General features: G+C 40.4%; 2 protein-coding genes across 7 annotated transcripts; one reads left to right on the top strand and one right to left on the bottom strand.

Moving 5' to 3' along the window:
- Nucleotides 1-12,615: 12,615 nt before the first annotated feature.
- IMPG1 (interphotoreceptor matrix proteoglycan 1) lies at nucleotides 12,616-60,226 on the top strand. The gene is made up of 18 exons (XM_074150914.1): nucleotides 12,616-12,682; nucleotides 21,922-22,155; nucleotides 25,447-25,613; nucleotides 25,827-25,855; nucleotides 28,557-28,624; nucleotides 29,507-29,598; nucleotides 31,238-31,384; nucleotides 32,738-32,796; nucleotides 34,428-34,448; nucleotides 35,737-35,990; nucleotides 37,482-37,558; nucleotides 38,054-38,591; nucleotides 52,914-53,470; nucleotides 54,262-54,481; nucleotides 57,272-57,482; nucleotides 59,379-59,555; nucleotides 59,667-59,848; nucleotides 60,195-60,226. The coding sequence occupies exons 1-18, from the start codon at nucleotides 12,616-12,618 to the stop codon at nucleotides 60,224-60,226; spliced, it is 3,132 nt and encodes a 1,043-aa protein (XP_074007015.1).
- A 7,315-nt stretch (nucleotides 60,227-67,541) lies between these two features.
- On the bottom strand, nucleotides 67,542-141,689 carry MYO6 (myosin VI). 6 transcript variants are annotated; one of them, XM_074150975.1, is made up of 36 exons: nucleotides 141,646-141,689; nucleotides 138,283-138,421; nucleotides 129,551-129,620; nucleotides 125,745-125,818; nucleotides 123,487-123,616; nucleotides 122,335-122,440; nucleotides 120,767-120,822; nucleotides 118,442-118,539; nucleotides 118,055-118,219; nucleotides 114,528-114,608; nucleotides 112,963-112,971; nucleotides 111,242-111,422; nucleotides 108,926-109,070; nucleotides 100,560-100,717; nucleotides 99,460-99,551; nucleotides 98,930-99,002; nucleotides 97,075-97,202; nucleotides 95,890-95,985; nucleotides 93,678-93,851; nucleotides 90,038-90,076; nucleotides 88,875-88,968; nucleotides 87,861-87,991; nucleotides 87,653-87,730; nucleotides 86,665-86,794; nucleotides 86,063-86,153; nucleotides 84,693-84,843; nucleotides 83,190-83,398; nucleotides 82,619-82,697; nucleotides 81,584-81,744; nucleotides 78,988-79,017; nucleotides 78,485-78,523; nucleotides 75,037-75,140; nucleotides 73,847-73,978; nucleotides 71,576-71,602; nucleotides 69,190-69,408; nucleotides 67,542-67,741 (listed from the first exon to the last, which is right to left on the bottom strand). In XM_074150975.1, the coding sequence occupies exons 1-36, from the start codon at nucleotides 141,687-141,689 to the stop codon at nucleotides 67,542-67,544; spliced, it is 3,933 nt and encodes a 1,310-aa protein (XP_074007076.1). The 6 variants fall into 6 exon arrangements, with proteins under 6 accessions (XP_074007076.1, XP_074007077.1, XP_074007079.1 ...); XM_074150976.1 differs by lacking the exons at nucleotides 112,963-112,971; nucleotides 141,646-141,689 and having other exon boundaries at nucleotides 138,283-138,415; XM_074150978.1 differs by lacking the exons at nucleotides 71,576-71,602; nucleotides 112,963-112,971; nucleotides 141,646-141,689 and having other exon boundaries at nucleotides 138,283-138,415.
- Between the last annotated feature and the right edge of the window lie 2,490 nt (nucleotides 141,690-144,179).

Here is a 144,179-nt window from a genome sequence, read left to right as displayed (position 1 = left end):
ATTACTGACAGTGGTCCAATTCACAGATTTGTAAAATACTTGTAAGATTGGATCTCAATCCCTGACTGCCATCCTCTTGCCTGGTTCCGCAAAGTTCTAGAAGATTTTAGGTAAAAAATGACCTCAGTTTCCACAGCATTTAATGGATATAAATAGCACCATACTCCACTGCTTTCCATCATTGTTATTTCTCATTTTGTTATTATTGTTTGCTACTACTGGACCTCCTGTTACTCCCCTCTACTTCTTCCTTATGACCCACTTTATTTCATTACAACATCTCATGCCATTCTCTTTTTATTGTGTGGGTTTGTTTGGGTTTTTACACTTGCTTTCACATCGTGCTTCTGGATGAAATCCTTGTCACCATGAAGGATTTTTGCTAATCACAGCGGGATTTTTGTTAATCACTTCCATAACACCAAGAACTCAGTCTTTTAATCTATGCAAATTAACGTCTCTTTTCTGACCTTCATGTGTCATATGGCCTGACTTGTTTGGAGATTTTACTGACTTAGATAAGTTACATTTTAGAGCACAGAGTTTAAAAACATCTAATGTTTCTCAGAAGTGGGCACTGATCTCTCCATATCCTAACACAGTGATAGACTTTCTGTGAACGGGAATATCTCACACTTAAATCTGTTCTGTGGTATAAACTGCATCCCCCTTCTGCGTTGCAGGAGTAGATCTGACAGATGTCTGACCCCAAATCCAGGCAGCGCTAATCCCAAAACTACAGTCCTGAAGATATCAGTGTGGGAAACTGCCCCACTTGACAGCTAGAAAACCTGACTATCGACAATTTGTATTTCATCCTGCCCAACAGATCTGACCTGAAACCCTGACCTGAAACTCAGATCAGCCACACACATCCCACAAGCTTACTCATAAAAGCCCTTAACACACACAAACGCACAAAAAAATGCTTCTTACTTAGTATTGTTCTCTATTTTAAAATCAGCTGTCCAGACTATGTTACTGCTAACAAGACAGAACGATGCCTGCTGGTTCAGGAATTTCAGTTTAGTGAGGCGTTCCCTTGCATTGCTCTCAAAAAGGTGTTGATTTCCAACACAGTTCATTTTTTCCAGCTAAGAATAGAAAGCCAATTTCAACACTACGATATGTAGACATGTTTGCCTTGGATGGGAATGAGATCCAGGGAGAAATACATGGACAGAAAAATGGGGATAAATAGGAATTTGACATCGTCTTCGACGTGAAAGTAGGACAGAATGTTGCTTTCACCTTGGTTTTGTAGCCTAGCATAGACAACCATACGTTTATCACTTTCCTGGGGTAAAGCAAACACCCTATAGACAGAACTCCTTCAAAGCAGGGCCATTTGACTGATGAACACTTCAAAGGTATTTGAGCAAGTGGCCCTTGTGGACAGCCCACAAATTATTTTCAAAGAAAACTTAGGTCCCCAGAAAACAGGAACTTCTTCACATACGATAAGCACACGTACCCATACCGTGACTGTAGGGGAAGACAAGACAGCTACTAAATCCCTGCATGGGCTCCATGAGAGGTGCTGCCACCCTAATCTAGGATTCCACGTCTTCTGTGCTTCAGATAAGGATGACCATGCTTGTTTTAAACTAGATAACTCAGCCACTGCTAAAAAAGTAATATGGAGCTTTGCACTGCCCTGCTGCTTAGTTTTTTCTTGCCCCACACAGAGCAATACTGAGCGTGTGCTGCTGTGGCTCCACCACCAGCTGCATGAAAACACAGATGGACTTTGGGTATTGCTACACAAGTTACAGAAGTTATCAAAAATGCTCATTCAAACTGAAACCAGAGGCATCTGTGGTAAATGGAAGAAACACAGGGCAGTGGCATCCCTCCAAAGACACTGTTCTCTTTCTTTCATCCCAAGATATTTAAGCTGTTTGAGGAAGTTGGACACCCAATGCCACACAACCCCATCTCCTCATGTGTGATGAGACCTGTTTGTTTTAAAATGGTAGTCTAGAAAATGCTCCTGGAACATCTTCATGGAAGCTGCCAACCACAAAACCATCTGATCCCCAAAAAGCCGCATGCCTGACAAGATGGTGCCAACGAAGGTGGCAGATTTTCAAGCAGGACCTGTTTGCAGAAGCAAGATCCCAAACACATTTCAACCAGACAGCAGTAAAGTAGCTGCCACAAGCACACTCAAGACATGGCAACAGCAGCCTCTGATGACCTCCAAATATAGTGTGACAGTTTATTTGTTGCCACAGGGCTTATGAAAATGGGGCTTGTACACTCCACACACAGCATCCCTGCTCCACAGCAGCTTCTTATCTAAATAGACAAGCAGATAAAAGCTAGAGAGAAGGATTAAATATACAGAGCAAGAGGAGGAACAGCCTGTAAGTTTCATATCAGCTCAGCTACTTTTGTTTACATGCCCTTTGGGCAGAGTTTAATTAGTAAGGGATTAGTTGACAGAAAGACAGAGGACAGGGGCTGTTAAAGACAGGCACGAAAAGGAAAAGGCAATGGCCGGGGGAGAGAGGGGAGGCACAGAAGGCAGCTGGAGTGAGGATGAGCTGAAAGAGTCTGTAAGGAAGAAAGCTCAGGGGGTTGCAGAAGGTGGCTGCATGGCACAGGGGAGAGGAATTCATAGTCTGGACTGTAAAAAGTATTCTGATGTCTGGGGTGCTAAATGTATAGGGACAGAGGCATTGTCTTGTCTAACAAGTCCATAGCAAAGAGGCAGCCTTGAAATGGGTGATAAGGACACTCAGCTGCCCCCCAGCATGTCTTGCATGGCTGCGATACAGAAAGACTGGGGGGTTAACTCCTGTGGTGCCAAAATCAGCTTTGAGCTGGCTCCCCGAAACCATTTATCTGTCTACGAGTCCATGTGGTCCAAAAAGCTGTCACATTCCAGAGGGTGCCTCTCCTTTGCTATTCCAGGTCAGAGAGGTGAGGAGCCCCAGGGACCCCCAGTTCACTGCCCAGTTCATCTCAGGGCCGAGGTGGGAGGAATCCACAGGACATGTCCTCTTCCATCTGCACTGAGCAGAGCACCACATCTAGACAACAACAGAGCCTGGTCTCTGGAGCCTGCTTTGGCTCCAGGAAAGGCCCTCGTATTGTGGCTGGGAGTGACTGTGGGAAACTGAAGGTAGCAATGAAAAAAGAGGAATTGGAATGAAAAAGATGTCTGGGAAAGGAGCTAAATACCCTCATGTTAACACTATCCAACGTAGGGGGTAGAAGGAAAGTACAGTGCTGTTGTGTGTTTTTTCCTAACACAAAGATAAATTATTCAGCCTTTCTAAATCATAATTCTCTTGTGACTTTTGAAGGCAGGAACTACCTATATATTGCTGTACCCACCAGGGAAATGCAGAGGGAAGGAAGGAGGAACTGCCAGCGGAGGGAGGTATTGCATAAGGTAAAATAAGTAGCTGCTCCCTTCTTACCTTGGAGTTACCAATCAGGTAATAAACACCACAGCAATCCTCAACTCCACTCAGCTTTGGAAATAACACACAGTAGCGGGCTGCAAAGCAACTGCAAGCCAAGGACATGGAGGAGATGAGAAAACTGTGAAAAGAAGCAGAATGAAATTAGGCAGTGCGGTGAAATGGGAAGGTCGGAGAGAAAGCAGAAATGTAGGGAAAAGAGACCAGACAAGAGGGCAGATGGTCACCAGGGCAGAGAATCAAGAAATCAAGACCTGAACACACTATTCACCATTTCTAACAATACACACAATAGAACTTCAGCCACATCACAGAATTCTGTTCCAGAAATGAACAAATTCTAGATATTTTTTCTTCTTACTCAATTTAAAGCTTTCCTTCTTTAAAATGTAATTTTAGCTTTCTAGACTTGATAAACTCTCCTAGCTGTTCGTGGAATAATTCTTCCTGTTTTTTTTCCAATTTCCAAGAACAGAGACTTCACAACCTCTCTGGCAATCACTGCCCCAGTGTTCGATCACCCTTATCTTAAGAAAGTCTGTTCAAATGGAATTTCTTGTATTTCAGTTTGTGCCTGTTGCCTCCTATCCTTTTACTGGGCAACACTGAGTCTGGCTCTGCCTCTTCCTCCCATCAGATATTTAAAAATGTTAAGATTCCCCCAAGTCCTCTCTTGTGAAAGCTAAACAATCCCAGCTCTAGTCAGCATGCAAAATATACATGTATAATACATTTGGCCTTGTAGAAGAGTACACTGAAACTGCAAACACTTCCAGAAATACAAATTCACAAGAAAGAAAAACACATGGAAGTGAGAGGCAATTGGCATCTTCATAGAAAAGCAAGGTTGCAACCTTACTAAATAATATATGACAACTTCTCAAGCTTCTTAATGAAAGTTAAAAAGCAATTTTTAAACATGAGAACAACTTCACGATTACTACTTTTGGAAACAATAAAAATATACCTGTCTTCAAAGAAAATAGTCAAAACATACTCAATTTTTTTTTTGGTTTGGAATGGACACTGACTAAGAACTCATCTAAAGTTAATCAATACCAAAATAAGAGAGGGCAACTGAGCAATACAAACAAGAACTATAGCATGGTTTAAAAGAACTAGGGCAAATATTTCCATATCCTTAGTCTGCATCAGCTGCATTTTCGAAAATGTAGATGTGAGATGCAGAATAAGGCCCAACTGGCACAGAGCCTGTTGGAAAGAATGTAAAATAATAATAACAAAATTTTATTTAATGGTGTAAGATGACTAGTGATACAAGGAAGAAAGCATGATCTGAATAATGGCAATGTCACACTGGTAATGTTACACTGAACAAAACACAAAGGAGTTTATTGGTGGTAACCACAACATGGAATTTAACTGTGTGAGATTCCATGGGGGGATTCAGCAGCAACAGCACTGGGAAACAGTTTCTGTCCATACACAGAACCCATTATGTAAAACAATGACAAGTCTAATACAGTCCCCTGGATAGAAAAGAGGTAGCAAAAGCATAAAACATGCTTGTTAGATGAGAGACCAATTCTTGTAAAGTTGACATATAACCTGCTTCTCAAAGCATCTTCGACACGAGGTTTTTCACAGCACTTCTTTGAGTTCAAACACAGTAGGTTTATTACTGAAAGTAAATGAAGCAAAAAGACCAATACTAGAGATAACAGCAGTGTTTAAATTACTTAAATAATTCTTCAAGCCTTGCCAGGCCAAGTTAAATGCAACTTCCAAGCTACTTCTTCCAATTTTCCTACATTTTGATAAGAAAATATTGGAATAAAATCTGGATATTTACTCTTGCTGGAACTACATGCTATCACAGCCATCAACTTTGTTAATGACAGTTACCGTCACACGTACAGCCTAGGATGTTCCAGGGTATAGTTAGGTCCATAAGAGTCCTGCTGCCTGTCACCTGTCCCCACCTGAAAACAAAAGCAACACCCACCCCTCCTGGAAAAAAAAAAAAAAAAAAAAAAAAAAGTAAGAAACTCTGAAGACAAATATATGAAAAGTAGCATTTCCACCATTAAGATAATAAATTTCCACATATTTCTGCATAATTTTCTCTTTCTGGGTAGGTTTTTAATTTCTCTCCTTTCAACAGCTTCAGTGCCACACAACACTAGTGCACAAACTAAGGGTTTTTTTTTTTGTAAAGTCTTTTCTTGAGCCAAAACCCCTTGCCTACCAGATCAGTTGTGTGCACAGGAAATATGGTCATTTTGATCTTCCCTCTCACATGGCTAACCTAGAAAGTAAAACACTGATGACCAAATGCAGCCACTGTGCACGACAAGAAATAGAAGAAAAACTGTGAAAGAAAAAAAATGAACAGTGTCAGGTTAAGCAATAAAGAGTAACTATTATCTCATACCAGATCTCTCAAAGAGGGAAAAACTAAGCTAGTATAAAGATACAGGCAACACCTAACACTTCAGGTATCTCCCTTCCTGCCTTCTCACTCACTGCTAAACATCTTCTCCCGTTATCATAAAAAGAAACTGAACTACCAGCTCCTCTTGTGTTTCCTGCTTCTGATTAGACCACACGTATTGTAAGAGACCACATCTCTGCAGGTTTGCTGCACGGACAAAGACATACCTGATAGCTTCAATTTTTTTATACCTGATAACTACAATGTTCAACTGAATTTTCTACGCTGCTAAGGACAGTTTTGCGAATAGTAAACCCATCGGTTAACTCTGCCAGCTAAATCTAGAAAGATCCTTTCTGAACATCAAGAGAAAAACAACTTGCCGGGCAGGGGAAGAAACACGTTTCAGCTCATTACGGCTCCCCATAATGTAAGCTTAAGCTGCTCCAGGAATAACAGAAAGTTGTGTATTGGTATGCAAGCAAGCACACGATAATCTGTTTGAGCAGATGTATCGCAGTCTTTATCTCCACTGACTGGAAGATAACGGTCAGCTTGCTGTATCGCTGCCCACTAGAAAAAAATCATTTTAATCCCATTTAGATGTTTGATGATACCAGAGAAAGATCATATAACCATCAACATGAGCATAATTTGTTTATCAGTGATCATCCTGAAGCGGCAGTCAGGCTGGGGTATTTTCCTCATAATTACACTGAATTACTTAGTTAATACCGTGCTTTTTTCATACCCTTATCTCCCTTATCACACTAAACAGCATCTAAATACATTAATCCTTTCAAGACTGTGCACCATAAAAATTTTCAGAAGAAAGCACAGATGATGGGGTCAAGCAGTTTTCAGGGATATATCTGTAACTCGTCATGTAAACGTATGCACAAAATACTTTTTCCCATTCTGAATAATAAGGGGTGCTAGGACTCCGTAACTGTGTTAGTAACAGCAAAACAGTGAAGCTTTTTAAGGACCCCAGAGAATCTTGGAGTTTTCTTTTGATGGCAGAAGAGGTTTAGGCTTATGTTCATGAAAGGAGACAAAGAACTGCATCAACACATCACCGGCTTCGATTTTGCGTCCAGACTAGAATTCCACAGCGTTTGCTGCAACTGCAGAGCAGAGAATCAGGCTCCTGCCTGATTTGTTTGGAGAAGAGAGGTAACACAGAAAACGGATGAGTTTGTGGCATCATCCAGTATGAGCAGGAGTTGTTGTAACTACTGGGTGAGCTTGGCTTGAATGGCAGGTTAGTCTGAGTTAGGGACTACAGCTCAGTGCCTAACGCTACTCATGTGGGATCAGATCAAAGACCCAGTTATCTACTCTCTTACCTATATTTATGGCCAATAAGTGGATAGTGAAACAATATAAGGAACAGGCAAGCAAAAGCCATCCAATTCCTAGCTTGCCCTCGCCGTCTTTGACAATCAGTGATAAATGGTCATTGTGCAACTGGAACATCAGGTGAATGCCATTCCTTGATGGACATAGTGTTTGTGTATACGTCAAATTCCTTCTCATTTTTATATAAAGGAAGTAAATTTTCATAAAAAGAATAATTTAGTTGGAAAATTCATTGTCCCAGCAATCTGCAGAGACCAAAAGTATAAAAGGCTCAGGAAGAAGACAGACGATAGATGCATGAAAATTAAATTTGGTATTTTCCTGTTCTCCTATTACAAGAAAAAAAAGTAATTTAATCATTTCTTCAACATTTCTGCCATGTCTCTTTCAGGCCAAAGACTTCTCTCCTGTGTAATATTTCCTTATATGGAAACCATCCCATTCCTCTGATAATCCTCGCCACCATCCCATTAACATTTCTAGCTTTACTAGGTATTATTGCTATCGCAGGACCAGAACATCATTAAATATGCATGATATACCATTTTATTTTTAAAAAATTGCTTTCCTTTCAATTCCTTTCTAATAAATCATTAATATTCTATTTCTCCTTTTGATCATGGCTAAAGATTGAGCTGTGATTATCAGAAAATTATTCTTCCAAATTCTCCTTGCCAAATGGCTACTCCTAATTTAGAGCAAATAATTATCTATTCACTGATAACATTTTTTTTTTCTGTGGATATATTTTATCTGCAGCATTGTTATCCACATTCAGCAGCAGGACACAGGGCTGCATCTTTTCACTATTATTGTAAACCTTAACGAATCCAAGTAGTTTTATGCCATCAGCAGATTTTGTTACCTCTTCCAGCATAAAACCTAATGGTGACACCTAACTTTTGAAATGCTCATTTCTTTCCCTTATTTCTCATCTTTTAACAAGCTATTAATACAGAAGATTTTTCTTTTTACTCCATGACAGCTAGTTTCTTTAAGAGCAGACCTCATCAAAAACTGTTGGCTAAGGATACTGTATCAGCCAGATCATTCTTTTTATTGTGCTCATTTCTTTTATTCTGGTTTCTATCAATTTGCCTACTACAGAAGTTACACTTGCTGAAGGACAATTCTCCAGATCTCTACCGAAACCTTTCTGAAAGCCAATTTAAACACTCAGTTCCACAGTCAGCAACTCAGAACCTTAATCTGAGTTTCTTTTGAAATCCTGGGTCACTGGTATGTGTTATTGGCTGGTTTTTGCAATTAAAATTTACTACTTTATTCTAAACCAAATTATTACCCCACTTCTGGCATTTACCCAGACTAAAAACTAACTTCATTTTCACAGCATTTTCTCCATTACTATGATTCTAATGATACTCCAATAGAAACGCAGTGTATTATCCCAATGCTCTCACTGTCTCTGGCCATCAGCAAAGTGAGTTCTATGGCACTCTCCCAGGATAAACTGTCCAAGTTCAGTTTTGAGGGAAAAATCTAAGAATTTCCAGAAAATAGGTTCTAAAGAACAATTGGTCTGAAAAATAAGAGGACATTTGCAAGCACAGTGTCTGGACACTGATCAATTCTTTCAAGGAGAAAATCTTTTGCAGTTTCAAACTGCCTTTCCCTGATGTGATCGTATTTGTTACCTACTACTAACGAGAGACACCAGAAAGAGGAATTGTCTATGAAATCTAAGCAAAAACAATAAGCAAAACATAGGTATTTTTTTAACTGTCCCTAGAGATATGGGTTTATTTTTCTTTTCTATTTAGTTTAATTTACTGACTAAATATAAATCTTGTACTAGTTCAGTAACAGAAAGAAAATATCGTGACTGGGCAGCAGTAGAGGGAGAAATACAACTACTACCCAACTGGGAAAGCTCAAAGAGCAAAAAGACAATTTGTGTTCTTCATGACAAACTCTTCAAAACCACTACAGGACTATTGCTGATGCCTGACTTTGACATGCAAACCAGACCATCTAAAAATAAAATATTAATTTTAAAATTTAAAACAGTAATTTTTGAAATATATTCATTATCTACATTCTAATGCATGAGAAAGGGGGGTTGAAAGCCATTCTTGCTTACACATATTATCTTGTTTGTTTCTACAGAGGCTTTTATAGCTCTTCAGGCTGAGAGACAGGGCTTGGTTTGGCCAAACTCAACAGCAAAGAAGGGAGCAGAAGAATTCAAGTTCCCTCAACTTTTATCAGAAGGCTAAAGCTGTGTCTGGTGTGTGCTTGCTGCCAGGTACCAATCTAGCTCCTATGGAAATAATGAATACCAGAGAGAGACTTAAGGTTATTTAAAAGGCACTTCATAATTATAGACCTCCCCTTCCTCAGGTCTCTCAGGTAAATGCAGCATGGAAATTATGCAGAAAACACTTGGCTACACCAGTAGCAGAAATTGCTCAGTACAACTAAAGCCAGAAGCCAAATTTAGATGGTATAGACTCTGAATGCGATGGTGTAGAATCTGACTGGCCTTTATGGAGAACATGAGTTGTCTGGTGCCCTAATTTATATATCTACATAGGGTACCTAAAATTCAGCACTGTGCATAGCAACTTTCAGATCATCATTATGTGACAATGCTTTGAGCCCCAGACTTACCAACAATTTACATCAAAAGTCTTCTAAACGGAGTCCTTGATGGCCTAAACTGTCATTTTTCTGCAAGCAGAGGAAACGTCTTTAGTTGGATTTAAACAGCACATCAGTGTATTATTCTAGATATGTGTAGTGATTCACTGAGGTGGCCATTAACAGGTCTGATTTAACCCACCTACAAGCATTTCTCCTAGGTGGATGGATATTTTAGGGTACAGTTTTGCCCCTCCCATGTCTTGGCAGCATATTTGTAATGCACTATCGAATTTCAGTAGAATTTTTTCAATCGCCTCTTTAACAATATATAATTATTGTTGACAGCAAACCAACTAGAAGAAGCCCTTTTAGATTAATTAACAGTGACCTATAATTAAGCACTACAGTACTTAGAGATGGAGTGGTCCCTAGATAATATTGCTTTAGCTTTAATGAGTGTTTATCATTCTTGTTTGCTTCCACTGTGGCAGTTATCAAGGTTAGTTACAAAATTTCTTAATTAAATGGAAATACATAGCAGGCACTGCCTTAACAGAAAACAGCTTGAAATATTCATGATTTAAGCTTCATCTCAAAGTATGCAGGCCTCTGCCCTACAAATTTTTAGTCCCGGTTTACCTATGGGGTTCGATATTTTCCTTACGTCATAACTTGACACTAAATAACACTGTGGTGTGTTCTAGGATTGTTCCTGTTCCTTTATCTCGGAAAGATAAGAGTATGCTTTATTAAATGTTTGTCTCCTTCAACATGTGAAGGGCTTAAAAATAAGTTTTTAAATGAAAGCTTTGATAAAGGATTTCTGATTCCTGGCTCAGGCTTCACCAACAAATCTCTGCATAGTAATTAAGTAAATCTCTTTATTGCACATTTTCAAAATTTAGTCTGATGCTTAAATTAGATTCCCAATGGAATTAAAGAATCACATTCCTACCGAATTCCATAGGGAGTTTGCTGTCTAGGGTGCTCTGAGGAAATAACCTGTGGCTTTCACCAATCCTGCACTGTCAGATGTCAGCAGAAACAGTGGATTCCACCACACCCTCAGAAAAACTTCCTTCACTTCCAATTGTTGCAGATTAAGATAACATATTGCAGGAACTTCATACTTCAATTATAACATGCTTATAGATGCTGGCTAAAGCTTACCTGGTTCATAGAGGTAGTACTTATATGACTACACTCTATACCATACGATTATGATATATAAAAATACATAAAGACAAATATTGTTACTGCTAAAGAACATTCCTTATGTAACACTACAATTTTCTCCACTAGAAACCCTGATCATCTCCACTGTTCCCTTGCATTGTGCTGCTGGCAAGGTCTTCTTAATTTATATTTTTAGAACAATAAAACAATGTGCATGAACTAATATACATAAAGCATTAAAATGAGCACTGAAAATCAGAAAAAATGTGAAAAATCAGAAAGATTGTGAAAATAAATGAACAAAAGCAGATCTTTTTTGGTCCCAACCTAGCAGTTTTACTAGCTGAGTAGTTACAATTAGGGAATCTCAGGAAGGGAGGGAGGTTACAATTGTTTAAATCCTAAGCAAAAATAGAATACTGATTGGGTTCAAGCAAAGGCTGTTCTTAAAGTAACTTGTACTTACAGTGCTAGAAAACAAGATTCTCGCTGCCAGTCTAGATAATTCCTATGTTAAAGCACAGTCACACAAAAGAAGTCTAAGGGGGACAGACCATTACAAGTGCCCATCTGGTAGCTTTTTTAGGTGTAACGCAACACTAAAAAACATTCTGGAAAATAAAAAGTAAGTATGGAACAATTACACATGTTGAATATGTAACCAGAAGAGTTATTTGGGAAACTGGAACAGAGCTGTTTGAAAAGTGTAATCACTCACTGCCGATTCTTGGCCTGGTTATAGCTATGTGCTTGGAACAGCATTTCCCACCACTGTTTCTTGTTCTTCCTCTGTGCGGCACCTTCCCTCCCCCACTGCCAGCCTGGCATCAGATTGTGCCAGCCCCGAACGCTGCTGCAATTTGCTGCTGAGTCACACCATTCCACCGCTGTCACCAAACATCATCATCACTGCTCCGACAGGGATATCGCAGCAGCAACCTCTTGGTATGAGAAGGGAGAGGGGCTTCCAAGACCTACGCAGTGGAAAAGCTGCGTATAGAAGGTTCTTTCAGGAAAAGCTGTCTCCCTCTGCAAAGGGAGTTCCCTGGGGTTTATGATCCTTGGTTTGGAAATAGCACAGTTAATTTTCCCCATGATTTTGCCTCTGCTCACATGCCATACCTCCGGAATGCCCGAAGGATCAATGTTCGAAGGCGACGGGCACTAGAAGAGACTTCCGTTGTTTATCATGGTGCTACTGAAGTCTTCTGGGGTTGACAGATGCTGCTCCATAAGGTTAATAAGATGAAGAAAGCTCTTCCAGCTGGACCGTAAGAGGGATTATGTCTGAGCAGCAGATAAACAGATTATTCCAGAAACAGACACTGCTTTTTTTTAAAAACTTCGTCACTCTTGTCTTACCGCTCCAGTCCCCCGGGCTAGAAGTGTGTGCGTTGGAGGGGTCTGTCCAGCTCTTGCATTCTGGCACCTGTAGCAATCTTCTCCTAGTTGCAATTCAATGCAGTCCAAGGCTGGAAACACCTGAAAAATAATAATTAAAAAAAAAAATTAAAAAAAAAAAAAAAGAGGGAAGACGCTTGGAAATTTTAGTTCTTTAAGAGAAAAAAAAATCTTCTACTTCAGCTAAATATTATTATTTCCTGCATGATTGTTCTCGAAAACTGTGAATGATCAATAGACAGCATGCATTTGAAAACTGGATTAATATTTTTGATCATTTGCCTTGCTCTCCAAGTTCAGGGAAGCAGAGGTAAGTTCATATATAAAAGGTTATACTAATTTACATTGCCTAAGTTGAAAAAAAAAAATTGAAATATCAGGATATTTTTATGTTACAGTATACTTTCTTTGGAATTTGGTGTTTTGACAATTCAGCTAGAGACGGTAAAGTTACTGACACTGATGTAAAGTTGGAAAAGGAAATGTTGAGATTTCTTCTGACTTTACAATCTCTGTAAGAGATGCCATTTAGTTTTGATTTACCTGCCTATGTTTTGTTATGAAAAAATATAATTTCTAAAACAATAATATGGAAGTGGCAAAATAGCTGAAAGAAAATCTAAGTGCTGTTAAAGATGGTCTGCTGTCCCTGAAATGACAAGAAAGGAGTGAAGTGTATCTTTGCATTTATGAGCCATTGTCAGAAACAACTTCAAAAACTTTTAAATATGCACATTCTGGAGGAATAAACCATACATGAATGTATGCCAAAAAAACCCAATACTAGTCAGGATTACTGTAAGAATGACTGCAAAATTGTTTGCAAGAAACCAACAGGTAACTATTGCACCTTTTAAAAAGTTCACAGGAATTTTAATGTTTCTTTAACAACAAAAAAGAAAAGATGGTGACGTGACTTTTCCCTGTTCAGTTCAATATTCAATAGATTTAGAGCATTGGGCAATGTTTAATTTTGGGGAAGGTTTCTTACTAACTTTTCCATCTGTGCTTTGATATTTATATAATGGAATTAAAAGCCAACATTACAACTGCTTTATGCTTGCTCAAGTGAATGACCTCCTATTTTGTGTCAATCTCAGGCATGTTAATTAAATGCAAAGAATTTGTAAAAAGATAAAAGAAAAGTCTCTTCAATGGTATTTCAATATTTGTTAAAAAGAGGGAGTGAAATATAGTCTGCTGTCACTACTTGGAAAGTTTTATTTACAATTCACATTTTTTTATCTTGCGTTTCTTTGCACAGATTTTCTTTAAAAAATAAAGATCACAGTTCTTGTATCTCACTGAAATGATATAAATCTTCTTTAGTGGACAATTACAGTACTGAAGAAATCTTGGCACAGTAGTAGCATATTAGTTAACATTAGATTTCTATTCTGTTGCTCTAACTTTTTAATTCCATGTAAATAATATCATTTAATCATTAATGTTATTTTAGAAACACGGCCAAAAAAAGAGAAAATGAGCAATAGTTCATGTCTGGCAAGAGGAAAAGGCATGTCAAAATGCACTGCTTTTGCATTTAAGTTGCATATTCTATGATGGAAAGGGATTGAATGAATTCCAGGTAATTCTTGCACGCTGATGGTATCGTTACAGTCCATATTTATAGTTAGGAACTGAGAAAGCTACAATGTAAAAAGTTGGGTCATATAGTTTCACCCATTCCAAATTGTGATTGTATGTTTCAATACATTTCCCATAAAAGGCTTTGGCAAAGGTCTGGGACAATATGTTGACAGAGAGGAATAGAGAACTGTGTATTATCTCCCTACGAGATGTATCAGAAGACTTGGTGCATAGAATGTTTATCAACACTCAGGAAGCAACAATGAATAGTAAACATAGCATCTTGCTTATACAGCAGTCTTGGAATTGTCTCTTTTTTGATGGCTTTCAGGGGAAAAAAATATTTTTTCTATACACGCATGCAAGAGATAATTGGAAAAATGCCTTCCCACTAGTTTTATTAAGTACATGTGGTATGCGCAAATGCATAAGTTACTTTTTATTGTCATTAGTCATGCCATATATAATATTTAAAAATTATGTTATCTCAAATATATGTACACAATTCTCAAAAGACTTAATGCTTGTGTTAAGAAATTGCTTTTCCAGAACAGGGATGCTTCCAGAACTGTTATTTTATGACTTAGTACTAGGATCAGACACTTAAGGAAAATATTTTGAAACGTACACTGAAAAGTATTTCAGTAGTCTGAATATTTATATTCATCACTCATTAGTGATCCTAACATAGATAATTTGAGGGTTTTTGGACTACTGAAGTACATATCAACTAGCAAATAAGAGACAAAATATAAAATACTCCCATCTTAAGAGAAAAAACACAGAACTAATAATCTCTCGATACTTATAGAGTTAATCAGTTGATTTTTTTTTCCCCTTGTGAGACTATTCTGAATTCAAATGTTTGTTTTACGCACATCTATATTTCAGGGTTAACAAAAAAGGGGTTTGCTCAGAAATGTCTTTTGGTCCTTCTTTCCCCTCCTTATTTTAGGACACAAAAAGTCATTTTCCCAGCCATTTAGGAGGTTGCCCAGGAGCACCTCCAATTCCACAGTAATCAACGTGGAAACTGTAGGGAGCAGCATAAAGATTTAGAGATCGAGTGTTTATCTTTGGCCATGACTAGTGCCAGAATCCAGGAAATGACCTCAGGACTTAAACTCAGGTCTTTGCCCTGACACAAAGCGTCACTAAGAATGGGAAGGGAAAGTGAGGGGGGTAAATCCTTGCAATAGCAAGAAAGTCTACACAAAAAATATGAGTAATTTTTAACTGTTGAATTGTAATATACTGAAAAACCAATCTAACTGGTAAAATACAGAGGAGCTTTGAATTCCCAAAGCCATACATTGATGCTGGATACATCCGAACACTTGATACTGAGAATGAGAGGGAGACAGAAAGTGTTCAAGGCTGTTTAGTGTTATTTTTTTATTGAGCAAGTAAATATCCTCAGCCATTCTTTAGGACACAAAGGCTTTGTGTGTGCTCTATGAAATCATTTTAATTCATTCTGACTTACCCCTTCCCGCTCGGCTGTTCCGATTCAGCAATAAGTGTTGCAGATCTTCATTACTATAATTGCCCCTGAAAAAAGGGTTAAGCAAATTTGTGCCAAAGGGAAAGGGAAGTCAAAGAACACAAAGCTTCAAAGAAAGAAAGGAAAGAAAAAGGCATCTGCTTTTTGCACTAAAATTATTTTTTACTTTCACACATAAAATAAGGATTACCAAGTTAAAGCTAGATTTCCTGGTTGTGCTTACAAACAAATGAAAAGTGGGGGGGGTTCCCCAAATAAATATAACATTGGATTTTGTGGGTTTTAATCTTAGCTATTTCCTGTCCAAGATCCAAACTTGAATAAAAATACTAAATATTGTCACTGAATCTTAAAGATTAATGCCAGATATAATCACACCCGTACCACAGTGATTAGTGAACTATATATGAATGAACAGTCAGATCTGTGGGATTTTTTTTCTCTGAAAACAACTGTGGACAAGGTGATCATTCTTAATAAAAAAAGGTTTTCTCCTTTTACAGGACATTAATTTACAGGCTACAATAAAGCAACTTTAGTTGGAGCCTTAACCTGCTAGAAATTCAGATTATTGTTTAGTGTTATGGCCAACATTCATCAGATTTAGCAAACGCTGTGTCTTCTTCCCAGAAGGAAAACTATTTTTGCATTCTACTGCATTTTGATGCTTTAAAATATTTCAAATATATGTTTTCCCCTCTGCTTTTGTAACTTTATCTTATTCCCAGTCCCTTTGGGATTAAAATGAGTGTCTTCTACTCATTCTCTATCACACAATTCTTCCATTTTTGTCAGAAATTAGGTGCGCTATCCTGGACATTCCACACGCTGTGCACCTTGCAAGCCCAGCTGTGTTTCTAACAATTTCTTCCCCTTAGGAGCGTGTGAAATTGAAGAAGACACTTCCTAAAAAGAAATTTATCTCTATCTGTCTGCATGTATATACATATATACTGGCACTCAGTCACTGTCAGCTGCTATTTCCTGGACTGACACTGCAGAATAGTAGCATATCTGGAAAAATATAAGACTAACAATCACCTGGGAGTACCCTGATGCCTTCCACAGTGCGTGTTTATATACCCTTGCTTAATTGAAGCACGCCTTATTATGTGCGAACATACCGCCAGTTTTAACCTTACAATATACCTGTCTGACAGAGTAACACCATCATCCTCGATTCCCAAAAGCACGAGGACCTGAGATGTGACATAGAAGCTGAAGCCCTGGCCTGTAAGAGACATTGCAGGCATAAAGGGGGACAACATCAGGGTTTAACACACTGATTCTCAGAGCAACTGCCTTGTCACATAGATGTCTGCAAACCAATAGGACACAGGCTTATAGCTATGTAGCTAACTGTATTCAGGCCACCACGCTTATCTTTTCAGCGGTGAGGTTCTACTGGGTTTTAAATTTCTACTTTGGAACAGGGCCAGAATTACCTTCCTATCAGATTTATTTCCATGTATGTTCTGGGGTGTACAACTGGAATGTATGACATAAGGATTCATGGGAGCCTTGCCTTAAATTTGAGTACTATGTTAACAGTAACAAATTTCTTTATCTTCCATAAGTGTTCAAAGGAGCATCATCACACATCCCTACCAAGAAGAATAATTTATGAAAACCCAGCAGTTCCCTAAATTCTCAAGAAGGAAAATCCCTTGGTACAGACCTAACTGAAAACAAGACTATAGTCAGGAGAGAAGCTATAGGCCCCCTTTGCCACAATTAGATACCCAGGCCTCATTCCACTGGTAATTTTACTATTTAGTGACATTTAAGAATGGCATTCACACAAGCCAACATACCGAACAGGAAATATCAAGCCCATCATTGTCAATTTTTAAGAATTAAAATTAATTACTATTAATATAAATGCCTTAGTCCTCTTCTTCTCTTTTAGGAACGTAGGTCTTCTCCTCTGGTCAGTGTACATCTTCTTCTGAAGCTAAGCATCAATGTCAACTCCTTATCTTTTAGCAAAACATCCCCTCAGTAGTGGATACTGCCCTCTTCCCCAGCAGTGCTAAGTGCACTGAACCTGGATAAGTGAGATCCAAAGTGAGTTCTCTCCTGTGCCTCAGCTACTCCAGTTAGCTCCCAGATAAATCATGGAATCATAGTATGGTTTTAGTTGGAAGGGACCTTAAAAATCAACTAGTTCCAACCCCCTGCCATGGGCAGGGACACCTCCCACCACACCAGGTTGCTCAAAGACCCATCCAGCCTGGCCTTGAACCCCTCCAGGGATGGGGCAGCCACAGCTTCTCTGGGCAACCTGGGCCAGGCTCTCACCACCCTCACAGCAAAGAATTTCTTCCCCAGATCTCATCTCAATCTCCCCTCTTTCAGTTTAAAACCATTCCCCCTCATCCTATGGCTCCACTCCCTGATCAAGAGTCCCTCCCCATCTCTCCTGGAGCCCCTTTAGGGACTGGAAGGGGCTCTAAGGTCTCCCCGGAGCCTTCTCTTCTCCAGGCTGAACCCCCCCAACTCTCGCAGCCTGTCCTCACAGCAGAGGGGCTCCAGCCCTCACAGCATCTCCGTTGCCTCCCCTTGCCCCTCTCCAACAACTCCATGTCCTTATGTTGGGGGCCCAAGACACAGTACCCATGAGAGCAGAGGGGCAGAATCACCTCTCTCACCCTGCTGGCGAAAAAATACAAAACCACACCAAAACTGGTGTTTTGGGAGGCCTCCCAAAACTGATACTATTAACAGTTAGAAAAGAATAAAGCTGTATAGAAAAGAAACCACTATAATTACACAAAAAAAGTTATGAATACCAGCTTCTTGCTCCTGTGTTTATGAAAGCAAATAAAAGAAAATCCCACTGATCAATCATCTGAATGGCTTTAAACTCTTTTATTCTAGAACCTAGTAATGTAGTTTTCCTTTTTCATCATGTAGATTATTAAGAACACATTGGAACACTCACTTTGAAATCTGTTTCGCCTGCTTTGTTTCTTTAGTGAGGGTATAAATTTGATAATGTCTCAAGAGACACAGGGGCAACACCTGGCCTTATTCTGAGGACTTCAGTTTTTTAATTTCAGAAATTAATACTGTTTATCTGCCTGAAAACAAAACCTGAAGAACAGTACCATGAGCTTGAGAGACCCGTATGGATGTCAACGCACTTTTGATTAGGTCCCATAAAAATAAGATTGCTATATCATATTTTGAAAATGTTTTGTTATATTTCTCTAAGTTCAGGACTAGAGATCAGGAGCTCCAAATTTTAATAATGGATGACAGTGACTCTCTAAATTACCATGGTAATACTACCTCAACTTTTTTCCTCAAATGTCACCTGGAAAATGAGGACAATGGTGCAGATTCTTTCACGTGAGAATAAGGAAAGAGAGTAAGAGCTTTGTTTAAGGCACCCTGGAGATTAAGCTAATGGACAGTAAAAAGTTACCAGACTTGGACAGTTATCTGCCCTTCTGCCCTAGAACCATCAAAGAAACTATAAATCTTAGACATACCTTTTAAAGGTAAAACACAGAATGGGAACAAAAAAAAAAAAATTACAAAAATGTCTTCTTTATAGAATGGTAAAACAAACCAGTATTATTGGGAGTTCTTTTTTTTTTACATGATCAAATTATGTAACCTGTAAAATTTGCACCACTCCAATTTATTTGATTATGTTGCATGGTAAAAAGAAAATGAATCAGCTAACGTATATGGGCTCAAGTTCATAATAGCACAGGTCTTTTTAGATTTTTTTTCAACCCAGGAAACAGAAAGCCAAGCATCTAAAAAGTTTTAGATGGAGGGATATTATAGTAAAGCACATGGCTGAGCCATCTTAGGTTAAAATTTCTCAGTTCAAAATTTCCACAGACACAGAGGAAAGCACAGGTCTGAAGAATTATAAACAAATAATGTTTGTTCCAAAAGACAGGTTTTCTTCCATTCATATTCCGTAAATATTAGGAAATAAGTATTGGACAATTGTGCAGAAAGGGGTTGATGCTTCTTTCAATTCAAATTTTGCTTAAATTTAATAAAAAAGTCAAAAGTCATTTCAAGAACTGATAATAATAAAAGTTACTCTAATAAGGGAAATTTACTAATCTATCACAGTTAATATAGCTTGTAAAACTGGCTGCTTTCCAGAAAGATTTTTGGTATTTTCTTCCAGATCATTTCAGGGGTCTGCCCTGAGGTTTCAATGGAGTTGGATGTTTTGCTCTGGCCCCATGTATCATTCAAGTAATTATGTGTCTCACCTGATCCGGTGTTTGGCCACTCGTGGCTTCTGATGGACCCAGAGCCATGTTTTCACAGGGGAAATTCCTTTTACGCAGTTTATGGTTCATGATGTGACATAACTGCAGAAAAATTACTTCCATTTCATTTAATAACAAACACTATATGACTGCATCATTGTTTTAAATTCTCTTGCAACAATTAGACAGTTCTAGACCTACAGGTTGCTGCTTTACATAGCAATAACAATCACCTCCTGCCCTCATTGCCTAACTTCCTGCCTTTCATACAATATTCATCATAATCAGTCAACCAGACAACTGTTTTCCATATCACAGTTCTGCCTCCCTCATAATATATATGTCATTATTAGGATTTCTACGCAGTAAGCATTGGATGTTTGTTCTGAAGGTAAACATATATATATATGTATATATAGACATATATACACACACATATATAAGTATACTGGCATATATATGGTAGAACTTTTCCCATTCTTCATTTCAAGTACAATTATTTTTGTAACCGTACTTTTAAATTATTTTTCTCTTAACATTTATCTGCCCGCTTTTCTTTAAGCATTTAATTAATACAGTTCCAAATTATCAGGACAATGTGTTTTTACCTTCCTTATTTTCTTTTGATTTGCTTAAGAACACGATAATTAGTTTGCTATATGCAACATGACATTTCTTCTTTCACCAGTAAGCTGATAATTTTTTACTTTTTTTTTTATAGTATTACTCTCACTAAACTTGTTCCATTTGAACCCTATTATTTCCTCTTATTCTTTTACAAGTTTTTAAACCATTCTTCAAAGCAATTTTTTCAGTCAATTCCTCAGCATTCAGGCACACATATACCATGTCTTTCTTACATTTTCTCCCTTAAAGTTTGCCAGTTATCTAGAAATTTTGCACTTCTCTTTCAAAATGTCTTTTATTCTGTTTACACTTTAATTTTCATCTGCAATGACTATCAAATATATGAAAGTGGAACCAAAAAAAGGTATTTCCAAATTAACTTTGACATCTTTATTAATAATGTATGCAAAATTTTGGAAGATAATCTAAAAGACACTAATTGCTCCTGTCACATGAACCTGCAAAATGCTATAATTCAGATAATTTAAATGCAAGCCTTATATGTTATTTTTATCATTAAGTTTTTACATTAAATTTAGCTGCTATGTCATGTAATGCTGCATCACAAATACCTAAGAAGTGGAACCAAATGAGTCCTGAATTTTTGTGTGCCTTTTAAGATGGGGGTTCCTATGCTTGAGGCTATTTTGACACCCTAGAAACGTTTTGATTTTTCATTAGTGAATAGCTCCACAAGTAAAGCTTAGATCTTCAGTTCCCACTCACCGATTCCACTTGTTGCTACTGTAGCTGTTCCACTTTGCCAGGAATAGTTAAAGATTGATTGAGATACAGTGCCAAAGCATCCACAACTCCTGACATCCGGTGGCAAAGAATACATAATTACAGTCTGTTCTGATTAACACTTCTGTTTATATGAAGGAAGGATAGAGGAATGCACTGGGGAGCAAACAAGGGAGACTGGAAACTGCTCTTTCTTTCCCCAAAGGCAATCAAACTCCTGTTCAGCTTTTGAAAGAAAGAGTTTCAGGGTCCAGTCCTTGGGAGGGGTTCAAGACTATGAACCTGATGTGAAGGGAGATGTGCCTTGAAGCCCAAAGGAAAAATAAGAATATCTAGAAAGGGTACAGATTTGAGGTACAACTATTTTTGACGTTATTTATGTGCTAGCACAGACACCTTTTTACACTGTAATTGTTACAGATATGCTTCACTTTCCCCAAGCTCCAGACCGTCATTTATCACTACTGTAAATTTCCCTTCGAGGTGATGTGCTCTCAAATGAGATGCTGTAGCACAAAGTTAACGCACTGAAGTGTCCTTTGTGGATCTAACCCAAAGTCACTTTTGAAAACAAGATTTAGGGCTTCTGAAACTTTTACCCTGTGTGCCCCTGAGGTCACGTGTTGACATGTAAGAAAATTAGTGACCAGGTCTCTTGAGCCCCAGTTCTCCCGTGTGATCACAGGATGTTTCTCCTCAGCAGGGTATTGACACCAATATTATGTAACAAAAAGAGCTCTCAGGTTTGTGCCCGTTTTCCAGATGTGACCTTACATCTGATACCTCCTGCCCATGTAACATACGTTTATGTACATGCTTACTTTGTGTCTTTTCCAGAAATTCCTAATAAAATAAACCGTGGTGAAGCCAAACATCTTGCAGATGCCTCAGGGTCAGACAAAACAGAAAGAACAACAAAGAGGTCCAGAGTATCAACCATAAGGCGGATATTTGATATGTCAAAACACCGAATAAAGAGGTCATCCTTCTTCTCAACTGGTGTGAAAGTTTGCCCACAAGAATCAGTGAAGCAGATTTTAGCCAGTCATCAAGCTTACTATAGATTAAGAGGTAAGATGATGATTACAACACGTACTTCCTCCCTTAAAGTATTTCTTTTAATTGAAGAAACACAGTAGTTTTCCAGAATCTCGTTCTTTAGCCCCAGGCAGCGTATGTGATACTGTCTTTATGCCTTATTTTCACACAGATAATCAAACGTTAGATGTACATTAGCATGGTTTAAGACAGACCGTTACCAGAACAGTATAAAACAACGTACTCAAAAGATTAATGAACTCGGTGTAATTGCATAGTGTTCTAGCATGGCAGAACGTGAAAACCTAATTATGCTTGCACTACCTTGTAAAGAGGTACCACCTCTCTCTAAAGTGCAGCGGGTACCATCATTGCTACTCAGAATTAATCCCACCTGTTCAAGATAAGTAATGAAACTATTAATCAGTCACTGTACAAATGCATTGGTGTATCAGTAGTTATATTAAGTCTGTGGCAGCATTTGTACGCTACAAATACTTACCTAACTGCCAACAGCTCGTGAAAAGACCTTAGTCTTATTTTTAAAAAGTCTGTAATATTTTTTTCTGCCCTTTCCCAATTAATTCGTTCCCTCCCCAGCCCTTTCTTTTCCTCCCTTGATGGTAGAGAGCCTATGGAGTTATCACTCCAATTTTTGGTTCCTAGCAAGTACGATGCAAATAGCCCTCTGGATTTTTTCTTTTTTTTTTTTTAATATTTCCTCTCTTCCTCCTTCGCCCTCTCCCAGCTTTTCATTCTGTGGATATTCCAATTTGTATTAAAAAAAAAAAAAAAGATCATATTTTTGTGCTGCAGGTAGATGGTCCAAAGCTAATTCTAAAACCTAGTCAGCACTTATGGGATGCAAGTATCTAAGGCAACATCTACTCTCTAAATTAATTTTGCTTGTCTGTTTGTCCTCGATATTGATCTCCAACCATTCACATACATGTATATAACTTTGTTGCTCCTTAACTCTCTTTCAGGGAACCAGGTAGTTCCCTCTGAAATTAAACCTGGATGTAGAGCTGCAAAAATTTGACTCCAGCAATTCGCTTGCTCTAGGCAGCATGGGCAGACTGCACCAATGTCTGCAGCCATTCCTATGGATACAAACATATTTAACATTCACTGGGGGACTGAACTCCAACCTAATGGGCATTAGACAGAATTCTGAAACATGTTAAAGAGGCTGGTCCAAAAAGCCTTTCTTAAAAACTAATTAATCCTAAAGGTCCCTAAAACTCACTGGTCGTGTCCCTGATTGGGATAAAAACAAGCTACCCTGGGACAGGCAGGTATCATCGACCGGAACTCAAAGAGCTGCAACTACAACCGCCTTTTACTACCACCTTTTTGGGGAGCAGCTCACCAGTTTGGAGTGGGGCATAGGGCTTTGTAAGTCTTATAGTGCAAGCAGGTTTTAAACTTACAGCTCCTCTTTCCCGGCAGTGTCCTACACTCACAAAATTCTCCGAGTAGGTATCATCCAGTTCTTCAACTGAAGCTGGAGTATTCCAAAATAGTAAGCAAGAGAACAAATGACTGCAGCTGAATAATTTGTACACTCATTAAGAAAAAGGCGGTTTTGCTCCCTTGAATAGTTGCACATTTTCCATTGCAATGTCCTTGGTTAGAACCTCAAAAAATCTTTCTGTCAGGGAAAGATCATAACCCAAGACCTCTGCCCTCCCAGCTGAGCAAGCTAATTTACCTGATGAAAGTGAGAAATGGGGGGGGGGAAAGGTAGAAGTGCAAACGTGATGATGCAAGCATTATCCCTGAAGCCTTTGCAAAAACGTAATCTGGTAGCCACACTGGAATGGCAGTATTTCAACTCTGAAATAACACACCATAGCTTAAGTCAGTCCCTCATTTGGGGCAAACTGGGAGCAAGCATGGAATTAGCTACGCCACCCCGTCAGCTGGCCACGTGTCATGTTTATCTAAACCCTGATAACTGGGTTACTTTTCATCAGACACTATATCTTTATTCAGCACTTACTGCTCAGAAAGACAGATACCACAGAGTTGTGAGAAAAAGATGACAGAAAGCAGCCTTAACTGCTAGCTCCTAATAAATAAACCTCTTCCAAAGACATCCTGTTCCTTTTTAATAATCTGACCACATCTGCTCCACATGCAGCTGCTCTGCTGGGAGGGCAGGTTGTTCCCGAGGTATTACTGATGTGGCCTAACACAGCTAGGTGAGTACATCCAGCAAGTTTAGAGAGTACCTAGAGAAACCGATGGCACTCATTCCAGAGACACCGTTATTTTAGATAAGGCAGATAATTATCTCACCCTAAGTCAAAGAAGTATCAAGTACTGAAAATAAATGTCCTGCCTCACAGTAATGAACTATGCAAAGTAAAGTGCTAAAGGCAACAGCTTTTAAATTGCTTGCAAGTTTTTGTTAAAATGGCTTTTCTAATATGTTTGCAAATCCCCTTCTCTAAAAACATTAAGCTTTAAACAACAAGAAGTGTCTTCCTTCATCTTGAGTGAGTGTATGCTATATTTTCACAAAGCCAAAAATATAGCTGGCTTTGTTGACTCTACCAAAACCAGAGGAATCAACAAGTACAGACAGAGGCAGTCACCCAGAAATCATAGAATCATATACTGAGTCATTACCTATACTGAGTCATTCAAATTTTCCAGAGGTGTTTAAAGAAACACAAAAGCAGGTTCCTGCTGCAGAACGTCATTTTGAAAAGACTAATCACATGGAAATTTTGGGATATAATCAAAACTATATTTTTGGAATATAATCAAACCATTTTAGCCTGCTGCATTTAAAAATATTTTTTCCCATTAAAATGTTTTGTTATATGTGTGGGGAATGTCAAAATCTTAAATAGGTTCTGTTTAGCTTGTTCTATGTATAGTTAACCATACTAATGTACAAAACCTTTGTGTACAGTTAAAATGATAATTACTCAAGCATGATGACTGCTAGATTTTTTTTTTTCTCTACCTCCCTGCTTGCTCTCACTGGAACATCCAGTATGTACCTTTGTATGTATGTACCTTTGAGGTGAAGGAAGTGTGTTTTGTGTTTGCTCCTTATTCAAATTAATCTCTCTTTAAAATGAGGTAAATTAGCAATCCTTAACCCAAAGAGGGTTAATCCTTCAGCATAAAGGCAAATGACTGTCAACTGAAAAATACCTAAAAGACCTAAATATCTTAAAATACCTAGAAGCTGGATTTGTTTACTGAGTACAGTAAAATGTATAAATCCCAAATCACTTCAAAAAGGCTTTCAAGATTACTTTTTGGTACAAAGCATCCATCCCCATCCCCTCTCTTCTTACGCAGTCTGCCAGGAAGCTGTGTGGGAAGCCTTTCGGATTTTTCTGGATCGGATTCCTGATACTTCTGAATATCAGAACTGGGTTACTGCCTGCCAGAGGGAAACCTTCTGCATATTCGACATTGGCAAAAACTTCAGCAATTCTCAGGAGCACCTGGAAATAATCCAACGGGTAAGGATTACGGACATTTGTTTAGAAACTGGGGGAGACTTCCCAGTGCCTCCCCATCTGTTTGTATAATGGCAAAGTATTGCTCAGGAAGAGGAGGGGGCATGTGTTAGGAGGAAAACATAAAAGTACAGTAAACGAAAGAGCTAACAGGCTTCTGCTCAATGGTTGGATACACCCACTAGTAAAACGCTGTTTTTCTTAATCTTTTTGCAGCGAGTAAAACATAGAACCTTCCAGGAAAGGTAAGTAGCACAAGTAGAACCTTGCCACTTGATGTTAACTGCCTTTTTTTGAAAAAAAATAAAATGTGTAGATGTGTGTGGATGTGAACAGATATACGGATAGCTCTGTGGCGTATTTGGTGTGTGCTGTGAGAGATGTGTATACTGTATGTATCATAGTACACAGTAATCAGATCATAAATAATTAAGGTGGCCAAATGTCTGAGTTACCTCCTGCTCGCTTTGAGGCACCACAGAATGTCTTTGCAGGCTAATGTGAGCATGAAACCTGACAGAGCCACGGCTTTGTGTTAGACTAGTGTTGACTGGGAGTCCACAATTGCTATGATTCTCAAAAGGAAAGTCAGAGAGCTGAACAAAAGTTTATCTGGCAGAATACGTTGAGCTATAGCATGAAAACTCTATACCTTCACTTTGGCTTTCCCCTGCATTTTTACACGTCATGATAGTGTTAACTAATGGGATGCTTTATTCCAGGAACTCTTGGAAAAAAAGTACGCTCCTGGCAATGCTCAGAAGGCTGAGAATGGCAGGATTAAAGTTACTATACCAAACACTGTCTCTCTGCATATAAATACTACAGTACAGCTAGACAAATCATTGTCCTCAGTTTCTCTGATTAATGTATTATTTTTCCTTCAAACTTTCTTAGATTTTCCAGTGTAGCAAATAATCTTTTCCATTCATAAGTTATACTGTCTCATGATCACAAAGGTCTTAGGTATATCTATTCATTATGACACGGGAGCTTTGAGTGTTCCTCTTTCTCAGATATGTATTTTTAATAATGTAGGGCCTAATTAAGCTCCCCTGGAAGTCTAAAGGGAGGTCTTTTCACTCAGTCTAGTGCAAACAGCAGCAGCAAGGCAATAAGTGATGTGACTGTCTCAGAGTTCTTATGCTCTCTGTGAACAGTACAGCTTTCCCTAGACACAGTCCAGAAGGTGAAGTAAATTCTACGAAATTACTCATATTTTAGCTGAAAATACAGCCAGCAATGATTCTGCGTTGTTGGACTTCATCTTTACCACTGTGTGGTTTGGGAAACATTTTGTATGTTCTGTAGATGCCATGTAAAGAGATTGGTCTCCATTAAAGACTCAACACATAATTAGTTAACATTGTGAAAACATTACAAATAATACTTAAGTTCTCACCACACAAGATATCCAGAGGATGTGGTAAATCGGGAGTTGTTCATGTTATTGATTTATGTTATTAAACATCTAGATTGGTCCTGCACAGAAATGCAGCCCAGCCGTCTCTTCTGTCTATGCTACAAGCTTCACGCTGCCTCAGTTAACACCACACTGCACGTTTATGGTGCCTCTAGTTCTGTCACTCCTATCAGTTTTCACAAACACTCCACCTGTGTGCACTGCCTTAATAATAGCTATTTTTATAGAAACTTTGAGGAATGATATCCTTATGTATTTCCACGATTGGGCTTTTTATTTTATGCTGTGGTTTTTTTCCACACACACCCATGTGTGGGTTTTAGAACCCCAAACAACTTAAGTTCTTCACTCCTCAATTTCAGGAACAAAAAATCTCGAAATGTCACTTGGAAGATTCTTATCTGAGAAACTAAATGTTTCCAAATGCCACAAATTAATAAAAAAAAATGTGTTTGGAGCAGAAATTACAGTCTTAATTGCAGGAATCTTTGACACACCTATTAAAAAATGTACTTATATATATGTACTATATACATACCATGTCTGCTTTTCAGGCAAGTTAACAGTCTCAGTGCCAAAAATTTTTCATCAGCACATGACAGTAAAACTTACAACAGAAAATAATACCAACAATACCCAAAAAAAAATCCTGTGATGCAAGGCAGACATCACACATCACATCCACCATATTTTTCTTCAGTTTTCAGCTGTCTGCCATGGGGACCAGGCATTACCCCACCAGTATTACCTCCAGATCCAAGCATAAACATTCCTACAATTCATAATAATCTTGATCCAAGAATCTGATTTGAAGCTATCATTAGTGCTGTAGTGGGAGGTGTCCCTGCCCACGGCAGGGGGGTTGGAACTTGATGATCTTTAAGGTCCCTTCCAACTTTAACCATTCTATGATTAGTGGAAGTGTCTTTATGATATTATAATGCAGGCTGACAACTGAACAGTAAGCCCACCCATCCTCTCCTCACACCAAACCCTGAAACACCCTTGGAACCATGAAATATCCTTTGGCTCTAAAATTAGAAGGCCAAAGCCCTCACTGAACTGTCTTTAAGGTGAGATATAGCAAAGGAAGCGATAGCTGGTTTAGATAATGTATAAGAAGTCTTATTTCCATTTTAGTCAGTGGTCAACCATTCATAGACTTCAAAGAGAGAAAAAGCAGACCCTGTGAGCTGATTTAATCTCTGTGACCCCATCCCTCTGATTGCTCAGAGAAAATCCGTCATGAACCCTCATGAGCAGACTCCTTACAGGACTGCTAGTCCTTGGTGGAGAAATATATTGAAGGACAGAAAATGAAACATACAAACTGTTGAATATAAAAATATGATCTACTGTTCTATTGCCTATTTAACTAGCTTATCAAATATTCCATTAGAAATAACTTCTCTCATTTAAATTACACTTAATATAGGGGTCATTTCTACGTTTTTTTTAACACCTTTGTCATTGCCAGTACAGCATGCTGATCATTAAATTACTCATTTCTATTTGATTGATAGGAAAGATGAAATATCCACAGAGAAAACAGGTGGCAAAAAGCTGGAAGACATTCCTTCCATTTCTACAGGTAAAATCAAATCTGCTTGCTGTGCGTCTGCCCATTAAATAGAATTGCTAAAACCAGTGATTCATAGATCTTAGAAGGCTGTAATTTAATGAATGCAGTAGCATGACAAGTTCAGTGAAGTAAAATGGAATGCTTTAGCAAAATAATCTGTAAGAAGCATTTTTTGATTCCTTTACAGCACGTCTGCTACTCAAATGTAGCATTCCAGGTTTGTTTCACAGTCTTTAAATGAATATGTTTTCCTAGTTTCAGGAGAATAGAGAGTAGAGCTATTTTTGCTTCAGTTATGAAATAACATCTGAAGTGTCAGCTGCTGCATTTCGGTAACTGAAATAAGCAAGCAGATGAAAATGAAGAATGACTTTAGCCAGAAAGTCACAGTGATGCCAAGACATTAATTTGAGCAGATTATTCCAATTAGACCTACCAACAGCGTTGTGTACTACAGTTCTTCAAAATAATGTTAAAAATCCATCCAATGATAAAAATCTGTAAATATGAGCATTTTGATTCATCCTGCACAGAGATTTTTATGAGGGCTAAATATGACGGAATCTTATTCGTATCAGTTTCCAGCTTGGTAATTTTGCCTCCAGCTGGAAAACACTGTCGAAGCCTCTTGTTACTTTAAACTGAGCCCTAAAGAAAGGTGGTGATCACAGAGACAAAGATCTCAATTGCCAAAATCAACCTTAGACATTTGGTGATATGGAATGCAGTATGACAGGAAATGATCAAATATTATTACTTAATTCACACAATTTCTTTGCTGCATAGTCAGTGCCACTTTTGCCAGCGAGCTGACACCTGACCGACATGGAAAGGGGAAGATCTTTTTACATGCAAACCTGTTCTTGCCTGATTTTACTTTAAACCCCCCAGGCTCCCCCGGCACATCCCTCTCTCCATACGCACCGGTACCCAACGGCACACTGCTCAACGAGATTGTTAACGACACGAAGACGCCTGTGAAGGTGAGGGCAGCCTCTTTTCCTATCCCACTTTTTTCACTCACCTCTTCTTTTTCTTTCATACGCAGCAGAAAGTATAAAAATACGGCAACCAACTCTTAGGCAGAGTCTTCATTCTTTTAATGAGGGGCCCATTGCCTATTTTGCACCATTTTGTAACCTTGGTTTTCATCAAATACTGTAAAGATACCTACCTTTGAGCTTTCCACAGCACAGGAGATAGGACTGGACCTTCTTGCCTTTCTCCTGCCAGTCAAACAGGGGATCTCTGCTGATGTCTCCTCAGAGCAGCCATGCAGCATGGCACCGGGGCTACACCCTCCACCACAGGCCACAGGCTACGTCGGAGGGCTGGGGGTGAGCAGAGGGGCTGGTATTTTCTTATTTTCTCTGTCCTGGCTGCTGGGGGTGGCAAGGCAGTGGCCCTGGCCTCAGGGCAGCTGTGGGGAATCTTCTGGAACCTCCCTCAAGGCCTGGCCAGGGCCTCAGGTTCCGCTGCTGAGGGGACCCAGGTGGGAGCCGGCCCCTTGCATTTCCCCTGAGATTTTTTTTCAGTTTCTAAATAGTTTGCCCCTCTAGAGCAGCTCCTCGAAAAGCCTCAAAATAAAAGGATTTTTAATAGCAGTGAAGTGAGCTGCACAGTAAAGGCAAAACGCAGGTAGGGCTAATGCTACTTTATTATGAGGAAAAAAAGAAATGCAAACCTCTGAACATGAAATAGTAACATTGACCACAGGTAGGACACAAACAAGGTTTGAGCGTTTGCTTGTCACTCTCCTTGATGTCACACTCTTTCCTCCAAAGTAGCAAGTAAAGCTGTATGACTTTAATGATGACGGAAATAAGAAGGTAACAGTCTCTGTGCAAGAAATGGGGCTTGATTGTTTTCATCACCTTCATTTACGCATATCAAAGGCAACTTTCAAGTCACAGTAAGAGAAACTTGTTTGCAAAGGCAGAAGAGTTAAGCCAACAGAAGGGGCTAGAAACCCTCACCTTTTGTAGGGTATGGTTCAGAAAGTTATTTTGGGGACAGGCTTGAAAGGAAACCTGAAAGTATTAAATATTGAAATGTGGGGGAAAAAACACTTAGTTTTATTTTTCCCCTTTTTTTCATAGAATCATAGAATGGTTAGAGTTGGAAGGGACCTTAAAGTCCATCCAGTTCCAAACCCCCTGCCATGGGCAGAGACACCTCCCACCAGACCAGGTTGCTCCAAGCCCCATCCAACCTGGCCTTGAACCCCTCCAGGGATGGGGCAGCCACAGCTTCTCTGGGCAACCTGGGCCAGGCTCTCACCACCCTCACAGCAAAGAATTTCTTCCTGAGATCTAATCTAAATCTCCCCTCTTCCAATTTAAAACTGTTACCCCTTGTCCTGTCACTACACTTCCTGACAAAGAGTCCCTCTCCGGCTCTCCTGTAGGCTCCCTTCAGATATTGGAAGGCTGCTATAAGGTCTTCCCGGAGCCTTCTGTTCTCCAGGTTGAACAACTCCAGCTCTGTCAGCCTGTCTTCATAGGAGAGGTGCTCCATCCCTCTGATCATCTTCGTGGCCCTCCGCTGGACCCGTTCCAACAGGTCCATGTCCTTTCTATGTTGAGGAAACATATGTTTTCCCCCTCTCCTCTTCTTTTCCAGGAGCTGGGAACAAATACAGTCCCAGAACTGCCGGTGGAGCAAATGGTAGAGTTCAGTGTCACCCTCACTGATCAGGAGTACACAGCTGAACTCAATGATCCCAACTCCCCGCAGTACCGACAACTCGCTGCCAAATTTCAGCTACAGGTAAGGAGGCTGAGTGAATGCCACAATGTTGGCTTTCTGCGTTGGCTGATATTCATAATATGAAACTACCTTCACTGTGAATCAGAAATAGAATTTACTGCCCTCATTAGAAACAGGTAATTCCTAGCGTCTCAAGACCTTCAGGTTTCCTTTGTGTATATCCAGCATTTCCCCTCGTTGGGGCCATCTGTTCAGCCACCAAGCTAACAAGCCAACATCTTTGTCAGCAGTAGAGCCTCAGATAACTGATGAACAGAGTAACTTTAGGAATATAATTTGGGCTTAATCAGGAATTGATGGACAGTACTTTGTCATTATTTAATTTTTTACAATAAAACTAATGAGAAATGTAATATAAATGTTAAAAGTAATTAGCTATTATTGTCTGAACTATTCTTCAAAGAACTTCCAGTCATTTTGTTATGTATTACCACAGTGTCTGCAAGTACTGGAACATCTGTGGTGTTTTCATATAATTAATAATAGTAACTGAATGTTCAGCTATCAGTTTAATAGATAGCAGTTAATGACTTGAGGTTCCCAAAAGGCTTTCTTCATAAAATTAGCCAAAGCTTCTCATCAGTTTTATGACAATTCCTTAGTGCAAGCTATTTCACTATCCTGGTTCAGTTTCAGTACATAGTAGGTGTACAAAAAATATTCATTTTACTTAGCTGTATGTTGCTGCAATTGGAAAAGACCAAAAGATCAATCAGCTGGATCTCAACACGTTGTTAATTCTTAAGGTGCTGATAAAAACACTTACTCTCCTAAAGTCTGAAAAATGTGTACAGAATTCACCTTTTCTACTCATTGATTATTCTTCATATTGTCTCTTCTGTTCAAAACCATGTAATTGTACAATTGTTTACGTTAGAATTAGAAATATTTGAAGTTATTCTATTTGTACATGACAGTTAAAACTTTAATTTTAAATGTTTTGTCAAATAATCTAAATCCATCTGCATTTGGTTAGTATTTCTAAATAATTAACAATTTACAGTTAAGATTACTTGAATCACAAAATTATTCATGAACCAAAATTGCTAAAAATAAGAAAAACATTTGATTCGTGTTGTTTGACTTCCTCTATCGTGAACTAGATTATTAGATATTACTAAAAAAAGCTGTATTCTGTACTTCATTTTGCCTATTAGGAGGTAATACAGGCAGCATACACAAACCAGATATTGTTTTTAAGTTGAGCAATGATGGTAGCACAAAGAGGGCAGTTGAGACTGTTTCCTAAAGTTCTTTCTGAAATATGAAAGATGTTGTCTAGATAGTCAAACTGTGCTTGCTTTTTAGCAGTAGAACTTACACTGAATTCATAATTTTAATGTTTTTCTGCAGATGCAAAAAATATTTGAGAAACTTCCAGGATTCAAGGAAATACGCGTATTAGGATTTAAGTAAGTAAGAAAAAAGGACTCGTTTCTCCACTGGCTACTAGGATTCTCCTCTTCCTTCTTTCCCTTCACAATGAAAGGAGATATATAATAGCGGGGTGTATATTGCTATAAAAAGAAAATAGATTTTTGGGAACACCACAGAGACCGTAGGGAGGGAAGTGCAAACACATCCCAAGTGAGACTGAGGTTTTTGAATTACCAAGAAGTAGCTTTCATTCCATGAGGGGTGAAATAATCAGTAAATCCTTTGAAATTGTTTGCCTGTAACATTGTATTAAGGAGTTTCTCAAATGACAAGGAAAAGAGTTAGGAGTATGATTACTTAGGTGGGTACTTTTTTTTGTGCATGGATCCTCGGCTTTTCATAGACCTCAGTGAAGTTGCCTTGGCAAGAGAAGGTTGCAGGAGTTCACACGTATCAAACTTTTCCAATAATTGTTTGAATCACCTTGGAAACACCTAAAATGTTTCATTTTTTAGTAAATTTGTATTCTGCCTTGCCATTTACTTTAGTTTTAGCTTCCTTGTATGTTTACTAATTAGTAAACTAATGTTTACTAATACAAGCTCCTGTGTATTTTTTCAATAAACAATCTATAGGGGAAGGGGGACCAAAACCTGATTGTTTGATATGGTTATGCTTCTATAGATAAGAGCACATTATGTAAAGAATCAAGGGAAAAACAAGTTACTAATAGTAAGAAATAACATAAAATTGAAAGGGAATAAAGAGCAGGAAAAAACAACATAAATGCTTGTGTGCTTATGGTACAGCATCAGGAACACTCGGTTGTTCTAGTAATAATACATGTGAAAGAACATTCATATTGCAATGCCATTTTAGACAAGAGCATACTTCTTCCTAGTTTTTCTCTCTGTAAAATTGCTGGGGGAAAGGAGAGAGAAGAGCAAAATAGAGCGAAAATTAGTTGCTTACATTTTGATAACGACAGTAAGAAAAGAAAAACCTGGCTACTGCAGAACAAGCAGAGAAAATCTGTAGTAGCTTCTCAGAGTTACAACTTGCAATAACTAACCTCTTTCAGTGTGACTCCAGGAGATCCGGGATCCATTTCTGTTTAGCATCTTGGTTTTAGGAGCTGATACGAAATTACAATCATCAGTGTGGAAGCCCAGGATTGCTTTTTATCCCCTAGGAATGTAATTAGCTCCTGAGAGTCTCCCAGAGGTAATTAATAGGCCAAGTTACCCCTGTGACTGGGATTTGAGTAGGCACCATGTGTGGTCACAGTAATAGTCGTTAGTGCTGTCACAGATGTTCGTTGCCACCATAAAGATATAGATCAGCAATGACAGTGCTCAAATTGCACCATTCGTAGTGGGAAATAGGAAAGCAGATATTTCAAACTATCAAGGTAAAATAAAATTCCTGTTTCCCCACTCAAAACATGGAGATTTCCAGTGTTTGGAAGGGAAAAAGTGAAATGATGGAGAGTAGGTTGTTATCCTCACACAGAGATAAAAACTATAGATGACACATAGAAGATAAGATAAATTGTTAAAAGATGGTTTTGATGTACGACTGATTGATTTACCGGTATAAATGAATTTTTGTTTTTTCTTTCTTTTGCAATCCTTTATCACACCCTTTCTTCTATGATGAAATGAAGACAGAAGAAAGAGAAAGATGGGTAATTTCTCTGTAATTCATAATTAAGATTAATCATTTTGTAGGCTATTAGATGTAAATAGATACATCAATGAATGTTCTGCAGCTTGGTGTGAATTGATTTGTGTTCTGCCTAAGTGCCAAATCTGTGATAAAAAGCAGCAGGGACAGCTTTTACCTTAATCTGAAAGGTTCGTGTAATCAAATTCTGTAAGGATCTCTCTGAAGGAAACAAAATTGTTTGACCTATGAAGATTCATGTTCACATTTGTAGAAATCTCTCTCAGACATAAACGGAAAGGAGAAAAAAAAAGGGACTCTTCATATTTAAATTTCCATTTTTGATTTTCTGCTTCCTAACTATATTCCCATATACACATTATCTTCAATAGTAATGTAGAATTTGATTTGTTGCCTCCATTATCAGGCCAGATAGAATGGCAAAGAGACCAGTTTCCAGCTTGATAAAATGCAGGGAGCTTTTGACTGGAAATAAAAACAGCTACAGAGTCTTTTGCTGTTGCTTAAAAGTGCTGCTAGGGAACAATTTGTCGAGCAGTTCCCAGAATTTCTCTTTTACTCCTAGTTTAAAAGAAAGAATTGTCTAATGCTTTTCCTGAATTCTTGCAATGTCATATAAATGTAAATACATAGCACATACTGGATAAATGAAATTCCTCTGTCTACAGTTATTTGATATTATAAAAAGCAACATAGTGGAGTACAAATTTTTTACAATGTACTCATTATTTTTCATTTTAATTAGGTGAATTTAGCATTTATCAAAAGTGATGTATGAACAACTGTGAAAATTAGAGACATCTGTTAAACGAGAACATCTAGGGAGAAGCTGTACACATTCATTTGGACTTGGAAAAGCTAACTCCCGTTGTGAAAAGCGATTTGCTTGCCACATTAGCTAACTTTCTTGCAGCTCTTCAAAAATGAGTAAAAAATTGCCCCAGATGTGATAGGATTTTTGCTTATCTGTAGTTTTATGAACCTGTCAAATCCCTTTTCATAGGTTCCTGAGTAGTCAGATTAAACTAGATTATATCAGAATATTTTTTATAATTTTCTTCAATGTTGGAATTTTTATTAAACATTATGCATGGAAGAAAAAAAGACTCAGGTACAGCAAAAGTAATTTGAGGATGACTATCTCATTAGAAAGAAGTATATCTGCATTATTTTTACAGACAATATGTATGGTTGCCTATATTTTAGTTTGTTTATTTGTTTGTTTTTAAAATCGGTCCGCAGGCAGTGACTGATTCTGCTGCACTGAGCATTTTTGCATCTTCTTGCAGATCGAGCAGCACCATAGCACGATACGTGGTGAACTTTGAGAGAGACGGCTCAGAAAGCAAAAGCACGGCAGATGACATCTCAACCATTGGATCCAATAAGGTTGAAAATGAAAAAATTCCACTTTCTCCAAAGGAAGAGAGGGAGATATCAGCCACTAAACTCACAGTGACAGACCTTCAGCAACTGGTTGCCATCGCGCTCCACGAAGACCAGTCCTTGCCGATGGACCTGGGAACACTCCAGTTTACTGATGGTGAGTAGACAAGCCGGTGCCAGGCACAGGTCTGAACCTTTCCCTTTCAAACTGATGCACTTTCAGTAAGGTCTCCTTTGCTTCTCTAACAGATTGTTTTCAGTGGATGTATCCCATAGCATCCAAAGTTAAAGACACAGATCCAAGTTAAATTTTATAGCAAAACGTGTGTTTACAATAATACAGCCCAGCTTCCAGTCACATTGGAGGACCTATTTCTTGGTTGTTAGCTTAGAAAAGCTGGATATTTTGCACACTAAGGCAAATAAGAGGAGAAAAAATAAAAATAAAAAAAAAAAAGACTATGAATAATCACTATATAATTTTAATTTCCCAGTATGTCCCAGTACGTACTATATCCCATAATAAGGAAAAAAATGAGGGCTTCCTCTAACATAAATTTAGCTTTCTGAAAGCTAAGTCTCAATTTTAAGCAAGCCATTTAACCTCCCAGTGAAATCAGAGACAGACACCTTAAAGAGCACTAGATTCCCAGTTAAAATCAGGAATGCAAATCACGCTGTGAAGGTGTATTTTGCTCTCCGAAACACCAAGGCAGCGTAGATGACAGGACGGGAGTGGAAACCCCCAGAAGAAGGTTGAAAGGCTGCATCCTGGTCAGTAATCCAGCTAATAAATATCCCCTTCTAGTCCACCAATTGATTTTTTCAAAGCTAGCATAGCCCTACTTTTGGGGAGGTGCGTTAAAAATGGGCAAAATAATTGAAAATATTTTTTCATACCTATATTTGCCAAAACAATTTTAAAACACACACCAAATTTTAGCTCCAGTGTTTTGTTTACAAACAGTAGCATTTTTTTGGCCAAAAAAAAAATATATTTAGATGAACTAATACTTTGTGTGAGAATAAAATGTCGTATTTTAATGTAGATTAAAAGTCCCAAGAAAAAAATTCATGGATATAGAAGACTTTAATAATAACTATTTTAATCAACTTTTCCCCACTAGTTATTTTTAATAACCAGTTTTAGAAAAACAGCTTGCATGCAAGTATGTTTGAAGAGCTCCTCTGAGGGGGTGAAAGAGCAACTGGGCACTAGAGCCAAAAGAGTGAGTGTAACAGTGGTGTGGACTCTGGGTAAAACTGAAAAGAATTTAGGCTTAATGAGCAACACAATATAATGACTCATCTTCGCCCATGCAGATTTAACTGAGTAGTTCATACTTCAGCTGATTTTAAGCATTCATCCGTGGTTCAGCTCTCTGCAGACCTATCCCATTTATACTAAACAAAGAGTACAAAGAGGCCTGCATAGGAAACTCCTTTTTTCCTCAGAATGGCCAGATTAAATGAAATTTACGCCTCTTTCTTCTTAACTTGTATTTTTTAAATAATTTTTTGATGGAGAATAGTTTTAATACTTTTTTTTAGTGAATTTACGTGCTTTGATCAGTTTTAATGTGCCACTGCTGAAATATTGTGCTCTTTCTCTATTTTTTCTTTTTTTTTTTTTTTTTTTTTTTTCCAGAATCTATTGTACCACCTAGTGATTTTGATAATGATATCCAGGGAATTGTCACTATTCCTCTGGCAGGCCCTGATTTGGTAAGCTAATATTGGTTGTTATATTTATTTATTTCTCCATGAGAAATGAAATTAAACAGTGTTGTACATAAATACACAGAAAAAGGCTCTTATGCTAAAATACACATCTGTCTTTTATAAATGCTGCAAGGATGACTGTTGTGGTGTTATACTGCAACAGAGATAGTGTTTAGAGCTGTTTACAGGCAAATATTACTGCTTGATTACCTTTTCCAGTGGTAATTACAGAGTAAACAATGTCTCACCAGTTCAATAGTACACCTCAATGACAGAAGAAGAGCAATTGACAGGGATAGTGAAAGTCATCTTTCTTTGCCCATTTTTGAAATTACAGGCAATGTGATTAGGATCACATGCACACGCCAAACATTTTATACATCCCATGACTTCATGCTGAGTCAGCTGTTTGCATGCTCCTGTGGCTAAGGATTATTGGCCTTTTTAGTAATGAAAGTTAAACATAGTAATGAAAGCTACCTTTAACAAACTTTTCAGGAGGACTCCATGAGTCTGGAACTCCCACTAGGTTACCCCAGCCCAGCAACGATGGACCAAACAGGAGACACCTTGGTCAATGAATTTACAACTGGAATCCCTGTGCTAACTGCAGAGATCAGCGCTCCTGAAGACTTTAATAATTTTATTACATCTGAACCTGTGTTCCCTACCAAACCCTCCAGAGAACCATTTCAGGACAGATCTCGTCCATACACAGAAGGTATCACTACTGACCACCAAGGTTTCACAGTGCCTTTCAACGCTCTGGTTAGCACCAGCGGTCCTCCAAAACCAGAGGATTCCTATTTGCCTCCTCCGGCAGATGATTCTGCTAGCAATGACTTAATCACCGATGGCTACGAGTTTCCAACGGAGCAGGCCACCGTACTGGCAGTTTATACCCCAAGTAGCTTTACCCCACCTAACCTCCTGCAAGCCAGCGATGAGATTCGTGAAGCTGAGGAGAAGAAAGAACTGACTGATACAACAGAACCACCATTCAAGGAAGCTGACCAAGAGAGTCCATCTGGACAAGGTAAGACACAAAAGATTTTTCCATAAGAAAGAGCAGGAAAGATCCAGTTGTTATTACACATACAGTCATGTATAAGTACAGTAAGTATTCCTTTTGGTTGTGACAGCATTTTTTCTGGACCAAAGGTGAAATAATTACATTTCTGATGCCCACTTCGGGAAAATCCTAATGTACCTGACTTCAAGGTTGTCAAAGAGGGGGAAAAAAACCCAACTCAACAACAAATGCACACTTTCTATAGGGTATTATGGTAAAAATTCAAAAAGGCAGAGCAAAAAGGCATGTCAAAAAAAAAAAAAAAGAAAAACAAAGGAAATCCCAGGCTAACACCAAAAATTCTGGTATTTAAAACATTGAAGGCAAATTACTTTGGGTTCTACAGACAGATCTGGATGATAGCAGCAAGAGTATCATGAAATAATTTATTCCAAGCAAAGAGTACCATGAGTCAGAAAAGTTTACGTATCTACAGGTCTGATGAATGTGAAAAACTCTTAAAAAATTATTTTTTCAATGTTTGATTGTTCAGTTTTATCCATACCAGTAAGGTTTTTTAGAGGCACCCACATATATGAGAAAAAACACATACTCAAAAAAGTATATACACACATCTGGGTGGAGAAAAGTCTGTATAATTTAGCCTTTAAAATGAAAAATACATAATAGGCATGTTGTGATGTGGGGGTAACTGGATTGTGTGGGGCAGCCGCCTCCACTGGTAAAGCAGCGAAAGCGTGATTCCTGCTGTTGCCCTCCATCTGTCCCAGCTCTCATCTGCTCCCTCTCAGCTCCCCAACCTGGCCTCACCAAATCAGTGTTAGTGAAGCCTGTGCTAGCTGTGCGAGAGACAAGAGGTCGCTACAAACACGTGGGGGGAATTAGTTCTTTGATGAATATTCAGATGTGCTTTGTCTCAGATTTTGGACTGACCCTCTCAACAGAAAAGCAGAGGAATCTTCATAGGCATCAGCAGGATTCTCTGAAGTCCCCACGTAGTCCCTAAGCAATACTAAAAAAACTGCAAAGAACAAACAAGAACCAAATTCAGTGGCAAAATTCCCACATTAGCGTGCACAACCACACTCAGTGCTTCCAGATCCCCAAAAATGTCATCCTCAAAGCTTGTAAATTTGCTCCCCTACTCCCATAGGAGGCTCTATCTGTCCCTGTTCCACCAGCTCCCTCCTTGCTCAGTCTTTGGCCTTTCATGTCCCACCCTGCACTCCAGAAGCCTCTTGGATTGAGCATAATGAACCCTCCTCCCCCTTTTTAGATGTTCCTCCTGACCCAGCATGCTCAGAAACAGCAAGGCACCTTCATCCCTGCTGCCCAGCCACATCCTGTACGGCAAACAGGCTACCACTGTCGTGGTTTAAACATTGGACTACTCAAAAAGGTTTTTCTGTGCTGTAGCACCTTCAAAACCTAGGTTATTTCCATTTTCCATTTACAACCAGTGCAAAAAACCCATGCTTTTGTTTCTACTGTCTGAAATGCCTAGTGTTCTCTAGCATTCCGCTTCCTTCTTTGTATTTTTTTTCCCTCTGGAGTCAACTCATCGATATCTCTTCTGTATGGCTAAATTACTTCTCCCTCTCTTTGCAATCTTCCTGTGACCATTCAGAAAGGAAGCCACTTGTGTGACATATTAGACAGATTATTGCAAAAACCAAGAATATTTCAGCAGTAAAACAAATGCAAACAAATGTAGAAACAGATACAAGAGTTCATGAGGTCTGTAACAATAATAATGATATCCTTATACTTCCTAAACAGTGAAAAGAGTTTTAATTTGTATTTAATTGTAGCTACTAACAAATTATACAATCCAGGTAAATGGTTATCCCCAAATCCTGACCATCATGGAGAAAGCAATATTTCTGGAGAAGTTATTGCAGAAGCATAGGACAAAATAAAGCTAGCAGTAACATACTTGAGCTGTTCTGGTGTACTACCTCTCAGTCTCACCAGCCTGGATCATCCTCAGGCTCTCAAGAAAGACTTTGAAAGAAAAAGACTCTGCAGGGTGTGTCACGGAGTTTTTTTCTGTGAGAAAAAAAACACTGATGAGGAGTAGATGGTGGTCACATCTCTATATGTGGAACTGATAAGAACCTCATTAATTTCCATAATTGCTCTTGTGTTCACACAGCCGTGTTGTGAGTGGTCTCCTTTGATATCTCCCTCCTGCCCAACAGTTAATTCGGTTGTACACTCCTCACTCACTGCTGTTGCTAAGCAATCTCTAGAAAAAATTCATTTTTCTGGATGTTTGGGTATTCTTTCTGCCTCTGCTTCATCCGGAGCTGCCGAAGCACCATCTGTCCTTAGCATAGCTTTCTATTTGGCATAAACAGCACGGTCATGGAAAAGAAAACTCCATTACCTCTTGCAAGAACCGCTCTGGATGTTCCCAGGATTGGAATTCACCCATTCTTTGTGCCAGGAACGCTCACCATTTTTTTCACATCGATGGTAATTCAGGGTAAGAACTCCTCTGTTTCCTTGCATGTTTTTTCTCTTTTTCTTATGTTTCTTTGACCATAACCTGACAGGCTTTTCTCATCATTCTCCCCCATCAGCTCCTCTCTGTGCCTTTTCACTTGTTGCTTCCTGCTTCAGATGTGCAAAGAACGCTTTTCACAGCTTCAGTCTGATGCTTGGAGAAGTGAACAGGTAGGTCTGGCTACATCATTTTCTCAAGCATTATAGAGAGTATTGATTAGCCTAAAAATTATCTGTGAGTTGAAGATGAAGCTGAATGCAAAAGTTTCAGCAGGCCCGTACTAGGATACATTAGATTTAAGAAAAAGTTGTCAGTATGTTCGCTGTTGAGACAAAGTTAGAATTGTGTACTTGGAGTACTACGAGTGTCCTAAAGATATTGCAGTATGTGATTAGCATATGGCCAAAATTTAATGCTCATCTGCTGCTCAGCCATCTCTGTACTGGGAACAGCAGGAACAACTGCATAGAACAAAACCTGCATCGTTTCTTCAGAACATACTAAAAAATGCTAAAATGAAATGACTAATCCAGGCAAAAAGGTATGAGAGAAACAAAGTACTATCTATTTTCCTGATCTAACACATCACTTGTTGAAATTATTAAGCTATCCAATCACTTTAGTTTTAGTTTAAGGTTAAGCTTTGCTTCCTTCCAATATGATTTCTTGTTCGTGCCCTGACAAATATGCAATGTAAATGCACAGGTGAAGCTTTACTTTGTATGCAATTGGTAACTGAAATGACTCATTGAAATTACTGTGTGAAGTACAGAAAATATTTTATATTTCAGCTAAAAAAATTTGCTTTTCCAGAGGCAAATCTTTCGAGCTACGTGTATAATGAAAAAGATTTAACACCTTATTCTCCACCTGTGTAGATAGCAGGAAGATGTACCTCAGTGCTCTGCCACTTGGTCACTTGTACTTTTTACTCTTAAGTCTCTTCCCCAGACACAGATACTAAGTCTCATGTACCTCACATCCTCCCTGTTAGGCTCTCAAAGCTAAATATCCTTCGGTACCTCTTGTTTTCCAAATGCTAGCACTTCTCCTATAATTAGCATTCCCTTGATGATGTCCACTTCGACCAGTGCATTAGTAAAATAAGAAAAATATTTTAAAACAAATAATACAGATTTTTAGGCTGAGGGTGTAAGATTACCCTTTGCCAGGTTATAAATGAATGAAGTTAATTAAGTTTACATGTCATATAGTCGAGTTGGAAGCAAATAGTGGCACTGCTGAGACTAACATGCCCTAAATAATGCATTCCCTTCACTCATTAAAAATCCTTGGCCTTGCTGGCTTTGAGAAATAACTTATTATGATCAAACTACTACAATTTTGATTTTCTGAAATTATTACAGTCCTCTCTTCAGAGGATTCAGTATCCTTCCAGCATAAGAAGATCCGTTTTTGCTCAGCCTGGCATTTTTAATAGTGAATTCCTTGTTAGGGGATAACTCGTGCCATCTGTCCTAGGCAATTATAGGCAAGTTGTAACTTGCGTGCTCTGAATCACACCTCAGGATGGAGGTTTATGCCTCTGTGTACTAGCTCCAGAGAGGGCTTGGCCTTCCAGCTTTGATTCTCTCAGCCACACATGAGATGCCTCACACAGATGGCGCTGATGCTAATATCCATTTAAGCTGCATGTTCTTCAGTTTTAAAGATGCCATAGTATTTAAGACTAACAGACAAAAAGATATAAAAATCTTTAATGGAGGAAAATTTGTAATAATATTTAGACTAAATTTAATGGCTTTTCTGTTTGTGAAAATCTAGAATGTGCAAAATTCCTGCCAGGATACATCTCATATATTTGCACATTGCTGTTTAAAGAAAAAAAAGAAGATAACAGCATTTTTTCCAGTATGTTCTTAACATTGCTTTCTCAATGCAACTTTATAGAAAGGTATATAGAGAAGAGGATTAAACACAATTTCAAGCAATGATAGCCAGGAGTAAGTTAGAAGGAGGCAGAAGTTTCACTTTCGTTCTGTAGAATGGTGACATCATTATGTCCATCAGAAAGAACATGATTAAACCAAGCCTGGATGAAAATGAGTTAGTTTCTTGTTCATTTTATTGCATTTACATGTTTAGGTTTCTTTTTCATTCTTCCCCATTTGGTGGGGTTTTTTTTAATTAAAGTATTGCAGGATACAATACTTTTATAGTAGTGGTACCAATACTAGATAACTGAGTTTATAGTCAAAATTTTATACATGGCCAAATATTCCTTTAATTACCATCTTTATTGCTATGAAATTTGGAATGATGAGCTTTCAAGGAGAGTGGGAGGAGGATATTGTTGGCGTAGCCAAATCTGCCAGGGGGGGGATTGAGAAAACTAGTGGGAGGTCTCCCTGCCCATGGCAGGAACGAGATGATCTTTAAGGTCCCTTCCAACCCAAACCATTCTGTGATTACTCGTGAGTGACATCTTCATACCTGAGGATTTCAATTCCTAAACAATGTCTTTCAGTAAAACTTACCATTGTTTTGATTTATTTTTTCTAGAGATCAGGAGGAATGAGGTTGGAAAAATGCTGTAGCAATAATACATTTCAGTCCTTTCCCCTAAATTTATACATAGCCCAGAGCAGTGGCTGGAGACCTGCCTAAACTTGTCTTAGATCATCTATGATCAGGGACTCTTTTTTGTTACAGTAAAAAAATAATATTTCATTTTTCTGTTATCACTGCTATCCATCAACAGTTAAGAGATGTTAAATGCAGTTGATTTACCTTAATCAAAACATTTTACAGGACAGCAATCCCAACTATTATTTATTTAAATGTCATTTTTTGAGAAACTAGCCTGTGTCTTAAGACCTCTGCACCCCACTGTTACATGAAGGTCTCAGGGAATTTCAAAGCAAACATACAGCTAAAGGCTGTATGAATCAATTTTTTACCGCACTGTGTAGTTATTGCTGGTTCTAACATTTAAACTGCCTGCTCCCTAACAACAGTGCTCTGGCTCTTAGGAGCTGCTCAGGTTCAGAATCCAACCAGGACAGGTGGATTTAAGAAGCCAAGACAGCGCTAAGGCATCTGGTCCAAAGTCATTATCAATATCACTAAAACTGAAATGTGTTCTTACAATGCAACACAGTGTAAAACCAGTAGGATCTTCCCAGTTAAACATGTCCTTCCGTCTCTCGGAGTCACTTGTTTCACTGTAAAACTAGTAGAAAAATCAGGTTGCCTCCATCGAAAGCACAACAGTTTAGAAGAATAAAATACTCCTCGTTCTGTGACTTTCATTCCATTAATCCCATGGTTTTCACATACAAGTGACTATATCATATGAAAAAAAATATATGTGTATTCAGTGGTTTAATTTGTCTTGGTGAGTTTTAAAGTGCTCATGTGATTACAAGATTTTAAGAGAGTCGTGGGTTTTAACTTTCTAATTTCATGTTTGTCTTGTCTTTTTTTCAGGTCCTTGTGTCAACACATTACTTGAATTTATAATGTGTGACTTGTATTTGGTTTTTACCATTTTGCAAACTAATAAACTTTGATCCCACAACATTGTCTGATGGTCACATCACCTACAAAAGTCTGCTCTTTTTTTCCTGTCACGCGGTTGAGAAAAATAGAGAAAGCAGGCAGGGATTTGGAGGGTACTTTCAATTCTGAAGTGTAGGTACTGTAACCTGACATTTTGTGTCTAATTATTGTAAAGTAAAATAAATCAAAAATAGTATTCCAGGTTCTCCCTTTGGGGAGCTCCGAAATTGTTACAGTGGAATGCAGTAGTATTTGCAAAATTTAAAGGGATGCTTCTTTATGTTTCCAGGTGTTTGTAAAGCTTTAGGTTATTTTCACACAGAATTTGCTATTTCAAACTTTGTTATTTTTATTTGAAAAGTAAATTTTTCAAATTTAATTGTAGGCCGGTCACCAATGGGCATAAGGCAATAAGACTCCTCCTGAAGCGATGGTTTTAAGCTAGATGTTTCTTACTTAGCTTTGATTCCATCCCTTTGTAGAAGTGTATTCATATTTGCAAATTCACTGCTGTTCAGTTTTACTTCTCCATGTAATTCATTGAGGTGAATACCAATCAAGTCCAGACTTCTTAATTTAGCATGGTATCGTACTTGTTTAAGATATATTTTAATATGATTTTACTATGGGAGCAAATAGTGCAGAACTTCAATAGAAAATAGCTTGCAATAAACAATAGTCACACCAGCCTCCGGCATTTTTAATGTTTTCGTTGTAAATGTACTTACTAATACCCCTGCTTCTCAAGAGTCTTCTAATCTCAGTTGGATCATTTCTTTAGTGAGGACTTCAATCAGAAAACTGACTTTTAAAGTGCTTGAGTACTCGAATGTCCTTTTATCTGGCAATCTCAGTAGCAGATGAGGTTAAGGTTCTGTAAATGGTAAAAGTGACCTGTCATGTTATGGAAATAACCTATCACTGACTTACTGTCCATACAAGGTACCTAATTATACACTTGTCTGCTTAGTATTTTTATAAAACTTGGGAATACTGCCTTAACATCCAACTTTAATATCCCTTAATTACAAGTGTGAATACTGTTAACTGCCTAAAGCAATTAAGATGGAAACACTGACTTTTCTTCTGCCGTGGTCAGAAGAGAGCTAAGGCAAATGGATGTTTCTGCATCTTTTTTCCGAGTCTTAGCTTAGAGAGGCAGAACCGTTACCTTAACCAGGTGCAGCAGCTCCTGAAGTCAGCACAGAAATTGCAGTGGGACGATGGTTCAGACCCAGGCGTAACAGATTCTCACTGGCTGTCCAGGCTCTTGCCCGCAGAGACTTCCGTCGCAGAGTTTCAGTGCGGAAGGAAGGTCAGACGTTGCTACTCAGAGCTCTGGGGATGCTTTAAACACCAACTATGCCTGGGCTGTTCAAAGCACTTATGTGTTTCTGAAATACTTCATCCTTTAGAACTGCTGAAACATAAGAATGCCAAAGACAGTTAAAATTTAACAGTCGAGTCTCTCAGTCTGTGTATTTGACACAGGTCTATAAAGTACGCTTACCCAATTAGTTGAATATCTACTGTATTTCCACCTGTTGTACTTAAATGACTACTTTGAAGCTGAAAAAGAAAAAAAAAATCAAATATTAAATGTATTCATTGCATTCTTTCAAAGCTTTAAAGAAACAAAAAAACATGCAAAAACCTTCAGTGAGAAAACCATTAGCAGATAGCTAATTGCAGTAAAGGAAGTCCTTAATGAAACAGAAAATGGCAAGCTGAATTATCATTGGCCAACATATGTGAAAATGGTAATCAAAGAAAAAATGAATTTGTAATCGCACAAGAAACCGGTATTTCAGAGGGCTCTTACAGGTAGAATGACCAAACATGAAATTGCTAAAGGCAGATGTGACTCCCTTTTGCCACTGACTGACTTCCTTGAAGGCTGGGGGAGATGGAGCAACAGAAATATTAACCCTAAGGCATTCCATAAAGGGAATTCTTTCTCTGTGCTGCAACCTTTGTGTGAGTCCAGTAAGACCAGCTAATTTAGGGCAGTGAAAAGTTTATGGGTAGTGGGACTGTTGTGAGCTACGTCGTTCTGCTTCTATCAGGCAAATGTCCCTCTTTAAAATGTTATCCTCTTAGTTTCCAGAGTGTCAGGTAGAACTCAATTGTTCTGGGAATAACAAGAGAAGATTATAAATTACTAAGTAGTATTTTATTAGGATAGAAAATACTCCTTTTGTGACCTCATGTCAGAATTACATTTATTTGCATCTTTGGTGGTGAGAACATGATGACGAAGAACAGCTGCAAGGTATGAACATTTTCAGAATAAACTGAAGGCTTCTTAAATAAGTTACACAGAGCACTAGAGAGTAGCGGAGCTGGAGCTGCAGCTACCAGGCTGTTCTGCTAAAAATTAGGCTACTCAAAATGTTTCAGCTAAGGAAAAAAAAAATGTAAAGAGATACAAGAATTTCTAGGACTGGAGATGGAGAAGAGATGGGTTTCCTTCCCAGTCAGCTGAGGTTCACTGGAGTCAGCGGAGAAGGAGTTCTGCTGGTTTCACTGGACACCGAACCTGGTTTCTGGAAAGTTCCTACAGACAGACTGAACAACAGCCATAAATCATTCTGGCTAAATTACAGTTGAGATGACAAACTTAATCAGTAATTATGTGCTGCAAGACATTTGTTGTGACAGGTTAGGTTAATGATCCTCTTCTCTTAATTCTCTTAATCCTCATCTTACTTGTGCCCTAGTTAAAAATGAAGGACCTCAAACACAGATTTGGCACTTTATCTGTGTGTTCACAATAGCCCTGCATCCAGGGATTTCATGGCATTTCGAGCACCAACAAAATATGTAAATTTGAATGCAGCTACTTGCTGTACTGCTCCATCTGGTATTTGTATCAGCAGAGCTGCCCATAAGGCGATTCTTACCCTGCATTAAGGACCGATTTCTTAATTGCACACTTTTTCCTCCTCTAGTTATTTTCTTCAGCCAGCAGGTATACAAATATGCACATTGCAATACTGTACCTTTCATATACAGAACACTATCTTGGAAAATTTGTCTATTGGCAATCGGAAATGTCAGTGTTTGTTAAAGCTCATGAATGAAACGAAATGCCAGGATCTCTTAATTTATAACCTTCTGGGTCTGCTTATTAATGTAAATCCACTAGAAAAATGTCTCATGGCAATTTGACCTTTCCCAAACAACAGTTCCTTATTCATGGTCAATTAGGAGGGTTTTCCTCACTTAAAAAAAAATATAAGAGATCCAACTAATTAGATACCTAAAATATAGTTGTTGAAATGGCAGTTGATTTTTCCTGATAAAATAAACCTATGCATTTTACTCCCTGAGTTGGGAATAAATGCCTGCATGCAGCACTCTTTTTACAAAGATTTAATATAGCAATGCACCCAGGAAATTGCCTCTTAATTTAGTGTTTACACATCTTTGCCAACCGCTATTTAATTTTAGATATCAAACTCTCCTCAGTACAATATTGTCCTGCCTTGTCATAGTAATACAAAAAAACATCTGGAGAGTTCAGTGAACATCTTTGTGGGAAGGAAAGTGGTGACTGAGAGTTAGAATTGAGGGGTTCTTTTTATTGCTGATGGCAGTTTTTCATTCAATGCCATTGTTTAACCTTCAGGATGGTTACTCTGGGGGTGTATTTGAGTTCAGCATCTTATTTTGTGCTCTCTGTGGGTTCCCCACACCTGAATGAAATATTCTGAGATCAATAATGTCTGAATCTTCAGTGTTTGTACTTTTAGAGATTACATAAAATAATTGCCTGTGTTTTCAGTAGCCTTCTGCTGTAAAAAATCTCATCTACAAGGCAAACTGGGTGAAGTTTTACAAATAATTGCTTTATGATAAACCAGTTTAAGTGCATTTCGTGCTCCATTTCGAAATTTTATATATATATATCTATATGCACATACAGAATCACAGATGGAAGGGACCATTTAAAGGTCATCTAGTCCAACCCCCTGCCACGAGCAGGGACACCTCCCACTAGACTGAGTTGCTCAAAGCCCCATCCAACCTGGTCTTGAACCCCTCCAGGAATGGGGCATCTCCCACCTCTCTGGGCAACCTCTTCGGGGGTGTCACCACCCTCATCGTAAAAAAATTCTTCCTTATATCTAGTCTGAAAACCGATAAATATTGGGTTTATATATAAACCAGTATTTTAAATGCTCAGGAGCCTTTCGGGTGAGCCTGATTCCTCTCACATCGCAAGAGACTAACACCGCCTCCATGGTCAGTCACTATCTCGGCTGGAGAGAGTGACTGATGGGAATTGGCAGCTTATGAAAACAGGTGATACACGCACAGAGATCATCTTGGTATGCCCTCGAGGCCTTTTAAGTTACTTTGCTTGTAATAAGAGGATGCCAGAAGACTTTTATAGTCTATGTATAGACTACATTTATATATATATACACACACCTACACACAGCTATATGCCAAGTGTGTATTACAGGGTTGTTCTGCTTCAAACTTGCTGCAATTTCAAAGCCATTTCAGTACTTTTCTCCTGTATTTACCTCTTTCTACAATATAATCTGCCTAACAAATGCCATCGTGACTGTATGCATGAGTGTGTGTTGTCATGCTGAGAGAAGGTTGCTCCGAGAAGCTGTGGGTTCATCCCATCAGTAGATCATCCTGCATTAATGTCCCAAGCGCTAATGCCAAGAAATCTGTTCTGCGTTCCCTTAACTAATAGGCGACTCTCACTCCTGACCAGTGTAACGGGTAACAGCAAGAGCTTTGTAAACAGAGAACATCACTAGGCTTTGTTTCTCTAATCTGTCTGTAGCCTTGATTACACAAGAAACACGAGGAGGTGGCAAGAGAAAAGCACCTCAGGTTCTCAATGAAGTATTGGAGCATCGAGCATTGGTGTTACATGCGGCAGACACAGCCCCGGGCTCCATACAGCACTTTGCTGCTCTTTTTTTGGCTGCTCTCTAGAACCGAGGGACCCCCAACTGTCAGTATTATACTGCCAGCAGTGCAAATTAGATATCACTGCAAACGAAAGGAGGCTCCACAACTGGGCTAGTTTAAATGGGAATTTGCTGTACACGCTTCACGGTCCTTTTGTGCTTCCAGATCACCGCAGTCTGGCCTTGCTGTAAAGGAGAATGCAGTGCTTGGTCTTTTTCTGCACCTCAGCCAACAAAGATAATTTGTATTAGCAGTGTACACCAGTCTTTTCCAGAATCACCAGTTTCTAGGATCACCAGTACTTTAAGCTCACTCGTTATTTTGTAGACGTGGGTCCTGAACAGCCCCTGGGGATGTGGGAGGGAGGTGGGAGGAGTTCATCCTATGAAAGGTAAGGAACTATTTTATAATCAGGCAGAAAGCTTTTCCCCTGAGGGCACTCCTGATCCTCAGGGCACTCCTGATCCGCAGGGCAAATCCAAATATCCTGAAGTGACTTGCTCAGGGTTTACACTCCCTCAGTTCCATTGATTTCAGAGAGTTCACTGCTGGTACAAATGGGATTAGAACCCAGCCCTAAGTACTGAACCAAATATAGTCTCTTATCAAATGTGAATTTTTGTCATCTCAATTATTCTGGTTTCCAAATATTCTGCCAGTTAAAATGAGGCTCTTGTTTCTAGAATGGGGTTTTTTTGCGCGTAGCTGTGAGAACGTGCACTGCTGCTGTGAGAAACTCTGCTCTAGCAAGAATATGCCTGATATTCCTCAGGACCTTGCTGAAGTATGTTAGCATCTGTTACTATATATAGATATATAGTTTTATTTATATATATATATTTTTATATATATACACACTACATACCTGTTAAAACAGTCTTAGAATACATTGTGCTTTCGGCCAGGGTTATTTGTAACAGAACAACATTTGCCCTGGTTTCTGATGTGGTGATTGCATCAACAGAAGCAAATGCAGTAAGGATCCTTCCAGGCTGCTTCACCCGAGGAGTTCTGCTTCAGAATATCTAGGTTATTTTTGGAAATTGTTTCTAGAAGTTCACTTCCCCACAGAAAAGCTGAAAAAAAAAAAAAAAAATCTAGTTCCTCCCTTAGAGAAGGCACGTGGAACACTTATAAGAAATGGAAAACCTTAGAAAACCTTAGAGGAGGAACACTCCAGTAACACCATGTTACTGGTTTACTGGAGTAAAACCCACTGACCCTTCCCCACACTGCCCTGCTGGAAATGTCAAACTGCCACGTAACGCAAAGTGTTTCCCTTTCCCAAAAACCTTTAATAGTCCTTATCAGCCTGGTACTCGAGCACCTCAGAGTGACCCTCAATAATGCTACCAGGAGCCAAAAAGACTGATTTAGATAACAGAAGCTATGGAAGGGGAATATCTGGCATCTGACGTACATCTGTTGTGTATGTTTTGAAGTCAACAAAAAGGTACAGGCACTTCTAAAGATCCAGCATACCTTCGGATGGGTTTCTGCACGTGAAAAAAGCGTCTCTCTATTGACCGAAAAGGGAACAAAGACGACTGGCTTAGAGAATGCATCTGACTTTTAAATGCCTCCTGGAAGTGAGATCAATACCAGGCAAAGGCACAGTCTTAAGACTTCCGAGGAGTTTGAAGCAGAACCAAAAAGCAAATGTAGCTCTCCCACAACCTACTCCAATAGTTCAACCACTGCTCAGTCTATTATGTGTTTTACTTATTTTACTACTATTGATACTATTTATTCTTTTTATATATAAATGTTATATATTTTTATATTGTAGTATTTATTATTTTTAACTTGTTTTTTATTTTTCTCTTTACATTACTATCAATGAATCACCATATATATATACTACTACATACATTACAAAACAAATGCTAAAGGGGGAAAAATATGTAGCATCTCTTAAAAAGCTTATGCAAAGTGGTAATGAGATGGGAGAAAATTCTTTTCAAGCAACAAATTCTGGTAAAACCACAGACCGTGCCTTAGAGCAATTCTTCGGTGTTTTGAGAAATGCGGTTGACTTAGCAGAATGGGGCTGTATATGGCTATATAGAAAATAATACACAATATTTTGTGGTGACCTCATAAAAGTTCAGCATCTAGATGAAATGGCTGCTTCAGGGGCAGCAGATCATAGAGTCATAGAATGGTTTGGGTCGGAAGGGACCTTAAAGATCATCCAGTTCCAATGCCCTGCCCTGGGCAGGGACACCTCCCACCAGACCAGGTTGCTCCAAGCCCCCTCCAACCTGGCCTTGAACCCCTCCAGGGATGGGGCAGCCACAGCTTCTCTGGGCAACCTGGGCCAGGGTCTCACCACCCTCACAGCAAAGAAGTTCTTCCCCAGATCTCATCTCAATCTCCCCTCTTTCAGTTTAAAACCTTTACTCCTTGTCCTATGGCTCCCCTCCCGGATCAAGAGTCCCTCCCAATCTCTCCTGGAGCCCCTTTAGGGACTGGAAGGGGCTCTAAGGTCTCCCCAGAGCCTTCTCTTCTCCAGGCTGAACCCTCCCAACTCTCTCAGCCTGTCCTCACAGCAGAGGGACTCCAGCCCTCACAGCATCTCCGTGGCCTCCCCTGGCCCTGCTCCAACAACTCCATGTCCTTATGTTGGTGGCCCCAGAGCTGGACACAGTGCTCCAGGTGGGGTCTCCCCAGAGTGGCGCAGAGGGGCAGAATCCCCCCCCTCACGCTGCTGGGGATGCAGCCCAGGATGGGATTGGCTTTCTGAGCTACCAGCGCTCATTGCCGGCTCATGTTGAGCTTCTCATCCACCAACATCCCCAAGTCCTTCTCCTCCTCAAGGTGATTTCTTAAAGTTTGCATTTGTTTTCACTGGTGCTGTTGCCTTTTAGGTAAATCGACATAGCTTGCATCTGAAGAGGCTGTACAGTTTTTCTTAACCACATTTCATGATTATTGGCAAATAATAGCTTTAACCTCTCGCGGAGGGGAACAGAATGACTCCAGCATACACCTGATCCAAGCAGACGGCTCAAAACTGCCACTACTCCTTCAGGCAGTATAAAGCGACAGTGAGATTATGTACCATCAAAACATGTATGCGCTTTGGAATGGCTCAGGAAATATTTACCAAGTGTAATTATTATTTAAACCCAGAACCCACAGAAATCTCATCACTCAAACCTGTGGACAAGGTGTTGTTTTCCAGGAGTCCTTCCTTGGTGATGGAAATAACATTTCAATGTTTAGACAGCGTTAAAACTTGTTTTGAAAAATGCTTCAGTGGAAATACAATGTACATGTTGTTTCCACGCTTGATGTTCGTCATGCTTGTCTTCAAAATAGCTATTTGTTTTTCCCCTGTTTTTCTGCAGCGGTGAAGATCATGGACGAAGCAGAATCATCAGGCGATGACGTCCTGATTACAGCCAGCACGTACGGAACGCTGCCTTTCTTCCTCGGCCCCAGTGGTCTCTCTACCAGGCAGCCTGAAGAGGTTGTCACAGACCTGCTACCATCGCACCCAACAGCCCCGCTGTCCGTGGCAACCAGCCCCTTGGTCATCGAGCAAGCCCTCGAAGCCTCCGATTCCCCGGTGCCCGCATCCGAGCGCCTTCCTCCTGCCGGCACCGGGACGGGAGTGCAGGATATCGCTGCCGAGCTAGATCCCACGGGTGCCATGAGCACAGCAGCTCTGGATGAAGCGGAGCACGGCAGTGGTTATATCTCAGTGCTGACAACTGGGCCCGCAGAAGCCACCCCGGCTCCCACGCTTAAGTATGTAACTACCAGCTCCATGACAACCGCAGCCAAAGGCAAAGAGCTAGTGGTTTTCTTCAGCCTGAGGGTCACCAACATGCACTTTTCTGATGACCTCTTCAATAGGAGTTCGACAGAATACAAAGCACTAGAACAACAGTTCATGCAATTGGTGGGTGAAAATCAACTTGACCAACATAACGCAATAGTCAGGGAGAGTTTAAAGAGCTGCACTGAATAGCACAGTATTTTAACAGTGTCAGACCCCGCCACAATTCAGTCCAATAAGCTGCATTTTTAAAGGATCCATAAGCCCGGAATGCTGTCAGGGTATGAAGAAAGATTTTACGAAGTCAGTGATGAGAGTTTTTACTTGTTCAGGAGACTCCAGATATATGCCTGGCATGTAATTTATTTGGCTTTTTCTTAGCTTCACGTCAACAGCAGAGCAGGGCTGATTATATCTGAGGCTTGCGTCTACACGCTGGCTTTAAAAATAGGCCTTTTAAAATATATCATAGCTTAGCAGGGGGAATGTGATTAGATATGGATTTTCTCTACGGGTACAATAGGGCAGCAGGTCAGCTCGGTAGCACGCCTGTTACGCTGTGCCCTAACCTGCCTGCGTTGAATGCTTGAAAATAATTAAAGTTGGCTTTTGAGGGAGGTGATTTTTTTTTTTTTCTTTCCAGATGAATAAACTCCCCGACTGCTGTGCATTTCATTACAGGGAAAATTGCTGCCCATCCATCTCAATACATTCTTGAGAAAGATGCAAAAGTCCAGAAGGAGATAGCGCTAAACAGAAAAGTGAATTTGGTGGTGGAGTCTAACAATTGTATTAAATTCAGAGAAATAAGTGTGCGATGTGTGTACTTGATAATGAAAAGTGACTGTAAGAGAAATTAATAGCAGGTAGACATTGACAGAAGGTTAAAATAAAGGCAACTTTCTTTTTTGCAGCTACTTCCATACCTGCAGTCCAACCTTACAGGTTTTAAGCACCTGGAAATACTTAACTTCAGGAACGGGAGTGTGATTGTGAACAGCAAAATGAAATTTGCCCGGACGGTGCCATACAATATCACAGAAGCCGTTCACTGCGTTTTGGAAGATTTCTGCGACGCCGCAGCCCAGCGCCTCAATTTGGAGATTGACAGCTATTCCCTGGACATCGAGCCAGGTAAGATTGAGTTAATAACGTCTGCAGAAACCCAAAAGCCAGCAGATAATCTTTTCCAGATTGTTGCAGCTGCAGAAGGATTACAGTTTTGGAAATAACGATATTAGCAAGAGCCTCCCAGCCATCAGGAGTAATGAGAAAAACCAAGATATTGTAAATTCAGCTCTCCACAGACATATTTTCATACTACAGGGAAGTGCTGGGTGGAGGGGTTGCTCTGTGCATGAGCACCAACCGCTTTCCAGGGCAAACTACAGGGAACTAAAAACTCTCTAGAATAAGGCAAAGACAGGGACAAAGAACGCTCATGTGCAGTTTACAGGAGTGACTTTCACAAACTTGGCATCTGAGTATGTAAACGTCATTTCTGATTATCTTTGCAACGTTGCGAGCAAACCATAGTTTTGGCCATCAGTAAACCTATTTTTAAAGGACTATAGATTTGGGTAGTGTGTGGTAAAGACAGTCAACAAAACCACAGGAGTCGAACTTTCAAATACTGCCCTGGTAAACTGATGTTTTGCTAAATAAAGTATTAAACGAGTTCACTAGAAAGACTGAGCTTTGGGCTGCCGCACGTTTTCTGCTTTGTTAGTAAATTTTCTTATGAAAAAAAAATTAAAATGAGAAAGTTGCTAATATGCAAACACATATCTTCCAGATCAGCTGCTTTACTGACCTGGTATTTCAATCTTAATTCAAGAAAACGATATCACAATGAGTTTTCGGAGAGAGCTGTTTTTTCAAGGTTTATGAGCAGTAATAAAATGTCAAAATAGAAGAAATTATGCTTAGAAAGCCAGTATATTCCCATTCAAGTCTTTCAAAGGCCTACTGTCTTTTCACTTCAGAAAGAAAAACAGCAAACAAACAAACAAAAACCTCAACCTGTTTAGTAAATGAAGGTAATTTAAGCAAATTCCTCTTCATTGTGAAAGTAAGAGCCATCTAGTGGTAATAAGGTTATACCAAATTGAAACCGATGGGAACCAACAGTCCAAAATAGGCATCAGGACTGAGCAGCTGCCAGGGGCTGGCTGTGTCGCTCCGAACCCTCTGCTTCCACTGGTCAGAAACCTCTGCTTCCACGACCATACAGGTAAGCTGCGACCATCAGAACTGGGCAGAGACTGATGGGAAACACACTGTTACGCAGCTGTTCCTATTCTAATCAATTACTCAATCATATAAACTCTTTAATTAACCATTTTTCCTTCAGAAGTGTTCTGCTTTTTGCTTGGAGTGCAATTTTGTGTGGGATGAGAAAAGCATCTGTAAGAACTAATATCCCCTTTTTTATTTTGCCAGTTGTTTTTCTTTCATTAGAGACTACACTTTGTAATTCCTGCTCAGTAGCATCAAAGGATTTGGAATCTTGGGTTTTGCCTTTTTTTCAGTCTGACAATAAAGTTACCTTATAATTTCTTGTAGTACCTTGATGCCCAGTTGTTAGAGTTTACATGTACATACATTTACAGCCCAGGAGCAAAGCAGATCCCAAATTAAAATGCACATGGCATGTTGCAAAGGGAAATTGAGCTTGCTAAAACCCACTAGTCTTAAATTAACAAAAAATAGGAACTAGCCATGGAATTACAGAGGGGTTAAAAGTGAACAGCTCTTATGAATTCATTTCTACTAGTTAAGCATATCCTAATGTCTGTCTGAGATTTCCAGTACTACTATAAGGAATGCAATGCTCATTTTTCATTGAAACAAGCGTTATGGAGCATCCAGGGCCACGAAATGGCTCCGGAAGAAAATTCTCAGCCCAGATCGTACCTACAGGTACCAGCCGAAACACCCAATGCAAATCTTCTGTTTAAACTACAGATTTTTCTTCTTAAGAAATGTTAAGCCCACACACACACAAAAAAAGGGCCAGTTTTCTTCCGCACTGATGTATTGGGTGATTTTGATTTCTACAGACCAGCCCCTCCTCATCATCACCCCCCCAGCACACGCCAGGCTGAGCCCCGGGTGAAAATGACCCCTTCTGGGGCTTTTTTTTCATTTCTAGTTAGAAGCAGAGACTGGGAAAGGAGAAGTGGACTGGTGTAACAGGTGAAGTTAGGACTTTAGGCTGCCTCTGATTTTTCTGTGAACACCAGCAGACTTTTTCCCTTAATCTCACAGATGCATCCCCTACTGATAAGAAAAATAAATAAATAAAGTAGTAAGTTTTCCCTTACTTTTTACAAGTAAGCCCTGGAAGAGGCTGCCCAGAGAGCTGGTGGAGTCTCTGTCACTGGAGATGTTCAAAACCCACCTGGACACGTTCCTGTGGGACCTGCTCTGGGTGACCCTGCTCTGGCAGGGGGTTGGAGTGGATGATCTCCAGAGGTCCCTTCCGACCCCATAGCATTCTGTCTTTGATTCTGTGAAACTTGCACACTCTTTCATCAACAGAAAGAAGGATGTGTGTCCTTCTATCGTAGAGTCACAGACTGGTTTGGGTCGGAAGGGACCTTAAAGATCATCCAGTGCCACCCCCTGCCCTGGGCAGGGACACCTCCCACCAGACCAGGTTGCTCCAAGCCCCATCCAGCCTGGCCTTGAACCCCTCCAGGGATGGGGCAGCCACAGCTTCTCTGGGCAACCTGGGCCAGGCTCTCACCACCCTCACAGCAAAGAATTTCTTGCTAATACCTAATTTATACTAGACTATATCCTCTGTTAAGGTGCACAATAGCCGGCCGCTAAATATGAATGGTTTTCTCCAGCAGCCCCAAAGCCTGCCAAGCTGCCTCCGGGTGACACACCAATTAACGATTTCCCTGTCCTTTACAGCGGATCGGGCAGACCCCTGCAAGTTCATGGCCTGTGACGAGTTTTCCGAGTGCATAATGAACGAGTGGACGAAGGAGGCCGACTGCCGCTGCAAACCCGGCTACGCCAGCCAGGACGGGCTGCCCTGCCGCAGCCTCTGCGAGCTGGAGCCCCATCTCTGCGACAACGGGGGGAAATGCCAGCTAGTGCCGGGAAGAGGAGCTGTCTGCAGGTACAGAACGGCACTAATTACGTTAATTACGTTAACAAACACCTGACTTGTCTATTGCACGAACAAGCAGGGCTGAGTCTATACTTTTCAACAGCGCAAACTCTGCTGCTAAGCCAAGAGCTCAATATTCAGGCACTTTAAGCTACAGTGCAATCCCCTTCTCCAGTATAGTCTCACTATTATATACATATATAAATCCATTTCTGCCTGTTGGTGCACAGGGAGCATCAGGATCTAGTTATTTTTTTAGAAATATTTAGAAATGTATTACAAATTCGTCGTCATTGGCAGAGACGACAAGCACAAACCCGTGCATTCTTTTCAGATTCCCAAATGCATCTTGGAAAAAATGAGCCAACACACTCGGGGTTCTGCTATCGATTAACAGAGTACCATTTTAAGAAATTATTTTTTTCTAAACTGTATTAACAAGGAAATCTATATTCTTATAAACACACCTGCGCACGCTACTCTGATCCCAGTGGGGCACATGAAGGCTGAGGCTGCTTTCGGGGCTTTCTGGGAAAGACCCAAAGATCAGCAGCTCCCTGTCCCTGCAAACACATTCCGTGAGGACTTTCACATGAAATGATGTTAAGCCAATACTGAGAACTACCCCGATACTTGAAGACATTAATTCTCTTTTAAAAGTATGGGGTTTGAGCTCATTTTAAGACTGGATTATCCAGAGCATCATGTGAAGCTGCAGAGCAGGCTGGATGCAGCAGGCGACAGCCCTGTGTAAAAGCAAGAGGCAAGTTACAATTCTTGCACTTGTTTATTCTCCCTTAACACCGACTTTACTGGGTTAAGGACACACCTTTTAGTGTATTTCCAATTAACATCAAAAAATAAGACTAGAGAGCAAATTATTCATATGATAATGTCACTGTAACAACCTCACTGCCATCAGTCATTTTCTGCATGATCAGCAGAATCACAGCAGGCGCCACAGAAAAAGGGTAAGAGAGGATGATGCAGAATTCGCTGCAGGTACTGCTCCGTTCCTGCCCTAGAATCCAGGATTACTTGTGGAGCCCCAGGAGCGCAGCTGCAGAGCTTTGTACCAGACCTAAAGAGCTCCTCTTCAAAACTTGCTACTCAAGTAGCACAGGGCAGCGGTCGCCGACTCCTCCAGGACCAACACACTAAGGGAAATAACACCTTTCCCTTTCAGAAAATCCCTGGCGATGTAGCGCAATGACCAAACTGTCCTTGAAACGATAAAAGTAACAAAAACAACAAATGAAGCTTTTTGTGAACAGTAGCGAGTTACAAACAAACCAACTTACCTCCAGTCTCAGCTTGTGCAGACTCGGACAGCCTGCAGGGAGAAAATCATAGCCCGTTATTTGCTTTAATTAAGCGCTCGTTTGAGTTGTGAATTTCCTCGGAACCACGCCAGTTTTTCCTCTGACCGGAACCCCTGTGCTCTCATCTAAGATACAACAATTCTCGCCGTTTGCAGTAGAGCTCTTATTTCAGCCCTTGCTACTCAGACTGAAGTCCCCGATAAACAGGGTACAGGCTTCAAAGAGGGGTTCAGAATTCCTCCCAAACCACACCTGAACTTCTACGCTTCTAAACCACAAATGCTCTCTCGGCTTCACCTAGAAATTTGTCAGAGATGCTTCAAATGCGTAACCGCCTTACGAGCTGTAGGTTGGCACAGAATGCATCAGTGTCTTTTTCTCTAACGCTCGCGCTCATGACTCCAAGAGTATTTTCTCTCTTCTGTTATCGACCACGCTATTTCGTTCAGACCTGTAACCATTAATGGTATTTGGAATATTCTGTTTGTATTTAATTGCAGATTTTCCTCTGTTTTCATGTGAGGTGCTGGGTGTTTTCTGCCTTCAAGTCGTGTATGTTTTTCTCTTCCTCTCCCCGTTTCAGATGCCCCGTTCGCAGACACCAGCTTTACCAAGGGGAGCGCTGCGCAAAACCTGCTCCAGAGCCCACACAACCCTTCATTTTTAAACCTCTCCTTCTCGGCTTACTGAGCCTTGGTTTTCTTTCCATCGTTTTAATTATTAAGTTAAGAAGAAAAAGCAAAAGAAACTCTAATTTGCAGTAAGCTGCTCACCATCTTTTTTCCTTCACGTTTCAAAATATTCCTTTTTTTTCTTTTTTTCTCTTTGGCAATTTCAATTCTCACCTAAACCAAAACGTTCTGCCTTGCAGAGGCCCTCCTCTGGCCAGCTGCAATTCGGCAATCGCGGTCAGGATTAACCCCGCTTTTGAGCACGACGAGCCCGTAACTGGCTTCTGCCGCAGGGCTCGGAGTGCAGGTGCCCGTGTCACCTCCCCGGGGATCCCCGCTCACCAGGCGGTTCCTGACCTGGAGAACGCCACCCAGCCCGGAGGTAAAACGCACGGAAATGCTCTTCTCACTCCTCCGCACACGGCCCCCACCTCAAATAACGGGTGTCCCCCCCCCGACGTATTAACTCTAGAACTCACTCAAATTTGACTCTAATCTCTCGCTTGGCAATTCTGGAACTAAAAAGACTAATTCATTTATTTTCTTACCCCGTCTGCTGCTGCCGCGTAGGGTTCGTAACAGGATACAGACCCGCTTCTCCTACAGCTCTTGCATGGCTTTGGCAGCCCATCCCGAGTGCTCTTTGTCGTTTACTGAAATAATTAATCTCATGGTTTGGTTTCTCTTTTTTTTTTTTTTTTTTCCTTTCTCTTTTTAACCTGCTGTAGCTCACCAGACCAGTTTACAAAGCCAGGACTGACAAGTTAAGTCTCCGAAATTCTTCATTTCCAGCATCAGCCGGACAAAATCAAGGTTTGTGGCTCTTTCCAAGAGCTTTACAAATCTGTTGAGTTTCCCGTGCGTCACTATTACCTGGGAGAAGCCTCTTTGTAATAATTCCATCCAAAGAAAAGCTCATTTTCCTTTGGATGCTTGATAGGACGCCACCAATCCCTTCGGAAGGGCTTTGATGCCACCAAGTTCCATTCCGAGCACTCGTTCGCTAACGAGGGAGTCGCTGAAACACATGAAGAGGGAACATCTAAATTGAAAAAGCAGCACAAAATGCCAACTGAAGGGGAGGTGTTAATAGGAGTAACACAGCATTTAAAAATAACTGGTGCCTGTTCAAGCTACAGAGAGTGTGAGCGAGCAGAAGCTCCAGTCCGAGCAGAACACTGCCCGTGTCTCAGACGTGGACAGGACACCCCTTGTATCTTTGAGGGGAAAAAAAAGGGAAAAAAAGGAGAAAAGCCGAGTCAGAAAATTCTCTAAGATTGCCAGACTCTCTCTTAATTTCATTTTCCTGAATCCCAGCCCAATTAGGAACCAAAAGGTTTCACTACAGCTGTTTGTGTCCATGATCAGTGGGGGACAGGGCAGTGCGGGACGGCCCTGGCTCTCCGGAGACACCGCGCCGCACCAGGGCACTGCTGCGGAAATAAAGGAACAAATAATGACACTGTAAAGATTTATTTTCACTGATCTGCATCAAAGAGAGGATTCCTGCTCTCTCCGAGTACTCGAGGTGACAGTTACAGGCTGAGGTGACAATCAGGGGGACAGTGACGCGGTGACAGAGTAATACATCCGCAGGGAGCAGCGGCTGGAAAAGCTCGGGAAGGAATGGGCTTCGCCGCTGATAAAAACAAGACACGGGGATGTTTGCGATTAGCGTTTTACACCCAGCTTAGAAGAACCGTGCCTGCGGGTAACCGCAGACCAGCGAGCTCCGGCAGCGGCCGAGCTACTGCTGCTCGTCGCAAACGCTTGGAGGAGCCACGTTTCACCCTCACTCGAGCTCAAACTGAGTGTTCACAGCAGAGTCCTTCTGCTGAGCACGTTTTAATGATTTGATAAAGCGACGGAGGAAGGAAACTGTAGGTCGAGCTCAGCTTCTGGCAGCTGAAACTGAGCCTAGAACCCTCCCCGGGGGCTGGGACTCGTACCAGCACGTGGCCCTTGAGCTGCGTTCTCCAGAGGAGGCAGATTTCCAGAACTCTGAGGCCAGACTGAAAATTCCAGTCTTTAAATTCTGTTCTAGACATTGTCTGCAGTAAGTCCAGCCGGGTACTGATAAAGGCGTACATGAAAATAAGCTTAAAACTCCAGTCTGAGATAAATCAACCTTCAATTCCTTCCTAAACATGACAAACGTCCCCAGCGTAGCCGCAGGGGCGCTACGTGCAAAATGACTGCAAAACTCAGTTATCAGAGGGGAGCTGGGTTGGGTTGGTTGGGTTTTTACCCAATTCGTCACCCAGGAATTAACAAACGCGCTTCACCTCCAGGTGAAGACGCTGCTTTTCCTTCTCTCTGAGCTCAGTAGGAAAGACAAGCTCTCACCAAGGAGCTGTGAACACACAGCTCCCTCCCTAGATGGTCAGGTCTCAGGGAACTTGGTGTGTCCTGCTCCACAAGGAGTAAAATAATGAGGAATAAATGAAAGATGAGAGTCATAGAATCACAGAATGGTTTGGGTTGGAAGGGACCTTAAAGATCATCCGGTGCCACCCCCTGCCCTGGGCAGGGACACCTCCCACCAGACCAGGTTGCTCCAAGCCCCATCCAGCCTGGCCTTGAACCCCTCCTCTCAATTCTCCTCACAAGGAACAGGAGATTCTCTCAGCAGATTTCAGTGAGATCTTGCCAATCAGCAGTAGATAAATAACATATTTCCAAACTCAAAAATGCTTTTCAAATGTCTGATGAGAGTTTCTCCTACAGGTACTCGAAAAAGAAGGCCTGCGTTATTCCAGACTGGACTTGGTGGATCATGCATAGGAAAAAAAATCCAAGGATTCCTAAAGATGTAACATTTTAGCTCTAAAATCAGTGCACGTAAAAAATATTGTTTTATTAAAGAAGAACAAGGTGATCAAGTTGACCAACTACTGGACCACGTCTAAGATTTGCCTGGTAAGAAGTCACCAGCGCCAGGACGCTGGCGTTAAGCGCCCAGTGCTTACACATCGTAACTGTTGGTTTTATTCAAGCGCCGCGTGCTCGGCACGGATTTTGCCGAAAAGTAACATTTTTCAATACGGTAAAAATGTCGATGAAACTTTGCCGCGTTTCTCCCCCCTTTTACGACCCTCCCTCACGTTGGCTGCTGTGGGGACAAACCCGGGAACAGCAGCTGCCACTGAGCAAAGGGCTCCGTAAGAGCCTCGGGGACTCTCTCCCCACGAGGCAAATCACACAGAAGGTGGGATTTGATTTTTTTTAACGGTTTCTATAACATCAGATTCCTGTTTCTCTGTTGGGAAAGACGTGATGGACACACAGGCACACACCCCCTGCGCTGCTTCACCTCCGCCGGGGGTGACACCCTCACCCCCCGAGCATCCAGACCTTACGCTGAGCCGCAAAATCGGCGGGTTCACCTTTTCAGACCAGATTGATGTTCCCAAGCCCCCCCGCCCCCGGCGGCGAGGAGGTCACGGTCGCACACAGACACGGACACGTTTCTCACACACACGGACACGTTTCACACACACACACACACACACACACACACAGTTTTGAGAGGTTACCATCAGTTTTTGCAGAATAAATATAAGCAGACAACGGGTGGCCATTCAGTTTTCTATAGGGGTTAGTCATTTCTGCTCCATGGACCCACGGTCCCGAGCCACACACGAGTGTGCATCTATATCTATATACCTATATATCTGTATCTATCTAGATATTTATAGGCCGCACCAGTGCTGTACGATACTCGCTATTTGTTGCTCGGTGCAGGCCAGACGTTGTGGTTTTACAGCCCAAACGGGGCCCCTGCCGAGCTCCCGGCTCCCCCCGGCTCAGGTGGGAACTGGTTTCAGTGGCAATTCCTTCACCCGGCTCCCGCGGCAAAGCCCGACCTTCACCTCATTCCCCACGCTCAAAGGAACCGTTTCCCAATCCCGCACCGGATTTCCCCGCAAAACCCCCCGAAGCGGTGACCGTGCACGAGGGCAGGGAACGCCCCGAGAACACAAGGCTGAGTTTCCCCGGCTCAAATAGCGTTTTTATTTAATTTAACTACAAACCGAGCAAGCTGGATGCGGTTTTACACAGTAACGCTCCGGAATTAAACTCCACTTTAAGAACCCTTCCCGCCGGCGCCGGGAGCCATCCCTGCCCACAAGGGTCAGCTTTTCCCTGCGGCTCCCCCGAGTCAGGAACACACCGGGAATGCCCAGAGCATTCCTTTTCTTTTCCGTTACAAATGTATTTTTGTATGTGTTTAGTCCCTCTCAATTCATACATTATCGCTAGTCAGGTTAAAAAAAAAAAAATAAGTAATTTTAAAATGTGTATTTTAATAATGATTCTTCATGACTGTATTTATCACTGTCAACTATTAATTACCAAATATATTTGCTGGATGTAAGCCTTTTGTATTTCAATAAAATACAATAAAACTATTTACTTGAAAAATTCCACAGGGAACTGAGCTGGTGTCTAACCTGCCCCTGAGGCACGGCACGCTATTTTCAAAGCCACGTAAAGCTACGGTTGGGAACGAAAGCCGTAAGGAAGCGAGACACGGTTGTATCTCGTAGGTATCAACGTCTGAGTCACTTCAATCTTCTGAAATAAAAAACCCCCACCGCTCCCACGTAGCCCTTACGACGTGAGAGTCCGGTGACAGCCAAAGGGCAAGGCTCCCCGCAGCTCCCGGGGGCGCAGCAGGGGAAGGGGTTTCCCGACGGCAGAGAGGGGCCGGTCCCTGCCCAGCAAACCATCAGCAGGCCGGAAACCACGGCAAGAGAGGTTAAAAAAATAGCAATAAAAGTAAAAAGATCAACAGATACCGAGAAAGGAGGTACAAGATTTAAAAGCCTAACACAACGGGCCTTTCCTAACGTCAGAACGTTACCGCAGAGGGCGCTCGCCTTGGGAATGCAGACACGGTCTCTGCCGGAGCGACCACCCGCTGCGGGGCAGGAGGTGGTTCCCGCACAGAAAGCCCTTCAGCCCTCTCAGAAACCAACCCACCCGCACTAATTACGCTTTAAATCATTTAAATTATTACACTTCTACAAGACAAAAACGGTAAGAGAGAAACAACTGAGATTTCAACATGGAATGTATTTATTTTTTTTTTTTTTTTTAATTTTCAGTACAGTATTAGGAGGTCATTTAAATACTTTAAATAAAGATTTTGGAGAAAACCCCAAAGGATTCAAACAAGGTAAAGAAAAACCAATCTCATCAGTGGGTGAAAGAGGAGCGTTTAACGACCCTGTGATGGTGGAAGCAGCTTCTCTACAGACAGTCCCTTTTCCCGGGCCGGGAATGAGCCCACCACAGCCATCCCATCCCCTCCTCTCCCTTCTGGAGTGTTTCAGGCAGAAGATCTCAACTGCAAGGGACAACTTCACTGACAGGCAGGAAATTATTATTTATTATTATTATTATTATTATTATTTTTTAAATCAGACAGAACCAAGCCAAAACATTCACCGCATCATTCTGTTTTAAAAACCAAATGACGTTTTCCTCCGTCCCCATCGATGAGAAGGGCACGAGGTGACGCTACAGATCAACCCCCGCCCCCCTTTTCTCACCTCCTCTCCAAATCACCCGAGAGGGTAATTAAGTGACACGGCAGACGGGACACCAGGAGCCATCGGCAACCAGCTGGACATGGCCTGACGTTAAAAAAAACCATAATCATCTGAAATGAATCGAAACTTAATTCTGTTGCACAAAAAGATGAGTAAAACTAAAGCAGGTGCTGCTTCTGGTGCAGGAGAGGGGAAAAAAAAAATATATATAAAAGGCCTGTTAGCGTGCAAAGCAGGATCCCCGGAATTTTGGATGCGGCGGGGAGTGGGAACACCGCACCCGAGGACACCCAGCCACCAGCTCCCCTGCCACCAGCGCCAAGTCAGTGCTGGTTTCCCGACGGCTCACATCCGTCAGTCGGTCGCTCCACGAGAATTCCCATCCGCCCCATCCTGAAAAATACATTTTCTTCCTGAGGCCAGTCTGGGAAATCCCGGCATACCCACAGGAGCAGGCTGGAAAAATGCCGTTCATGTTATTTATTTTAAGTTCCCCACAAGTACGTTTACACACATACGTCCCACAATCCTGCAGCACGTACAGGCGTACACACACACACGCGCTCTCTCAAGCACTGAGGGTCTTTGCTTCCCACGTTCACCCTCCTGAGAGCTGGGGTTTAATAGATAGATACATACTATTTTTTTATATATATATTTGACCTGAGACTGCAGGTGTGAAGTCAGATACACACCGGGAGAGCACCTCAGCCCTATCACTTCACCGATTCCCCTTCCTCGCATCACAAACGCTCACAGCTTCCTGCAGAGCCCAGCGTCCGGAGACTGGAGGTTCTGAAACTGGTTCCAGTTCAGTAACGCATTAAACCAGTGGCCTAAAGTTCATAATTTCACCTTTTAACTCACGCACCAGGATACAGGTTTGTACCCTGCAGCCCGAAACTTCCACCTTCCAGCCAAAAATTACTGCTTCAGTGAAGAATTTGGGTAAAATGACATTTTGTGAAAACTTTTGGAAATAATGGCCAGGGCGGTGAAACAACCTCCACGTAAGGGAACGAGATGCATCTTAAGACCGTGTGAAAGCAGTAATTCCCACCCACAGAGACTCCCAGAACAAACAGGTCAAGAAGGGAACGGTTCCAAGCTTTGAAGCTCGACAGAGGAGATTAAAATAAAGCTCAGTGTCCAAATCGCTGTGATATTCCAGTTTTTAGTAAACTGTCACTATTTCACAGAATCACATGGGGTTGGCAGGGACCTCTGGAGATCATCCAGTCCAACCCCCTGCCAGAGCAGGGTCACCCAGAGCAGGTCCCACAGGAACATGTCCAGGCGGGTTTGGAATGTCTCCAGAGAAGGAGACTCCACCACCTCTCTGGGCAGCCTCTGCCAGGGCTCTGCCACCCTCACAGGAAAGAAGTTCCTCCTCATGTTGAGATGGAACTTCCTCTGTTCCAGTTTGTGCCCGTTCCCTCTTGTCACCATCAGCATTTGATCAGCACAGAGCGTTACGGTGATGCATTCTGTTATTGGACCAAGTTTTTATACACTCTAACAAAAGGTACAGACCTTGTGCGTCTCCTCACAACCCAGCTGAGCTGGAGGCCTGAGGCTCAGGGAAGTCACTGCCACCAGGAAGAGGAACCATCTCCCTTATCCATCCTTAACCCTGGATGCCTCCAGATGTAGGTCTCGGACACTTTTATATAGTATGTTGAAATTACACTACCTGGATAAAGCTGTCCAAGAATTCCTAACGGAAATTTGGTCAGAAAAACAGAAGTCTAAAGGATATTGGTACTTAAAGAGGAAAAAAGAGCCTCAGAGAGAAGGGGTAGGAACCCTGACGAGCAGGACATTCCTGGGGTACCTCCAGTACCACACACCATTGACGTGCATGAATGCTCTTCCCAGAACGTACAGAAAACCAGTTCTCTGAAACCAAGACAGAGAACGCATTAAATAGGAATTTACGGGTCTCAAGTTTAGGAGGATTTCCCGTCAGCTTCTGAAAACGTCAGTAAGTACAGACACTAGCCAGTTCTCAAATCAGGACATTAAAATGTCTCAGATTATATAAAAGTACACTCCAACTTCTCCGGAACAGAAGTCAAAGCTAAGGCCTCACGATTCCAGTTATAGGAAACAGCGAATCCTCTTTACCAGGCCCCCGCCTGAAGCAGCTGCTCGGTGGTTGAAAGAGGGGATGTATAAAAAGGCGGCTGCAGCGCAGCTCCGTGTGGACAGAGCGCTTAAAGTGTGAAGAGTCAGAACGGAAACCGCTAAAGAACATGCAACATAAACAAAAAATGCAACAAACTACAACTGCCTGACATCGCTTGGAGGTCCTCATACCTAGTGAAGTTCACTAAACACAAATTAAACATCGTGAAGTACAAATTAACAAACCACATGATTAATAAAATCTGTTCACTTTATATTAAACATCTCTAAGGTGATTATGGACTGCCGACGTCCCCTGTGGCGCAGAGGAGCTCTTCCCTTTGTGTCGCGGACGAGGGTTCTGGCCTGGAACCCGTGCAGGGGGAGGGTTTATTTCAGCAGGTTCTGCAGCATGGCCGTAGCGTAGGTGGGACGAGCCTGTCTGCTCTCGATGGCTTTCTGGAGATACTGGATACCACCGCAGCGCTCCCAGATTTCTTCAAACTGCCTCGGCAGAATCTCAGCCCCTCGCTTCCGAGTTAAGCCAGTCTCTTCCAGGTTAAGCTCACACATATCCATATCGTCCTTACCTGAAACCGTAAAGGGAGAAGGAAAAAGCTTCATGAAGCTTTTACATCATTCAAAGGTTAGATCTCCATTAATTAGATCTCCTCTCTCAGGCTCTGGTTTGTTAATAGACTTCAGAGCTCCTGGGGAAACCAGTCCTCGGACACTGAGTATTTTGTGTTTGGTTGGGTTTTTGTCCGCACGGAGCGGAAAAGCAGCGTCAGGACAAACTGGTATCAGACGCTGCGACTGACAGAGTGGTGCTGAAAAAGCAAGAAAATAGGAACAAAGGGAAGCAGCTGAGGAGATCAGCATCTTCGGATCTTCTCCTGACATCCACTGTGGGATGACAACGGCACTTGTTTAACGCATATTTTCAGTTTTACACAGTTTCTCCATGAACTGCTGTTATTGTTTGTTTAAATGTAGCAAAGTGACTAAGAAGTCAAGACTTTTGATCAAATAATCAGGATTCTTACCCCGCAGCCTCCCAGGCTGAACAAACCACATTCGCCAAGCGGGACCCCCGCAGGGAACCCAATGCCACGCTGAGCGTAGCTCACTCGCTCTGTTTCAATCTTATTCTTAACAGGCGATCTTATTTCAATCTTATTTTTAATGCGGTATTTGTGACAGCAACGCTACTTTCAGCTGTGGGCTTTGACACCAAACAGGCAACAGCTGGTATGAGGAATTCTATTAGCAGAAAACCAAGGAACTTTTGTTGCCAGTAAAGCATCACTCTGAAGCTGAACAAATTGGTCACGGCCCTTTCCTCAGTCCCCAAGTGAAATGCAAAAACTCAAAACACAGAACTGTAAACAGCAATTCTAAAATGTTTTCTCCCCCTTTCCGTATCCTCCAGAAAAGGAGGATACTTTTCACTACCAGGCAAATCCCTACCTATTCACTGCCACATTTAGTTTTTATTTTAAATGGTTAAGATTAAACAGCTATTCTCCCATACCGGGCAGCATAAATACGCTAACAGCACCGGTTTGCCTTTAGCACCACGCTATGGGAAGACAATATATCACACGTGCAAACTGTTTTGATACAAACTGCTATCATTTTTCAAAGCTAACTAAAAACCAATACCATGATGAGTAGAACTTTCCTGGAGGAGTTGTGATGTTTTATCTTCACGCTGCCTCCAGTTCAATGAATAATCTGAGGACACTTCATAATAAAACCATTTACATTTGGATTCCCACTTTGTCTGTGATCTCCTGGATTAAAGTCACGTACAGGTAAAACACGTGACCAGTTACACCTCCAAATGAGATTCCGTAATGTTTGGCCACCATCAGCAGCATCCCAAATCCTCAAATTCTGCCCAGACAGGGCAAACAAACAAAAAAAAACTAGAAGAGGACACAACTTGGGAAACTTGTACCATCAGCCTGTTTCTAAAGTGAGTTATCAACCCTGAACCTTTCCAACATCTGAATTTTGCGCTTTCCATACCGACCCGCTACCAGGAGGATGGGTGCCTTGTCAGGATGAAGTTCCATCTGCCGAGCGATCCACGGTCCATCGAAATGCGCGTACCACCAGCCCTTCTTCTTGTTCTGGGGGTCTTTGTACTGGTCGGCGGGGCGGATGAAGGGAATGCGGAAGTAACGCTGCTGCCTGTTTATTTCTATCTCTTGGTGCCTGGCTGGGAGCTGGGCTGTCGGGTTCTGTTGAGCTGTCGTACAAAAACACCCAAAAAGCAAGTCAACAAAAAATAGGGGGCCGGGGGGAAGTTGTATTATGACTTGCTTGATTAATCAGCAAAGGAAAAAAAAAACCAAAACAACCCAAACCCCAGAAAACCTGAGAGATTCTCTGAATACAAAGTCACCTGAAGTCTCATCAAACCTAAAAAGTCTTCCTGTCTCACGTATTTTAATCCCTCCAGCTACAAGCCTGCTGAGGAACGGCTCATGGTAACTATTTTATCTCTCTGTAATGCTGGGTTGCTCAATGGCATCAGACGCTTTTAGACAAAACTAAGTGAGTAAAATAACATATTCTGCTTTAAATCAATATTTAAGGTAAAAATTCCCATGTACAATTTCTTCCCAACCAGGAACTTTAATCAGTGACTGCCCTCCTTGAGTCCACCTCTTGTACAACAAGGTCCCAGCGCAGACAGGCATTTGCAGTGACAAAAACACAAAGCCCCACTTGAAGATTTTTGTCAGTCAGCACGGAAGGGGGTACGATGCTGTTAGAAACGACTCGTTTGTTAACAGGAATGTTGACAACAACTACTGCTTGTTACAAAGCTTCACCAAACTGAACTTTCTGCCTCGATTTCTGTGTGCTAAACTCCAGCATCAGCACTACTCTCTGGCTGCTTGTTTTTTTAACGAAATTGCTTATCTCAGCCCATTAATTTCAACAGATCAAACTTCTAGAGGAGACAGAATTATACAAAATCTTTTAAAGCTTCATATAAATTTCTGGGAAGCATTTCCCACGTGTGTTTTAAGGCTCCCTCAGAGTCCCACACATTGCAGAACTCGGAGAGAAACTTTCTTTCCAATGAAAGCAAATACTCTCTACGTTAACTCACCAACTGATCGACCTTCTTAATGTTATGTAGACACTATTTAATCAGTTTTAAATAGTAAATGCTCTTACAAGCAAGATCCTTTCCTTCAATAACTGCCTCCTGCAAAAGTTTATTACCGATTTTGTTTCACTGCTTTACAAACCACTGTTACAAACACCCTGATTAAGAAATTCTGATTGTGAATCTATGCCATCTCTGCAAAAGAAAATCAGTATTTACAGTTCCATGTTGCAGCATAAAGGGAATAATTGAAAGCGATTTTTTTCTCGCATTGTCTGTTAAGCAGCAAAAATAATTGTGGAGCTAAAATTTAATAAAATGAAAAACTGCAATCACTTCTAGGAATTTATTTTAACAGTTATGATCAAGACTAATAGACTGGCAACTGCACCTTGAAATTTTTTCCACTTAGATACAAGCAAATTTAGTTTTTCTAAACGTGAAGAATCTTGAAAAAAAATATATGTACTATACAAATCATACCACCCCCCCATTTTTTTTCCATGTCTACATAACCAAAGAGAAGAAAAACAGAACAGATTTTAATAGGCAAACGCTACTTTCCTACATCAACTCTGGTAAAGCACGTATTTTACAGGGAGATAGAGCTCACAGTTTATAGGAAATTAATTCTGTTTTCTGCGAAGAGTCTGACCATCTATCACAGCACATCAGTTCTTTAGTACCGTCAAACACTCCTTGCACTGCAAGGGTAATTGCTAATGCTTATTTCTAGCCCTAAATCCAAGAGGGAATCTAGAGGACAGGGACGCTAAAGCAGCACATAAAGCCTCTACTGTCAGGGCTATGGAACCACAGTTCTTTATTCAAAAGAAACCGCCACCTGAGTGTTAGTTTGTGTGCTAGGAAAAGAGCTGTTATATTAAGTTGATTCCAGAGTTTTGCCACAACAAAAAGCCATGTGCAGACTATAATAAATATTAAGCATGGTGTTCCTTGGGAGGGGATCAGGTAGGGGGAGAAAAGAGAAAAAAAGTGGGAGATTATACCTTCCAATAACCTACATAAAAAGGTTATTTTGTTCTCCCTTCCCACGACTGCTCAAATGGGTAGGATCTCACGAAGATGAGCAGTGAAGTACATTCATAAATTACTGGAGTAACATATAATTACCCTCAGTTGAATAACATTGCCAAATTGTAAAATCCATTTTTTGGAACAATTAAATTCTATGTGCACGTGTAGCAAAACGCTGGATTAATTCATGTTAGTACAGGGCTCTCAAGTGTTCCTATTCTTCAAAGTTAGCTTAAATAACCGTCTCCCCACTTACGTGAGTTGCTCAAAAATGGTGCAAAATCTGTGAACAAACATTACACGTTGAACAAAGCATGTAAGTGCTGATCCTTTATAAGTTATAGTTTCATCACCTCAACATTTCTCACCAATGCTGATGACAGACAAATGGAAAATCTAGTTACAAAATAAACAGACGTTGAGCTGAATATTTCTATGCATTTTCTGCTCACTGACATACACAAACGTCTCCTTTCCTCAAGTTTCATAGATTTCCAACTGCTTCTATTTTCACTAGGATTTCATTTTGGAACTAATTAACTTCCATGATTTGCGAGGTCTGTTACCAAACCTCAGTTGTACACATGCTGAGCACAGATTGCTGGAACAAATCTGCTAGTTAATTCATGTACTGCTTTTCATTTTTGACATTTCTACTAGGAAAAAAAAATCCAGACCTCTGTTAATACCAAATGTGCCTATTCCAACCATAAAACCAAAACCAGTGTTCAGCTTCTCTACTGAATGCATAAATTTAAATAAAGGATACCTGTAAAGTTATATGACATCAGTGATGAGACCGAAAGAAGAAATTCCACAATCTGAAGCACATATCCACTGACACCCGAAAGACTTTTAGCTTAAACATCTAAAAAGTCAGAGGTCCTCCTTAACACCTTCTCAGATCACTCTAACAGATAGATGTGAAATGCCCATGTAGTATCATTATTTGCAATAGGAAGAATTACTTCTGACATTAATGAGTCTCTAAAGGTCAGTTCTTCTGAACTGCAACTTTCTAACTCGTCTTCAGAAATATGAAGCCATATTTCAAGAAAAGTAGAAAAAAATGCAATGAAAAACATTGAAAAGAATGTGAATATCTAACTAAATGTGATGAGATCATGAATATTCCAAGCTTTATTTGCACAAATCCAAGTATTTTCTGCTCTTTCATACTTCCCATCAGCAATATTGTGTGTGAATATTTATTTTACCCATTTACCACCAGAATTTGTGAGCTCAAATTTAAAGCAACTTAGCACTTTGCACAAGTGCTTCAAATGCCTTTTCCTGCTGTTTGGGTCATAAGCTTCCTTAAACCCACATTTCTAGGCATGGCCACAAAGACCCACTCTTTAAGAACACCTTTTCCAGGGCTTTCCAGGCAGCAGGAAAAATCTGACTAAATTATTACATCCATTTGCTGCGATTCTGCTCGTTTCTTAGATTCCTTTTATAACAATCACTGGACTTGGAGGCTGGGGTGGCGGTGAAAGAGCAACAAAATTCACTCTGCAAATATCACTCCAGAAACCTCATTTTCAGGTCTGGCCAGTGCTAAACGTGGTAACTCCTACACCTTCATGTTGAATTTTAAAAGCAGTCACGTACTCTCATTAGTGCATTGCTTTGACAATAAACACCCATCTGTGAAATCAGCAGAATGTCAGTCTAATAAGAAAGCAGGGACTACGCAAAATTTGTCACCCCATAATCAAAAACTGCAGTATCAACACTCCCAGAATTTTAAAAAAAAGAGAATGTAACCTGAAATACATAAGGCTGACAGTCATGTAAAGGAGGAAATTATTAGCATCTTTAAAAAGTATCTACATCTATGTCTATATATCTGTGTCTTATGAAAGAATAAAAGCATGAGGGAAAAAAACCCTTATCACTAATACTTCTTCTTTCGTCTGGACCCCAAATGTAACAGTGTATTACCTACGAGAGCATGATTCCTCCCAATCTTGTTTTTATAGCACCAAAACTAATCACGAGCAATTCTCTGACAGATGGACTATTGGAGAACTAGTTCTAGAATCTCTGTTCTATCCTTAGGTAGAATTCTCTGTTCCCAACTAGCACTAACTACTCCCAAGAAAGCAACATTTTTAATTACAGAGGCCAGGACTAGTACAAACAACCCTGAAGTCTCAAAAACCACAGTTTCATAAATGGAAAATGATCTTCCTTAGTCTTAAGTAGCTCAGCAATGGCAGTTTAGCAAAAATGCCAGCAACTGCAGCACCAAATCCAGACCCATTTTTAACACGTGTATGAGAAAAGGTTTTAGGGAGAGCTATTCAGTACGTGTACCTGGGTCTCCTGGAAGTATCCTACCTCCTGCAAACTATTCGCCAGTTACAACCTTTTCAAAATATTTACTTTAAATCAACATAAAGATACACTAAAAACCTCAAGAACTTCTCTCAACACAGCAAAACCAAAATTAATTCTAGAAATGTTTTGTCACCAAAATTATTATTTGTGTTATTATAAAGACAAAATTCTCTCTCCTCACCATAGTCAGTGACTGATTTGGGAGCACGCTGTTCTGCTTCCGCGTTACGTTTCTTATTCCTGGATTTCCAAGCATGATAAACCTTTAACCTTCTGTGAAACTCTTCTCTGCAAGCCGCCAACAGCTCAATATCTGTCTCAAATACAAGGAAAGAAGAGAGGAGTGAGAAAAAAATCCGAAAAATTATTTATGAAATGCTTTTCTATATTGATAGGTACATAATTTTAGATCAGTTTGTAACACTTATTATGTGTTATAATATAATAAACCCTCATTCTTTGCAGCAACAGGGCCTGTATTCTATGGTCCAGAAAGATCCTTGGAGTGCTATATATCCTTTCAAATTTGGAGCTAACTTTAGGTTTTAAATACAAACAGAGAGAATGGATTTGTTTCCAATTTCTACATCCAGGGAGAAATTCTGAGTTATCTTAAATCGGAAATTAACCAACTGCTTTCAATCAGAAGCGAAACAAACAGTAATATTTAATAAAGGAATAGTGCCCAAGATTGCTGGTTTGTGTCTGTTTGTGGGTTTTTTTGGTGGTTTGTTTGGTTTTTGTTGTGTGGTTTGTTTTTTTTTTTGTGGTTGGACTCGATGATCTCAAAGGTCCCTTCCAACCATCAAGATTCTGTGATTCTGATCTGTTTCTATCTTCATAACATTGGGGGAAAATTAATTAATGTCCCAACTGCGAGATTCCCAAATGAAGTTACACATTTTGAAATTAAAGAATAATCTGAATAGCTAAGACAGAAAATATTTTACGCTGTGCTTTACATGACATAGTTGATTTTTGTGATTTGGTGACAGCAAGAAGCGATAGCAAAAAATCTGTTAGAACACACAAATTCTAGGTAAAGCACAGCAACTATCGTTCCCTTTGTAGAAAATACACAAAACTGAGATGATTTAATTACAAAATCATAGCATGTATTTTATGGCCCAGGCAGTTTTATCATCATATATATAGAATCAGTAAAGGAGTTAACAAAGCAAACTCTCTTTCCTGAGTATGGAAATAGCTCCATTTGCTCTTCTCTTTGGGTAATAGAACTTTTTAAAATTGACATTCATTCAAACCTGAATAAATTCATGAGCAAGGTTTATCCTTTGTCATAGGAAGGAAGTAACACCCTTCATACAACTACAATTTGACTTCTCAAATCAGAAAAAAAAACCAACTTACCACAGGATGTATTGATTGTATCACGAAGCTCTGCGTATTTCCACTTACTGAGATCGTGCTTCTTAGTACCAGCAGCAGCTTTTGTGGCTTGAACTGAAGGACTCCTACAATTATTAAAAAACCATATAAGTATTTTTTCAAGTATGAGACAGGAATTGTTACAGCAGGAGGAACAGATCCCATTATGACACTGCAGCCTGCTTATTACAATGAAATTCAGCAGCAGAGGGACTGAATTCAAAGGCAAAATAGCACTTTAGTTTCAATATGTTTAAATGATTAGGAAAAAGTAAAGGCATCTTTTGCATCCAAAATCATATAATAACCCGATTGGTTGCCTGGAGATTAAAAGGAATTGTCATTAATAGTTAACACTGATGTGTGAAAGGGCACGTATTCCATTCATGTGCACCTCACCCCACGCTGATGTACGTTTTTCTTGGTACTAGTCGAGATGCAGAGAACAGACAGCGAAGAGCGCCCATACACAGCTTTAGCTCCACTCGAAGAACAGATGAGGGAAAATATTTCAGAAGTAAACAAGGAGAAGGGAGAAGAGGTGTTTCCTCTGCTGTTCAAAACTGGATTAGGACACAATCCTGGTTCCAAGAGTAGAGAAAATATTCCATGTCTTTGATAAAAGACTAGTCTGAGAGAAGAAATCAAATGACTTCTATATTAATTGTATAGTAGCTGCCTGAGAACAGCAATATTTATTTGGGAGGGAAGGAGCAGAAGTCATTAAGAGCTACCTATGAAGAAAAGACCACTCTCTGAGGAAAGGCTGACCAGCACAGAAATACTCATCTAGAAATGGTGCTTTTCAAGGGCAAAGGGTATTTGTCATGTAGGTACTATGCACTAAAGTCAACAGCAAATGCAAATAAGAAATTACTGAATTCTCCATCATCTTTAACGGTATATATGCAGTTATCCATTTAACAAACATCACATGCATACAGAGAAAGATAAACCTGAAAATACATTATTTTTTTTTTTTTTAAACCCGGTATGGGTAAGAAGTGGAAGAACTCTGCCTTAGGACTGGCAAACCTGCCATGGATTATTTGGATATAAACTAAATTCAAAACACTCCAACTTTCACTGACCATCAGAATACCTTTTAAGCTCTAAGGAATTAAAGAACAGATGCATGATTTTACCAACCACCGCTAATGCCCATGACTAAACACGAGAGGCAAACTTATCAATTATCTTTCAGGATAATTATCTTTCAGGATCGGAGAGGATTTGTTCAGAAGAAACTAGATCTTTAGCAGCGCAGCGAAATACTCGATGAACTATGGCACGTTAAAAATTAATGAGAGAAAACCAGAAGAAACCAGGCCTTTTCAGTTAAAGGCTGTTTGTGCAGCAATAATCTTTGTGGGACTGTTACATTACTACAGTATTTATAATCCACTGAATATTATTTTAACTTTATTTTCCCATAAAGATCTCATCTGGGACTATGAAGTTTTATGTTGTTTATTTTCCCTTTTTAGTTAATAGGTTATAAATACATTTCCTGTGAAAAATTTCTCTATGCAGATATAGCAGTTCTGAAAGCGGAGATTAGAAAAGCAATTTATTTTTAAGTTTCAGAGAATACAACAACCTGTTTAACCAAATGTTCTTCTTCATAGCAACTGAACCGTCTCTTCAAATGTAATTAAAACTACGGAATTGCTCTGTTCATTGCAGCATCGGCTCAATGATGCCTACTGCTAATCTGAGTCAACACACAGCTTCCAGGGATGCTCCGTGAGAAGTCTGCCCCCTTTGACTTTTAATCAATACACAGCACAGCCAAGGGACGGGAACTTCTTCTCGTCCTTAGCACTACTCAGAAGTGTAAAAGGAATGATTACACAGACAGGCCCCTTCAGAAATATGTATTTTAATATTTTTTTACCATTGGCATACCTGTAGGACATTAAAGGATTGCTGCTGAATGTCATTTCCGCTGCCTGGTGTCTAACCTTGAACCTAATTTGACAAATCCTAAGGATTTTCCTTATTTAGCAACACTACCCACCACCACGCTAAGGGTTTGCTGCATAATTTAGAGCAGCAGAACCAGGCTGTAAGATCTCTGGTTAAAGCAGTAATCTTTAAGAACGCTAATCCAATTGAAGGGCTCAGCCTTTCCATTCCAGCACTGCTCTGCAGATCACGCTTTTGTTTTCTACAGGACTTTCAGCGTAACAGGCTGGCAGTAAGAAGAGCATCACACTTGAATTGTCAGTCTTCACCCCTCAGTCTGACAAAGTTAGATATCATAAACAGTATTTTCAGACTTAGAAAGTCTCAAGTCAAAAGCTTCCAGTATATGAAAAGTGAAAAAAAGCCGAGTTAAACAAGCAAGCGGTAGGAGGCATTGCATTTTGAATTCAACCAAAACACAGAGCCTCTGACTTTGCTCCAAAGTTCTGTGATTTTGTGGCACATGAAGAATTGGCCATTGTCACTGGAACCCTGTCAATATATCCAATACAACCGAGCCATCTACATTCACACACTGACTTGATTACACACAGCATCCCTTATTCCTGCTCTTACAATGCCACTGCAAAAAACAAATTAACAGCAATGTTTTCTACAGCTAGACAAACCATCACTCGGGTGAGACAGATCACCTCCAGACTCTATACACACAGGACAGGGGCTTGTTTAACAACACACCCGCTTTTAAAAAAAAATATCTGATCCTCATGTAAACTTCAGAAAATGAATGCCAAAAGGTTATTTTTGTCCTCAAGTTACACAAACCACTTTCCGATTCCTCACTGATACGGAGGACATTATAAGAGTTTTCTTTCAACAGAGGATTAGTATTCTGGCACAGACTGGGCTGGGGCTGCGACAGCAGAACTGCCTTCAGATCCAGCCCCGAACTCCCCTTCCCTCCTGCGCTGTGCACTGGCATCCAAGGAATCTCACAAGTGGTGTTTTGACGTCTTAAGAGAGGTTCTAATAAGCTTTTAACATGGTAATTTTCAAAACTGCTTTTATTTGAAGGAAATTATAACTAGACTATTTTCTTATTAAAAAAGCACTGACACTTAATTCACAGTAAATAATTCATTAACTGTTGAATCTGTAGAAACCCTCCTTTGAAAGCTGTGGAGTCTAGTTCTCTATTATTGTTTTAAGAAAGGTGAAAAGAGAAGAAAGTTGGAGGAACATTATCAAAATTACACTAAATACCAGGATATGTGAACTATTCTTATTTTTTTATATATAATCCATTAAAGTAGCAGAAAAATAATCACTGAAAAAAAGTGTTGATAAAGGAAAATTATCTGAAAGAAATAATTTACTTATCTGCTTACCACTTAAAAAAAAAAAAAGATTCCATTCTTTTTCATTCCATAATAATTTAACCCATTTCATGTGTGATTTCTGTTTATAAAATGATTGATTTATTCCATGTTGTCTCACCTACCTAGACAATATTTCTGACATTTCTGTGGCGATTTGTTCCCTATAAGAAAATTGATAAATAAGCATAAACCAAACATATTAATATAAAACCAGCCTTTATAATGTGATAGTCTCTTGCCAACCAAACCGAAGCTAATTCAAGTGCACAAAAAAATCGGCTATTTATTTTAAATAAGTTTCATTATAAAATATATACATAGTCCTGATTCTGTGAAGAGCAATAAATCACACAGGGCAGTGAAAAAGGATGGTATGTGAAAAAATTTACACTAATTATATAATCATCTTTAAATAGATATTATATGGTATATTAGATTATTCATTTATTAGGTTTAAGCAAAGCAGTGAATATAAGGTATCACAGATTTAAAGTTCACAGATGCAAGCTAACAATGATTATTATGGGTTATTAGTAAATAGGAGGACAGTATCAATTGCTTTTGAATTAATCAGTGTTACTTTTTTTTTTTAATTAGAGCATTCAAACGGAAAAAAATGCCATACGCAGTCATTTGCAGCTTTGTTCCATTGGCTCTGCAAATAGAAGATATTTATGTTAGACAGACGACTTCCTTTTCAAATATTCTGAAGTGGGAAAAAGGTAGGTCACAGTGTTTCCTGCTCTCTCTCATCTTATTTACTATCGTATGAATTTCTTATTTATTTTTTTTTACTGAGAAATGGGATTACATAAACCTTTTTTCTTCATCTCTGGAAAAAAATGTACAAGTGAAAACTTCCTCCACCCTTCCACTCCCCGCCCCATGTTTCAAAATCAAAGATGATGCCTGGATAAGCACTTTGCAAGAAAGAACAGCCATCCTCACGCAGCTCCTCTGGGAAGAGGACAGAGAGCTGTGAAAAGACACTACAGATTAGAATATATTTGGATTGTTCCAAGGTAACACACAGATCAGACACACTTACACCACCTTCGCTTTCTTTTGGTGCTCTATACTATAGTGTATGTTTCAATAAACCATATTAATTAAAAATATTGCATGGTTGAAAATGGGTAACTAATTTTTTACTTAAGTGCCAAGCAGTTCTGTAAATTTCCCCCTAGGTGCAGTAAATCCCCTATTACACATGCTTTCAAATTGTGGATGAGTAATAAGTTGGATGAAGCAAGGAGAGGTCCAGCGTATCCAGCACAGAATAAGCACAAATAAAAATGCTGCATCTACTGCCAAAACAAACTTTTCTTTCACAGGAGTCACTGAGTATATTTCTCAAAGAAACTACTAATACTTACAAGCTTTTAAATATCTATGAAAACTAATGGTGAAAGCAACAAGGTATTGAGAACAAAAAGAAATAAAGTAGAGGCTACTCATTTTCTAATACGACAACATGAAAGTATCACGTGTTCCTTCAAAATGAGCGAAATACAAGAGTTTCTTCAAAGTGGCACATAAAAATCACCTTGTTCTTACTATTTTCACTCCACAGGCAGTACAGCACAATGGAAAAATCCCTGTTATTCATGCCAACGTGTAAGCATGAAAAGATTTTTTACAGAACTGTGTGAAAACACTGTAGACCCAGTACACTGTATGAATTCAGTATGGAGTGATACAAGCGTTACCTTACTACAGCTAAATTTAACAGAAAAGGGAACTATACATACATAAAAGTCACAGTGATTTCAGTGTATCATAAGGTAATATGCAAGTCTCAAATCCAGAAGATGGCAGAATATAACTTCCTTAGACTCTAGTGAAATTTTAATTTATATCAGTTAAAATAAGTCCTGAGAATTTATGTTTAAATTATTAAATTATATGTTTTGGTCAAACCAATAAATCGTTTTCACTTCTGAGAAGAATTCCCACAGTTCCTATCTTTAAACCGATTCCTGCAGTTGTGTGAATATCTGCCCTCGGATTTCAGCAGAAGACACTGGGGGCTGGGAAAGGTTTTAGCTTGTTTTTAAACAAACCAAACCAAAACCAAATCAAAGGTCAAATTAAAAGAATTCTCTTCAATTTTTGGACATGCTTTGAAGTTCGCTGCAGAAACAGAAAAAAATTTGCTAATGAGCTAAAAAGAAATCTCTCATAAGCAGAAATATCTCTGTACCACTTTTTTCTAGATTTATATATTACCTTGTTCGAGAAAGGGGATTAGAGCTTCGCTGACAGAAAAGTGATTGAATTCTCTGAGCCCTTCTTGTCTAATGCCTCCCTTCTTTCATATCTCACGGAGGTATGCAGTTATTAAAAAAATACGTATATACACATATATAGATAAAATTAGAGTAGCAAAGAGAACACATCTGGGAGCTTGAATTCCATGGAAACACCTGGGATTTTCTTATACCCCTTCTTTCAATAACAACATCCCGAGCAGACCAGCTCTAACGAAGCCTCCAATGATGTGATCGTTTTCATAGGGCCCTTTATGCAATTTGACCAATAAGTACCATTTTTACAGGAACTTCTAAGTTGCTTCTAAGACATCACCCTTTCCACATGAAGAGCTCTTGCATGGCAGGCAGCAGGGATCTGTGTCCCAAAAGCCAAGCGCTTCTTGTGACACATCAAAAAGTTCAAAAAAACCCAAAACAATATGTTTAAGACAACATCTAATTTTCAAACGCATCTACGTTAAATGTATTCATTCCACTTTAAAAAACTTACGAGTCAGGACACAGAAATCACTGTGATTTTCTTGTTTAAAAAAACACACACAAATTCACACTATTCTACTGGAACCAGAGTACCAGAAAGGGTATATTTTATTACTACTTGGCACTGAAGAAATTCCATTCACTACTTTAAATGAGTCATAAAAGTGATAATTTTAATTGGTTGCCATCTTTGCCAGAAGTCAAAGAGAGAACTGCAGCCGGATTCACGAGCACCCACTAGATTACTGATGCAGCAAAATGGAGAGTCTTTAAGCAAAAGCAATCTATTTCTAAAAATTACACAAGTTAATTTGAAAAATATTCCAATACACTGACTTAAAGGGTCCATTAATTAGTACAAAATTATGTAAAATCAACAATCTTCTCAAAGGATCAGGATAAAAGACCAAAAAAAAAACCCCAAACCAAATAAAAAAACAGAGAAAATGTAACTACTTAAGCCCATACCTGCGCAATCCCAAATCCAGCTGAGCCTCATCACTGATGAGTTCTGCCTCGCTCTGGGCAATCCTCATTGCAAGCTCATGATCCCGACGTTCCTGTTCCAGCACTGCCTGGTGCTGGGTTTCCTCTTCTCGCTCTCTCGCCAGCTGAGCTTCAATTTCAGCCTGTTTTGTGAAAAAAACACACCTTTAACCTTAGCCAATCGAACCCAAAATGCCACAGAAGCAAATGACTCTGAAAATATACCAAGTAGCATATTTCTAGTTTTCAAAACATGCCAAATTTACAGACCTGGAAAAGTAACAGCATTAAGTATTTAGTTTGATATAAGAAAAACAAAAGGGCTACAGATTGCATCTTGGTTTTCATATAGTTTATCACATAATTATCATCCACCATTAGTATTACCTTTTCAAATTAAATGCCAATCAATTCTTCCTTATTTAAAAAACACATGAAGCTTTTTGTCAGCTGTTATGAAAATTAGACTTCAAAAGATTTTCGAATCATTAAAACTCAGATGCTACAGAGCAATATGGTTACTCCCCCGGAGCACTAACACAACACTCCCTCGATATTCTGCACTTGGCATTACAGGACTCCGCAATAGGGGTTGCTTTGCGTATAGGTCCGTGGGTCTTTTTGAAAAGGGATCAAAACAAACACTGGAATCCTCTGTGGAACCTGATCTGGCTTTGAATTTAAGAAAAATGGTAAAATTCTGACTTACCGCAGTACAGAAGCAATCCAGATACACTGCCTCTGCAGAGCAAAACTCTATATCTAGAACTTGCATGTGGACGAGAAATAGGTGATCTCTCTCAGGATGCCCTAATCATGATTTTTAACTTCCATTTACCACTAAAGCAACATTGCTGAATGACTCTGAGACACGCCTTTATAAAATGAAGCCGTTAGACTCAGTGGGGAACCTAAGCTGTGAAAAAGATTTTAAAAAATCTAACAAAAAAAAAAAAAAAACCCAACCAAAACCCAAAAATCCACCACCACCAAGACCCATACAACTAAAGCATTAACCTGCATCCGCTTTTCTTCCTCTTCCCTCTTTTTTCTCTCTTCTTCTTCCTGTTTTCTCTTTGCCTCAATCTCAGATTTCCTATTAGAAAAGCAGAGGAGGAAATGAAAACATCTTATTACGATGTACGTCAACAAGAGACAGGAAAGGATCTTCCATAAAACTGAATGAAAAACATAATTCAGTAAATGCTCTGGGCAGTCCTGCTTCAGCAGGGGAGTTGGACTAGATGGTCTCTATGGTCCCTTCCAACTCTAAAAAAATTCAGTGAAATTCAGTGAATGCTAATGCAGAAGCCAGTACAGTCCTGGTGACAGGACACTACATTTAAGTCAAGAAACTTTCCAAGTCCATCTGTACTTTCAGCTGCATCGTATCATTTCTTCCACACACTGTTCTGACCACACCGACCCTACAAATCACTGGGAAAGGGAACGTTTTAACCCCACACAGCACACCAGGAGTACAATCCAAGTGGTGCTCTTTAATCACAGGAGTATTAAAACCAATCTCATTTAAGTGCCTTTCCTATTTTCTTCTCATTCTATAACCAATAACTTATCCAAGACTCACAGACGTCTTTCCTCTTCTTCCTTCCTTCGTTTGTGTTCTTCCTCTTCACGTCTCTTTCTTTCTTTTTCCATTTCCTCCTGGATGCGTCGTAGCCTCTCTGCTTCCTCCTCTTGTTGCTTCTTCTTCTGCAGCGCACTCAGAAGCTGCTCTGAGCTTCTAACTAGAGCGTCATATTCTTTCTGTATCTGTTGCCTAGTCATTATAGTGGTCTGCAAAATTAAATAACAGGGGATTATTTTCTTTTACATTTTTACTTCACTTTTAAAAAATGTACATTGAAAAAATACTAAGTGAAATGAAAGCACCGAGCAGTATAATTATATATATACACTTCGGGGGGGGGAGCTTAAGCACATCCTTCCCTTCCTTCCGAAAATCCTGGAGATCCATGACTCTCCTCTCTCATCTAAAACCACACAAAGTAATCTCAATTTTATCACTGAAGTCAAACATGAGTTCTCTTTAAATTATGCCTTCATTTTTTAGACTTTGTAGTTTTAAGCAGCAGAAGTTAATTCTCATCAAGCTAAGATGAAAACTAAGGGCCCCCTATGTCAAAGCACAGAGGAGTTTCTCTTACTCTGTGTGCTGGCACTCAGGAAAAGCACTGGACAGTACTGTGACTTTTTTAAAAAACGTATTAGTAGCGAGTGACAGGTTGAAAATACTTAAAACAACAGCCTTTGCTACACGTGTCTTCAAACCGCATCGATAGCTACAATTTAATTTCATTTTACAATTCACATTGATGGCTACTAATAAACCTGCGATATGGGGTGTTTGCTGACCTTTTCCGAGGGTGTATAATGATGAATAATCAAATTATCTTATTTTTATTAAAAAGAGAACTGTAAGTTGACAGGTTAACTCTATCATCTTTTCAACTGTGATTTTAAATAGAAAAATCTTTATAGGGTACACTGAGAAAGCCATAACATTGCATGAAACAAAAATTCAACACACTGAATTCTTTCTAGCGTTAATAAATCGCAGTGTGCTTTCATTTTGTCTGGGTGCTGTAATGGTAAGAAGCTGAGAACTGTAGACCCTGAAGCATAACCAGCAAGCTGAATTCTCTTTACTACCAAGTCTGAAAAACCTCATAGCCGAAATGTAAATCTCTTCACTCCGTGATAAATGCTTGAGCATTTCAGCCCTGATTAATTTAAAAAACTGCTAACAGGCATTATTCCAATAATAAAGGCAACAAGCAGATTATTAACAACACTTCTCTCACAATATCAACATGCATTTTTGCTTTAAATTCTCCAACGCCCATTTTAGAACACGGATAATAATACCACAGCCTGAGTACAAAGATGTATGTACTCAGTTACAGTCACAATTAACTTTAAACAGGACTTGCCCACTGCCTCTGAGAATTAAGACCTCTATATGAAAATGTCTTTTCTATTATGAAAAACACATAGGCCTTCTATTTTAGACTACGTTTTTTTAAAAGATTCCAGCAACAAGAAACTATTTCTCTAATTGTTATCATACCTTAATCTTGGTCATCAAAGCATCAATAGAACACTCCAGCTCCTTGACCTGCTTGCTTGTCTCTGCCTTCCCCTCCTTCAGAGCACTCACTACTTCATTAAATTTACCAAGTCTCTTCTTCAGGGTACGCACTTTTATCAGCCCATCGATGCTGCGAAGGTAAGGCACTTTATTTGTATCTGGAGATTTTTTACAAGGTGATATTTTAAAAACTACCACTAATTGTTCACATTAAAGAGGTAGATCAGGGAGCGAGTTATCCCTGCTGATAAGACTCACCCTCTTTTTTGAAATTCAAACATCATCACGTGAAGTAACTAAGCACTGGAGCATTTTGCAAATCATAATTAAAACTGATTAGCAGACAGTGACTCAAAATGGAAAAACTCTTTTTTATTTTGAGAATGTGTGTTGTTGGGTTGGCTTTTTTCCAATAACACATCATTAGTATCCACTATAGGATTTTGCCTGGAATGGATAAAGGTCGAGTTGTGCAACTTACTCGAAGAGCAACTGAATCAGGTAAAACTTCACCACCCAGCCATCAGACCCCACCGGGGGTGAGAGGGAAAGTCTAGACAATAAGAGTCCAGGAAAACTTGGAGCTTTTTAAAAAACTAATACTGAAAGCCACACGTACAAGTTACAGCCCTGCAGGGACAGCCTTTCAAGACAGAAATCGCTGAACTGGGATTCAGGAAAACACCACACAAAAAGTAGAAACTAAATCAAATCATTAAAGATGAGTGTAGGACAGCTTAAAAATATAGGGATGTGGTCAGAAATGCCAAGGTACAAAATGAAACATAACTATCGAAGGATGTAAAAGAAAACATTTTATAAGAACACCACTATTAAAGAACAGAGTCAGATCTCTATCAAAGAACAACAAGGTGTCAGCAGAGCTTAATAACCCAAGTGGGTTTTCCATCAGTATTTCATGCGGTCAGACTAAAGCTAATGGAATTATTAATTTCAAGAGGAGACAAGACAGACAGAACACAATTATTTTTAAGATAAAAAAGAAAGGGGGCCTGTAAAGGAAGGTGTGAAAGCGTAAAGGCCTAAAATTAATGAGCTTAAATTTCATTTAGAGAGACTTAACTAAGGATTTCTAATAACTAGGCTATCACTGGAGGATTTTATGAACAAAGAGCTAAACAAACATCCCTTAGAAAAGGTTCAGATTTAGTCTATTCATCCTTGGGAAAGAGAGGAGGAACAGCACCTCTCAAAATCTCTTTCAGTCGTACTTAGCATCATCCTATGACTTCAGATATATTTAGTTAAGCATAGTAAAGCTCCTCTTTACATTCGCAAGAAAATATTATTAAAACCCCATTTTCTTCCACCAAGGAATATCCTCTTACCGTGGTTGGTGCTTTCTCTTGCAAAGCCACATACGAATAGTCTTTTGTATTTTAATGCAGGCACTGGCTCGGTATTTTATCTTATTTTTCACTGTAAACACGCAGAAGATACCGAGTCTTAGCGGTTTATACAATTTAACACAACTCCTACACTACTCACATATTTGATGGCTCAAAACTGTATGTAGACTACATGGTTCGTTAACACAGTGATACTTAAGTGCAGGGTTTAGGGGATCACAAAGATGCACTCTTTGTGTTATCTATTTCAACTTTATTCTGGGGATAAAATTAGCTTCTAGTTTTCCATAAAACACACACAAGAGTAAGGCACAACAAACCAGCATATTATTTCCCTGGGTTTCTAGTTTTCGGACACACTTTCTGCCCTATCATTCTGAAAAAATACACTAACCAGCACAAATGTCTAGCTCAAACTCATGATTTTAATGTTACAATTTCTGCTGTCTGAATACTACGTGATGAGAATTCACAAATTCTATCTGCCTCAGTATAACCAGCAACAAACAGCATCCGATCACTGCCAGATGCAGATGGATATCTAACAAACATTTTGAGTTAATAAAACAGAAAATACGTACATTTAATCACTGAGAGCGAACACCATTGAACTTTTTTCCAACGACTGCAGATAAGCCAGCGATTCACTCGTTTCACTAGCTCTGCTAAGTTATCCGGATCAGACTTCATTATCTGATCAAACTCTGCAAACTGAATAAAGAAATAAAAAACGTTTTACAAATTAGGAGAACAGAGAATGTTAGACATTCTTATTTAAGCACATGTTGAGTTAAAAAGGTAAAATATTTTTAATGTAAACTGTATGTTATTATATCAGCCTTCAATTAATTCAAGTGAGCAGGTACATCTGGCATCACTTTAGTCTTTAATGATAACAGAAATGACTACCTGGGGGGGTTTGTTTAGTTTTTTTTTAACTGACGTGCAACACAGCATTTTGAATAATTCAAGCCCTTACTGATCACTAAACATATTTATCGCCAAAATTTTTAAACATTAATTGTTTCTCTACATCCTGAACACTTACTCTGGCCTTTTTTAACCTTTGTATAAGAGTCCAATAAAGGCAACCTTTTCTGAAAATCCTGCACTTCTAACTTTCAGTAATTATGACAATAAGAACATTCTTCTGGGACTACAATAATTTTCCTTTCCAGTCACAACAGCTCCCTGTTCACCCTCTTTCTCTGCACAGCAGCAGCCATGCTCGGAATCACAGAAAGGTATTTCAGTTACAAACAGATTTTACTAGAAAATATTTTCCCTTTGCTCTGAATCATTAACGTTTTAGTAGTCAACAAAACTCTTAAGTGACTGGTAGAATGTCTGGGACCACAAACATTGCATTAGGAATACATTGCATTAGCAACCATGAAACTAATTATATGTATTTTTTCATAGAGAATGAACAGTATTTACAAAAAACCCTGGGCTACTTAATTTAAGTTAGTCACACTTTTAGCAATGTGTTGAGCAACGCCACCAGAGCTCCCTTCCAACCGAAATTATTCTAAGATTCACATTCATCAACTCCAAGAGAAATGTTACCTTGCCGGGTCTAAAAAACACCTTGGTTAACCCAAATTTGTAATCATTTTCATTCAGTCCCAAGGCTTTAAATAGTGCCTGAAACACAGAGAACAGTTAGGATTATAATCTGCCTCCTTCGAAAAAAAAACCTAAAAAGAGCTAAAAAAAATACAAAACCCCCCATCCACAGTCCTGGATGACACAGAAGAATTTCTTTCTTTCTTACCTTGCAAAAAAGCCTAGGATCCAGTCGAGCCAATTTCTCAGGCAAGTATTTCTTGTACATGTTATAGAGTTCATGAAACGAAGCTCGTGAAGGGAAACCACCTTGCATCAAATCCAGAACAGACACCATTCCTACATTCAGAGAAACACACGCACAAATGTCGGTTATCAGTAAAAGGAAAAGGAAACAGTGATTTTTATAATAAGCAGTAGTTTATGACATAAACCTCAAAGACATTGTTCTGGCTAAACCACAAATTTCAGCTGGGACTTGATCCAGCCTCTAATATTTCTTGATTACGTGATCATTCACAAAAAGTTCATTCTGAGCAGGCAAGAGGAGCACATATAATTTTCTGCTTATTTGAGAGGTGAGTAACAATCACGCTGAGGATTTTTTTCTAATATTTCTTCAAAATTTTTTTTCTCTTTTTAGCAGACTTGATATCTTCATTTTTAAAATTAAATTTGATTTTTTAAAATAAAAAACCAGGTGTGTTTCAATTATTAGATATTTCAGCTAATATTGACTGCCTCCACACATACACAGGAGTTTCTAACACTTCAACTGCCACAGTAATTTAAAGGAATTCTCTTGTTGTGGACTGAACTTACCGTTGTGGGCAACACAAAGGGAGGAGATTCAGCTCCAGGCCAGGAAATCTAAATTTATATACCAATACATGGCTACCTGGCTTCTGACACATACAGCTGCTGCCTAAACTCTCATTATATTCAATGGAAAAACAGTCACCAGAAATGACATCAACTCTTCTTGGAAAAAAGAGACCTTATGGCTGTTCAGATGAATTATTTCTAAGGTTCTGTAGCCTAAAATAAGACCTGAGTTACTAAGAATCTAAATAACTGTTCATCAGGCATAAATAAGCTACCTTCTAGAAAGCAACAGTTAAAGCAAGGAAATATTGCTTCCATCTCGCATATTTCAAACTTAGGTCAATCTATAATGCCCAAAGTAATGAACAGAGGGGGAAATACCAGAGGCACACGTTACCTGAACATTGAAGCTGAGAGAGGATCTGTCCTCCTTCAAAATGGTGATTTGTCATCTTCAAATTAGGTTTGATGCAGCGAATAAAGCTAGACCCCTATTAACAAAATAAAAAATTAGCAGAATCTACACATTTTTAAACCTGAAATACAAGTTAGTTATTTAAGAATTACGGGTGGAAAAAAAAAGATACAAAATCATACTATTCTAAAAGAAAAATGCTGACATTGTTTTTCTCTCATGTATCAGGTTTGCGCTCCAGCCACGGTGTAACTGATCTCAGTGCTCAAGCTATTAATTGGATCCTCAGCTTTTGCGTTTTCACTCAAGAGTTCTTCTTGACATTAGTGCAATCTAACCACGATTCAGCAGTCCAGATTATACTACTCTCGTGGGCTTCTACAGTCACATCACCTAAACGCCTCAGTCCTCCAGAGCTCACACAAGCGAACGTTCTGACAGCCTCCTGACGCTGGAATCATGCCACATGCTTTCCCCACTTTTTCTTGTTTTGACAGAGCAAAACCTCACGTCTAGAACTGGTCAGACCTAGACCATGTGGTCAAGAGAGACAAGAATGTGCTCCTACAACTGCACTTGCTAAAAAAAAAAAAAAAAAAAAGGCTATGTTGAACTAGATGGAGAATTCCACAAACCATCAAATTGCACCAGCTAAATTAGCAAATACTCATTGGGGATATCAGGTTCTTTGACCATCTGCGCATTTACAGTCTATCACAAAAGTGAAATGAAACGTTTTACTTTTAATAGCATTACGGAATCTGAAAACAGAAATTAAGAAGAAATTATCTGCCTTACTTCTAAATAAATCTCTACATCTTCTGCAAACTAGTCATCAATGATAACCAGTGAATGGAGGGAAGTAAAAGCAAGAAAAAAAGGAGACTGGAGCCCAGACAGATTTCAGATTGTTTACTCAAAATGTATAACTTTCATTCTAGAGCTTTTTTTTTTTAAAGGTAGTGGTGTTTTTTCAAGTCACTCAATAATCACCTACATAGCAAGATGTTTCAAAAGCAAGGTATAATAAAGCAATTATTTACCACATTTATCGTAAAACGTATTGTTGAGATAATCAATTATGACATGTCAGAAAATTATGAACGTCTGTGTGTGTGTGTATATATATATATATATATACTTACAGTACTGTGAAGCTTCTCAAGAAGCAAATTTAGCTGAGTCTGTAAAAGAAAACAGATACTTCGAGAGTCTTACCGTAACAGCTGCAGAAATATACACAGAGAATAGTGGTGCAGCATTCCTGCATGCATGTTCACTGTTAGTAAATCAAACACAACTGATAAATCAAACCTTCACAAATTTTAACAGACAAAATCATGCAAGTGCATGAATGGCCCTGAGGAAGCTGCTGGTGTTTAACTGTACAACAATACTGAACGGATTAGTGACTTACCACAACATAGTTATCAAAAAAAAGTGCAAGGCCATTTGGGGAAATAAAGGAAGTAATGGCTATGTAATAAAATTATAAAGAAAATGAGACTGAACAGCAATAATTTTCAAAAATTACACTGAGAATTTGTGAAAGCCCAAATTTAATCTATAACAAATATATATTTGTATGTTAATTATTTAACACAGAAAGCACATATGCTCAGGGTTTTCCTGGGTTTTTTTGAAGCTAAGTCAATATTTCAGTCAATGAACTTGCATAATCTCTTTTTAATTCCAAACTTCCAAATTTTTAATTCTCTGTTGATGACAGACTATAATTTTAAAAATCACATTTACTGAGGCTGGATTTAGACATACTGTGATGAGAAAAGATCACAGTCCTATGATTATCTGGGGGCAAGTCTACAGGATCACCAGAGACATAAGGCTACCAGGGAAAACAAGTTACAGTTGCTATTGAATGTCATTGGTAGGGACTTAAAATAATCCAGAACCACATCAGGAAAAGTTATACTTTACAGATATGTCTGTTTTACCACAGAGATTACTGCTGTGCCAGCCTTTCTAGTTTACTAGCAAGCATTAAATATATAGACTGAAGAAAGACAAAATTCTGTATGTCCTAACATACTCTTCATTCTCTATACTCGAATCCAAACTGAAACAATTTCTTGACTGATTTTTTTCTAATCAGATCTTTCTTTTTTTATAACCTAGAATCCAAGAAATCAAATATGGATGGGCAATATGTGTCGTTTAGAGCTGCCAGTCACCCTTCCAGTGGATAAAATTGGTTTGAGGTTTTTTAAACTTGTCATGCATGTGGTTAGAAAGAAAGGAGTGTCACAAGAAGCCTGACAAACACTAATAACCTCCTGCTTAGTGCCCACTTACACACACTCTCTGCATCTACTTGAATATAATCTTTATGTTTTCTTAAGTTAGAAATGCTTAATTTTGGAGGAGACAGCCTAATTTCCATGAAGAAAACACGCTTCTGTTAGAGGAAAAATAGCCCTTCCTTATGCTCTGTGACTTGACAAGCATTAAGCCAGAGCCGCTCTCAGGTAAATGTCACTACTGAAATGATCACATGGATAAAACACTGCTAAAACTACTGCTCTTTGAATTACAACAATTTAAGCCATTATTACCGTATTAAGGTAAAATTATTCCAAAGATTCTTGAGTAGATCTGATGAACTAATTAATCATTATTTTCTCAACTAGTTTACGTGAATTAATTTTAATTACTTATAAGGAAGGGACATGCGAAGGATTTCATACAGAGAAGTCCCTGCAACACCATCTAATGATGTAATTAGAAAAATTCGAGACAGACTCACATACTGACGCACTAACAATTCTTAGAGAGATGAAATCTCTACTAAGATAACAGAACTGATTTTGATGTCATCTGAAGTGAAATTTTCAAGGCTATTAGTGTTCATCAGCAGCACATGTTGTGTCCGGGAAGGTAACACTAAATGAATCACTGGAAGTAACACAAACATTCAAAATGCCATGAAACTTGAAAACATCAAAAGAATTCCAGATGGATGGGCCAGATCCAAAGAGGACTTTAGTCACGTTTTAGGCACAGAGGTGAACATCAAAGTCCAAAAGGCAATCCAAAAAGTTCCCCACTCAATTGCTGCTTAACTTTAAAAATGCCTCCCTTTTTACTTCAGCCTTCCTTGGACAGTGTCCAAATCTTATTGGATGTGGGGTGCTAAATCCAAGAGGAATTCAGAACCCAGATGGAAAAAAGTGTAAATTATCTCAGAGACCCCACACTTCTAAAAAACCAATGGGTCCTTGCTTCACCTGCAACAGGCTCAGGGTTGCAGGGCTTGCTCAGGAGGTGGCTTATCTCTGATTCCATTTTTCAGTCTGTGTTCTGATAGTGCATTTTGTATTAAACCAATTGCTACAGTTTCATTCTACCACCACTATGTAATAAGGAGGAGGAGGAGGAAATAAGCGTCAGCAAAGCTGGTGAGAGCAGGCTGCCCAGATCCCAGCTAAACACCAAAGCTGCTAGGCTCTGTCTCCTACTTTTCCTGGCCCTCTCAACATTTAATTGTTGGCTATATCTAACAACCCATTTCCAGAAGGGTATAAGGAGACAGCCCTGTGTCAGACTGACCAATAACTTGGTGCTACCAGAAATACCGCAGACAAACCACTGAACACAGTCTAGACCAGAAGCAGAATACTTCCGCTGTACAAAAAGCAAGTGCTGTACGATATCCTGCCTGTTCTTCAGCCCCTGCATTTTTAAGGAACGGTTCTGAACACCATCCACGAGACACAATTATGCAAGAAGGAATTTATCTTGCAGTCCCGATTCAGCACTTCAGCTTGACACGGAGCAGAGATGCAGACGCGCTCTTCTGCTATTGGCAGCACCTCACTCTACACAGTTTTTTTGGGTTGTCTAGGATCCCTGCTTTCCCCAGGGACTGCGGAAGGAGTCTCGCTAGGAAGGGGATGTGGGGTTTTGGGTGCCCTGGGTAAGGTAGTGTACCAAAAAGGCATACAAATCCTTCATTGGATCTGGCCCAGCTGTCTGGAGAAGAGCTCTTGCTGAAATTGCAGCAGCTCAACCAACAGTAAATCCAGGAGATTGAAAAATTTACCTGCGGCCCACGGTTGTGCCTGCTTTTCATCTTTAATCCCCCTACAGTTCTCTTTCTAGCCATCCTGAGCTGGAATAGACCAGCTAAAATAAAACTGCTGATTGAGAAAAGGATGTAGAAAAGATTTAGAGAAGACAAGGTTTGAAGGTCAGCTTTACAAGTACAAGAAAGAGAAAATGAGGAGAAGCATCAGATTCAGGTATCGAGAAAGGAAACATTCAGCACAACGAACATCTTTCTGTGAAGTCCATGACTGTAACTTAGAAGAGGTAAAACAGCGGTTAGGTTTGGTATTGAGTTTTGAGAATGGCAAACTGCAGCCAATCAATACATCTTCTAGAATGCACAACTAAATGTGACAAAGCACCACACCTTGTCACATTTTAGAACCCCTTAAAGTCCACTGAATCCAAATTCAGATCTCAAGACTTTAAACCTTTCCAATAAAGATTTCCATGTGGCTTTGCAAAATTCTGACTTAAAAATTACTGTATAAACGCTGTAAGGACTATTATGAAACATCTTTTTGACAGAAACGCATAGCACGTAGCTTAAATATACTGGTTTCTTATAATTCAATAGAAAAAAGGTCTATTTAACAAAATTTTCCTTGTATGAATCTCAAGTTACCACTACTTCTCCCAGCCTTTGTTTCTACTTATTTCAGGTAACTCCATAGTGGCATCTAATACAAAAAGCTAAGATTCTTTGCTATATTATGTTACCTTGAATTTGTTCCCCACACTGATGAAACTAAGTTTCCCAGCTTTTTGTTTGGGATCCCTGTTGTTGTTAGTGTTAGATTCAAACAGCTGTCGAACAAACTTGTCCTTGGATTCACATATAAGAGATTCAAGGGACATGTGCAAAGCATCGTTGTTTTTTTCCACAAATTGCATCTGAAAAGACAACCCAAAAAAATGTACATTTGTTTTACTGCCCCTGTTACTTAAGTCTTAAATAAAATTAAAGAAACCAATGTTATATACTTAATTCAAAAATCAGCAAGAATATGTGGGGTAAACATTCAAACATTATTTCAAACAACTTTTCAACTGGACACACAAAACACTAATGACAGAGAGAAAAGGTATTCTTAAATTTGAAGGATGTTGGAATCATGAAACCCAAGGGAAGGTTTATGCCTTTTAAGAGATGGCTTGTGTTTTTGTCAATGATCACCCTCATTGTTTCCACTTCCAGCACTCAGCACATCAGCACTTGGCAGTTCTGAGAAGCTTTATTCTTCCCTGTTTGCAATATCACTTAAGATGTATCACTGTTGTGAAATGGGAATTAACATGCATATTTTAATTGATGAATCTATACGGTTTGGAGAATGACATGAAAAATGGTTATTTTAGTAGTACTATGGCTATTTTAGAACAGTTGATTTCATAGAAGATATTGCCCCTTCCTACAAACCTTATCTCTCTGGTTTAAAATTGGTTCATTAACTTTTAGAAGAACAATACATTATACTGAAATTCAGAAATCAAGACAGTAGTATCCAATTTCACATTAACAAAGTTCTCAATGGCTTTTGGTGCAACTTTAATAGGGACTTTGATATTTATGAACAGAAGAGGCCAAGACTAATTAGAAGAAAATATGAATTTGCCAGATATCCCATAAAGGGATTTAATCCTGATGAGAATCAAAAGACAAACACCGGCATCCAAAATTTCCCTGAACTATGAAAATACAAGAATGGAATATGAATGCAGCCAGAGGAGCATCCTCACCACAAATCAGACTGTGAGAACTGCCGCAAATGCAGTGAGAAACAGAAACGAGTGACCAGTGAGGTAAAAGGTAGCTACAGTCCCAAAGTTTTAAAGCCCGGGATAAGTCAGTCCCTCTGAGGGAGGGGATATATTAAGTCAAGCATATTAGCATGGCTTCTGGAGCAAAGCCACCTCCTGTCTGATTAGCTCTGACAGCAAAGCTTGCGCGCTCCTATCTGGCTCCTCTGCTCCTGAAGACACTCTAAGGTGTTATTAATGTATGACGATGAGGGGCACAGTTCAACACAGAGCACCTGGAAGAGATGTGTTCCAATTTCATTCATTATTTTGATATTGACTCACTGAGTGATCTCAGAAGAATCAGGTAACACACAGACCTCAATTTTCTTATCTGTAAAATGACTTACAGAATGTACCTACTCCAAAACAGCACGGCAATTATTATCATTCTCGAAGTATTTTGAAGTAAATAAGAACAAGCCCTAAAACTACACATTTTGAAATGACACAAAAAACCCCATCTTCGAAAGTAGAGTTACAGAAACTGAAGTTACAGACCAGAACAATGAAGCATTATGGATCTTCTGTTTATCCTAAACTCTTATTTCCAAAAAAATTAGGTTTCAGATATTAGCTTCAGGTGTTTCAATGTTTTTGCATGATGAATAGTGAAAAAAGTACAAGAATCTGCAATGTATTTTGAGAGTAAATGTTTTGGGTATTTCCTGTTCTTACATGAATGATTCTGTCGCTAGTAGAAATGGAAAACAGAAAGAATAAAATGTGATTTTTAATATAAGATAAACAGTGATTGCATACAAGGATAAGCATGCTTTCCAACAAGGTACTCTGAAGTCTAACAATAGTTATATATCACATATTACATTCCCTCCCCAAGATGTTGATGTAAGAACTGCAGTACATCATGAATCAATATATTTAATATCGACACCATTACCTACAGATCTATAACAAACTCTTACACAAAACATGTCACCAAACCAGTCTGTAATCTGAGAAGTTCATAGAAAGTGTCAATTCGGTCACATACTTCCAATATTACTTTCAAAGCTACAACATATCAACTTTTGAGTTTCTCTTCTGATGAAATTTTGTTATTTAACCTGTATACACTGAAAAATAGAAAATACAAAGTGTAACAAAAATAGTTTTGTGTAAGTAAAATTACCGTCTCATAGCACACTGCTCCTGCAAAATGTCGGATAATAAAGCCTTCATCATCTCTGATATTTCTGTGAACAGCCAATTTAGACTTTCTAGGAATCTGGAATGAAAAAGTTGAATTACAAAGAAGAATTACACTGGAGAGCAAGGAAAAGTCTGTTCCTAAAACATCACCGTGATTCTGGTGGGAGAACTAAGGGTTAAAAATGACACTTCCTGAAGTACAATTGTGGTGACCACTGCCATTCCCCTTCAAACCAAGATATTCTGAAAATCTATTTTCATTCTCATTCCCACCCTTAGACACTTCACATTCAAAATGAAAGTCACCAGGATTGCTAACACCAGATAGTTGATTTTCTTCTTGCCTTTAACCAACAATTGCTATAGCACTCATTCCACAGCTGATTAATAGCCCTGTCATACAAATAGGATTAGACAGAAACTTAAAGTATGTTTTTAGATGGTATATCTTAAAAGGTAACTAGTACTTAGTTGATCATACACATACTGACAAAAGCATTTCAGTGCACAGCAATCCAGGTAAGCAAGATCAAGTGGAAACTTAAATGGGTGACAATTTTATTTGGCTCCCTTTGCTTGCATTTTTTCAGCAGGGAACTGACTTTTTGGGGTGAGGTTTTTTGGTTTTTTTTTTGGATTTCAACAGAAGTCATGTACATAAATTGCAATAATTTGCATAAGTCTTCCACAGAATGCTGTATGCTAAAGAATTTAAAACAACAAAAGGGTTCTCCTTGTGTGTTCCCTATTTTCACCTCTGAAGGGATAGATCGACATTCCGTGTGAGTCTATGTGAGTCAGATATTCTCCAAAGCAAGCAATTTTTGAAAGGAACAACAAAATAGTTCATCTGATATTAAATAATCTAAATTAAAATGTGTTTTTATTTCCTTTTCATGGATTACATGGTAACAAACTTCAAATGTGAGTGAAGAATATGGCTTTAGTTTCAGCAGGATATTAGAATTCCTAGAAGACTTAAGCCTCCAGTGAACTTTTCAGCAAACCTAATAACCAAACCTGTCCTTAACAAAAGAATATGGATCCTGCAGACTGGGGTGGTATGAGATTTCTTAGGAAAGGTTTTCATTAAATTCAAGTGTTACTATCAACTGTTCCAAGAACTGTTTTATTAAAACAAGACAGACAGCAAAAATAAACCTACAGAGAGTCTGAAATGCTCCTTGTGTTTTTGGTGCACAACTGAAGTGAAATGCTGGTCGCTCGGCTGGGGAAGACGATTTTCTTCATCCAAAATATCCAGTACACCTATTAATTTCGCTTCAATCAAATCTATTAATAAAACAAAATATGGTCACAAAAATTGGATATACAACCTCGTATCAGAGCTGAACATTGCAAGTTTAGAATGCTACTGATGTGACTCTGTGTAACAGTATCTACGGAAAGCTGTTAGCACAAAATACAGAATGACATTGCAAATTAATTCTACATATCTGAATTGCTGATTTAATCAATATCCTATATACACCAAGTTCTAACACAAAGAACACAAGGGAAAAAAGATCAGACACGGATTGTTTGATTTTTATGCTGGGTCTCAAGTTGAATTTAGTCGTCTAATTCCCAAAAGGTGCTTAAATGCTGCTGTGGTACAACCATATGTCTCCATAGGATAATCGCTTATATTGTTGGGTTGTTTTTTTTTTTAACTTTTTTCATCCATGTTTCACCATGTCAAAACTAAAAGCATGAAAAGGCACTAATTTAGCTACAGAGATGACTACCATTCCGTCAAAACATTGTAACATACTAATGACTATCTCTAAGTTTCTTCCGTACTGTTCAAAAATTGTCCATGTCAACACAATAGCCCTTTTTTGTGTGACAGTTAATATTTCTACATGTTCACTGCTGTCACTGGCCTGGTCCAACACCTCAGACAAAATTGTATTTCAACAGAAACCAACATGATTTTTCTCACTCACTTCAATAAGTGGTAGAAAATCCTTTTCTCCTGACTAGGCAAGAACAGAAAAAAGGCACACATGCCATGCTTTAACTAAGCTATAATTTTATTAACTTACTAAGAATAACTTACACAATGACGAAATGTGTCGAATCTGTGGTGGGATGTCATATGTTGGTTGGAATAGGAAAAGGGCTCATGAGTGAGGGACTGCTACTTGCATTCTTAGGTGAGCTGCCCAAAGCCCTTCTGCGGCAGGAAAAGGCAACAACTTGGCAGCGGTCTCTACAACCTGACCCATTTTCCCGCTGAGTCACAGAGAGCCTTTCTTCCAATATACACCAGGGAACCCCTTTTGATCCTGAGATACGTTTCAAAAAACACATGCACTGGGGAGGAAGCAACCATTTTTAAAGCAGCATGACAGCCCCTAAACTATAACCATATTTTTGGGGAACAGGCTCAGGCTCATATACACATTATCAAACACATTACTTAAAAAGGAAGCTATTTCCTGTTGCTTTGCTTTTGTTCCCTCCTCCAAATACCTTCCTGTTGCTTCTTCTCAAGATGGCTAAGAGGTTTGCTTGGCAAGAGTTGTCTTCAGTTAAGTCAGAGTTAGTGACCATACAGTCCTATCTGACAAAGTGAAAACTTCCTCAGCAAAGCTACAGAAACTCAGAAGAACCAGACATTTTGCAACGATGTTGAATTCTGTTTGTTTGCTCACTGGCTTGAAAAAGGTGGACGGAATGAGATGGGATTTTTTTTTTTTTTTAAATTCATGGAATATTTTTCCCCAGACACCCTCACAGCCTTCTTCACTTTATTTACCCTATTTAGGTGTTCTAATTAGTTTCCTAGGAAAAATATCTTTTCGAAGAAATTCAGAACTCCCAGCTGCAGTTATTACACACTGTAGGACAACACGGCTCTATTCCCAGCCAGAAGTGGAATATTACACAAAGCTGGAAGAATTCACAAGGTTGCAACAGTTATTAAAAGTATAAAATTACTTTTGCATCTTCTGCTTGAAGCTTTTTTTCTCCATGACACTAACGAATAGCTTGCCATGTCAACAAGCACATACCTATACAGTCCTGATTATCTACATAGCGCACTTCATTAACCCCCAGGCCTTCTTTTTGGTAAAGTTCTTGCTCCTTTAAAAAAAAAAAAGTAATTGAAAAGAGAAACCATCACTCACTGTACTTTTTTTTACTCATCAAAAATGTTTTTCTAACTAAACATGAAGACTATTTTAAATACAGCATGAATCAACACACAACACACATTTTAGAATTTCCCTCCACAGCTTAATAGACTTCACCCCCTTAATGACAGGCCTATGCAATTAGATACTGCCATTAGGTATGAGCTATTGTGCAGTGTCTGGATGCCTTATTTTAATGAGTGGTAAAAAAGAAGAAGAAAAAAAACTGTTGGTTTTCAAAACCCCATACTCTTTTCTAGCACAACCAGATACCACACAGGAGGAAAACAATCTGCCAACTGAATTTTTTTAATCTAAGCATAATGTGCAATCTTATGGAAAGCAGTGCTTAAATATCTCCTTACTAAAAAAATAAATCCTCAAATACAATTTTATATGTAACATACCTCTTTCAGAATCCTTTCATTAAAAAACTGCTGCAGTTTTTCATTACAGTAATTAATACAGAATTGTTCAAAACTGTTGTGTTCAAAGTATTCTGAAAAACAGGAGTTAAACTTTTATGAAAAACCAGTGTTCCAAGAACTTATATTACACAGTAACTAAGAAAATATCACAGAAGAAAGAAAAAGCTTCACAATGCTAATATTTAAAGATGTGTTTGGATCCATATGTTTCTTTCAGTAAAATAAAAGCTTTTTAAAAATTTCAAATTGCACGTAAAACAGATATAAAAACACTGTGGTAGACTGCATTTCTAAGACAAATACAGACAGTTATATCTGGCAGGAAAGCAAAGCAAGATGCCACTATACATTGACACTGTACCAATACATCCTCACGTGTCCTTGGTACAACAGGCTGGCACAGGATACCACAGCTCTAACGACCCGAAAACCAAAGGTTCCCTTTTTGACTGTTCTGGGACCACCTTTGCAGGAAACATGAACACCGGGAAGCGTGCCCTACTCTGAATCTCCATGAACCAAACAGGACAAAAGCTTTATGGGAACCATCAACGCCCACAACTTCCAGGGAGCAACCAAGAGCCTGAAGTTCAACTCTGTAACAGAACTCCCCATCCTCTAGGGAACAGGACCTGAGTTCAGAGGCTTCATCTGCCCGCCTGTCAGTTCGCAGTGACCTTCTCAGGACTGAGTGGGAAAACAGCACGCACGTGCGATACCTTTCCTAGCTTTACTGGGTGGCCACGCTAAGATTCTGTTCCAAATTTTTAGTCCTTCAAAAGCTGTCTGTGGGGACACTGCAGGAATCTGAAACCGTTACAAAGATGCCCGGTTTCATACAAACGCTTGTTAGTGTTACTAGGTCATCAGGAGAAGCTCTAGACCTCTACATTCTTGTATTTCAGGAAAACAAGGCTTTATCTACTCTCTCGATACCTTCTTAAGCCCTCATAACCCATTCTACCCACCAACACCAAAGAGAAAACCCTCCCACCCTCCATTACAGAATTTATCATTGAATCATTGGTGACAGCAACAGACAACTGGAAAATTAGTATTTTATGTTTAAGTATACTTACCAAAACCAGCTATATCTAGAACTCCGATGAAAAAAGACGACGACTCAAATGGAAAACACTGGTTTACCCTGTTCACTACATGGTCAAACAGATGACTATACACTGTTTTAGCTAAGGCATCACGAGCATTGTTTGCTTGTTCCACTTTCAAAGGTACCCTAGAAAACAAAAAACCACGTTATTTTTCAGAATTCCTTACTCTGAAATACTGAGATTAGACCCTAAACTTAAAAAGAGCCTTTCCAATTCTTGTAAAAAGGACACACAAAAAACCTGAGCTCTAGGCCCATGTAGGAAACAATCTTGCTGAGTTAGACTAATTATCCTACCTGTAAAAAGAAAGAATAATGTTTCACTATCCTCAGAAGTGAGATATTTTCATACTTGTTTTTCTGATATATTTAAAATACATACATTCCCATCCACAAAAAAATTTCAACTATTTATGAGGTGCCTAATTACAATAAAACCCACGGTTCAGTTTTGTTCTGATGTCTTTGTCCTTATGCTTTCATAAAGGCCATCACTAAAATTATAAGGCTGTAAGTTAATCAGTTACAAAAATAACAAAACGTAGATAAGGGAGTGTTCTCATGGAGAAAGTCAGATGCAATCCCAAAATAAGAATTTTTTTTAAACACTGTAAAAGAAGAGGCCTTTAAAGAGATGAGAATTTATTTATTACAAGCTTATTCCCAGTTTAGCAGTTAAAAAAAAACCAAACAACTTCAAAGCCTATGAAATGCATGCCAAAACTGTGGGAATATCAGGCAAGCATATATTTAGCTATATATGTAACAACATAGATCTAGTTATTTCTTAAAGTCAGTATGATAGTGACATGCTTAGAATGCATATATTTCAAAGCACCTTTAACCACCTCATTGTCTGGATAAATACATTCTACAAAGCTTTTTTTTTTTAATAGGTTTCGGCTTAACATATAAGAGTAGCAAAACTAAAAACCAGTTACACTGTTCGCAGCTGAGGAAGCACCTGTAGGAGTCTCCAGAATAAGACAATTCATACAAGGATAAAGCCTTAAAGGAGCGTTTAAGAAACACTGCAAAAGTAGTATGAAAGATTAACTTTCAGCTTTATGGTATGATTGCAAATTGCACTTAGATCCTAACCACGTTGCCAAAGAATTCAGAAGTGAAAATCCCACTAACCTGCACAGAATCAGACTGTCGAAGATAAAAACCGTCCAAAGCATTTTTACTTGTCAATAAAAAAATACTAATACAAAGGGAAAAAATTTCAATTGAAACCCTGATAGCCCCTTGACATGACAGTACCAAAATTTCACGCGTGGAAAGAAGGCCTACAATTTACATCAACTATGGGTACCCGAAGGCTTTGCGCAACACTGTATCATGACGTACGGATATATCCAATGCTGAAGGAAACAAAAAGAAGAGATTTTTAGGGGGAGAGTCTTTGCTAACCAAACTGATAAAATTTGCAGGGAGGAACAGGGAGAAATAATGTCAGGATTTTTATCACATCAATCCTCTGTCATAAGAATACAGGATGATGGCTGTGCGCCAAAAGCTCTTAAGCTTTTTCTAAATATGTCAATCGGTTTGCTTAATAAAACAAATCTCTCCCCCCTTGTAACACCCTATATTACTTCTCCCCATATACCTTGCCTCTCATATCCTAGGACCACCAGCGCTACAATAACGACGAGTAATAATCAAAGGGTAAGACTGTCCAGCTGAAGTGGTGAATAACCAGTTACGGAACTTCCCAAGTACACAGCAAATCAACATTTAAAAAATACCTCTTACACGAACTGTTTAAGTAAGCCCTAAGTACAAGGCTGGAGATGTCACCGCTGCAGAACTGCCCTGTCGCCCCCTCCAGGTAGTTTCTGTACACGGGAGTCCAAGGAACTGGCAGGTCAGAAAAGGAAAACTAAACTCTACACAGCTTACCCATATTGCATCATTTCCTTCACTTCCCAGGATTCACAAGCACTACACTAACTCAAATTTATTATTTCTGTATTTTTTCAAGGATGGTACTTCTGATGCAGAAATGTGAGACTGATGGAGATAGAGCACTTTCTACTGTGAGTGGTAAGTCAGGGAAGCAGAGACTCCGTTCACTCAGGACACCTGCAGCTACATCACCTTAGATAGTAATTAGCTTTAACACACAATCTTGTCTTCCACTAAGTATCTCCTGACTTATCTTAAGGTAACGAGTACTGACAGAAATCTTCTCTTATAAATAGAAGTAAGGTACCTTTACATTCCATTCTGATACGTTTAAGAGATCAGAATACTAATTCCCACATGTCAGCCACAGGCCTATTACATAATACAATACACTAAAATCATTTATGCTTTCAATTATTTTTTTTAAACAACATGGCAAACAGTCATACTTCTAGAGCATGTATTTCTAAAACTGCCCCGTTCTTCAAAAATAACAAATTCTGCTATTATTAAGTAGAATTCCAGAGGCGGCACAAAACTCTATTGTTATTTTAAATTCCATAGCATGCAGCAGAAACCCATGGAAAGAAAATGTAACCCTGCAATGGATTTTGCACAGCTCAAAGTGCAGAACCACAAAATAATGCTGAAATTGCAGTGAGCCGGTAGGTACAGCAGAGCCTTATCACAGAACTGACATTCACAATGAGCAACTTCCTCCTCAGGAACTTGCTTTCCCTTGTCTTCTCCTTTCCTCTGGTCCGCACACTGACAAAGGAGTCTCTTGCCTCCTCCTGTTTCTTGTCTGAACGGGAAAAGATACGTTTTCCTTCCTCCATTCCACCTTCTCCCCCTCTCCTCCATCCCTCAGCTACTTGTAAGGAACAGGGAAGAATTTTCTCCAATTTCTAAGCTACTTGGTAAGGCTGCAACAAAACCCCTTGCTTGGTCTTCATACTGATTTCTTCAGCAATGTTCCTAGTGATCCACAGTCTGAGGTCTAGGGGAAAGCGCTCTCATGGGCTACAATTATCCCATGGACAATTCCATGTAGTCCCCAAACATTAACCAGAACAAATAAACTCCAATTAAAATATGTGTAATTTGCCCATAGTTGACAGCAATTAAGGGAGAGAGAGCAGGTGAGGCGATACCCATCAGCTACTGCCATCCAATACGGTTACTGCTTCACAAAGGCCTGGATGAAATAATTCTACCTGAGGAAAAGGAAAGAATATAAGCAGCACACTTGTAATTTGAGAAAAGTTGAAGTTCCAAAAACTGCAGAAATATTTTTTTTTTTTTTAAAAAAACACAAATGTTTTTCCAACAGAGGCTTCAGTACTACCACCCAAAAAAAATTGTGCTTTGGTAGAAAAAGTACTCCAAAAGAAGCTGGAGGACCTGGAACCATTGTTAAATTTTTCACACTGTGAAATCATTTACTGTGTGATGATGGAGACCTCTCCCAAAGCCTTCTTGGAAAGCGAGAAACCGAGTAAGAGAGTAGTATACTGCATCTACAGTACCGGATGTTGAATATTAACACTATTTTTTCCCTGTAAACACACTTTACATGGATGGCAAAAACACCAGCCGACAAGGTGACCATTATGCCCTTTAGGGGGGACCAACAAGGACAGATAACCGTAGTTATGGCTGCCAAGCCCCCCTGGCAGTCCACTGCACGGTAGGATTTAATAAAATTCACAGAGATAGCATTTAGCATCACCCTCCTACTGTTCCTTGGCTCCATTGTGCCCAGCAGAACAAAGCCTTTGTTATACTCCCAGCACAGTGATTTCAGCTGAGCTATTCATTCACTGTGACCTATTAGGACTCACATGATCTACTTGCACACAAAAGGTCCCTAAGAAAGAGAGAGAGAAACGAGTAGCTCTTCGGGTTGCTGGAACAAAATAAAACAATGGACTTGTCAAAACTCTAATATTGATAGCAATCAAATAGTTTCTAAACTACGCTACCATAGAAAAACCTGGTGGCTATTTAATAAAAAAACAGTCCAATCCACTTTCCTTGTACATGCAGTAAAGCCACACGAGAAGAAGATATTAATGTATTTATTGGCCCGTGTTTGCTTTCAGCTGCACAAGTTTAGAAAAGGCTAGAGAAAGAGGCTTAATGCATTAATCCTTTGAGATGGTGGAAGGAGTCCTCTGAATTCATTTTTGCCATCCACAAAATAAAACACTGGGGAAAAAAAATCAGATCTGCTGGCACAAAAACATAGCTCCTTGTGTTTGCAGACTTATAAACAGTACGCTGCTAGCAACGCCCCAGGCTTATCAGGACAAATATGCTCAACAGAAAATCTTTACAGTCTTAATCCAAAGTGAATTTGAAGCTGTAACAAAAATTGTATTTGCTCTTAAGAAACCTTCCTTGGCAGGGTGACTTGAGATGCGATGAAAGGGAAGCAGTACATTATGATACACCTTTGCGTTAGTGCTTGAGACGTCTCACCAAACATTCTCAAAAGGAAACTACACAGGCACACTTTATCTCTACGTTATGTGTACAACAGCCAAAACTAATCTGTGCCCAGAGCTGAGTCAACAGCTCACCGAGAGCATTTCCAGGGGGGTGCCACCCCAATCTGACATGGATGTGATTTCTTCAAACCCCTTCTGCTTCTATTTAACCCTTTCACCAGTACAGGAAAGTAAGGGGATTTTCAAAAACCAGCCTGATAACACTGAACTGAGAAAGCAGAAAATCTCGGTAACGAGATTAGCATACAAAATTATTTTCACAAATTGAAGGTGTGATCAAAAAACCCACAAGATAGATTTCAGTACTGGAGAAGCGGGTGGTGGTGGTATACTTTGGGAGAATTCAAAAATTCACATGCAAAATAGAGAATAACCAGGTAAGCAGTGAGTCAAGAGAGAAAGACAAGCAGTTGCAGTGGATCACGAGCTGAATTGAGTCAAAAATGTTACTAACTTCCAAAACCTGCAATTCTCATACTGCCATGCATTAACGGGAGTACCATCTGTACTGTATCATATAGAATTTTCTACTCTAATGTTATCCATAATACTGATAAAGGTTTTCCTGGATGAATGCATCAAAGATCTTGCTGTCAACTTGGATATGGTCTGGAAGAGAACAAAAAGTCAAACTTGGAAAATACTGACCACTGGAGGCACTCTGTCCTGCAAGACACACGTCTTCCTACTCCTAAAGGTTGTTATAAAAAGTATTTGTAACTTTCCATATCAGCTGATAAGGCAGGAAGATAACAGTGACTAAGAGCCCCCAATTTCCAATAACTAGGGGCGAGAGGAGGAATTTATAGTAACTTTCCAGAAATGCACGACTGACAATATTATGAAGAGATGTAGATCTTGAGCTTCTACCTGAAGACAGAATAACCCCTCCCCAATCATTACCATTTGTCACTGCTTTATAACTTTTTCCACAGTAGTCACTATGAAGTTCTAACTCTTGAACATCCCTTCTTTCAAAGTACAGAAATAAGCAGATCACCAAGAAGACTACTTGTCTGTTCTATAGAGAAATATCCCTCAAAGCTCAGCTACTTGGTAGTAACGTATTACTGGGACAGCAGCTCGTACCCATGCTAAACTTAAGACTTCTGAATATGAATTAATTCAGGAGAGCTTCTGCGGTCCCCTAAAAAACCCCATGATGTTCAAACAGCACAGACTGACACTGATGGTTCATTACGCTCAAATTTTAGCCAGGATGATTGGTTTCGCCCTGGAGATTAGGAAGCAGGCGCTGAACAGTGTTTCCACTACAGCTATTCTCTTTTAATTTATCGTTATTGGGTAGAATTAGGTGGAGCTCAAGATTGCTTCTCTTGCACAGAATGAGCTCTCGACCAGTGGAAACCTTCATTACTCAAATCCATTACATCCCTTGAGGACTAAAAAAGCCAATGCTCTCAAGTGCTCAAAGATCAACTTTTCACCTCAGAAGTCTGAAATAACCTAAGCGTGCTGTAACTAACAGCTGCCACCCTCGCTGGCCACAGTGACACACCAAGGTTAAACCAACCAGCTGCTACTTTGTTCCAGCCCACAAGTTTATGAAATGTTTACAAATACTTCATACTGAAAGACATAAATATAAATAAAAGTAATACATTTCAAAAGACACAAAATGCGCAAGGAACTTACATAAACCACATCAATACAGATAATTAATTATGGCCTTCCTGTATTAAACTTCTGGTGTAATATGCATAAAGTTGTATTTCTGATTCACCAGAACAATCTGATTGTTTCCGTAAGCCAGTAAGAAGCACCCTTCCAATCAGCGAAGTGAATATTAATTAGCTTCCTAATTAAAAGATTGATATATTCAGCTAAACGTTGAGAATTACTTTTAACGTGCTCAAAATTGTTTAGCCCAAGTTCCCTTTTTGATGCGGTGCTTTCTCTAACTCCAGGAAATAAACAACATAGAAAAGCAAACGTTAAAACACACAATTCACCAGCGTCCCTGCAGGCTGGTGTGCTCCAAGGGTCAATCTCAACACCAGAGAATTTATGGTGGAAGCCAGAGAGTTTTTGTAAGCAACAGGCAACTGTAGCGAAATAATTTTCGTAAAACTCAGTTTCACAAGAGTTGTAACTTCTAGACTATTGAAATGTTATCATTAGTGCCATGTTCAAACATGTTCTCGGCAATTATTCCTTCTCCATGTGTGTACAGAAAAGAAATCACTATGCTATTTCTGTGCCCAGGAAATCACCTTGACCATAGCCTCTTGTCAAAATGTAAGCTAATGAAAAAAAAAAGGGATAATCACTGTTTTTTTTAAGTTCACTATTTACTTCAACGGTGATGTGTTCTTAATAGCTACAGAATAAAATCCAAACCTTTCTCTGAAATTTATCCTGTTATTTTTTATGTTTCTCTGACACAGCAGTAACTTTGCAGTCAAGGTTAAATGTTTGTTCACCAGCAAGAAGCAGCGCATTCCTGGATTACCACTTGTGGTGGTATTTTTAAAGCTGAAACTTGATTTCAGAAAAATTAGGTGTGGTAAACACAGGGACGCTGATCACCCAGGCACTGAGAAGGGCAATCTGCTACTCTTCTCATTAGAGCATCCCAAGCCTAATATCCCAGGGCAGCAGTTATGGGAGCACTGTGCAGCCCCCGTGACAAGGAAGATGCATCCAAGTACCTTCCGAAAGACTTAGGCACAGTATTAATTAACATTCCTTGATACACTGTACCTGTTAAATCCATTAGCATCTCTAATTTTCTGTGTAGGTTATGGATTTAACAGGCTGGCTGCTTTACTTTCTTTGGCCACACAGTGTACTCAGTGACATTTGAGAGGTTTTATAAAATGTGATAGTGACTTACTCAAAGCTGTTCCTTTCCTGAAAAAAAAAAAAGGGCCGTTTTATTGAGACATTGTACAACTGCCTCTCTTCAAAAAAAAAAAACAAAAAGTTTAAAAAACTCCAGTGATTTAACAAGAATGAAACAAGCAAGCCTGAGCATCTAAAAAAGTGCATTTGGATCAACTGGTTTAAAGAAAAAAACAAAACAAAACAAAGCTGTGTTAAAAATTTGTCATCTCAAAATTAATGCTTGCATGATGGAAAAGCACAGCACTTTGTTTTTGTTTTGAAGGGACCAGCAGCGTAAACCTGCTGGTCTTCTGGACACTGACTACTGAGAAAATTAGAGATGCTAATAGATTTAACAGATACACTGTATCGAGGAATGTTAATTAATACCGTGCCTAAGTATTTCAGAAGGTAGTGGGATGCGTCCTTCTTGCCATGGGGGCTGCACAGTGCTCCCACGGTTGCTCCTTGAGTCACTATTTTAAATATCTGCAATAAAACGGTCAAGCAGGAGTTTGAGGCCATTTCCCCCCTTTTCCCTGTGAGTAACAAAACGGACAGAGCCAGCGTGAGGCGGCAGATCCCAAAGGGCCCGGGGCTGGGGACACGGGTTACCCTAGACGGGCCAGGCCTGGAGAGGTGGTTGGGGGACAGAGGTTACCCTAGACGGGCCGGGACTGGAGAGGTGGTTGGGGGACAGAGGTTACCCTAGACGGGCCGGGACTGGGCTGGGGTCGCGGGACATGGGTTACCCTAGACGGGCCGGGCATGGGGAGTTGGTTGGGGGACACGGGTTACCTCAGACGGGCCGGGACTGGGGGGGCGGTTGGGGGACACGGGTTACCCTAGACGGGCCGGACCGGGCTCGGCGGCTGCCAACCCTCTACCTCACCCTCACCGTCAACACACCGGGGGGCAGCCTCGGGCAGTCGGTGCCAACAGCGTAACGACAAGGTGTTTTATGTGCGCGCGTGGTGCCCGTGTGTCCCCCCTCGCCCCGCCCCGCGGCCGTGTGCCCTGCCCGTATCCCCGCCGCCCCCCCGCCCCGGGCCGGACTCACTTGATGACCGTTCCTTTGGCGCCCCCCGCCGTGGTGAGCATGACGCGGCTGGTCAGGCTGCCCCGCAGGTCCTCCTCCTCCAGCCCCAGCAGCGCCGCGCAGCGCTCCAGCGACGGCTGGCTCCGCGGCCGCAGCGCGCAGCCCCCTGCCGGGCACAGGCAGACACAGGCCGCCGCGTTAACCCCGCCGGAGGGGCACGCACAGGCACGCGCACAGGCACACGCACAGGCACACGCACAGGCACAGACACGCACAGGCACACGCACAGGCACAGACACGCACACGCAGGCACACGCACAGGCACACGCACAGGCACGCACAGACACAGGTACAGGCACGCACACAGACACACAGGCACACGCACAGGCACACGCACACGCAGGCACACGCACAGGCACAGGCACACGCACACGCAGGCACACGCACAGGCACACGCACAGGCACACGCATGCACAGACACAGGTACAGGCACGCAAACAGACACACAGGCACACGCACAGGCACGCACACGCAGGCACAGACACAGGCACAGGCACGCACACAGGCACGCACACAGGCGCACAGGCACACGCACGCAGATGCACAGGCACACGCACACAGGCACACGCACACAGGCACACGCACAGGCACAGACACGCACACGCATGCGCAGACGCACAGGCACACGCACACAGACACACAGGCACACGCACACAGACGCACACAGGCACGCACACAGGCGCACAGGCACACGCACGCAGACGCACAGGCACACGCGCACAGGCACACGCACAGGCACACGCACACGCAGGCACAGACACAGGCACAGGCACGCATACAGGCACACGCACAGGCACAGGCACACGCACAGGCACACGCACAGGCACGCACACGCAGGCACAGACACAGGCACAGGCACGCATACAGGCGCACGCAGACGCACAGGCACACGCACACAGGCACATGCACAGGCACACGCACACAGGCACACGCACACAGGCACACGCACAGGCACAGACACAGGCACACGCATGCACAGACGCACAGGCACACGCACGCACAGACGCACAGGCACACGCACACAGACGCACAGGCACGCACAGGCAGGCACACGCAGGCACACGCAGGCACACGCACAGGCACAGGCACGCACACAGGCACGCACACAGGCGCACAGGCACACGCACGCAGACGCACAGGCACACGCACACAGGCACACGCACACAGGCACACGCACACAGGCACACGCATGCACAGACGCACAGGCACACGCATGCACAGACGCACAGGCACACGCACAGGCACACGCACACAGACGCACGCACACAGACGCACGCACACAGACGCACGCACACAGACACGCACGCAGGCATATGCACAGGCGCACGCACAGGCACACGCACACAGACACGCACAGACACGCACGGGCACAGATACGCACGCACACGCGCCCCGCCGGCCTCTCGGTTTCAAAGCGTTCCCTTCCGACGGCAAGGGAACGGCTTGCCAGCCGGGCATTTTTAATGGGAAATACTAAGGAGAAGTAAAATAAAATATTGCAAACATTCCAAACCCGCCTGGGCACGTTCCCGTGCAGCCTGCTCTGGCAGGGGCTTGGACTGGATGATCTCCGGAGGTCCCTGCCAACCCCATATCATTCTGGGATTCTGTGACTTTTAAAAATCGTTATTAAAATACAAAAAAACCCCAAAACCCAAAAGTCTCTTTATATCAAACTTTGCACTGAACAATTTCTTGAGGAATTTCTCAGAATCATAGCATCGTCTAGGTTGGAAGGGACCTTCAAGATGATCTAGTCCAATCATCAACCTAACTCTGAAAAAAAAAAAAAAAACGAAAGAAAACCATACCAAAAAAGCCCCCACATCACTAACCCGTGTCTCTAAGCTCTACATCAACCCGTCTTTTAAATCCCTCCGGGGATGGTGCCTCAACCACTTCCCTGGGCAGCCCATTCCAAGGCTTAAGAACCCTTTCAGCGTGAAAATTTTTCCTAATATCCAATCTAAACCTCCCCTGGTGCAACTTGAGGCCGTTTCCTCTTCTCCCCGTCATCAGCTGTGACTTGGGAGAAGAGACCGATCTCCACTTCTCTACAAGAGAGCCTGTGGAGAGCCTGTTTGCTTTCGGGGCACGAAAAGAAGTACAACCTTAAAACAAACAGGTGAACGACTTCAAAATGGGGTGAATTAAGACTGAATTGCCCTTGAACACCAGGCAGATTTCTGAAGCAATAATTCACACGGAAAGGAATCATCTATAATCAAGAGACACTTTTCAGTATTTTTACAGAAAACCATTTCTGTTTCATCTAACCTGAAGTGCTCCCAGCTTCCTCAAAATCAATATTTCCAAGGTGAAGGACACCAGCCACTACTCTAAAAAGATCCAGTTTCTCATCATCATCCAGCCCAATCTTCTTCATGGCCGTGCACATTCTGTTAAAATCTCCATGGTCATCCAAGAGCGGATCCTTCAGGGAACCTGCTTTGAGATACTGTAAAACAAGAGAAACCAAAAATTCAGTAAGGGATTTTGAAGTAAATGTAAGCAATTATTTGCAGTCAAGAATACACTGTAACAAAAAGCATAAAAAAGGCATGCAAAACCTAAACTAAATAGAAAATCAGAGCTCTTCACACTGTACAGGCTTTGCACGAACTCTGGGTTTTTTTTAATTTGTTGATACTTCGAAGCATGATGTTCAAACTTCAAAGCAAACGTCAAACTACGTTCAGACAGCAGAAGTTGGGGGGGGGGGGGTTGACAGCGAAGGGCAGGGGAACGCAGAGTACGAGCGGTGGAAAGGCAGAGTTTGGCTAAGGAGGGTATGGAAGCAGTTACACCGAGGGGTGCTTCAGCCCCTCGCAGCTGGAAGAGCAGTGACAGAAGGATGACAGAAAGTTTCACGGGAAAGGAGAACAGGAGAAACCAGAACTGGAGGAGTTATCCCTATCGCAGACAGAGTTATTGAGAGAAATACACTGGTGAGCGTTCACTGGTGATCAAGAAACAGTTTGCAGTGTTCTTTCTGTGTTTTTAAAATACCTATTTAACTTTTTGCTGATTTTCCTAGGGGTGTTGGTCAACAGCCGGCTGAATACAGGCCAGCAGCGTGCCCAGGTGGCCAAGGTGGCCACCAGCATCCTGGCCTGTGTCAGGAACAGTGCGGCCAGCAGGACTGGGGCAGTGACCAACCCCCTGGACTGGGCACTGGTGAGGCCCCACCTCGAGGGCTGTGTCCAGTTTTGGGTCCCTCACCACAAAAAAGACTTTGAGGGGCTGGAGCGTGTCCAGAGAAGGGCAACGGAGCTGGTGAGGGGTCTGGAGCACAAGTCTTGTGAGGAGCGGCTGAGGGAGCTGGGGGTGTTCAGCCTGGAGAAAAGGAGGCTGAGGGGAGACCTTCTCGCTCTCTCCAACTCCCTGAAAGGAGGGGGTAGCCAGGGGGGGTCAGTCTCTTCTCCCAAGAAACAGGCGATGGGACAAGAGGAAATGGCCTCAAGTTGCGCCAGGGGAGGTTCAGATTGGATATTAGGAAAAATTTTTACACTGAAAGGGTTATTAAGCCTTGGAATGGGCTGCCCAGGGAAGTGGTGGAGTCACCATCCCTGGAGGGATTTAAAAGACGGGTTGACGTAGAGCTTAGAGATATGGGTTAGTGATGGTTTTTGTCAGTGTTGGGTTGATGGTTGGACTTGATGATCTGAAAGGTCCCTTCCAACCTGGGCAATTCTATGATTCTATAAATACATCAAAGGCCATTTTAATTATTAACAGTTTTAAATAGTAGACAGTAACACATCTGCATGCAATCAAGAGACTAAGTGAACATGCACAGACCAATCTAAGGTTTTACAATTACTTTAAAATGTTTTCAACTAAAAATGATAATTAACTTTAAATAGAAGCCTTGTTAATGTCAAATAAGCGAACATCATCTTTATCAAAACACCACATGCATCTGAAAAATTCACTTCACACAACATTTAGACACCTCAAAAAAATTAAACTCCATCTTAATTATGTAAAATGATCACCTCATCTTCCTGATAAGGAAAACACAAAAATAATTTAAGTATTAATTTGACTATTCAAGCTACTTCTATTAAAATAAACAATCTTAATATTTTTCATAAAACGACAGAGTAAATATGAAATTTCTGATTAAAAAACCTGAACCATGCAATATATTTCCTCCTCTTTAAATGGTTAGACTAAGTTTTAATATCACTGAAACGTGATCATTTATTGCTCCTGCAAATTGACATGGCTGCAAGATACAGGGATTATGGCATCACGTGTTCCAGTATTTAAAGTCCAATACATATTTCAGAATTATTCTTTCTGGTTTAGTTTAAACACTTCTTTCAAATTAAGTCCTTTAGAGGACAGGAGTTATGACAGAACACCTGCCTGTAAATCACGTCAGTAACAGAAGATTGAATTGGTTCATCTTCCAATAGTAAAAGTAAACGTTGATTCTTTTACATAAATTACCAACTTCACTACAAATCTTAATTTAAGGCAAATTAGGTAAACTGAGACAAAATCTCCCAGCCATCTCTTAGCCTATATGCTTGATGAGAATTAAATATCTACCAGCTTTCTGCCTGACAGTAACATCAAACCAGCACGTCTGTACCTTGCTCTCCCCTGTCCCCGATTACAGCAAATGGCCTATATTGAAGCAAAATAAACTGGTGTTACGTGCTCAGTGTTCCAACGTGGAAACACTACAGATCCGGGAGCAGACTTCACAAGGGAAATATCTGCACTCTCTTTCACAGCGAGGCACGAGCTACCTACACGCTCAAGCCCAAGGTCTCGAAGGTCAAAGAGACAGGACGGTCACTGGGGGAGAGAAGCTCTTGAGTGAACTTCTCTTTGTGTTAATTATTCCCCATGTATATGCAGCCTGCCCTGCTACCGAATCCCAAGTATGGATTTGATTAAGATTTGCAGTATCTTCCAGCTATACAACTGAAAAAATCATCCTTTAGGTATGAATAGATGAAATCTGTACTAGAGAGCAGAGTAGAAGTTTAATGAAGTCTTTAAACGACTTCCAGTTTCACATATACTCTTAATTCAGATTAAATTCTTTAGTGTCCTCCAAGCTCAAAGGCTTAAATGCTACCAATTCTGGTAATTCCAGTTTTTAAAAAAATGTAAACAGAGATGGAGCAAGAGGAAAGAAACGTTTTGAAGTTTCACCCTTTCTCCCAGGAAATGCCACACTCTGCCATCAGTAACGGTTCACAGCGAAGGGACAACAAAACCTATTAAAGAATGCAGTGTACTGAGGAGGGGGATACACTCGTCCGGGAAGCCAAGCTGCACTACTGGCTTACAACACTTCAAAAATCCAGACAGTAAAACTGGATCTGGAAAAAACCACTGCTTCTGACCGATCCCTAGCAGGAGTAAGATTTATATATGAATATATAAATATATATGAATATACCAGCTTTGACACTACCCATTTAGGCCTATAAAGATGTGTAAAATGAACATTTCATTCCACACTGTAACACTGTAATCATCATTATCAACTCTCTCTGCATCGGTTAATAATATAAACTACCTGAAGATAAAAACGTACCTCAGGACTCTTGCGATTCTGCAAAATCTGCTTGTCTGTGTCTTTGTTAGCAAAGTATCTGGTACAGCCTCGATTTAAATACTGTAACAATAAAAAAGCAGAAATGCATACTTAAGACAGAAGTAAGGAAAACTTATGCTTTTATTTAAGGCTTTCTCTACATAGCTTGATTTATTCGTATGATACCAACAACGTGCTAGGTATTCAGAACTCATTCCTTGAAAACGTATTTATTTACACATAATAAATTACAGAAGTGCAACAGCAACAAACTTCTACTGAAAACATCTCCATTTTGACAACTAAAATACTTATTGTCACAGTGGGATATTCACTGTCACATCCCACAATCTTTTCTTAACGTTTGACTCTACCGAGCCTATTAATGCAGTCTGGGGCTGCAGAAAAGAAAATCAAAAATTCAGAACCAAGAAGCTGTAGAGAATATTTTTAAAAATTCAACAATAATCTTTATGTTTTCAGCAATATACAGGGTTTATATAGTAAATATAGTTTTCTCACCATGGGTGAGAAGGGTGGGATCAAAGAATTTGTAGTACTATGTCCAGTGTAGCTTTATGGTCATTTTTTCCCTCCCCAGCGATATATTTCTATAGGTAGTAAGAGACGCAGCATAATTAAGCTTGAAGAGTATTAAAAGCTTATAACACGGTACAAGCAGAAGCTTAATTCAGAATCTGGCTCCTTATATCCATCTCACATTGTACAGTCGGGGGAACAGACCAAGCACTCACACAATGACTGACACTCCCAGCAAAATGGGATTGCAGGCTTTTCCCTTCGGAGTTGTTCAGCCCAAAGTAAGAACGTCGTCCAAAAGCTTGGACAGAGCCCTTTGTCTAAGGGAAGTGAACTGATTCTTTGCTCCGGCCCCAGAACAAAGAAGATGTTTTCAACTAGGTGAACACAGATAATTCTACACTTTGATTACAATTTATATACAGAAGTCTAAAAAAAAATAAAATATTCTTCAAAGCATTTCTAACAGCGGGAGAAAACCAGGGGAAGAATTTAATTGTAAAACAAAGTGACAAGAAACATTGTTCAAAGTTAGCTTGGTGTTTAACAAAATATTGAAAAGTTTTCTTTATGCAAAGCATGGCATATTTTAAACACAACAATATATCCCTGTATTACAGTATTAGCGACATGAGTAACTTCACCTTACTAGGAAAATGGGTGATGACAGTGTAAGACGTGAACAGGCTTAGAAGGACCTTGAGAGGGATGGCAAAAGCTTGCTCGGAAGAGAAAGAAGGGACAATCAGGAAACCAGTGAGAAACAGCCAGATAGGCAGAGCTGCAGTGGTTGGGTAAGAATTCAGGAATATTCATTGCTCAAGGAAAAAAAAAAAAATAAAAAAAAATCTGCAATAATCAAGACTGAACACACTGAGAAATTAAAAGAGAATTTAAAAATCAGGGAAATGGGGTTGCACTCAGGCAAACGGAAAACAAAACAGAGAAAAAAAAGTTTGACTGACAAGAAAGGAAAGCAAAAGGAAGCATCATGTTATTTGCTGACCACTTCTGAAACAATTCAGGGAACACAGAGAAGAGAAGGAGAAAGAAGGAAAGCTGGAGAAAAAAAGTTTAAAGTTAAACTGAAGTGGTAAAACTGTTCTGTGGAAAAATGGGTGGAAAAGAATGCCAGAACATAATGGTAGGACAGAAAGCCAGCCTGTTTGTGGGATTGCTACTAGAAACATAACACAGAATCAGGGTCAATCAGGAGAAACCACATAATCTCAGAAAAGGGCAAAAACCCTAAAATTTAAGCGTGAGAAGAAGGGAAGGCAGTAAACAAATCAGAAGCCATAAGAACAGGCACGCTGGATTGAATTAAAAGGTCCATAGTATCTAAGAGGTTGTCTTCAACCATGACCTCTGCTTCACCCAAGGATTTTACTGTTCCTTTCCGATTTGGGATGGCTATTTACAAACATGGATGTACGCTCACTATTCCATTCTCCATTCCTTTCCTAACAACTCCTAAAATTCTACTCTGTTTTTTTCCCTGCCACTGAACGTTACCCTAACATTTCTAGAGAAGTATGCACAATGATTCAAGTCTCATTTGCCCGTTGTTTATTTAAAGTTCACTTTCATTCAGGTATAGTTATGAGTGTTACATTCAGCACTGATTTTATTTGCATTTTATTGGCTTCTCCATTACGTGAGTGACTGGACCAGTAACAGGTTATGGAAAGACAGCCAAAACTCAGCAAGTAGTCGTCAGGAAGGAACAAATTAGGTGAAGAAAAACCTTAAGAGGGAGGATCATGCTTAATGACTAGAATAAATCCTGGCAGGAAGAGCTGAGGGTGGTCTTTGGGTCAACAGGAGATAAAAGTGTGACCTTTCACAGAATCATAGAATCCCAGAGTGATATGGGGTTGGCAGGGACCTCTGGAGATCATCCAGTCCAACCCCCTGCCAGAGCAGGTCCACCCAGAGCAGGTCCCACAGGAACGTGTCCAGGCGGGTTTGGAATGTCTCCAGAGAAGGAGACTCCACCACCTCTCTGGGCAGCCTCTTCCAGGGCTCTGCCACCCTCACAGGAAAGAAGTTCCTCCTCATGTTGAGATGGAACTTCCCATGTTCCAGTTTGTGCCCATTCCCTCTTGTCCTGTCACTGGGCACCACTGAGAAAAGACTGGCCCCATCCTCCTGACACCCACCCTTTAAGTATTTATAGGCCTTGATCAGATCCCCCCTCAGTCTTCTCTTCTCCAGACTAAAAAGACCCAAGTCCCTCAGCCTCTCCTCATAAGAGAGAGGTTCTAGGTCCCTCATCATCTTTGTGGCGCTGACAGCTTCATCTTTCAGCTGAAAGGGACTGGCAGGTCCTTATCACGCAACCTGGAGTGACCAAGAATGACAGAGGAGTGGGATGAGAGGAACGGGAGAGGGTCCAAACCAGAGCAGTACAATATAGTGTGATAGGAACGGGGTGCAATGGAGTAGAAAAGACAAGTGATGTGAAAGCACAAGGACTGGGACAGAGAAGCACAACAACCTTGTCACCATGGTCTGATCCTTGGTGGGAAGCGTAAGGGAAGAATAATTTAAGAGAGAGAATCGTGGGACAACTCCTGTGTCTTCCTAAACACATGGCTGGAATAGGAAGAAATATATGCAGTTTTCAGGACCTAAAGGATGAGTTGCCCACAGAACAGTTAGATCCCAATCAAGACATTCCCACTTTACACCTCTAGAAGAGACCGTAACAACATTAGTAGCAGCTGGGTATGCAACAGGACACTTTTGGAAAAAGCAAAGATTTATCAATTTTAAAACATAGAGAAAAAGTACGGGACATCTTCCAATACGGAAAAATGGTGGGCAGCTTTATTTCAGGATCAAATAGATTTAACAAAAAATATTCTGTTTTTTGTAACAGAAAAGAGTCTGTCAAAGATAATAAATAGAGATTTTAATAAGACCTATATGAAAAATCCACGAATGGCAATCTGAGGTTTACAGACACTGTCTCTGATACTCACCCTGAAGTTGTCAGGAGAGCTTAGATAGAGCTTTTCCCTAATGTCTTCTGGAGCACCAGCACAAAGCCTGTAAAAGATATGATAATTCCTCTCTTCTTTGCCTTGCACACAGATCCTAGATTTCTCCAGAAGGTAATGGGATACAAATCCACCGACCACCGAGTTCTAGGAGGAAGAAACATTTTTCTGATCATCTGAATATTTTTTAGATTATTTGAGATTCACAAGTTTTCAATTTATAACTGTCTGATCATGGCTTGCTCAACAGACACTGCTCCAAAGAAGATTAAAGTGTATCTATACCTAATACATATTAAGCTTAGACTTCCAGTCTAGCATTTATATTTTATGATAAAAAAATCATAACATGTAACAAAATTCCAGTACCTTTTCATTGAAGTGAATTTCAACAAATTTCCCAAAACGACTGCTGTTGTTGTTGCGAACAGTCTTTGCATTTCCAAAGGCTTCTAACAGGGGATTTGCTGTTTAAAAAATTAAAATTGAAATTTGTAAAGTGTTAAAATTTGATCAATAAACTACCAAAGAGAGAAGAAATACGTACGAATTATTCAGTGAACTTATTTGGAATAAGGACAAATATTACCTATTGGGAATAATCAATTTTGCAAACTGTACTGGATATATTTTGGTGGAACTTACAATGAAGTACTGAAACACCACATAACACTGCAAATGATTTGAATCAATACTGTAAGAAATTCAGAGACAAGCACTGAAAATTATTCAGTCCTGTTCTTCTACAGCAAGTAGATAAATCACTGATACGCAAACTACACGAGACAACACACAATTTGGCACTTCCCGATGAGTTGTTATTCATAAAATCCAAACTACCCGTTTATCCCACAAACAAAAGTGCCACTTAAATGTCACACGTGCAACATGTTAGATTGATTAGGGAATAAAAAAAAAAACGTGTTAGAAGAGTGTGTTGATTTCAAAACCAATTTTAAAATGCCCTTTCAAATTACGTCAATTAAATGACTGAGTGATTTTGGTTTTTACTGCCTGCAGTTTTCAAGTGCCTTAAAGCGCAAACAGAAAGTGGCAGCAATGTAAAGTATATATCTATATATCTACACGTCATGCACAGTTGAAGCAGTTTGAGAATGCTCAGTAGTTATGAAACACCAGGCCTCTGAAAGACTGCATTTACTAGCTCTGAAGATGAAAGAAAACCGATTTACTGAACTGCGCTAACAATAAACCATTGACAAGATCTGCAAGATTTTTTTTAAAGCTTTTAGCTAAAAAAAATATGCCCTGGAAACTAAGCGAGCAGAAACTCAGATTTAAAACTCCAGTGACAAATCTGCTCCTACAAAAATGAAGGAATGAAGAATTAACTACAACTGTTGGATAAATTATGGTTGCTAATGCATCATGTATCAGGACAACATCAGCTTTAACCTTTTTGTTTTGGCTAGGCTTTCATTTTTTAGTACTTAAAGCTTATGAAATTGCAACTCTGACTTTCAAAACTGACTTCTTAAGAGATCTTTGATAGCTATTCAGATATTTTACACAATATTAACAGTTCTGAAGAAAAGCTTATGAGTACAAACAAATGGCAAGAGGTCTTTCAGAAAGGTTAAAGGTTCCTCGAGTAATACAAGTGCTGCAAGCGTGCTCATTAAAATTGTGCCTAAAAAACTGCAAAACTCATGCATGAGATGCTGGTTTAGTTAAAAAACCCAAACTTTTCTAATACCTACAAGTACCAACTGATTTTAAGGCATACTGCGTCAGGCATTATTCAGCTCTTGGCCATTTCCTGAGTTCCTGTAGCACACAGCGGATTTCCCTAAGGAACTGGTTTAAGCAAACCTACAGCAACAGGAGATTAAAGCCTGCAGGAGTTCTCTCAGGCAATCCGGTGGCTTGAATTTGAAAACAGAAAATTTAAAGCAAAAGGAAAAGTAAGCATTTTTGGTTTAAGAAACAGACAGAGTGTCATGAAATTCCGAAATAAATCTAACATGCTGTAGAAGACTAAAACTGACGTGAGGCATTATTAAGTTGGCTGAGGCTTGTTTGGTTTTGAGATATTTATGTTTTCTCAAAAAGTTGTTTTCTGTTCAATTAGGGAGCGCACGTGACGTTGAAGAGGCTCAACTGGGTGATCAACACAGTCTCTCCTGACCTGGTTTGGGAGCCTGCTATAAAGATAGACACACTGGAAGTGTTAATCCTAATTATGTGCTTTCTGGCAAAAAAGACAGAAAAATGACCCAGAAGAATAATTTAAAAGAACTTCCCTGCTTTATCTGACTTTGAGAACTTTATGGTGAGGAGGAGGAGTTACTCTTTCCTGGTACTAACGAGTAGTAATGAGAACATAATCTTGCCCTTGCACATTTCAGACAGCGTGAAACCCAATCTTTGCTACACGTGTGTGTGAAGTTCAACTCAAACTTACACTTAAAGGTTTTCCAGATCAAGGACTACATGGCCCTATCCTGAATAAAAATAAAGCGAATCACAAATAAAAAACATGTTTTCAGAATTTAGGATCAAAGTAAACTACTAGTAAATGATGCCCTGGGAAGCCTGACAGTATTTCCAGCGCAGCTTTTATTTAGTTACTGCTGACTGACATTTCAAATTTAACCAAAACCAAACAAAAAAACCCAAAACCCACCAAACAAACCATTGGAACCTTTAATTCAATTAAAGAAAATTCAATACCTTCTACAATTCTATCATCAATGTCTTGGCCAGAACCATAGGATTCTGTCAAATACCTGTAAAGCAAGATAAAAATATCAGTAAATATAAAAATATCATGGGTCAGGTTACCTCACTTCAACAAGATTTAGCGTGTCTGTGCACCACACTTATTAACCATTTACTGCAGGGAAAGCAGATTGATTACAAGTTCCTAATACCTATATCTTTTAAAATAAATGCAGTTTGACTCTTCTTTTTTATTAAAACAAAAATATTCTTGCAGACTTCAGATTTTTTTCAATATTTCAAGACAAGTTAGAGATTTCTTCTAGGAGTGCATATGGAAATCACACTTTTATACAAATCGAATGAAGCTATTACTCTACTATCTGTATTTTCTAATAATCTTAGTAAACACATAAGTTTTCATACGTATTTCCTCAATGAAGGACTGTTTCCATGCACACAGCTTCTGTGTTCAGAACTATCAGCGTTAATAAAAATCCCACCTGGAGATGGTGAGGTAGGAAATTGCAGGTGCATAATCAAGGTAAGATTTGATTTAGCAACAGAAGAAAGAAGTTGAAAATAAATCCACAGTGTACTTGCTCCAAAGTTGCAGCTTTTTTTTCTCCTCTTTTTTTCCCCTGTGCACAGGGTGTACTCTCTGGAAATTCAGTTCTCAAAAATAGTTCTCAAAAATGAGGCCTTCCAAAAAAAAAAAAAGGATTTAGGAGCACTAACCGTGCTGTATTGGTACCTTTTTCTTTCTGATCACACAAGGGAAAAAACCTTCCTGCTTTTAAAACTCAGGGATGTTTTGTACACGGGCTTTGTGGAGCTGGGTAGGGAATTAAAGATTTATACTGAGGAATGAGGACAAGATGGGGAAGGGAGTGTATTCACACTGCCTGTGATGCGCTTCCGGGGATGATATGGATGAATTTAATGGAGCAGTGCTTTCCCGTGTTCCAGAGTGATACCAAGCAGTTAAAGGATAAAGCAAGTATGGCCAAAAACATTAAAATCATGTAAGAGGAAGCAAGGCTGATATATATCAGCAACACGGCCACCATGTAGTCCAATGTACTTGATTTAGTGTCGGTCATACGTGAACATCAATACATACATCTCATTATTCAATCTTATTCAGTAAATTAGGGGAAAGTATAATCCAGAATCTCTGCAGCGATCTCAAAATCAAGAGTTAAAAACCCTGGATGCTTAAGCAAACTAAAGAAACAAAAACACAGAAATGCACATTTATGGCAAAACCAAGAGTGTCTTGCGAGATACAGTTAAAATGCCCTAGTTATGGTTTCATCTACTGTGACCCCAGATGTGCAACACCAAAACGACCGCACCATAACCCGTAACTGCTACATGATGTCACGTAGGTTAAGGTTTCTGTGAATATATAGCCATTTCTGTATGGTATCATGGCAGCAAATAAGTTTAACCCTATGAATTTCCTGTATTAAAGGGTACAGACTGAACCAGCTTAAACCTGCTCTGTCCGTTTGTCGACCAAACGCATCCACACAGGAAATTCAATTCATAACTTTTTTGGACCAAAAAGCACAAACCTCAAAACAAATTTAGTGTTTTCTGTCTTGCCAGCTCCTGATTCTCCGGAGACGATGATGGACTGACTCATTTTGAGCACTTTCATGTCACGGAATGCTTTGTCAGCTTCAAAAGAAGAATACGTTAAACGTGACAAAAATTTACATTCAGGAGAGTTGCAGGCATAAAGTGAAGCTACCATACAAAAATTAACATGTAACATTTTCAGGAATTAAAAAGTAAATCTTTAAAATTGAGCGCATCACAACTTATTAAAGTGTTTCCCTTTCAATTCTATTATGGTCACTCACCCTCAAACACTGACATTTAAGAGCTTAAAGTCTTTTGAAAACAAAGACCTACTCAACTGTATCCAGGACAAAATGCAATAAACCCCACCACTTAGAACTGAGCCTCGTAATTAAATGTATTCACAAAATTGTAACCCGTCTTACTTTAATGGAAAAAAAAGTTCATTTAAAAAAAGTTTCCTTTAAAGGAAAACTTTCAGTTGCACTTTGTAACAAGTAACATCCCAGGCAAGGACACCTGGAAAAAGGTGGATGGTTTTCTCCTTATGCAACACGTACTAAAAATCCAGCTTTTTAGACTTTTGATTACAAAACGAAATGCAACACGGTGAGAAGGCTCCGAACAAGTCAAATGTTGATTTGTAGCTTCCAAATTATTTTTTTTTCCCTAAACAGAGTGACTGAAATCAGGTTTATCCCACTAATGACATTTAAATGCACTTTCTGCCTGTGGCACAAGCACATACAAAGAAGCAGTGCGTGTGCTCTGGCAACACAATGAAAGGTGAAGGAAATCACTACGCTGAGAGACACTGCCAATCATCATCATGTCATTCTTCACTTCTAAAATCTGAATTTCTTTTATTTTTTTTTAATGGTTGTAAATTATATTTAAACCGCTTAGACATAAACCACTGGAGGTTTATGTCCAGGGTTGCTAATAACAGGGCTGCCAGGGTTGCTAATTTACACGCTCCCCAAACTCCGTATCAAGGATAAGAAGATTTGCAATTTTAGCAGTCGGTGCTTTTATATTATAACAGTTTAAGATAAATTAATTACTGTTACAGGTGGCAATTTATGGGATAACTGAAAAGCATTTCATGTTTGTTTCATAAAAGACAAATACACAATACATACCAATAGCAAAAACATGTGGTGGCAATGTTCCAAGTGATCTCCCCTGGTATTTTTTAATAGTGTCTGAAGAATAAAACTTAGGTATATCAAAATATGGATTCACTGCAATAAGAATGTTGGCTACGTAGGTCTGTGAAGAGAACAATTAACAGCAAACTATTAGGGAGTATCCAACCGAATGGTTAACAGCAATTCTCTAGTATTATTGAAGACTGTAGCCTAAATATAACAGTTACATTCACAATTCTCTCCTGATACTAAAAGGGATATATTTTCAGAGTTCCTCTAATTATCTTCTCCAGACCTCTCTGAAAAAGCACTTCTCGGGAGAATTTCCTCACCACTGAGCTGTGGAGCGTGTCCTGAATTTGACCTTTCTCCCAATCTCCTTTTAAATTATTTCCTATTGTCCGAGTGACTGGATCAAGAATAAGACACCGCAACCTCCTCCTCCTCAAAAGCCAATAAACTCAGGTTCTGGCTAGCACGAGGCACTCTCCTCCGGCGAGGAGGATAATTTTTCAATATCTAATGGAAGCAACTCAGCAGGAAGGACTGACAGGATCCTGCCTGGGAACGCGCTCAAGCCAGGCAGTAAAAGCATCCAGCCGAGAGAAACGAGCTACGGCCGCTTCCTGGGCGAGAAACACAGAATGCAAATGTCCTCTCACGGGGAGGGAATCTGAGAAGAATCTCAAACCAAGACCGCTTTTTACTTTTCCATAGGATAAGGAAGACTGAAGACAGGAGATAAGTTTGTTTTTTTAAGGTTTCCGGAAAAAAAAAAAAAAAAAAAGTCACAGCTTGGTTATAACGGCCAGAGTCTGTGTGGGGAAGAAAAGTCTGAATGAGAGAAAAAAAAAAAGTAGATTTGCAGGAAAAGGTCTGAGGAAAATCAGATAAACCTTCAGCTTGAATAATTTATCTGGTTGTTGTTACTGAGCATACCTCTAGAGAACTGAAATTTGGGCACTGTCATGATATGCTGATGCAAGGCTGGAGCACACACAATATATGAATTTTCTGAGATGCTTCTACTTTCGGCATTTATTTCACTGAAGGAAAACACTTCTTCAAGAGCTGCAAGTACTAACACTAGTTTTCCTTTCAGTAACAAGACAAATACTGTTAACCAGCATTAAACAAAAAAAAAAAAAAAAAATGTTGATTCAAACTGTATCTTAACATTAGAAGGGAAAGGTAGTTAAAATATAAATTGAACCTTTTTTTTTTCCTTCCTCCAGAAAATACATCTGCTCAGGACAATGTATTAGCAGTATTTGTTTACAATGAAGAAAGGCTTTATGAACCTAAATACTCTCCTTCCTTATAACCAGTGCACTTGTAGACTTTTACTTCCTTGGGGATTTTGGGGGGTTTTTTTGTTGGTTTTTTTTTTTTTTAATTATTATTTTCCAGAACAGTGTTCTAATGGCCATTTTTTATTTATTTATTTTAAAGCCGACGCTTGATCTTGAGCCATAAAGAATTTATAGCTCTGCAAAGTCAACTGCGACAAAGGAAAACAACTGCCCTTTCGTTTTATATTTATATGCAATGGTTTAACTCCAACTCATTTTAGAACAGTATGCTAACGCAAAAGTGAATTATTTTAACACAGAGACTTAGAAACTATGTAGAACTGTTTTGTATCATCACTAGCCAGCTTTCTGTTAGAAGAAAAAAAAATGAGAAAGAAAGAAAACTCTTATCTTTCTTCTATTTCACAGCTGTCAGTGTCCGGGCAGATGGCAAGGACAAAATGTAATTTAGTCAGAATTCATTAAGTACAATTAGGCAATTTGATAGCAATATAAAAGATTAAGACGGACATCTGAGCTAGGAGGTGTCAAAGACGGCACCTGTTTGCTTCGTTCAAAAATAATGAAGAAAGAAAACCATCTTTGTTAACAGCTACTGGGCTGGGGACGTCAGTCACCTGTAGGAACAGAGCCCGGTGACACTACGCCGAGCTACGGCTGCACATGGACAGTCATGGAGAGAAAAATCTACTGCTCTGCCTGCCAAAATTTAGCTAAAATTAATGTGATTAATGTGATTCGGATCCCAAAAAAGGTAAAATGCCAAAAAAAAAAAAAAAAAAAAAAAGGCCTAAAAGCTCCTAAGCTTCCAGTGTTACCATTTCTGTCTACTTTCTGTTACAGGAAAAAAAAACAAAAACACAACTGTAAACACTTGTTTTGTTGCTTTTTGGAAAGGCCATTATCGGACTGGTCATCCTGGCACGTAATACTTACGTAAATTCTGTCCTTACTGTACCGAACTTTGATGTTGTGAAGGAGAGTGGCTTCATTTAGATACATGAGGGAACCTGCAAGTAAAAGAGGATCACATACCATCAAGGGCTCAGGACGAGCTTCACGTAGGGCCAAACGACCACAGCTTAGGATTACCGACAATTTTACTTCCGCTCTCTTTGGTTGTATTTTAGTCCTATCACTATTTTTTTTTTTTTTGTACCGTCTTGCAGCAGAACTGCTGATTCAATACATGTTTTAAAAACTGTAGACCTTCTCTTTCCTGTACAGGGATACAGAGCGTTACTGAACGGGGAACCAGACTGCAGGAGACTGGGCTCAGGCCCTGCTGGGTGTAAGATCCCATTTTACCAGCTTTTCAAACCGAAACAGTGCCTCTCCCTCCGCATCGCCCCATAAATCAGTGCCTCCCCAAATCCCTAAGCTTTCCTTCCTTCCAGCTCCCCTCTCCAGCCTGTGCCACAGGGTAACACCATCTGAAGGGCCTGTAGAATAACTGCTGTCTCCTGGTGATTTTTAGATGTCTCTGTTCAGGGATTCCATCGGGACGTGCTGGCCCGGGCAGGCACCGCGGCAGCACCAGGCACCAACCACAGCTTTTGTGTTTCAATTTGGAATTTTGCTGCCACTGGGGCCTCCTCAGAGAAACTGGGAGGGAGAGGGGAAAGCAAAAAAAAAAAAAAAAAAAACCACAAAAAAACAACAAACGAAAAAACCACATTAACAAAAAAACCACCTCTACTCATCCCTCAAATCCCTCCGGGGATGGTGACTCCACCACTTCCCTGGGCAGCCCATTCCAAGGCTTAATAACCCTTTTGATAAGGAAATTTTTCCTAATATCCAATCTAAACCTCCCCTGGTGCAACTTGAGGCCATTTCCTCTTGTCCCATCGCCTGTTCCTTGGGAGAAGAGACCGACCCCCCCTGGCTACACCCTCCTTTCAGGGAGTTGGAGAGAGCGAGAAGGTCTCCCCTCAGCCTCCTTTTCTCCAGGCTGAACACCCCCAGCTCCCTCAGCCGCTCCTCACAAGACTTGTGCTCCAGACCCCTCACCAGCTCCGTTGCCCTTCTCTGGACACGCGCCAGCACCTCAGTGTCCCTCCTGTTGTGAGGGACCCAAAACTGGACACAGCCCTCGAGGTGGGGCCTCACCAGTGCCCAGTCCAGGGGGTTGGTCACTGTCCTGGTCCTGCTGGCCGCACTGTTCCTGACACAGGCCAGGATGCTGGTGGCCACCTTGGCCATCTGGGCACGCTGCTGGCTCACTCAAGTCCACACAGCTGAGAACATGGTGCTGGGACCCCCCATTGCAGCTCTGTCTCTACAGACCTCTCTCCACCCTCATCTTTTTTAACACCCCAAGAGAAAGAGACGGGCCAGAAACAGAGAGTCCTGAATGAAAGTTAAAATCTCCTTCTCCCCTTGGGGGGAGGGTGTTAACTTTCAAAGTTTGTTAATTTTTTTAAGTCATTTGGATGCTCAGTATTGAGCTGAGGAACTACCATATAGTCATTGTCGATGTATACTTAAGGCAAGAATCCTTTCCCTTGACCGTATCTTCATAAGAACCTCACAGGGTTTGCAGCATGTTTTAAAGGAAGCAATTAAGCGTCCTCATAGAAACTTGATAATTATCTAAACAACAAAGGTCCCCGGACCTCGGTGGGTCCCCAGGACTCTCCTGTTGAAGCAGTTCTACCTGCAGACTGGGTGCCTAATGGGGCTCCCTCCCCCAGGGGACGGTGCCGCCTGGGCTCAAGAGATGCAAACGAAGGCTTGTGTCAGCAACTTCCAACGCATCTTCCTCGGAATCAACCCTTTAAGAGAGGCATCCGTATCCAGAGGGGAAGGAAGTCACCGGAGAGAGAACTCTGAATATTCATACGGCTCACGCCTAAGTATAACCAGTGTATGTATGTGCATTTAATAGTCCATATATTTACTTACACTCGTAGGAAAAGTTCACAGGAATGAAGTCAGGCACTAAAAGCTGGGAAATACCAACCTCAAATTTACTCAGACTGGCCCTCCAGTGCACACAATGCGGCAGGGTTTATATGGAAAATAATTTTATCAAGTAACTGCAGCAGGGCTCCGCATCTGCAGAATTATTTTTTTTTCCTTTAAGATTCTTATCTGGTAACCTGCCCCCCTTCCTTTTTTTTTGTTTCACCTCAGAAATAAATAAAAAAATTAAATCTTTTTCTGGGCCATACAAAATAAAAACATTATTTTTATTTTTTTCTGCATATGGCAACGACCCACCAAAACTGAGTGGGGTTGGGGGGGGGAGCAGGAGAGGAGTGTGAATTACAAAAAAAAAAAAAAGTAGTAAATGCTTTGTCTCTGTACTGTTTGCAATATTTACTGAAAAAATCACAAAAAAAAAGGTGTTTCTTGCAGCTCGTGCATTCGGGACACGGAAAACTAAGGGTACAAAAAAGCAACATTTCAGCAAATCACTTCCTAGAAGGGAGTTAATCACTACGGCAGGGCTTGGAACAGCGAGTGTATTATTAACCAGTCTTGCGGGATTTTTCAGAACAGTGTTATAAAGAGAGACTGAAAGCACTCAGTATTTTAAGTTTTTTCTTAAAGATCAATGCTGCCCAGCACAAATCCTCTCTGGCAGAGAAGGAAAATGAACTTGGGTTTCACACATCTTGGAGATAAATCTCAACTAGTGAAGAAAAAGGGAGAATACATGAGAGAAGTCTCAAAATAACGTTTGATATAGAAAGGATTACTGGAAAAAGCATCTTTAAGTTTTACTCAGTAACCCAAAGAAAACATTTTCTCTGACAGGAAGACTGTTTTAACTTAAATTAAATACCATTTTGCTGGAATCTCAGATTATTTCCATAATCTCATTCCACATTTCAATTGTCTCCTAGGACACCGCAGTGCCAGGATGTCTCAGTAAAACCCCCGTGAGCGATGCGCAGATTAAGTATGCCTTCCCCCAACAATCAGCACGTGCAGAGAATACAGACACCAGCTTTGAAAAGTTTCAACCTGCCCAACATTTGCAAAAATATAAGCCGCTGGAAACAAGGCGACCAGCTTAGTTCTACCTGTATGGCCACTGCACCACCTCATGCACATCATCAGCTTCAGATCATCTTCTTGCTCCTCACGGAGCAGCTGTAACTGCTGTATTTCCTGCCATGGGATATAAATACTGACCCCTATTCCAAAACAGGAATTGTGCTTAAATCACCTAAACAACCTTCAAAGTCCTTGCTCTAGTTTAAAAGAGGAACAACAAAAGGTACTTATTCCCACCACAGACAAAGTTATCAGTATTTTCAGCAACCAGTAAGCACCACAGATGTTTAAAAGCTGATGCTAGGGTTTACTCATCCTTCTTGGTGCTCTCCCCCCAGATTTGAATGCCCTATTTGTTTCCACACATCTAACTAGAAAATATTTAACGATGTAAAAGCCCTGTGGGTCACCACTGAACTTTATTACCCAAGTTCACCTCCGAACTCTTTCTCTAGCAGCGCTCCCGTACCCAGTTCGCTACAACCTAGTTCCTTTTCCAGTGGCCCTGACAGCTCCAGCTTTCAGTTGAAAACTAAACTACACAATAAATTATGGTTAAAATGGGCTTACTTTAAGAAGTTTAAAGTACCAGAGGTCATACATAAATTCAAGCAAATAAGCAAAACAAAGACTACAAGGAAGAAACAGGAAGCTTGTAAGGAAATCATATTCTCTTCTATACAATTTTTTTTTCTTTTTAAAATGCATCGTTTATTTTTAAATTCATAACTTACAATTATCTTCTACATCCTTTTTGCTGTCCTCTTCCGCAGGAAACACTTGATTGATAGCAGCCTGGAAAGTCTGTTAGATGAAAATTAACAACATTGTCAGAGTTCCGTAAAAATAGAAATATAGTTCATAGATGGCTGATGGGATGATTCAGGTGAGTGCACAGTAATTGTGCGCGGTTTAAAACGAAGGTGCCAGCTTTATGCACTGCAGATTCTACTGAGTTACCAGATGCAGGCAGGAGCTGCTGCACGTACGTTACTACACTACATTATAGAAATGCAGTTACGGCAATATATATTTTTATTGCGATATTTGATGTTCATTTCCAAAACTGCACATAATATTGTGTAATATGAAAAATAACGATAAAAAAAAAAAGTACCGTAAAGGACACACAACTTCCTCAGTTTTCCAAAGAAGCACAAAGAATAAAAACCGAATGATTAGTTCAGTCAAAGGACTGTGCTGCCATTATCATATGCTGGTTTTAAACATTCCTACTTAAAGTCTTCAATACATAATATCCTCTGTATCCCCAAATACTGTAGCTTTGGTTCTTGCTTGTTGGGTTTTTTTTTTCTTCAATAAACGAACACTAAAAGTAAAATAAGACCTCCCTTCGACCCTTGTATTCCAGTTATACAGAACAGCCATTTAGCAAGTGTTCACATCCAACTGGAAAAAATTCATAACAAAAGCGACTTTGTTTCTTCTTTAGTCTCCAGAAATCATAATTTACATTGTTGTAACAAGGAAAGGAAAACATCCCAGCACACACGCACTGCAGCATCTACACAAAAATACCTATTGTAAGAGGTAGGGTTTTAATTCTACTTTTTTTGTTTACCGTAGTAATAGCCTGTTTGCGCGTCCTAGGAATGAACAAAAACCCTGTTGTACCCACTAAAGAGGGCAGCGGCCACACGGCTGCGGGCACAGCCTCCTTCTCCCCCTGGAAACGGAGACGAGAAGTCTAGTCCTGTATTTGAAAGGCAACCAACTGGATCTAAAGAACGACCTTCATAAACAAACCCGTTCACTTGTTTAACGTTGTTTATCAGCAAGATGGTCCCATGAGAAACACCTCACGTGGAAGTTTGGGAGAAATACATCTCCGCCTCAGATGTGAGCTCTTGGAGCCTACACCATCATGAACAGCCACAAATAAGTTGCTAAGCCCCTCTCCATCATATTTGAGAAATCGTGGCAGTCTGGTGAAGTTCCCACTGACTGGAAAAAAGGGAACATAACTCCAATATTCAAAAAAGGAAACAAAGAAGACCCGGGAAACTACAGGCCGGTCAGTCTCACCTCTGTGCCTGGCAAGATCATGGAGCAGATCCTCCTGAAATCCTTGCTAAGGCACATGGAGAATAAAGAAGTGATTGGAAACAGCCAACATGGCTTCACCAAGGGCAAATCGTGCCTGACAAATTTGGTGGCCTTTTACAATACTGCCACAGACTTGGTAGACAAGGGCAGAGCGACTGACGTCATTTACCTGGACTTATGCAAAGCATTTGACACTGTCCCGCACGACATCCTGGTCTCAAAACTGGAAACTCATGGATTCGATGGATGGACCACTCGGTGGATAGGGAACTGGCTGGATGGCCGCATCCAAAGGGTTACAATCAATGGCTCAATGTCCAGGTGGCGGCCAGTAACGAGTGGTGTTCCGCAGGGGTCGGTACTGGGACCAGTACTGTTTAACATCTTTGTCGGTGACATGGACAGTGGGATAGAGTGCACCCTCAGCAAGTTTGCTGATGACACCAAGCTCGGTGGCGCAGTTGACACGCTGGAGGGAAGGGATGCCATCCAGAGGGACCTAGACAGGCTGGAGAGGTGGGCTCGTGCAAATTGCATGAAGTTCAACCAAGCCAAGTGCAGGGTCCTGCACCTGGGACGTGGCAACCCCAGGCACAAATACAAGTTGGGTGGAGAATGGCTGGAGAGCAGCCCCGAGGAGAAGGACTTGGGAGTGCTTATGGATGAGAAGCTCAACATGAGCAGGCAGTGTGCACTGGCAGCCCAGAGAGCCAACCGTGTCCTGGGCTGCATCAGGAGAAGTGTGGCCAGCAGGTCTCGCGAGGTGATTCTGCCCCTCTACTCTGCGCTCGTGAGACCCCTCCTGGAGTACTGTGTCCAGCTTTGGAGTCCTCAACACAGAAAGGACATGGACCTGTTGGAACGGGTCCAGCGGAGGGCCACGAGGATGATCAGAGGGATGGAGCACCTCTCCTATGAAGACAGACTGAGAGAGCTGGGGTTGTTCAGCCTGGAGAAGAGAAGGCTCCGGGGAGACCTTATAACAGCCTATCAATACCTGAAGGGAGCCTACAGAAGAGCTGAAGAGGGACTCTTTGTCAGGAAGAGTGGTGACAGGACAAGGGGCAATGGTTTTAAATTGGAAGAGAAGAGATTTAGATTAGATATAAGGAAGAAATTCTTTACAGTGAGGGTGGTGAGGCACTGGAACAGGTTGCCCAGGGAAGTTGTGGATGCCCCATCCCTGGAAGTGTTCAAGGCCAGGCTGGATGGGGCTTTAAGCAACCTGCTCTAGTGAGAGGTGTCCCTGCCCATGGCAGGGGGGTTGGAACTAGATGATCTTTAAGGTCCTTTCCAACTCTAGCCATTCTATGATTCTATGATTCTATGATTCTAAATTCACAGACTCACGGAATGATACAGGGTTGGAAGAGACCTCTGGAGATCATCTACTCCAACCCCCTGCCACAGCAGGGTCACCCAGAGCAGGTCCCACAAGAACGTGTCCAGGCGGGTTTGGAATGTCTCCAGAGATGGAGACTCCACCACCTCTCTGGGCAGCCTCTTCCAGGGCTCTGCCACCCTCACAGGAAAGAAGTTCCTCCTCATGTTGAGATGGAACTTCCCATGTTCCAGTTTGTGCCCATTCCCTCTTGTCCTGTCCCTGGGCACCACTGAAAAAAGACTGGCCCCATCCTCCTGACACCCACCCTTTAAGTATTTATAGGCGTTGATCAGATCCCCCCTCAGTCTTCTCTTCTCCAGACTAAACAGACCCAAGTCCCTCAGCCTTTCCTCATCAGAGAGATGCTCCAGGCCCCTAATCAGCTCCCTTTGAAGTGGGAAGGGTTAAAAAATATCTTGGAGCAGAACTAATTGCTGCCAGTCAGAAAACAGTAAGTCCACCATACCCCCTTCCCTACAAAGTTATCATGAAGTACGGAATTTGTAGTCATAACAAATTGTGTTTTGTCATTCCCTTATCAGGACCTAAAATGGAAAAATATGCCCAAGAAGCTTTTCTGAGGGAAACAGAGCTGCTGGATGACACTGGGATGTCTGAAGGTCCGTCAGACCGCCTTCCTCCCAAATTCTCTTTATTAAAATTCTCTTTATGGGAGCCTGGTGGGGCAGCGGAGGAGCTGAACGCCTCTCACCTGCCTCAGAAAGCCGCCAGCTGCTGTTCCCAGTTTTAGGAGGGCAGAGATTTTGTCTCCCCTTGTTCCTCCCTCTCCCAATATGGCAGTGAGAACATATTACCCAAATAATTTTCTCTGCAATAAAGGCACATCTCATTGGGTAAAGGTGTATTTGAACGCAGCAGTTGTTTCCCACGTAATCAGTTCACTGTGCATGAAACAGAGGAAAAGTTTAAAAAGAGCGTGATTGGGCTCCACGAAAATCTAACCTCACTTCTCGTTCTTGTCTGCTGATGTGTAACCCGGGTTTTAACCACTAAAAAAAGACAGATTTATTACTTTTCACAGGGGAGAAAGAACATGATACCCAGCTTTTCTGTAAGACTCTTAACAGATCTCTGATACTTCAACATTTCACGGATCTAAAGCCAGCCATGCCAGATCTGTCCCAGCAGAGGAAGGAAGAGCTTTTTCAATGTCCTCACCACTCAGCCTTCTCATCCAAGAGAAATTTCAGTGGAAAAAAAATAAATATGAGAATTCATCCTGCGTTATGTCTTCCTCCATATTTTTTTTTTCACTCCATGTGAATTGTGAATTCATTTCTAGACTATTTCAAAAGTGATGGAACAAATAAGCGAGATGAAGAAGAGTTATCTGAGAGCTGATGTTTTTCTGCTGGACTTTTTTAGATCAGAACATGAAGCCCAGTTTCAACTTCATCAACGACAAATTTCACTCCTGTATTTAACAGCTGGGCTGCTCTAGGTAAGGTGATTACTCGTTATGTAGATGTGTAGAGATCTGAGTATTGCCAATTACTATTAAAATCTAATATATTAAATAGGAAAACGGGCAAGGTAACCCAGGTCTATCAATAAAAAATTATCCAAATAAATTCTTTACTATGTTGTCTCACTTATTTATTTAAAAATTTACTGTAAGGGGAAAACACTAAGGGCATTTGGGGGAAGACTTTTGCATTAAGTTTAGGACAAACTGGTTCTAAGAAAATGGAGAGTGTGTTAATCTTACGAGACACTAAAGTCTCAGGAGGCAAAACAGAGGGTTTAGGGGGGGTTGTAGGGTTTTTTTTCCCCTCTTTGTAATGGAGCAGCCCTTGAAATCCAATGGCAATCTTAACTATTCTCCCAGAAACCAGATGAGTGAAAAAAGATATCTTTCCATTCAAGCAGGATCTCCTTTCTACCGTGTCATCCAATACGTGTAACCGTGTCCCCCTTTATACCTTCCACATACAGAGAGGAGACATCCCTGCTCTCAGCTGTATCTCACAAACCAACCCAGAGCAGCACAAACAGTGCATAAGACAGACAAGCTGCTAAAAAACCCACCAAACAAACCTTAGCTTGAAACACTGAACTTTGGACATTCTGATCCTTCCTTTCAAAGTACGTTTTATTCATTTATACTTAGCCCGGAAAAATACCTTTCTGGTTATTCACAGCATACCAGAGCAGGTGCCCCATAAAGCCCTCCCTGACCCTTCAGAGCCAGCACGTGCTCTAGGAAACGCCTGCCCCACAACCCCTTGGTGCCACCAGGCTCCTGGGATGCTCTAGGAAATGCCTGCCCCCCAACTCCTCAGTGCCACCAGGCTCCCGGGTTGGCAACTCAGGGTGCAAGTCCCCTCCAAGGCATCTCTTCCTAATGGCTTTACTTTGATTTCCTACCTCTGCGAAAAGAGCAAATTCTCCATTTGGCGGTTTCACCACCATCTGCCTTCTCCCCATTACAGCACCAAGAACCCAACAAAATAAGATCTATGCAACAGGCTCTGAGGTTAGAATTCCCATCAAATTCAGAAAAGCACACCCCAAGTGGAAGTGTAAAAGCAACACTAGTTGAGTTTAACAACTGGCTGCCTTTCTACCTCCCTCCTTTCTTCGTACACCATGGTGGGACATGGGCCAAGGCTGCCAGCCCCCCGTTAGGTCTGGATCCCATCCTCAGGTGGGACCACGCTCATTAGCAAACCCCTCTCCAGTTTCTCCATTTTCTTTCCAGCCGTGGCATTTATTTGCAAGCTGATGATCTGGTTGTGGGGAAGCAGCTCCCATGGTGTAACGCACGCGTCCTCTCTTCTGATAACAGGCTCCTGCAGCTTGGATTACTCTTCTCTGTGCAGGGCTGGATGACTACGACCCCCACCCCTCTCTAGACAGCCAACCTCCAGGCAGAGATGTAAATGCCATTGTTGACTCTGTTTGGGCTGTGGTACCCAAAACTGCTATTACTTTATAAGTAAATCATGTGTGTTGGCCAACTACCTTCCCCCAGTTTGGACCGGGCAACTCGGTTTCATAATACAAAGCAATTTATGGCCACACCGGCCTCGGGTCCTCCTCATCCTCACTGCCCTCCCGAAAACTTTCCACTTCTTCCTTTTTCAGGTGGCTCCATTCCCTGACCTCTTCGGCTGCGTCATACACAGCTGAGAGGGAGCCACTCGGCAGCGCCAGAGCTCCCTACCGGTGGGGAAGGGGAGGGAAGACTTTAACACATGGTGAAACTGCTGCCTTGCAGCATTTATTGCAGTTACTGGCACCATATTTTAATTAACCATGAAGTGGTATAAAGGGCAATAATCAAACATATGCATACACACTTCCTTTTCGGCCTCTGATCTCCGGTAGGCCACCAGCGCCCACAGAGAATACGTGTGACATGTTAATGACCCAGATTAAAAAATAATAATAAGTTGCACTGCCCGGATATGTTTACGAGATCAGGTTACTCCTCTCCTCCCTGTAATTATCATGGGCAACTCCGGAGCTGCTGGATCACTCCTTACCGAAAAGCACTTCTGAACTATCATTTTAAGCAAACAAAGTTGATAATAATGGGTATTAATACTGACTACTTCAAATGAATGGTCTAAGTGCACAGGAACAGTCTCCTTAAAAAGACAAAAAGCAATGAGAAACATCGCACTATAAAAAGCAATCAATGACACCTTGAAAAGGCTGAGAAGGTAATCAAGAAAGTGTTTTACTCCACCTCTATTAATATAAGGAAGTTTGATAATTAGAAATATAGGACCATAATCTCTCCGGTATTTAGACTGTGAAGTGTTTGTTACCTTAGAGCAATGAACATGAGGCCCTTAATTGATCTGCTTAATTCAAGAAAACAGCCAAGAGCAGAACAACAAACTTTCTAGATAAAAGTGATTGTCTGTTATGAACCATGAAGCAAAATATTTCTATTTTAGGATCGTTTTGTTTTATTTTTTTTTGGTTGTTTTTTTTTTTTAAAAAAAACAACAACAACGTTCCCTGAAAGGAGTGTAAGTTAGAAATAAATACTGACTCAGGAACCTCCTTATTGCCTGCTTCTGTTTCAATATACAGACTTTTGCTCTTTATCGCATCAGAGCCATTCGGGAACATAAACAGAAATAGCAGTGGGGGTCACGATCATTTAAGTCAGTTAAAGACGACTTAGCCATGGCTTTGAAATATTTAATGTTCTTGCCTGAAGAGTTCTGCTCTTCCCCAGACTGGAGAACGCACACTACCCCTGCTAAACCTACAGCCTTCACCTCTCACACAAAAATCAGACCTTGCACTTGCTTTACATTTCTAAGGAAAGCAAAATCCACTTCCTCTCCAAGATGCAGAAGAAAGCCAGCCTGTAAACATTCCCCCCAAAGGAAGGGCTGCTGCACAACCTTTTGACCTGTGACAAGGCATCCTCTACTATTGTTGACATGAAAAAAGAAGTAACAACAAACATTTTGCCTTTTCCTTACCAGAAAGGACAAAACTGTTAGAAAGGGCACACATCACATATTCACAAAGATCAAAATCACAACTTTTAAAACAGTGTCTGATCTTCTATAAGCTTGTAAAAACCAGGATGCTGACCATGGGCATTAGGATAATTAATAGATACAAGGTCTTTCCTGTAAAAATTGGAATGTAATTACGACATACTGAATCTGAAAGATGTCATGATAAATGAAGCCCTTGGAACACACTAATTAGGATGAATTAGGACGTCATTTTAAAGGTTACATTTATTTTGGCTTTACTTTGATGTAGCAATTCCATAGGACCTTTGTTTGACATCATGTCACTTCTCAAGGTACTTGAGGTAAGAGGATTCATCTCTCAACCTTTGTCAGTCTCACAGTAGGTGTCTAATCTAAGCCAGAGCCTAGGACACCCTGTAGGACACTCTCTGTGCATGCAAGGGAAAAGAAAGAAGCTAATCTCAACAGAGGACTCTTAACCAGTCTCTAATATAGACAAAGAAAGTATTGAAACAAATGGTTATGGAGTTTCAAACCTCCACTCTTTCATGAGGGTCCTGCACCTGGGTGGGGGCAACCAGCAGTATCAATCCAGTCTGGGGATGAAGGGATGGAGAGAAGCCCTGAGGAGAGGGACTTGGGGGTGTTGATGGATGAAAAGCTGGACGTGAGCCTGCAACATGTGCTGGCAGCCCAGAAAGCCCCCGCATCCTGGGCTGCGTCCCCAGCAGCGTGGCGAGCAGGGCAAGGGGGGGGATTCTGCCCCACTGCTCCGCTCTGGGGAGACCCCACCTGGAGCACTGCATCCAGCTTTGGGGTCCTCAGCACAGGAAGGACATGGACCTGGTGGAGCGAGTCCAGAGGAGGCCACAGAGATGCTGTGAGGGCTGGAGCATCTGTGGCAGGCTGTGAGGACAGGCTGAGAGAGTTGGGGGGGTTCAGCCTGGAGAAGAGAAGGCTCTGGAGAGACCTTAGAGCCCCTTCCAGTCCCTAAAGGGGCTCCAGGAGAGATGGGGAGGGACTCTTGATGAGGGAGGGGAGCCATAGGACAAGGGGGAAGGGTTTGACACTGAAAGAGGGGAGATTGAGATGAGATCTGGGGAAGAAATTCTTTGCTGTGAGGGTAGTGAGACCCTGGCCCAGGTTGCCCAGACAGGTGGTAAATGTCCCATCCCTGGAGGGGTTCAAGGCCAGGTTGGACAGGGCTCTGAGCAACCTGATCTAGTTGAAGATGTCCCTGCTCTTTGCAGAGGAGGTTGGACTAGATGACCTTTAAAGGTCCCTTCCAACTCAAGCTATTCCATGATTCTATGTGCTCAGCACACACAGAGATAAGTGACAGAAAGCATCCACTTTTTATCAGAGGCATATTTCATTTGCAACACAAGCTAAAGCTAAACAAAGATCCTTAGCCAAAGTTAGAACAGAAAACATATTTTCCACTCCTTCAGGCTGCGTGTAATTCTAGAGACTGGCAAAGATTAGGCCTGCAGGTAACATAGTTTTTGTAAAGTTTTTCTCTGTTCGTTTGTGAGACACTTACCTTGCCTTTCTGGTTCAAAGGTTCAATAGTTAAGTTGTCAGGGCCAATGTCCACAATCATCCCCATCTGAAACCCATCAGTTGGGTGTGGAGCCCAAACGGGCTTCCCGTCCTCCATTGTAGGATCTATCCAGTATTTCCTGTAAGAAAAAAAAATGTAAATTAAAAAAATAATGTAGTAAGCTATCAGGATTCACCATTCAGACTTCAGTTTACTGTGTTTATTCCTATTATTCCCTGTGGAAGTCGCCAGCCTGTCAGGACAAGGTTCTTCCAGCCTTTTTCCAACCCAATGCTTTGGTTCCAGAGGACACCCTCAGGCCTGAGTGTGGAGAAGATTCAAGAACAGATCAATATGGGGGGTGGGGGGAGTCACAGACTGCTCCCTGTAGCTTTTCCCCCCATTTCCCTCACTTGTGAACCAAAAAACGGGTTTATCTCACGATCGAAATACAAGACAGACTTGAAGCTAAGACTCTACTAGGAGTGTGTATACAGATGTATGGACACACGTATATATTTATGTGCATGTGGTGGGTCGTATGGCTAAAGGATACCCGTCTATACCTGGGTTGGTGTGCAAACACTTGAATTTGGGTACTGGGCACGTGTCGAGGCACGTGAGCAGTAATCCAGGCCTTTGTCATTGAGAGGAATGACCATGAATTTATCGTACAGAGAGACTGACCCCTCATGCCACAACATCACAACTCGGCCTCTTAAGGAAACACCAACCTTACTTTCTACAAAAATACGATGTGAAAATTCCATCGGAGGAATCTTTGATGAACAAGTGAAATAGATGCAAAGGCCGAGACGTTCAAACCTTGGGCTCCTTGAGTGAGGCAGCCAAATAAGCTCCCAATTAAAAAGGGGTATTTGATTGCACGCAACGCTCATTGAACTACCCAGGAAAGCTGCCAGGATTGGCACGCTCTGAATGGCTAATGGTGCCATTTTAAATATGCTGAATTAGTCATCAAAAAAAAAACCCTCAAACCAACCCTACTTTATAATCCTTACCCTAATAAGAATAAGGAGTCCCCACAGCTTGAAAGGCTCACTGCTCCTGGCTCTTTCTTACTCCCCTCCAGAACTCATTCACACACTAAACTGACAGGTTTTAGTGATTCCAAAATTTGTAAAGAAGTATCTCATCTCACCAAGGTGTAACTTGCCTCTCTGCGTATGGCCGAAAGCAGCCTGCCAAGCAGCCAAGAAAAGACTGGCAGCAAACTCCAAGGGTCTGTAAGCCAGGAAACATGTCCCACATTTTTCTTTCCCCACATCTGAAGGAAAAAGGAGGTCCAACATTTCTCACAAGCAAGGAGGGCTGCAGGCACCTTTGCCACGGGCCGTAAAAAGAGTCGTGGGCCCACCAGAAAGTGGTAGCACCACCAGCAGGAGAGGACACCCTTGTCCCAGGATGTGCTGCCCATCGACCTGCTTCTTGCTGCCTCCAAGGACTTTAGAAAGTTTGAGGAGAAGGAAAAGGCTCGCTGGGAACGTGCTGGGAACGCGGCTGGTCTTGGCATATCCCTTGTCGAGGAATAAGACAATTTGCTGTTAACTTTCATGTGAGATGATAGAAGATAAAAGGTAATTCTAGAGCAAAGACTCAGAACGCAAAGTCAAATATTTTTTAAACAAAGTAACGTTCTGAAGAGACTTTGAAAAAACTGTTTATAGAGTCCGTAACTTAGTGTTGATGTCTGGTTTTGTGGTTAAATTTACTCAAACAGATTTTTTCCCATCCCAAAATCAGTTCAGGATGTAAGAAGCTCATGAAGATTTTAACAAATATTTCTAGTGTACTCTACTCAGGCAATCCATGCTATTTAAAACATGATATTTAATACAGGAAAACTTGGGGCTTACTTTTCCCTCATGAACGGAGCATATTAACTTCTTTTAACCACTCATAAAAAATTTACGTTCTAAAACCTTGAGTTTCACATTCACTTCTATTTACTTCAAACCTTTCGCTACATCCCAGGAACTCTATGGAACACCATCATCTTCCTCAGGTGTTGCCAGCATTCTACAATAAAGCCTGTAAAACAATTTCTGTTCTCACTCACGATTGCCTGTTGGCCGTTTTTGCTTTACTTTAGGACATGTTTTGGACCTGTTGGAACGGGTCCAGCGGAGGGCCACGAAGATGATCAGAGGGATCTGAAGACAGGCTGAGAGAGCTGGGGTTGTTCAGCCTGGAGAAGAGAAGGCTCCGGGGAGACCTCATAGCAGCCTTCCAATATCTGAAGGGAGCCTACAGGAGAGCCCGAGAGGGACTCTTTGTCGGGAGATGTAGTGACAGGACAAGGGGTAATGGTTTTAAATTGGAAGAGGGGAGATTGAGATGAGATCTCAGGAAGAAATTCTTTGCTGTGAGGGTGGTGAGACCCTGGCCCAGGTTGCCCAGAGAAGCTGTGGCTGCCCCATCCCTGGAGAGCTTCAAGGCCAGGCTGGATGGGGCTTGGAGCACCCTGGTCTGGTGGGAGGTGTCTCTGCCCAGGGCAGGGGGTGGCACTGGATGGACTTTAAGATCCCTTCCAACTCTAACCATTCTATGATTCTATGATTCTATGTAAATCAGATCTAGTATAAATCACTGTTTTATGGGGGTTTTTTGGTGTTTTTTGTAGCCAGATGTAACCTCTGAGTACAACTGCCATTGTGGGCACAGTTGCTAAACAGCTGAATTTATTTCTGGATCTACCCAGGCCTTCATTTCTTCACAAGCCTACCATTTGCTTTTAAAATGCCAGTTCAAATTAGTACTTAGCTGCTGTGTCCCACAACCACTAAAAACAAGGCTCTCTCTTACATCCCGAGTAGCACAGCCAGGGCTCCGGACATAACCATGTCGCACAAGAAACAAACCCTGAAATTACTGTCAAGATTTCTGCCAAAAGTTAGAATCCGACCTCCCCAATTAGCACCCGGAGTCCCCTGCTCTGCTCCCTGACATGGGCTTTTTCCTTTCTTGCTTATTCCTAAGCCCACTTCATGCTTTATTAATAAATTACAACAGGGGAGTGTCACAAGCTAAAAAAATCCTCTTGGAGGAGAGAGCAGTGGCTGAATTCAGCCACCACCAGGAAACACACATTTAAGAAAAATCCCTGAGGCTTTGCAAGGGTCAGAAGCCATTGGGTGAAAGCACCTAAATGCGAATATAGTAGTTATTCACGGGACAACCACTTTTAATAAATACAGTCTTCTGCCCGAGAAGTGACACAAACGCAGTTGTAGTATTTTTTGATTTTGGCACCACTCCATCTCTGCCAGCTGGGACTCTGAGAGGCAGCATGTTAAAATGGGATACCAAAATCTCTCAGGTCGTACCTGCTCTGGTACCTACCCCTCCATCTGATGGAGAGGCCGTTGCCCTTCAGACAGATGCATGAAATCCATTCCCAAACCAGCCCTTGAATAGCCGGTTTCCAGCCCAGCATATTAAGGGAACAGAAACAAAAAAATACCCAAGTGCAACTACCTGATGTAAGTCCTTTACAAAAAGAGCACTTTTTTCAGCATGAAAATACGCTTTACTGATTAAAACATACGCATCACAGAGTATAAACTGGGGAAAATACAGATTTGGATGGAGATCCTTCAAATACAGCCCCAGCCTAGTTACAGACCATTCATTAATGGTCTCAGTGGGAACAAACTTTTTTGTGTCCATCTAAACCCAATCCACATGCAGCCACCTTCACTACGCTGCTGAAAAAGCCCACTGTTTCTGGAAACTATAAAAGCAAAAAGACCCACATCCAGGCTAAAAGCACCAAGGCAACAAATCTGAGAGCAGCACCAGCAAACACAAGGAGTCACTTCAATGATGCTTCCAAAAAAAGGAGGTCAAAACGAGCCATCTTCCACACTTGTGTTTGTACGTATGTACTCGAGGTGTACTAAAGATTAAAGCAGTTGGTTAGAAGCTGTTTGGTCATTTTGGTCTCCACCATTAAGACTTTTTCCAACACAGCTGGGAGAATTCACAAAGGTTATGCTTATAACTGAGAACTCAGTCGCCCTTTTCTCCTTCTGCAGTCGAAAAACAAGATCAGGAGCCCCGTACCGGAGTTTGGCTCTCCGCTGAGCAGGGGAGGGACAGCAATAAAACAAGCCTTTGTCTGAAATCGGTAAACTTAATAGCTATTCCTTCAAATGTCAGATTTTATATTTTCATAATTGGCAAGTGGTAATAGGCCTTGCCTTAATTATCACTGATAGAATTCAACACATTCAGCGCTGGTGGAACCAAGCGGTTCAGACTGCAAGACAAAACTACACTGCGCTCCCCAGATTACAACAGCAAGAAAGACACCCACCTGCTCTTCTTTAACTTCTTCTGCACTATTATTCCCTCTTCTGGAGAATCTTTAATAATATTGTTTCTCACAGAAAGTATCTACGTGACACACTGAGTGTGTGAACCAAGGCAGAATTCCTCAGCTGAAAGCCGGCACGTTATCGTCCCCCTCGTGTTCACTTAAATATTAGTGATTTTAAAAGAATGTTATACAACCACATTTTGATTTTGTGAAGTATTCAAAAGGAAATCAAACACTACAACCTGGTGAAAGAATTCCAGGAAGGCAAACTACAGTAACGCCATTTTAAACCTGTTGCCAGGGCCCAGAGGGAGGTATTTGCGTGATCCGATCCTATTTACTGTCCTATGAACAGTTCACTATTCCAAGGCACTGCACTGATTGCTGAATTCACTAATTAAAAGAAGTGGAAAAATTTAACTTCGTGAAACAACCGATAGTGTCTCATTAGGTTGGCTAAATCCAAGGGAAATAGAGTAGGTATAGTATCAAATTGCCAGAGTAAAGTTACATAGGTTACTTTATATTTAAAAAATACTACTTGTGTGTTTAAGAGATGCTCAAAATTCTGCTGGGTACGTGAGAATGCTCTGGGAAAGGTCCTGTGAACATACAGGACAGGCCAGAGGGAGGAAAACACTGATAGACAGCAGTAGCTTACTGTCATTCAAGTTATTTTTTCAACTCTAGTTCATCGTTTAACTGAAACTTGAAAAAAATCAAAGCTCAGGCGGCATCCAGCACTCTGCTGCAGGTGATATAATATTTCAAAGGAACTGCAGATACAGTACAGAGATTTTTATATTTATTTTTTGAGCTAAATGCAATACAGTCACATCAGCATTGTTTAACTGAATATTGAATCAGATCAATTTTTATTTCTCATTTACTTTTCCAAGTTACTGTAAAACTTCTCTGCACTGACACCCCCCCAGTTTAGTTGTCATACCTACTTTCAGACCACATCGGCAGGTAACTGTGTCCAGCAGAGAATTCTGCCAGCCCAGAAAAGAAGGAAAACGGGCTGGGATGCAGTACAGCGCAAAGGTATCTTCAGAAACAATTAGCTTTGAAAGTGGTGATGCCGACTTGATAATTGCCAATACATTTTGTAGATGTATGGAAGTAAAAGGGAGAGTAACAGTTCACACAGCTGAGAATTACTAGATAAAAACTTCTTTTAAAGCTACATGATCTGACTGCCAATTGGAGCACAGCAGCTGATGAAATTATTCTCCTGGCACGTTCGTTTTCGTGTATATTTGCATGTATCAACGTGTTTTCAATACTGAGCAGCGAGAAACTGATTCCTGTAGTACTTCCATAGGAATCACTTTTCTGTATGTGTATTTACTTTGCATTTAGCATTGACCTAGGAAATACCCACTCTGCTGTTGTGGCTACTACTCAAAACATAATATATATATATATATATATATATATAGATGGTTGGACTCGATGATCCCAAGAGTCTCTTCCAACCTGGATGATTCTATGATTCTATGAGATATATATATATATACAAGCCAATCCCTCATGCTTAAAGCAGAAGAGA

The sequence above is a fragment of the Numenius arquata genome, chromosome 7 (genome assembly GCF_964106895.1).
Source record: "Numenius arquata chromosome 7, bNumArq3.hap1.1, whole genome shotgun sequence".
Lineage (NCBI taxonomy): Eukaryota > Metazoa > Chordata > Aves > Charadriiformes > Scolopacidae > Numenius > Numenius arquata.
This window is presented reverse-complemented; position numbering and strand designations above follow the sequence as displayed.

What these genes read in the sequence shown, in the direction of transcription:
- IMPG1 (XM_074150914.1), top strand. Translation starts at nt 12,616, where the DNA reads ATGCATTTGAAAACTGGATTAATATTTTTGATCATTTGCCTTGCTCTC. An exon ending in CTCTGGCAGGCCCTGATTTG is followed by an intron (nt 37,559 to 38,053) that starts GTAAGCTAATAT and finishes CAAACTTTTCAG; the next exon opens with GAGGACTCCATGAGTCTGGA. An exon ending in AACAACAGTTCATGCAATTG is followed by an intron (nt 53,471 to 54,261) that starts GTGGGTGAAAAT and finishes TCTTTTTTGCAG; the next exon opens with CTACTTCCATACCTGCAGTC.
- MYO6 (XM_074150975.1), bottom strand. Translation starts at nt 141,689, where the DNA reads ATGCATCTGTCTGAAGGGCAACGGCCTCTCCATCAGATGGAGGG. An exon ending in AAATTCACTTCAATGAAAAG is followed by an intron (nt 118,220 to 118,441) that starts GTACTGGAATTT and finishes TCTTCCTCCTAG; the next exon opens with AACTCGGTGGTCGGTGGATT. An exon ending in CTGGATTTGGGATTGCGCAG is followed by an intron (nt 79,018 to 81,583) that starts GTATGGGCTTAA and finishes TTCTATTTGCAG; the next exon opens with AGCCAATGGAACAAAGCTGC.